Raw genomic sequence first — 115,568 nt, forward strand, 5'->3', positions numbered from 1 at the left:
CAGACAGCCTTCTCTGGATAGCTGCCAGAAAACATTCTAAAAGAACTGTGTCAGCTCTCTAAGTAATTCTTGGGATTTGGAAATACTGTTAGAAAAAAAATTCTTGAAATTTTCAGCCTCTAGACAGTTCAGGGAGAAATTCCTAAGAAGAAATTCTCATCTTACGCAGACCAAACGCCCAGTCTTTATTTATATACCAATTCAGTTCTTTATTCCAGGTTCTCTTTGTTTATCCTATGAATTAGAGTCCTAGAACCCAGCCCCTTAGTTCTTAGGAGACATCAAGCACACATTTCCTTTTAACATTGTAAAAGGATTCAGAGATCTAAGAATTCGGAGATCTACCCATTTCCCTTAAGCACCGAAGATAAAATAGCTGGGTGGGACACCGTCGTGAACCTGTCTTTTCTACGCCGGGGCCTGGACTTGCTGTGTTCCAGGCTGACCTTGAACTCAGGAATCTGCTTGTATTTGGATTTGCCTGTCTTTGTATCTTTCTGATAAGCTGACTTATAGTGTAGCTCCCTCTGTTCCTTAGTTCATTGAAGCTCCTTATACAGTTCATATTGCATCTTTCTATTTTTGCATAGTTGAGAAATTATATATTTTTGGTCTCATGTTTTTAGAGTTCTTTTCCACAGCCTTAAGGGCTGTCCTGAAGGTCCTGGCATTCACCATTTTGTTGAGACATTAGCCACACCTTTACCTCCTGGACTCAAGCTGTTTCTGATTATCATGGGGTCATTCCAAGGAGGAATGCCAAAATATGTACGGTATAGTACAGACAAGAGTGTTCCAGGGGCAGGAACCAAGTCAATCTGGCCCCACCAAGTCCAGGCTCACCGGCAGTAAGTGGATTTGAGCTCCGGGCAAGCCTGGTCTACAGAACAAGTTCTAGAACTACAAAGAGAAACCCTGTTTGAGAAATAAACAAACAATTCCCCAAACCAAAACCTTGCAGCTCTATATCTGGCGTCTGCAGCTTGTGGTGGTATCAGCTGGGTTCCTAAGGATTTGGCTACCCCCACCTCTCTGGCTCTGCTACCTGCATTATATAGGTCACCTCTTGGGCTGCCTCCACTGGATAAGGGCAGTTCCCTCCGCAGAGGTATCATGTTTCTGGCATCTTCCACATCCTGGGGGCTGCACTGCACCTTAGGTCTCACCTTCACAGCTTTAAACACAGCCCATGCTGGAGCTCCATGCAGGGACCCTGACCCTGCTGCACATTGCCTGGCCTCGGCAGCTTTCTGGAGACTGGGTGCAAGCTGCCACAACCCTGTCATTAGGTCTAAATGAGACTCCAATACCCCAAACTCCAGAAGGCCATCCAAATATCTAGAAATGGGCTCAACTTAGACTATCGGAGGATTTCTTAGGTAAAAGCCAGCATTCCTCAGGAACTTGAAAAGCTGGTTCCCCTTCTACCAGAGTCATTTCCTTAACTTCTGGCAGAAAGGACAAATGACTGCCTGTGGTACCTATCAGGATAGCGAAGTATAAGCTGCCCTCCAGGCACCCTAACCATCACAAGCATGTGTTATACACAAAGGCCGTGCTAACACTCCTTCCCTACCCTAAACTCTCCCCAGCTACTCATTCTTCTGGTAACCCTGCTGTTTTGGCTATGCCTTTGCTCTCTGTGTGCCTTTATTTGGGTTTTTGTCAATGTGAAGAGACACAATGGCCAAGGCAACTTTTATAAAGGAAAACACTTAATGGGAGCTAGCTTTCCATTCACGCTGGGAAACACGGTGGCATGCAGGCACACATGGTGATGGGGAAGATGAGAGGTTTTTATTTTGATGATGCTGATGGTGGTGGTGGTGGTGGTGGTGGTGGCGATGATATATACAGCATTCTGCCTGCATATGCGGCTGCATGCTAGAAGAGGGCACTAGATCCCATTTACAGATGGTTGTGAGCTACCCTGTGGTTACTGGGAATTGAACTTAGGGCCTCTGGAAGAGCAGTCAGTGCTCTTAACCACTAAGCCATCTCTTCAGCCTGAGGTTAGAGTTCTACAACTTGTTCTGCAGGCTGCAGAAGCTACACTGGGTGTAGCTTGAGCATATAAGACCTTAGAGCCCACCTCCATAGTGACACGTTTCCTCCAACAAGGCCCCACTTCTTAATGGTTCCACTCCTTACAGCCATTGAAACACACAAGTCTTGGGGGCCATTCCTATTCAAACCACCACACTGTCTCCCTCCTCCCTCTCCCTTTCCCTGCTCTCTGCTCCTGCTTGGGCCAGATCTGCCCAAGTTCAATTCTCTCTCTCTCTCTCTCTCTCTCTCTCTCTCTCTCTCTCTCTCTCTCTGCTCTGGACTCTGACAGTCGTGCCCAGCTGTTCTTTCTCTCATCTACAATAAAAACCTCCCCCTCAACATGAAGTGGTCACATCATCAGTTTATACACCTGTAACTTTTGTATTCTATATGTCTGCAAAATTAGCACTGTGCAGACAAAAAAAATGAGTTCTAATAGCCACTCAAGATGTAGTCTGGCTCCCTGGAACTGCAGTTGAGAGGCCTCTATGTGCTTGAGTGGTTGGACTGGGGGAAACGTTTTCTTAGATGGTGCTATTGGGGCATGGCATCCTGGAGTCTTCCATGGGCAGAGGCTACCCTCTAGGCACCATTCCCATTGCTGCTGGACAGGGTTGTAGGCTTCTCTGTCAGTGTACAATTACATCTTAACTTGACAACTATCTCCACTTTCCAGCAGCTCTATTTGTTGTTTACAACCCCGCCCAGATCAAAATGCACATCCCCACATCCTCTGCTGAGAATTCTCACTGTAAACCTGCTAATGGAAGTGAGCAGTGACTTATATGCTACCTTGGATTTCCTTTTATCAAACAAATCCATCCATTATTTTAAATCTGAGCATTTCTCAAGTTTTCGGGATATAGGCAGATGCAGCCAGATTTTTTGCCAGACTATAACTCAAATAGCCTCTGGCCCATTTTCCAAAAGGACCCTTGTTTTCCTCTGAAACCTCATGAGCGGAGTGAACACTGTTGCCCTTTTATGACATTCTGAACTTCCTTTTCTTTTCTTTTTTCTTTTTTTTCTTTTTTTTTTTTTTTTTGGAGCTGGGGACCGAACCCAGGGCCTTGCACTTGCTAGGCAAGTGCTCTACCGCTGAGCTAAATCCCCAACCCCCATTTTGAACTTCCTAACTCCCACCAGAATACCCTCTTGAGCTCTGTACACGGCACTCCAGGCCTCTCCAGCCCATAGCTCCAAACGATTCCACATTCTTCTTGCAAACCGACTATGAAACCTAAGAGCCACATGGATCCTACTCTTCTAGATTGTTTTTTCTTTCATTGCGGTGACAGAATATGTGAGCCAGCAACTTAAGGGGAGGTTTATTCTAGCTCACAATTAGAGGGAAGAGCATACGATGGACAGTATGTCACAGCAAGGAAGGCACAGTGGGAGTTTCTCTGTGAGGGCAGAAGTCTGCGGCAGCTACTTAGTCCACGGCACCCACCAAGAAGCACAGAGTTCAAGGCAGAAGCTGGGCCAGATTGTCGTCCTCAAGACATCCCACTATAGCCCAAGATCTGTCAGCTATGGAGCACATCCAAAAACTTCTACCACATTCCAAACCAGGTCAACCAGCTGAGGACCATGTGTCCAAATACATGAGTCTGTGGGAGTCATTCACACTCGAACCATAACAATTTGTATTATTGTTGCAACCCACTATATTGTCTTTCCAAAAAAGCATCATGAAGAGTCAGTTATAAGTTGGTTTCCAACTTTAAATAAATGAAGTAGAGACAGAGATGTACAGTGGGGTGGTGGACATAGCATTGTGTTGGGAATTGGAAACTTGTCTCCTGGCTTGTGCCTGCTGCTTCTGTTGACCCATACCTTCTGCTGTGCAATCTGACTTGTCTGGGCTTCTGGCTGAAATGAAAGAATGCTTGTTTCAACTTTGAATTAACCTCTGAGATCCCTTAGAATTCTCTGAATTTGTATGGTTGAGACTTCAAGAGTTCTGGACTTGTGGGTTGTGACCCTGTTGGCAAGCCTCTATCTCCAAAAATATTTACATTATGATTCATAACAATGGCAAAAGTAGTTACGAAGTAGCAACAAAAATAATTTTCTGGTTAGGGGTCACCATAGCATGAGGAATTGTACTAAAGGTTCGAAGCATTAGGTTGAGAACCACTGTTCCAGGTTATGTTGAGAAACTATTATCCGTGGCTTGCTTGTTTTAAAACATATGGCAATTTGAAAAATATATTATTAATTACTTCTCCAACCACCACAGAAAGTTGCTTAAAAAAAAAAAAAAAATCTACAAGATTGAAACCCACCACCTAGTGGTGACGAAAGGAATTCCGTGCTAGGCGATAGGGAACTGGATAGCTTCTCACAGCTAGAGTTCATTTCACCTTGATCTTCTCCCTACTTAACCCAGGGTAGAAATAACCACACAGAAACTCAATGAATTCTGACCTTTGTTTACTTGACAAGGGTCTTGTTTTGAGACACAGTCTCATTATGTCGCCCAGGCTGACCTGGAATTTGCAGTCCTGCCTCTCAGCCCTCCAAACTGTTACCATCATCAGGTGTGCACCATCATGCATGGCTGATAGTGTAATTTTAAAGCAACGAAACAGTGTGGGCTTCTGAGAATTGTGGAAATCTAATTGGCTACTCATAATTTTACTCCAATTTATTCAAGAGAGCCACCAAGTCATTCTTAATGGGCAGTTACACTAGTTCCCATGCCCCAGAGTGCCCTCCCTTCACACCCAGAACCTCCCATCTGTGGAAGGTCGTGATGATTTTGTTTTACCTAAAAAAATAGTTACTTGCATTTGAATATTTAGAAGGAATGCACTCTCCTTAAATTCTAAGGGCGGGAAAGAGGTCAAAGTCGTAGATGACTAGCTTGTATTGGTAAGTAGTCATTTCCGTTTTTTTATTTCCTATTTCCTCCTTGTTCTTTCCCCTTTCTCTTTCAATAAATCAAGTAATTAATAGTGTTATGTTTAAATAAAACATGGCTCCCAGTGCGAAGGTGGTTTAATTATCACAGAAGGCACCTGGAAATCCTTTCTCATCAAAATGTTTGAGTTCTTTCCTGAACTACGGATCTGGGGTATTTCCCAACATTTCTTTAAATAGTCCTTTGAAATTCATTTTCTATTAGCACATTTTTTTCCTCAACTCTCTTAAGACTTTCAACTATGATCAGTCTTGCTTGCAGAGACCCCCTAGGCTTTTTATTTGACTTAGAACCCATTTCTTTTTACTTTTTTTTTTTAAATTGAGGCTTATGAATACCGGAGAAGTATTCCGATAACTTAAAACCGAATTATCCACTTCACCTTTGAAAACCTCCGGGCTCAGTGCCTCCAAGGGCATCCGGGCATTCTGCTCCTCCAAGGCGCCCCCGGGAGGGGCAGTTTCGACCCAGAAGTTGCGAGAAGCAATGCTGCGGAACTTGCAACAGTTGGTGCTGGGCGATAGGCAGGTAGTAAGTGATAGATGGGACTAGTTTAAAACCCAAAAGCTCAGGGGAGGGCTGGGGCCGCCGGGGCCTCGCTGGAGAGCGAGGGCGGCACGGGGACCGGGCGCCGGCGTAGGAAGGCGCTGTCCCAGGGCTGCTGGAACGTGGGACGCTGAGCTAGTGCGCGGGGACGCCGGGCGGGCGGGAGGAGGAGCGGGCCGCCCCGGGGCCACGGGGAGGTGAGCGCAGCCTTGCCCCCGCGCCGCCCCCGGCGGGAGGCGCGACGCCTAGGCCACGGGTGCGTGCGCGGCCCCGGGCGACGCGGCTGGGCGTGCGCGGGGCCGCGGCGGAGGCAGGGCCGGGCGGGCGGCAGAAGATGGCGAGGGTGTGTAGGCGGCAGCAATGCTCCGTTGAGAGACGCGGCTTTCGGCAAGAACTGGACTCGTGGCGCCACAAGCTCATCCACTGTGTAGGTGAGGCTCTCCACCGGTGCCGGAGCCACCGCGCTGCGGGCCGCTCGTGCGTGGGAGGGAACAGGGCAGCGTCCGCCGCGCTCCGGCCCCGCGCGCCCTCCCGGGCTCGGCCCCCTCCCCCACCCCCCGGAGCGCGAGCGCGCTGCCGAGGCGCGGCGCCCCTCCCCTCGGCTTGCGGGGCGGGCTCGGACGCGCGGCCTCTGCTCAGCGGGCGCATTGTGGACGCCGGGCCCGCCGCCGTGGTCGCCGCCACCTCCGCCTGCGCGCCAGGACGCACGGGGTCGCCCCCACCTGCCCTCGTCCCGCGCCCCTCCCCCACGCCGGCGGCGCGCCCCCGTGCCCGCGGGCACGCGCGGCGGCGCTCGGGCGTGTGCGAGGCGTGAGGTGGAGATGGGGGCGGAGGGAGCCGGAGCTGTCACAGGCCCCGCGTCCGCCTGAGCGAGCCAAGTGGGGTGTCATGGCCGCGGGGGGCAGCGGCTGCACTTCCTCTGCTGGCAGCGGCGGCTGGGGAGTTAGTCCTCGACGCACGGGTCGGTGTGTGCGGATTTGTGTTTGGCGTGCGCGCGGCGGGGAGGCGGGGGTGGGAAGCGGGGCGGGGGTCACCCTCGTCCCCTCCGCTGAGTCCTGGCGGCCGGCGACCGGCGACCGGCGCGCTTCCCCGGGCGGCGGGAGCGTGGACGGGGGCGCCCGGGAGGGGCCGGGCTGCGAGCTGCACCTCTCACACTGTGTGTTTTGTCTGTTTTTCTCTCCCAAGGTCCCGTTTCCCTCTGTGCAGCGGCCGGCGGGACCATAAGGGCTTAACTCACATATTTAACCCCCCTCCAAAAAGTAAGTGGCCCGTGTGGTGTCTGCTCCACCCGCCGCCCCCTAGCTTCTGTCCATCCTTGTGTCTGACTCTGATGTCCCCAGCATTGTTATTTCCCCGTCTTTGCTTCGGTGCGGCTGATGTGTGGGGAAATGCCCTCTCGTCGTCCTCTGTCCCCCACGCCCAGTCCTCGGGGAGGCCCGGAATTCCAGCCCCCCATGTTGATGGGGCGCGTTCTAGGGAATCAGGTCTTCCTCAGACGGACCTGGGAGATTCTGACCGTCCGCTTGGGCCCCGGGTCCCCCTCTTTCCCGACCGGGTTTCGTTGGAAGGAATTATGCAAATCCTGCTTTCTGGTGTCCATTCAGCGGCAATTTCATGCGGTGAGAAGTTCTCTTTGTTGTGCGAGGGGGAGAACAGACACTGATTTAATAGACATATCTGTTGGGGGGGGAAGGGTGGAGGGGGTGTGGAGAGCCTCAGTTTGGAAGAATTACAGCACTTGGTTAGCTCAGTCTTTGTGTTTGAGCCTTCTGGCTTGACAGGAGGGTCTGCCCTTTACCACGTCCCGTAAGGGATGTTTCTCGTAGTAGATGAAAAAGCAAAACTAAAACTTTAAACAAGTGAAAAATAAGGTAACCTTTACTTAGAGCAAATGAGCACTGCCATTTTTGTAGTGTTTTATTATGAAAATGTGTATTGCACATTTCTTAAATACTTAGACTGTAGTACCAAATGTAATTAATGGGGGCAACAATGCCGCTAAGATGTTCCATGTTTCTTTGGTTGCCCAGAGGTTTAAAGTATATATTTTTAAGTGTATACTTGAGTAAATAATCAAGATCTGAGCAATTTTTTGGGAGGAGGTGAATTACCTTTTGAATCCTCTCGCCAATCCAAGCTCTGTCCTGCCCTGCCCTCCAGGAAGCAGGCTTTTGGCTCTGGCCGCCTTTGCTCTCTTGCTGCTTCTGCTTGTTTTGTTTTTCACGACCTGTCACACATTTGTTACAATGTGACACGGGCTTAAGCACGTAGGAATTATGCTATTTGTCATCGTCAAGTAAAAGTGTACGTGGCAGGTTTTGAGAAACATCAAATTGAGGCGTTTTCTGGATTCTTCGTTAATACAAAAGACTGAAACTATTTAGAAGGGTTTTTAGGGTTTTTAGTCTTTTACTCGTAGTGACTGATTGTGTCCTAGAGGGCCTTCTACTGTTTAAAATACTGTGGAATAGAGAAATGCAACCCTGTAGATTTGTTGTGCGGAGGGTACAGCTTTTATTTAAATTATTTTGGTGAGTGTTCCTATGCTGTTTGCCTTAGAGTCCTTGTGTTCTGTGACCTCCCCTTTCTTTTCATTAATTTTATTGGTGGACGATAACTGCTTCAGGACAGGATGTTTTGCTTTGTGCCTAATAAAATCCTCCTGTAAACACCTCAATTGACTCTCAGAGTCAGATGAATTCTTTGGAGGATGTTTTTGAGTTGGTGATTGATTTCGTGAGAGTATATTTGGAACTCCAGATTTCCATTTTTAGGTGTTGCTGGGGAGCTTTTAGAATCCCAACTACAGATGATATTTTAAGTACTAATACTTGCCAATAATTGCTCAGCTAAAGTCAATTGGGCATCATATTTTCTCTTTTGTTATGTGTAATTTTGTTCTCCAAGGGGAGTGTTTTAAGTGGCGCTATGAGATTTGTGTTTAAAGGGCGTGCAGACTCTGTAGTTTAAAAGGAGCTATGCTGTTTGCTATGAGATGCGATTATTCTTATTTACCTAGGGTTGGCTCTGAATTCTGATGATCTTGGTGGACTATCTTAATATTTTAGGGGTGTTTGGTTTCTAAGAGAAACTTAATTTATAGCAGTCTTTGGGTTAAAAAACGAAGTTTCAGTCATGTCCAGGACTTAATTTTCCTTTTTACTCTTTTTGACAAGGAGGGAGTAAGGGGCCAGTTGTGTCTGGAAGACAAGTTACGGAGTCAGTAATAAGTTTAGTCGAGTCAATACAGATTGAGTATCATTTCAAAGTGCTTGAGATCAGAAGTGTTTGAGATTTCTGTGTTTTTGAAATGTTGGGATGCTGTGCAAGGATTTTACTGACTGGTCATCCATAATCTAAAAACCTGAAGTCCAGCTGCTCCAAACCCAAACCATTTTGAGCACTTTGGATTGGAACAGACCCTGTACTGAGTTCAGACAGGGAATTCGGGAGTGGATGTTTGTTTACTTTGGCTGTTGTTGGAGGAGTTCATCCAGGTTCCGGGCAATCCCTTCACTCCGTCCCATGCGATGCTGTCTACTGCTTGGCTGCCCCTAACCTTACCGTATTCTCAAGCTCTTCCAAGATGGGGAAAGGTGTAATTTTAGCCAGTTCCAGTTTGGCTAAAAAAGAACAAGATAAATCTCTTGACTCATGGAAAGGTATTCCAAGTAACTGATTCTGTCAAATGTGTTTATAGCTACAATTCTAGAATTATTGGTTAATGCCAGTTTTCAAACAATGAGTTAAACAGGATGGCCTTGAATTTTCTAATATCGAGAATTGATTATTTCATGTCTGTGGGCACTTCTGAGTGAGTCTGTCCAGTCCCTTAGCACTGGAGTTTAGTGCTGTTACTAGGAATGGAGGGCAAAGGTAAGTGATTCATTCACATAAGTATGTATTAAGCAAACTAAAAAAAAAAAAAAAAACAAAAAATAAAAAAAAAAAACCCCACAGATGTTGTGCACAGAAATTGAGGGCTCTGAATTTCAGGAGCCTGTAATCTTAGCATGTGGGAAATAGAGGCAGATGGCTCTCTCAGATTGAGGACAGTCTGGTATAAAGAGTAAGACCCTGCCTTTTACATCTTGATTTGTTTTTTATTTCTTTTTTTTTTTTTTTTTTTGGTTCTTTTTTTCGGAGCTGGGGACCGAACCCAGGGCCTTGCGCTTCCTAGGTAAGCGCTCTACCACTGAGCTAAATCCCCAGCCCCTGTTTTTTATTTCTTGACTCAGGGTTTCACTATGTAGGTCTTACTGTCCTGGAATTCAGGTTGGTCTCAAACTCAGAGGTTCACCTGCCTCTGATTCCGGTGTGCTGGAATTAAGTTGGCCTGGCCACACCTGGCCCTAAAGCTGCTATTTTTGTTATGAAATAGGCTTTCTTGTAGCCTAGATTAGTTTCAGACTCACTGTGTTGCCAAGGCTAACCTTAGCTTTCTGATTCTCTTTGCTTCCATTTTCCAAGTGCTGTGATTACAGTTGTGTGCTCCCACACCTTCCTTTTTATTTATGTATTTATTTACTTTCAAGTTCAACACTTATGACTCCTATACATCTTTTAATTTGTCTGCAGATACCCTCCCCACAGCACCTCTCCCCTTCTGTTCTGTGTACTTGCACATGGCTTTGGGCATGATTCCATTGTAAACCCTTGGCTCCTTTTTTATTTGTTGACTCTATTACCATAGGAAGGTACCTTAGGTCCTTGTCTTGAGACTTTAAATTGAAATAGAAATCCCATGTAATAAAGCTTACTGTCTGTCTGTCTGTCTGTCTGTCGATCTATCGAGACTGGATTTCAAAGTCTGTTGCCTGGAAGTCCTAATCCTCCTGCCTCTGTCCCCAGAGAGTCAAACTTATTGGTGTGTGATCCAATGCATAGCAAAATTCACCTTTTTTTAAATTTACAGTTTCCACTTAATAACAATTCACAAAGTTGTGCACACACCACCATTAATTCCAAAATATTTTTATTTCCATAAAGAAACTCCATGCTCATAGGCAGTCATATCAGCTCCTCTTTGGCTTACCTCTGAGCAGCTTCTAATCTGCTTTCTGTTTCTGTGGGTTTGTCTAGTCACGTTTCTTACAGTCAAAGTCATGTTTTCTATGGCCTTTATATCTGACTTTTATATACCCTAGAGCTTTCTTCCGGATTGTAACATGCATCCACAGTTGCATTCCTTTTATGGCTACACAATACTACTACCTTATAAGGACAGTCTATGTTTTGTGTGGACATTTAGCATGTTTTTGATTTTTTTTTTTTGCTTCTTTTTTCATTTTCTTTTTTTTTAAATTTATTTTTGGCTATTACAGTTATGGTGTTATGAGACTGTGTGTACCCGTTTTTCTGTGAATAAGCATTTTTAGTTTTCTTGAGTGTGTACATGGGTGAGATCAATGGCTCATGGTGACTGTGCTTTAACTTTCTGAGTTTACTGTTTTTCAAAGTGTTTGGGGATATTTCACATTCCTTCTACCATCATTCTTTAAATGTTCCAATATTTTTGTAAGTGCACATATATTTTTTTAATTGCCTGGCTTTGTCTATTGATCTTTTTCCTCCTTGATGATTTTTTTTTTTTTTTTGGTAAAGTATGGCTGTCCTAGTGAGTGTGACGTAATATCGTTATGTTTATTTGCATTTAGTTAATGTCTGGATGATACTAGACATCTTTTGTTTATTGGCCGTTTGTCTGTCTTTGGAAAAAAGTTTGTTTAGGTCTGTTCATGCACTTTGCAGTTTGGTTGTTACTATGAATTCTAAGAGTTCCTTACGCATTCTGAATACTAGACCCATGTTAATGCATGTCTTAGAAGTAATCTTTTCTCAGAATTACAGGTTAGCATGGAAACAGATTTGGTGTAGTGAAAGCTGATCATGTCTTGTGAAAGGAATAGTGGGTACAAGCAATGGAAAGGCAGTGAGATGAGGTTCTCAATAAAGGATTTCTTAAATACTTTTCCCATGAGTCAATAAAATGATTAGTTACTTTATGACATTTTATAACATACAGGTACATCTGGCTATATTAATCTTCTAAAGTCCTTCCTTTCTTTCCAGTGAGTTATTTATTTTTATTTTATGTGCATTGGTGGTTTGCTTGTATGTTTGTCTGGGTGAAAGTGTTGAATGCCCTGGAACTGGAGTTATAAGTAGTTGCGAGCTGCCCTGTAGGTGCTAGGAACGAACCACTTCCTGTCCTTCAGAAGAGCAGCCCATGCTCCTAACTGCTGACCCATCTCTCCAGCCCTGACTTCCTGCTTTTTAAATGTTGCAAAATTGTTTTATTCTTGAGTTTTGGATAGAAAAGTGTTGTCATAAGTTTTGATAAAACTATATTCTATTTGAGTTTGAATAGTGAGAAAATTCTATATTACTTTTTCCTTTTTTTCTTTTTTTTAAGATAGGGTTTCACTGTGTGGCTCTGGCTGGTCTGGATCTCATAGAGATCCAGCTTCTGCCTACCACCTTAATTTAAGGATTTATACTACTAGGTCTGGCTCATGCTTTAAAATTTTAAGATGTTTTTATTTTTATTTTATGAAACCAGAAACCTGATTATTTCAATAGTCTATGGGAAATTATGATCCCCCCCCCCCCCGTGGAACTTTCTTAAAGGATTTTAAATTTTGTTTTAATTTTGTTTTAACTTAGTTTCTCCGATTAGAAAAAAAATATTTACTTTTATTGTATAAGTGTTTTACCTGCATATGTGTTTGCATCATGTGTGTACAATGCCTATAGAAAGGAGAGGGGGTGCCAAGAGGGTACTTGGAATCAAATCCAGGTCTTTTGGAAGAGTAGCCAGCCGGTGTTCTCAACATCTGAGCTATTATCTCTTCAGCTCTCAGTTTCTCTGATGTTTTATTAGGTGGGTTGGTGTGCCAGGAAGTGCCAGGGAAAATGATGCTCTGTTGTGCTACTACACTTACGGTAGCAAGACCTTGTCTCATGTATTTAGCACGTCTCATGTTTTTGAGCTCCTAACAGTCTTCCTGTCCTGCCTTTTGGATTTTAGTAGGGAACCCTCAGCCCACATGCTCAGCTCATAGTGAGGCCTTAAAGGTGGAATCAAGTGCTGGATGAGGTACGCAGCAGAGTTAGACAAATCCTGATCTTTTGCTTAATGGATTGTGAGGAGCAAGTTAGAAAAGCTAGATAGTAGTGATTAACAGTTCCTAATGATTTTTGTCTTGTTTTATTTCCTTTGTTTCACATTTCATCTATTTTGTTGAGAATTACATGAGTAGATTGATCATTTTTTCTTTTTTTTTTTTCTGAAATAGAAATCAGGAAATTACAGACATAAAAACCAGTATTTTTTTTTAAAGATTTATTTATTTTTTATATATAAATACACTGTAGCTGTCTTCAGACACATCAGAAGAGGACATCAGATCTCATTACAGATGGTTTGTGAGCCACTATGTGGTTGCTGGAATTTGAACTCAGAACCTCTGGAGGAGCAGTCAGTGCTCTTAACAACTGAGCCATCTCCAGCCCAACCAGTATTTAAGTGCTTCTTACAAATTTGTGCATGAAATCATTTTAAAATTCAGAGTAACAGAAAGAGACAGTTTTGTGTAATTTGCATTTTTTAGTTTAGGAGCAGATAGATCAAAGGGAGTCTTAAAAGGAATGGATATAACCAGTGTGTTTAGACTGACATTTTACATTTTGGTGATGGGAAACCAGAAATTAATAGTGGAATTGTCATTTCATGCTAAAGAGAAAAAAATTGCAGTTTCCCTTATAGTTGCACAGAAACTGTTACAGTGTAGCTGCAGCAAAGCAGGGAAGCAGCCAGCCTTACAGCTCTGAGTCTTGCACAAGTCCAGAGTCTGGAGCTAATTAGTGCATCAGCCAGGTGCTCTCAGCTGTCTAACACCTTAAAACTTAACATAGGAATGAAAACGTATCCGAAAATCCACTGTGAACACCATTCTCTACCTACAATAACACAGTTTTTGCTTTTACTCCTTATTTTGCTTTTTGAGACAGGGTCTTGCTTTGTAGTCCAGGCTGGCCTTGAACTCACTGAGGTCTGCTTGCCTTTGTCTCCCAAGTACTAGGGTAAAGGTGTGTGCTACTATGCCTGGGCATTTCTACTTTTTACAGAACTTAAACGTGTTTCATTGTTCCTATTTAGAAATGTTGGAAGGTAATCATTAAGAAATTATGTTAGCTGCTGAAAGAATGTTTTGTTTAGTGGCATGGTTAACAGTTAAGAGTACTTGTTGCTCTTAAGAGAGCCCGGGTTTGGTTCTCAGCACTCACATGGTGGCTCACAACCACTTGTAACTTTTGTTCCAGGGAAATCTGATGACCTCTTCTGATTTCTGAGATTACCAGATCATGAGGCCAGGCATTCTCACGTATAAAATAAATAAATCATTCTTTTTAAAAAATGGTTATGAGTCTGGAGAGCTAGCTCAGGGGTTAAGCACACTAACTGGCGAGGTGTGGTGGTGTACATCTTTAATCTCAGCACTCTGGAGGCAGAGATAGGCAGTGTGAATTGAGGCCAATCTGGTCTACATAGTGAGACCCTACCTCAAACCAACAAAGAAACAAATAATGTAGAGCATTGGCTGCTCTCAAAGAGGACCAAGGTTCAATTCCCAGCATCCACATAGTAGCCCACAACTGTCTGTAATTGCAATTCCAGAGGTCTGATGCCCTCTTTTGTATAATCAGATCCCACATGCATGTGGGGCACATAAGCTCACATAGCCCATCCCCAAAAAGAGAATAATAATGAAAAAAAAACATTTAAAAAATTGGTTAGTTAGAAAACATTTAGTAATAAATCTTACTGTAACATCAGCTTTTAGCTTAGCATAAATACTTGCCTCATATCTGCTGAAGCAATCTGTTGTATACTTTTCTTTTTGGTTTTTGAAACAGTCTCACTATGTAGCTTAGGCTAGCCTGGAATTCATTGTGTAGCCCAGGCCTACCTTAATTTAATCCTCCTGCCTCTCCTGCTTCCTATAACAAGAGTGGATCCCACCTATCTGGGGTGTGTGTGTGTGTGTGTACCTGGTGTGTGTGTAAAATGTACATTGCTGCATTGCTGCATGTATGTCTGTGTAAGGGTGCCAGATTCCCTGGAACTGAGGTTACAAACAGCTATAAGTTGCCATGTAGGTCCTGGGAGTTGAACCCGGATCCTTTGGAAGAAAAAAAACCCATGTTCTTAACTGCTGACTCATCTCTTCAGCCCCCTGGGTAATATTTTAATATTAGAATTTTCTGGAATTAATTTAGCATCTCAGATATAAGTAAAATAGAACCAAACTCTTTGAGGCATTCTTTTCTTTTTTTTTTTTTTTTTTTTCCGGAGCTGGGGACCGAACCCAGGGCCTTGCGCTTCCTAGGCAAGCACTCTACCACTGAGCTAAATCCCCAACCCCTGAGGCATTCTTTTTAATTCACTTGTTTTGATTACTGTTTGAAACTAATTGCTTTTACTTGTAATTTTGAGGCAAGGTTTTGCTATGCAGTAACCCAGGATGCCATTGAACTCATGCTGCCTTAATTTTGCCAGTACGTTCGTCATAGACGTAGACCACTATATCTGGTGGGTTTGTTTGTTTGTTTGTTTGTTCCCTCAAAGGTAATGAATGTGGTACACAGACACACGTGCAGGCAAAACAATCATATGCATAAAATAAAAATTAATTTAAAACTTACAATATTGCATAATGGGAGGCCATGCTTACCAGGGTGTGTGTGTAGAGGTCAGACAGAGGACAGTGTGGTGGAGTTGGGTCTCTTTCAACCTTTACATGGGTTTTAGAGCTTGAACTCAGGGTGCCAGGCTGCTCTGCGAGTGACTTTTCCTGCTGACTGTGTGGCTGGTCCAAAAGTAGGTTTTTATTAACATGTGGTGGTGCAAAGTAATTGATTGATTTTGCCATTTGTATGTGTAGGTATTGTGCCTGCATGTGTATCTGTGCACCACTTGTGTCTCTGGTACCTGAAGAGGCCTGAAGAGCGTGTGTGATCCCCTGTTACAGTTGGCTGTGAGCTGTGGGTGCTGGGAATTGAACCCAGATCATGTGGAAGAGCTGCTAGCTGTCTCTCCAGCTCCTCACTGTGTATTTAAAGTAAACTTTTATTTTTTGGATTTACATCATTAAGAAACTGACTTAAGTTTAAAGTGTTAAATAATTATTTTATTTAGAGAGCAAGCATGTGTGAGAGCATGTGTATGTGTCTGTGTTTGTATGCGTCAATGCCACATGTTTAGATTCCAGCAGAAGCCTTTCTTCGAAGGAAGCTGAGGCTGGAGGGTGTTCTACAAGTTTGACGATGGTCACAAAATTAGCTTTTAAGACAAAATAGACGTTATTTCTTAAGAAAGAAATGGGTATACTAGGCGAAAACCTACAGATAAATTTAAATGAGACTCCAGTTCTGATGGATTTGGAGCTTACTCTGCTGGGATTTCAGCTCCTTAGAAGCTGTTGTCCCACCGTAGCACTGAGAGGTGTGGCCTGTTTGGATTTCTCATCTGTAATTCTAATTGGGTTAAGATGAGGACTTGCTTAATTAGAGCTGACTCTAATATTAAAATTACTATTGATGTCCTTTTAAAAAGACGGGAATTTGGATAGAGGGGGCAGACAGACTGAAGTGGAATTAGGCTGCACAGTGCCCAGGATGCCAAGGTTTGCTGGCAGCCAATGCAGACTGGAAGGGAGCAGCGGAGAGTCTTGCGAGGGAGCGTGCCCTCGCACTTGCATCTCCCAGTTCCACTCCAGCGTCTGTAATCGCAAGTGGAGTTGTTCCTCCATGTAGCTTGGTGGGCTTGGCTCATCAGAGCACTTTTCCAGTGTTCATAAGACTCACTACCTATATCCCTAGCCAGTTTTAATTTTCTTCAGAGTCCATTTGTTTGAAATAAAATATTGACTAAGCTTATTTTTTTTAACATTTTTAAATGTTTTATGGGAATTTTCAATGCCTTTGCAATTTATAGGTTTGACATTTCCAAACATAGACTATTGGATTAAAATTTCCCCTCCTGTAGTTATGTGATTAATCAATTGTATTTATTAAATCCTACACTTCAGAGTTTAAGTTACAGTTTAACTGAAGTTAGTTCTCAGACTTTGACTCCAAAGAGTATAGCTTCTTGTGACCCATCAGTGACACAAAATGAGATTCCTACAGTAAGTGTGAGCCAAAGCCAGAGTGTGACAAAAAGGGATTATCTAGGCATTCAGTTATTGAAATGCTAGTTATTTTTTTGGTGAGACTGAGCAAAAAAAAAAAAATCTAAGGGCAGCTTAAATAATATTTCTCGGTTTATATTCATTTTCTAAAGAGAGTTGGTTAATATCCTTAAGGCTGACCGAACTTTAAAAAAAAAAATGCATCTCATGATATATCCAAGTTTCTAGTAAGTTTCATATATACATATTTACACATGTATATATGTTTGTTTCTTGATGACAGTGTTTTACTATGTAGTTCAAGTGGAACACAGATTTGTATTCCTCCTGTACCATGCCAGCTTAAAAGTGGGTATTTTCTGTAGATACTATGATAATTAAAAACTCTGTGGTGTATGAATTTACTTTAAAGGAACTTAAGGCTCTATTGGAAAAATGGAGTTTGGGGATATGGTAAAACCCTCCCCAAGCCCCAATCCCGGGGTTGGTGGTGCAAGCCCTTAATCCCAGAACTCAGGAAGCAGTGGCAGATGGGTTTTTGTCAGTTCTACACCAGTCTACTTGGTGAGACCCTGCCTCTCCTCCCCACTCCCCAATTCTTTTTCCAAATTCACTAGAAGAAAACAATTGATTCTGTCTTAGATTAGTAATAATGGATTTGGTAAAGTTGTTTTTCATTTGTACATGTTTGACACTAATACTTTAAGAATTTTAGTAATATGTTTTTAGTTCAAAACCCAAAAATGAAGGACGTATTGAAAAGCCTGTTTCTATCCCCTGTGACTGCCAATCCCCGAGGCCAAACAGAGTTACATAGTCTTAAGCAAAAACATGAAAAGAAAAATAATAATAAAAGAAACACTTAAGTCTCCTGGGCACTGTCATCCAGTTTTCCAGTAGGGGACAGATTCTGAAAGCTGGATCCCTTTACTGCTTGTGGAACGTGGTCACCTAGGTTGGGTTTTTTTGAGTCATAAGTTTCAAGAAACTAAGGCAGTCATTGTGTCATCCCTTTAGGCCACCATGCCCCGCCATGCCTGTAGTCTCAGTACTAAGGGAGGCCAAGGCAGGAAGAGCATGAGTTCAGGGTTTGCAAAGCAAGACCCTGTCTCCACAAAACAAAGCAGCAAATTGTTCAGACTGTGTCTAAACGTTTGGCCATGTGTTTGCCTGACATTTACTTAAGTAGGATATAGTGGCTTTTACTTAATGTAGTAGAAGTTAATTTTGTTAGATGGTTTTGATTTTTATTTAGTGTGTTCTAGTAAGTTGAGTGCCTTTGAGGAAGTTTGTTTTTCCTCCTCTAACTTGAACACTGTTATTTAACTCTCTTATAGCTGATCTCTAAAAACCACAGGAGAAGCTCACAGTAAAATATACAACAGGGATTAATAATAAATGCTCCCAGTTAAGAAAGAACCAGCAGAAAGAGGAGGTCAGTACTGTGTTTAGAGACCCGGGTTGACAAGGAAGTACCAGCTCAGTGACTCATAGACTCACCCAAATGTCTCTGTTAGCTAAAGGCAGACTGATCCATTAGGGAGCGCTTAAGTAAGGAAGTGGTTGTCTACCTGGGACTCATTAGTTTGGAAGATGATCTGGTTGGATTGTGTTTTAATTTAGTCATTGAGCCAGATATTCTATGAACATCTGTTTACAGGGATATGGTAATGGTGACTGAGAGGAAGAGCAAACTCTGTCCACACTACACAGCCTGTGATAAGAGAAATAGGGCACTACAAGTGTTCTGAGACAAGACGTTCTCTGTCTCTGTGTGTGCTAGAGGGTGGGGGTTAGAAAAACAAATTCACAAGATTTTTAAGAAAAATTGTAATTTGCCAGTTAAAAGAGCAAGAGGAGTTGAGTAAACGGGGAAGAGGAGGAGGAGGGAAAAGGTACTGAGTAGAAAAATACTCTTCTAGATAGGCTTTTAGGCTACACAATAAAAAGGAGACCTTGATTTTCAAATCTATTTTTCACTATTTATTGCACTTATGCTTTAAAAAGACTAAACTTTGTAGGCTTTTAAAGAGCCAGCCTGCCTGCCTGCCTGCCTGCCTGCCTGCCTGCCTGCCTGCCTGCCTGCCTGCCTGCCTGTCTGTCTGTCTGTCGGTATCTTCTATCTATCATCTCTCTATCCATCTGAGATGGGTTTTTACTGAGCAGCCCTGACTAGCCTTAGTAAAACAGATGCTATACACTCCTATGGCCTTCACCCCAGACAGGATACAGTCCATTTCCAGCCTCTTACAAAGCTGCCTAGTGTCCTTTTGCAACCCAGTCTCTGTTCTTACAGCAATTGACTCTTGTCAATAACAGTCTATTTTGCATTTGTTTTTGTTTTTCTATAATGTAAATGAAACAAGTTATACCTTTTGGTATGTGTAAGGCCTCTTTTATTTAAATATAATGGTTTTGCTCAGTTTTTCCAGACCTGGTTATCCAGACAAGCCTTGCCTTGAACTGGATCTACCTGCTTCTGCCTCCCAAGTGCTGAGATTGAAGGCTAACCATAATGTTTGCATGTGTTGTGTTAGTAGTTCATTCACTTTTCTTCAGTGTAGTTCATATGACATAGAATTGTTCTGTTTGAAGTACCCATGATTCAGTTGTGCAGCTACAGCCATAGACATTTTTTTTTTTTTGGTTCTTTTTTTCGGAGCTGGGGACTGAACCCAGGGCCTTGCACTTCCTAGGCAAGCGCTCTACCGCTGAGCTAAATCCCCAACCCTGCCATAGACATTTTAAGATAGTCATTGTTCCTTCCATGTACCCACAACAAACTAGAACTATTAATTTTACTGTTTACAGGTTCCCGTGTTTTGGAGTTTTGTTTTATGTTTCACCTGTAGAATACTGGGGTTATAAACAAGAGCCGCCTGTCTTACTTAATTCCTTCTTAAGGTTGACTGGTGCTTCATTGCACAGTTCTGTCAGTTCACCCATCCCACTGCCGCTAAGTCCCTGGAGGCTGCTGTGAAGGAGACTGCTGTAAATATTCCTGTGCGAGTCTCTGTAATCTTTTTTTTTTTTTTTTTTGTTTTTTTTTTCTTTTTTTTTTTCGGAGCTGGGGACCGAACCCAGGGCCTTGCTAGGGCCTTGCTCTTGCTAGGCAAGCTGCTCTACCACTGAGCTAAATCCCCAACCCGAGTCGTAACCTTGGGTAAATACCTACAGTGAAATTGCTGGGTCAGAGGAAAGAAAGAGGTGATACCTGTTTTTATATGAGAATTTCTAGTTCTTTGTAAAACCAGAAATTTCCACTTTAGTTCTCTGGTAGCTTATGTTACTGCTTACATTCTCACTTGAGTCTCTTCCTAATTTAAGCATACTAATCGTGAAAAGTTTTCTGAGCTAAAGTTTTATTTTAACTTTCCCATGGCCAGTGATAGTTTCATATGCCTTTTGGGCTTTTTTTTTTTTTTTTTTTTTTTTTTTTTGGCTCTTTTTTTCGGAGCTGGGGACCAAACCCAGGGCCTTGCGCTTCCTAGGTAAGCGCTCTACCACTGAGCTAAATCCCCAGCCCCCCTTTTGGGCTTTTTTAAATGGAGTTTTCCCACCCCCATTTTGTTGTTTTTGTTACTGTTTTTTGAGAAAATAGCTGGTTGATCTTTTTGTTTTCCTACTTAAGGTCTTTATTTAAACTAGAATCTTAAATATTCCAGCATTGCTTTGTAAAATTTGCCTAAAATAATATGTATTACATATAAGCTTTGCAATCAAAGTAGCCCACTGGGATTTTAGTAGACTATTGGATCTCTGTATTAATTTATTGTATTAATTTAGAATAGATAGCTTTAATACTGAATTTTCCAATATGGTATGATAAAAGAAATGGTTGCCTTTAAAAAGCCATTTCTAGGGGTTGGGGATTTAGCTCAGTGGTAGAGCGCTTGCCTAGGAAGCGCAAGACCCTGGGTTTGGTCCCCAGCTCATGAAAAAAAAAAGAAAAAAACCATTTCTATCTGTCTGTCTCTCTCCATCTACCCACCATTCATCTATTCATCCATCCATCAATGTATTTATTACAGGGTCTCACTATTTAACCCTGGCTGATACGGAATTTAGCTATGTAGACAAGGCTGGCCTCAAAACTCAAGATATCACCTGTCTCCTGAATGTTGGGTTTAAAGGCATGAACTCCTGGTGGTCAGTTAAGAGTCATTAAATTCGGGGTTGGGGATTTAGCTCAGTGGCAGATAGCAAGCACAAGGCCCTGGGTTCGGTCCTCAGCTCGGGGGGGTGGGGGGAACTTTAAAAAAAAAGTCATTAAATTCTTAATAAGTTATAGTTTTAGGTAGTACAGAGATCCTTTGTATTAAATCAAACTCTCCTAAATATAGTTTGCATTTAGCATTTTTATAGTTTTTTTTTAATTTTGTTTTGATGATGGAAGTTGAATTTAGGGCTTGAAACACTCACACTCTAACATCTGTACTCCAGACTCACAGTTTCATGCATTTATAACTGTATGGTTATATATGATCTCAAGCTTTTTGATGTAAGGACTTCTTTTTTGCCTTGTTTGGCACTGTAGTTTTACTTGGAAATAAGTCTGTCATGTAGTGAGTGTTCAGTAGGACAGTTTTGAATGGATAGAAATCAGTGCCTCAGTCCTTGCGAAGCAGGAATTCAGGTGACGTGAAGCTGCGCGTCTCATTGGAGACTGGAGACTTAGCCATGCTGCTGCTGAAGTCAGCCAGTGAGTGGCGGGTGTCTTACTTAAATCCAGACAAGTTGTGACTTACTTGACTTCCGTGCCTGAATTCCTGAACATTAAATTTTGATTTTGTACCAGGAGTGAGAACAATTAAAAGAAAACATAACCGTAATAAAAATACCTCAGACCCCCAAAGCCATTTATATATGCTGTAAACCCATTGCAATATAAAGAATAAATCAGATCTTACAGACTATTCATATCTCAACTATTTTCAATTAAGTATTATTTGAAATTGTTCTGTCTTCAAATATTAAACCTATTTTAGCTTTTCTCTCTAAAGGTAAATTAATCCACTAAAACAGTACTATGTCTTTGTCCTTCCTCTAGTTTTTTCCACAGTCATTTTTAAAGTGTGTGTGTGTTTGCGTGTTGGCTTGCAAGTATGTATATATACCACATCCTGGTGCATAGAGAGGTAAAAGGAGGGTTTCAGATCCTCTAGAACCAAAATTTTGGATGGTTATAAGCCACCAAATGGGTGCTAAAACTGAACCAGGGTCCTCTCTGAGAACAGTGCGTACTCCTGACTGCTGAGCCATCTCTTCCACTCTATTTAGAGCTAAGGTACCTATGTCTTTTAAGGATTAGGGCAATGAAAAACCTGGCTAGAATCCCTAAAAGGTTTTAGCAGTCGTTTACCTTGCTTTACTTATTGGAAGTACTTTGGAACCAAACCTGGTGCTAATACTATGTAGATTAAGGGTTGAGAGTTCAAGGCTAGTCTATGCTACATGTTATAAACACCTTGCCTAAAAATAGACCAAACAAACAAAAAACAGAAGTACTGTGAGTTACTGGGGGGAAAAGTCCTGGGTTGGAAGTCAAGCATCTGATAGCAGCACATCAGTCAATAATTTGGTTTGCTTTAGAGCCTATTATAACAATCTTCTTAGAAAACATATAAATTAGGTGTTTTCCAATAATGATTTACATAAAAACAAACAGATTGGAACCAAGCTCAGAAACCCTTAAATTTTCCCTCAGGCAAGTGGCATGAATGAAATCACCATAGTTTGTAGAGAGGGTGTATTACTTTCTAGGACTATATAATATGCAGGGAGAGTTACATTTTTATCTTTCTCAATTATCAGTTTCATTCCATAGTTGTCAATTCAAAACCTTTTAAAAGGTTTTCTTTTTTTTTTTTCTTTTTGGTTTTCACTTTTCAAAGTGTTATGAGTTCAGCTGTTTTTCTTGAGTTGTTGTAGACTGAACCCTGGAATTGTAGGCACGTTGGTAGTGAACCCTGGAATTAGTAGGCGCATTGGTAGTTTCTGTCCTGTCATCAGCAAGAATTCTGAAGGAAGAGCTGAGATAGTATCTTGAGAAACGTAGGCAGGCGCCTAACCACACATTTGCTCTCATGTAAAAACAGGTGCCAAAAAAGGTCAGTTGTGTTTAGGGGGCACATGTTTGCTCTTCAGTGTAAAGGGCTGACAGGGATCTGTGAACTACTGTGGCTTTGTTGTGGTTTGTTTTTGTTTTGTACATTCTTACAAAGATCATCTTTTAGGCTTATCCTAACTAACTTTATAGCAGTTCATTTATTATTGATTTTGATCTTGGTTTGGATATCATAATCAATACTATATATAAAGGTACAATAGGCTGGGAAGGTAAGTAAGTATAGGGTAATACTTTACAACAACAAACACAGTTCTGTGCCTTCCCAAGTTCCAGCACTCCACAGATACCAAGATAGAATCATGGTCTCAATTAATGACTTTCTCTGCAATCTTTAAACATCTAGTTGAATTCCATATGGACCCAGTAGTCCTTGCCACTAAGAACCAGCCCCTCTGACCAATAAGAAACCTGAGGTGAGAGTTGCCTACATTAACTCTGTAGCTTTCATCCTGTAAGTTGAGCAGTCTGTAGCTACCTCTTCTGTATCTGCCTTGATAAGGAGCCACAACTGAGAGTGCGGATAGAAAATTTAGATGTGAACTCTGTGGAGGGGGCAATGTGTCATACTGTTACTGCACTAAGTGTAAGACATTGCTGTGCACACAGAAAATTTGAAAGTGCCTGGTCAGTGTCACTGGTATGTAGTGTAGCCTTCATTACTCTCAGATTTTAAGTATGTCCAAAGGCTGGGTGCTTGTCTTCCAGCATATCATCCCAGAACCCTGGAGGCTGAAGCAGGAGGATCCCATGTTGAAAACTAGCATAGACTACATAGGGAGACCCTTCTGAAGAATAAGAATGTTCAAAGAATCAAGGTAACATTGAATTGAGGAAATATTTGAGTAGGGTACAAAGGCAGTAAAGAAAGGAAAATTGCACTAAAGGCCAAAGGAAATACTATAAAACCATATTTGATACGTTATAGTGAAGATATTCTAACAGTAATAGCATTAAGAATTACAGTGGAACCAGGGGGTGGTGGCACATGCCTTTAGTCTCAGCACTCAGGAGGCAGAAGCAGGCCGATCTCTGAGTTTAAGGCCAGCCTGGTTTATATAGAGAGGCCTGAGGCAACCAGGGCTATATAGAGAGACCTTGTCACAAAAACTGAAGAAGAAAAAAAGTTTTAAGTAAAATTATGGGGTTGTTTGTTTGATTGTTTGTTTATTGAGATGGTGTCTCTAATATGTAGCTCTGGTTATCTTGCAACTTGTTATGTAAATCAGGCTGGCCTCAAACTTAGAGATTTGTCTGCCTGCCTCCCGAGTGATGAGATTAATAGCAAGCACCACCACACCCAGCCCTGTAATTTTTTTTAAACATTTATTTATTTATTATGTATACATCATACAACTTTCTGCCTGCATGTATGCACCTGCAGGCCAGAAGAGGGCACCAGACCTAATTATAGATGGTTGCGAGCCACCGTATGGTTGCTGGGAATTGAACTCAGGACCTCCGGAAGAGCAGACAGTGCTCTTAACTTCTGAGCCATCTTCAGCCCTATTTTTTTTTTTTAATTTATTACTATTGGGTAGTATAAGATGACAACAGGTCTACCACAAATTCCACATATAGAAGAAGTACTGTTGTTAACATTCTGGACATGGGCTAAAGAGATGGCTCAGCTGTTAAGAGCACTCAGCTGTTCTTCTAGAGGTCCTGAGTTCAATTCCCAGTAACCACATGGTGGCTCATAACCATCTGTAACTGGATCTGTTGCCTTCTTCTGGTGTGTCTGAAGACAGCTATAACATACTCATATAAATAATAAATTAAAAAAAGAAAAAACCATTCTGTACATAAACCTAAAAGAGTGAACAGAAGAGCAGAGATGCATAAGGGAATGATGGATAGCTGACTAGAAAGATTAGCAGTAATCTCAATAAAAATGGAAATGCATTAAAAATACCGTGTGTACTTTTAAGCAAGCTATAATTTGTATAAATTTAAGAAACAGGGAAATTGAAAACATTGTTATCTTCTAGAGAAATGTTAGTTTATAAGCAATACTATGTTCAGCCTCTAAGAATATCAGAGTTTGCAAGGAAAAACAATTCTGGAAAAAAAAAAATTCAACTCATTGTGATTTTTTTTTTTAAAGGAGATTTTTTTTTTAAGATTTACTTTGTTTTATGTGTGAATGTTCTGTCTGTTTTAGTCACTGTTCTCTTGCTATGAGGAGATACCATGACTAAAGTCACGCTTAAAAAAGAAAGCTTAGGGACATATTTACGTTTAGAGTGCTAGTGATCATTGTGGCAGGAAGCAGGCGTGGCTCTGAACAGGAGCTGAGAGCTTTACATCCTGGTCTGCAGATAGCAGACACACACAGTCACACACACACACACACACACACACACACACACACACACACACACAGGACTTTTGAAACCTCAAAGCCCACTCCAGATAGCAGACACACACAGTCACACACACACACACACACACACACACACACACACACACACACACACAGGACTTTTGAAACCTCAAAGCCCACTCCAGTGACACCTCCTCATCAAGGGTAAATCTCCTCCCCAGATAATTCCACTAACTGATGACCAAGCATTCAGATATAAGGGCCTATGGGGCCCATGCTTATTCAAACCACCACAGCCTGCATATATGTTCACTACATTCATGCCCAGTGCCTATTGATCAAAAGACAGCGTTGGGTCCCCTGGAATTGAAGTTATTGATGAGTATGAACTGCCAGGTGGGTGCTAAGAAGTGGATGTAGAGCTGCAGGTACTCTTAACTCTCCAGTCTATAACTTTTTTTTTTTTTAAGATTTATTCATTTATTATATATGTCTTCAGACACACCAGAAGAGGGCATCAGATCTCATTACAGATGGTTGTGAGCCACCATGTGGTTGCTGGGAATTGAACTCAGGACCTCCGGAAGAGCAGTCAATGCTCTTAACCACAGAGCCATCTCTCCAACCCCTATAATTTTTTTTTAATTTTGATTTTGGACATTTACCTTGCTGTTTATCCTAGGTTGGGTTCCAACTACTGTTCTTCCCTCAGCCTGCTTCGTGCGCTGGGATTCCATGCCAAGTAACTGGTAGTATTTACTTTAAAAGATTGTGTATTTATTTATTTTGACAAAATGGGAATTGAGCCTGTATCATGGCACATACTAAACAAATGTTGTATTACTTACTGAGCTATATCCCAGCCCAACTTTCAAGTACAATGACTGCTTGTACTTAAAGGATAGGGTTAAGCATTCAAATGTTTCTTTTCATTACTTCTCCCAACTTACTGAGTTGGTAAGTTGCTTTAGTCTTAATTCTTACACTTTAATAAAATTGACTCTTAAGTGTACTCAGTGCTAAATAAGTTGTCCTGACATTTCTGTAGTAAACAATGACTAAAGCATCCTTTGGGGTTAAAGGTGGAGAACCGATGACTAGCACAGTGGAGGCCAGCAATAGAAAGGATCCTTATGATTGTCATGGGGGTTATAAGACTTCAGCTTTTCTTGCTGTTGAAACGAGGACATAAGCTGTTGTCTAACTCTGGACGACAGGCAGATTAAGAATACTTGGAGGGGTATACTGAGACAAGGTCTTGCTGTGTAGCTTTGGCTGGCCTGGAACTTTGTCTGTAGACCAGGTTTGCCTTAAAGTCATAGAAATCCACTTGTCCCCTGTGCCCCAAATACTAGGATTAAAGACGTGTACCACCCATCATACTTGGCAAGACCAGGACTGAAGACTAGACATGCAGCTCACGTGCTGTAAGACCCTGAGAAATTTGTTATCTTGATGGCTGAAGGGTTTGCTCAGCTCTTAAGAGCACTTGTTATTCTTCTAGAGGACCCAGGTTCAATTTCCAGCTCCCACATACATACATGCAGGAAAAAAAGTCCTGCACATTAAAATAAAATAATCTTTCCTTAAAAGTTTGGTATCTTTCAGTAGTGATCAGTATAATTAAGAGATGTTGCAAGATGTTTGCAGATCCTCAAGTTTTATAAAAAGCTTTTCTCACTTTTGTGTACATCATCATTAAAGATTCTTTGTGGTTCTTGCCTATTTTATTCTGTCTCATCTTTGACACTGCCATTATTATGTCAAATTCTGCATTGGGTCCTCTTAATCGTCATGATAAAATCTAAGCTTTCAGGAATATTTTGGTTTACTGCTGATTGTTGAAGTTAATTTATCTGCCTGTCTAAGTAATCAGTATAATCACCCCTAATGTTCATACAACATTCAAAAGCTGGCACTGACCTGGACAGTCTTCCTCACTGCCTGTAATTCTGTAAGTAGATCTGTGTTCTCATTTTTCTATCTTTGCATATTCTATACTCATTTTTTGCTATATATTAAATGAATTCTTAAACTTCAGAAATCAAAGGGATTAATCGTCTTAGAACATATGGACAAGGAAATAAATAAACAATTTAGCAAGAAAGACAAAAAAGTCTAATAACACAAATAATATAATCTTAATTTTAATTAAGAAATTTGAAATTGTAAGGTAAAAAAATCTTTGCTTGTTTTGCTAGCTAATTTAAGCATCAGAGGAACAATCTTAAGAGTGCCTGTTAGTCTAAGCTGGAAATTTTCAGATAAAAGAAAATGATTGCAACAGGTATCAGATCAATAAAATCCAGTGTTCATAATTACACTTACTTTTTAGAGTTCTATTCATTTTATGTGTATAGGTGTAATGTCTGCGTGTAAATATCACATGTGTGATGTCCAAGGAAGCCAGAAAAAGTATTGGATTTCCTGAAACTAGAGTTGCAGGTGGTGTGTGAGCCCGTAACTCTAGGAGCTGGCTGCTGGGAACTGAACCTGGGTCCTCTGCAAGAGCATCGCGTGCTCTTAACCACTGAGCCATCTCTTCAGCCTCCGTTTGATTTTATTTAAGATACACTTCTATTTTGAATTGTGCGTCTATATGTGGGTGTGTGTTTTTGAATAGAGATGCCCATGAAGAGGGAATGAGATCCCTGGAGCCAGCGTTCTCTGTAGTGGTTATGAGCCACTGAGGTGGATGCTTTACCAGAGTTGCCCATGCCTTTAGCCACGGAGCTGTCTCTCCATTCCTTCACTGTTCTCCTCATAATAACACCTTAAAAAGCAGGATGAGGGACTGTGTGGCAGGGTGCTTGGCATTGAGCTCTTCCCTGTCTCCTCATTCTTTTTATTGCTGGGTTATGGAGGTCTGTGCTTCCATACCCAACTATCATGTGCTTTTCGATTTTGTGAACTGGGGTAAAGCACTGCCCTAAACTATATTCTAATCTAAAAACATTAATCCAAATTTAAGCTTAAAAATGCAACAGCAGACAGACCATGTAAAAACTATACACAAATGTTTGAGGTCAGAAGTGTTTTGATTTTGGAATATTTATATAGATTTTTAGTGATTGAGTTCTGTATTTCTAATCTGAAGAGCCCCTAAATCTAAAACCTTTGAGGACCATGTTAGAGCAAAAGTGTTTGGTGACTTCACACTTTAAGAAGTATGTCGGCTCTTTCGAGGATCTTCACTTTTACCATGAGCAAAGTTGTCAGCATTGAAAGGTATTTTAGTGGGAGAGTCTGCTTGAGTTTTAGCAAACTAGCTGACATTTTGAAAAATAGGGTCAGAATCTGGGAATTGGGAATGGGATCCAGGGCTGTTGGCACAGATCCATGGCGAGTTAATCATTGTGATCCACCAGGTAGTAATAGAAAAACAGAATATGTTAAAACTGAATGTACTGGGTAGGTTGAGGTGGGCCCAATGGTTTCCCTGGAGAATAACATGGAGAATGAGAAGACTTTAAAGCTTTTGGTTTAAGCAGTTGGAAGTTCAGCGTTGTCTTTTTTTAAGAGGAAGACTTAGTAGTGTTTAAAGGAGGTAAGGTAGAAGTATTTGCCATATAGGAGCCCACTGAATTTAATACTATATTTAAGAAACAGGGACATGAATAAAGGGGCATGGATGAAGTGTCCCTTCATTGTGTCTCACATTGTTCAGTAACTATTTGAGTTTTCACTCTATCCCCCAAGATTGTTAGTGGGTAGCATTTGTTTTGATTTTTTCCATTTACTGTAGGTGTATATAACATTCACTCTGTGTTGGTTAGTCCACTTAAATGTTCAGATAACAATTTATTCAGTCCTCATAAAAACCTTATAAAATAATTATACTATTATAATCATTCCTGTCTTAGATGAAGCACAGAGTAATAACGAATTTACCTAAGGTCCTACATGTAGGAAAAGCAGAGCTCAGAGTCAAACCCATATTATTTGATTTCAGAAATCAGGTCATAAACCATTATTAAGTGGTACTTTCCTTTTCTCTCATTCAAGTCACACTGTGCTTAGCTCCCAAGATCATATACATTTTCACTTTACTTGTTATTCATTCCCTGTGATTTCATTATAGTAAGAATAGAGTGGGAAGTCTGGTATGGACCCAAGCTTGCTCCACCCCATCCACACACAGGTTTTTATAAATAATAGGCATCTTAGTAGCTCTAGAAACTGTTACTTGAGCTTAATATAGTGGCACACACCTGAACTTCCAGGATCTGGAGGAGGCTAAAGTATTAGGACCATTGAGTTTGAGGCCAGCCTGAATTATTACAGAAAGATCCTCCACCGCTAAAACAAGAAGCAACAGAAATAACTTTTATAATATAAAAATCAATAGTAAGCTACAGATGTTAATAAAAAAGCCGTAGAGATGGTATTTTTTTTTTCAGAGTTGGGGATCGAACCCAGGGCCTTGCGCTTACTAGGCAAGTGCTCTACCACTGAGCTAAATCCCCAACCCCAGTATAGGTTTTTTTGAATCTATCATCCGCCCGCCCATCCATCCATCCATCCATCCATCCATCCATCCATCCATCCATCCATCCATCCATCGACACAGGGTTTCTCTGTTCTGGAACATGCTCTGTAGACCAGGCTGGCCTCAAAGTCTGAGATCCACTTGCTTCTGCCTCCTGAATGCTGGGATTAATGGCATATATTTGTCTTTTATAATTCTTGCTTTTACTACTTTATTATTACTTATTTACTTGTTGATTTTTGGAGGGAGGCATTAAGATCAGAGGACAATCTGTAGGAGTCAGTTTTCTATTTCCATCATATGGGTCCTCCTGAACCATCTGACTGGCCCAGTTTAATTTTTATCTTAATTATTTTAAGTAATGAAAATGATATATATATATTTTTTTTTTGGTTCTTTTTTTTTTTTTTTTCCGGGGCTGGGGACCGAACCCAGGGCCTTGCGCTTCCTAGGTAAGCGCTCTACCACTGAGCTAAATCCCCAGCCCCGAAAATGATATATATTTAAGGTGTACAACATGTCGTAAATCTTTCTTCAGCACTTGATCATATAGCTCACTTATACAACACTATTTCATATGTCATTTTACATATCATAGTATTTTTAAATGTTTACATATATTACAGGGCAAAAAGTTTTGTGCCCTACATATATAGTGTGTGGTAAGCTTGGGATTCATGACCCTACCTCAAACACAAGAATTAAGGGGTGATCGATAGTAAGAGGTTAGATAATGAAATATATTTGGAAAAGTCCACATAGCTCAGCAGGCAGGTGCTTTACAGATAACCAGTGGGTGATGTAAGAGATGTAACACTGGTCAGGGATTATTATTTTTTTTTTGTAGTGCTAAATAGACCTGAATAATAGGTAACTTTTAGGAAATGTTTAACTTTTAAAATTAAGATACAGAAAACTTTTCAACTCTTTGTGTATAGTTCTGGGAATTTTACTGTATATAAATAAACTCTTGTGTACCAGAGTTAAGATATGTAGTATAGGGGCCAGGGCTATAGCTCAGTGATAGAGTCCTTGCCTAGTAAACCCCCAACTCCCCCACCCAGAAAAGGGTCTTGTTTTTGTAGCTCAGGTTGGCCTGGAACTCTATCCTGCCTCCATTTGTGTACTGAGAGGCACTTTTTTTTATTTTTATTTTTTTTTAATCAACCCTTTGGCAATTTCTGATCTGTTCTTCATTAACTGTAGTTTTGTCTTTTTGAGAATATTGTGAAGATAATATTATTCTATATGTAACTACCTGAGATTATTAATTGACTATCCATATTTACTCCCAATTCTTTGAAAATTAGTGTGGAATTCACCAATTGAACGGTTTTCAATTATATAATCCAACAGCTTTTATTGTATTCACAGTGATACACAGCTACCACCACTGTCTACTTGCAAGGTATTTTTCTCATTCCCAGAAGATACTCCATACTTACTTTATAGTCATTACCATTTTAATTTTCTGCATCCACTAGCATCCTTTTTGTCTGTGGATCTGCCTGTTTTGGATGATATATATAAATGGGATAATGATGATAGGATATGCTGTCTGCTATGTCTGGCTTCCTTGTGCTAATAGCACAGTGTTGTTAGAAGTTTGTCCAGGCTGTGCTGTGTTTCCCTACTTCCTTTGTGTGATTTAAGCAGCTTGGGTTACCCAAGCAAAAGAGCACAGCCAGGGTGGTTTCAAGGACAGGTATTTATTTCCAGAGTTCTAAGATCATAGTTCAGCTGTGTTAGTTCCTGCTGGGAGCTTTCTCTACTTCCTTACTGATTATCACAGATAGGCTTTCCTTTGTATGGCAGAGAGAACAAGGTTGATACATGTGTGCACTTGCCCAGGTATCTCTTGTGATGACTCGAATTCTATTTGGTATAGGGCCTCATCCTTATGACTTAATTTTTATTGCTCCTTTAGAGTTCCATCACCAAATATTACCAGAATGAAACTATGGCTTTTACTTATGAGTGGGTAGTGGTAGTATTTTTAGTCTTTAAAAATTACTTTTATATCTGAATAAGATTATATTGTGAGGTTATCTTTTATCTGGTAAACATTAGAGGGTTTCTACTTTCGACTTATAAATAATATTTCTGTGAACGTTCATGTATAAGTTTTGGGTTGTTTTTCTCTTGAGTGTGTACCTCAGTATAGAATACTGGATCATGTAATATTGTTCACTTTTGAAAAATATAACATTTTATATTTATTTGTGTAGGTGGGATATGGGGTAAATGGGTGTATATGGGTCAGGTGCTACTGTGGGCATGTGAAGTTCAGACGACGATCCATAGGAATTAGTTCTTTCTACCGTGTGCATTTGAGACTCAAACTCAGCAGCAAGCTCTTTCACTTACGAGCCACCTCACTGGCCCTGCTGTATAATCATATATGTATATAATGATCATGTGTTTTATCATGTTTTCTCTAACACCCTTCCTCCACTCTTCCTCAATATGCTCCCCCCCAATTTAATGTCTTTAAAAATCTTTATTTATTTTATGTATATGATTACACTGTCACTGATTCAGACACACCAGAAGAGGGCATCAGATGCCATTGCAGATGGTTGTGAGCCATCATGTGGTTGCTGGGATTGAACTCAGGACCTCTGGAAGAGCAGTCAGTGCTCTTAACCGCTGAGCCATCTCTCCAGCCCCGTCTTTAAAAATCTTGATTTATTTTTATTTATGTGTATGTTCATGTGTCTCTGAGTATATCCACATGTGTGTGGGTACCCACAGAGATCAGGAAGCAGGGTGCTGGATCCCCTGGAACTAGAATTACAGGTGGATAGTTGTGACCTGCCCAACATTGGGTGTTGGGAACCCAATTCTGGTTTTCTGGAAGATCAGAAAACACTCTTAGCTTTGTCATTCCTTCAACACCCATCATTTTGGCTTTTTGAGATATCCTTAACACTGATTTTATAATGATTGTACCAATTTCTACTTTGGCCAACACTGTATTGAGAGTCTTCATTTCCACACATTTTCTCCAGCGTTTATTGTCATTTGTTTCTTAATGATGGCAGTCTGACAAGAGTGAAGTAGAATCTCACAGTAGTTTCAGTTTGTACTTCCCCTGATGGCTAATGATGTCAAACAGTGTAAAATGTTTATCATTCATTTGCATTTCTCTTGAGAACTCTCTGTTCTGGTCCACAGCCCAGTTTTTGATTGGGTTGTTGTTTTCCTGCTGTTTAGTTTGTGCCACTTCCTTTATATTCTAGACACTAATCCTCTGTCAGATGTGTAGCTGGCAAGAGTCTCTCCCATTCCGATGACTGCTTCTATACTGTATTGACAGTCTCCGTAGCTGTATAGAACCTTTTGATTCTGAGGCCCACTTGCTGATTATTGGCCTTCTTTCCTCAGCAGTCGGATTTGGAAAGTGTTTGCCTATGCTTGTATCTTTTTATTTTTATTTTGAAGCTAGGTCTCATTGTGTAGCCTTAGCTGACCTGCAACTTACTATGTACATCAAGCAGGCTTTGAACTCACATTGACCCACTTGCTTCTGCTTATCAAAGATTAAAGGAGTGCACCACTGTGTCCACCTTTTTTTTAATTGTTTGTTTTATTTATATGAGCACACTGTCACTGCCATCAGACACACCAGAAGAGGGCGTCAGATACCATTACACATGGTTGTGAGCCACCATGTGGTTGCTGGGAATTGAACTCATCACTCCAGCCCCATTATGTCTGTCTTTTGAAGTGTGTTCCGTACTCTTTCCCCTAGTAGTTTCAGCTCTTGTGTTAAGGTTCTCAATACATCTGTAGTTGATTTTTGGAGAGAGAGAAAGATCTATTTTCATTCTTTTATATGCAGATGCCAGTTTTCCCAGCACCGTTTGTTGAAGATTCTGTCTTTTCTCCCATTTATATTTTTTGGCATCCTTGTCAGAATCAGGTAACTTTGGTCTTAGTGGTTGAGATACTTACTGTTTGTATCAAGGCTTTAAATTCTCAGCACGCAGATCAGATGGCTCAAAGCTGCCAATAACTTCGTTCCCTTGGATCTGACTCCTTCTGACCTCTGTGGCCTTGTACACATGTGGTGCACATATAGTCACATAGGCATATAGATTTTTCTGAATGTCACTGCTGTTATAATGCCTCCTTTTTATATTTAATTTTATTAATTCGGGTCTTTCTTTTGGTTAGTTTGGCTAAGAGTTTGTCTACCATGTTTATCTGTACAAAGAACCAACTTTTGGGTGGCTGTAGACATGGTTCAGTGGGTAAGAGTATTGCAGAGGATCTGGGTTTGATTCCCAGCACCTATATGGTGACTTGCAAACAAACATAACTCCATCAGTGAAAACCAATTCCTTCTGACCTCCTAGCTAACAGACACCCACATGGTACATGGACGTGTGTGTGCGCGTGCGTGCGTGCCTGCCTGCCTGTCTGATTTTTTTTTTTTTTTTTTGGTTCTTTTTTTCGGAGCTGGGGACCGTCCTGTCTGATTTTTTTAAAAAGGGACAGAGAACAGAAGTAACTTTGTTTTGTCTATAGACCTAGGACTGCTTTCATTGCATCCATAGGTTTTGGTTTGTTGTGTTTTCATTTTGCTTGATTCTTGGGATTTTTTTTTTTTATTTCCTTCTTCATTTCTTCAGATTGATTCATTATTCAGTAGTATGTTGTTCAGTCTTTTTGAGTTTTATATATATTATATCTAGTGTATTTCTTTCTGTTGATTTGTTGTCTTAGTTCATTATGATCATAGAATACAAATAATTATTTGTTTCCCTGTATTAGTTAAGACATATTGTGCCCTAATATATGACCTGTTTTCCATTGACTGCTAAGAAAAATGTCGATTTTGCAGTGTTTGGATGTACTGTGCTGTAGGTCTGAAGTCTCATTTGATTTATGATACCAGTTAATTCAGATATTTCTTGGTGTTTGTTCGTTTGTTAGTTTGTCTTTTGGTTGGGTTGACATGAATCCATGAAAATAAGGTTTTGAAGTCGCCTACTGTTGTTGTGTTAGGGTTAATCTGTGAATTTATATTTAGTAGTATTTGTTTTATGAAATTGGACACACCTGTGTTTAAGACATATATTTAGAATTATAATATCCTCTTGATGGATTGCTCCCTTAATAGTAACAAAGTGACTTTTTTTTATCTTTTCACAGTAGTCTTTGAAGTCTGTTTTGTCAGATATTAGAACAGCAACCCTTGCTAGTTTCCTTCTTTCCTTCCTTTAAAGATTTATTTATTTATTTATTTATTTATTTATTTATTTATTTATTTATTTATTTTAAGTATGAGTATACTGTGGTTTTCAGACACACCAGAAGAGGGCATTGGATCCCATTACAGATGGTCGTGAACCACCTTGTGGTTGCTGGGAATTGAACTCAGGACCTCTGGGAGAGCAGTCAGTGCTCCTAACCACTGAGCCAGCTCTCCAGCCCTGGACTCATTTTCTTGGAAGACCTTTTCTAGCCCTTCACTCCATGGTAGCCTTGTTTCTGTGATTAGATGTTTTGTGGAGACAAAAACCGATGAAGCCTGCTTTTTAAATATGGTCTACTAGCCTGTTCCTTTAGATTGGGAAATTAACATCATTAATACTCAGTCATTATTGAAAGGTGTGTATTGATTTCTTCTTTTTTAAGTTGATGTTTTCCTTCTCCCTCTCATGCTTAAGTACTGTTTAGGCTGTACTATGGTTTATTCTTTCCTCCCGTCTAGTAAATGGATTTTTTTCTCTTTTCAGTCTGAAGATTCCTTAAAGTATTTTCTGTAGCTTCGTGGTCATATTTTTTAAGCTCATTTTTATCCTAAGTCAGTGGTTCTCAACCTTCCTAATACTGTGACCCTTTAATACACTTCCTCATATTGTAACCTTAAACCATAAAATTATTTTTGTTGCTACTTCAGAACTGTAATTTTGCTGTATAGAGAGGGGCCTTGTCTTTACAAACAAATAATCTGGTAGAGCCTAGAAAAATTACATTAGGAAACAGGCAGGAAAGCTGAGAATCAAAACTAATCTGTGAGCTCAGGACATCTATAACTTGTCTTTAAATAATCCAGCGGTCCCTAGAAAAGTTAGACTTGGGGAGCAGACAAGAAAGCTAAGAATCAAAGCCCAGCTAGAAGTCTTCTTCAGTGAGCATCCAGTCAGTCTGTCACATAAAGCCGCTGAGGAGAAGGAAGAAGAAATGGTGAGGGAAGTGCCATTCTTCACATAGCACCATCCAGGACCAAAAGAGACCATGGCAGAGTGCAGGTCAGCAGACTGACTACTAGGAAAAGAGGCACAGCCACTCACCGCACACACCATAATGACCAAGGCTGAAGAAACCAATGGTTCCTGCCATCCACTCTGCCACACAGCACCATGTACAACCTCCTGGGTAGGGGGTATAAGAAATCCATCTTTTGACTCCAAACAGTGCCAGCAATTCACTCCAGATTAGTAGTCTTTTGATGTATTCTTTATTATAATTTCTGTTCCTGAATTTATGTCTAATGATGGGTTTGCTTCTGTTTCCACACTGCTCGTGTTAGATGTTAGGGCTGTTGTTCATATTTCTCAAGCCCACTTTACTCTAAGGCATTCTTTGCTATACTCTGTAGCCTTATCTCACGTGCTTTCCTACTAATTCCTACAGTATTCTTTCTGTATTTCCTTTTCTTTCTTCTTTTATTGGTTATTTTATTTATTTACATTTTAAATGTTAGCCCCCTTTCCAGTTTACCCTCCATAAAGTCCCTATCCCTCCCCTACCCCCACTCTAAGAGGAAGCTCCCTGACCCACTCCCACCTCACCGCCTGGCATCCCCTATGCTGGGGCCTTGGTCCAGTGGAGACTGAATTTCCTTTTCTAAAACTGGATTCTAACTGTAGCAGTTTCCCTCCTAGCTATTTACCCACCTGTTTTCTGTTCTTTTTGAAGATCCATCTAATATTTAACCCTGGATCCTGAAATTTATTGAAATTAAGTCTTCAATGGACTAGGTCTTTGTTCTTAATTTTGGCAGATGTTAGGACCTAAACTGTTGTGTTCTGAGGTCAGAATGGTACCTCTAACATGGTGTCCTTTGTGCTAAGGTCTCCAGCCTGTTAATAGTATTTAGTTACTGTTTTCTTTGTTTACAGGTTTTTAAGACATTGGGGGGCTCTTGGATATTAATTTTAGGTACATATTTTCTAAAAAAAAAGTAGATATTCACACATACAAATTTCTGAAGACTTTTCCGCATATACGCTTTTGATACTGTATTGTTACATTCTTGTTTTCATTACATACTTTTGTGGCTACTTGTTGTGCCTAACTGGTTTCTTAATGTGTTAATTTTTATTTTTGTCAATTTTTTTCTGTTAATCTTCAATTTCATTACATTATAGTTGAAAAAGATAACTTTATATGATATATGACTTATGCTTTTTTTTCAAATTTATTGTTGTTTGTTTTGGCTAAACATACTGTCTTGGAGAATGTTCCTGCACACTTGAGAAGAATGTGTATTTGGCTGTTTTTGTTGGTGACTTCTGTGCTTTTCTTCGAGGTCAACTTGATTAATAGTGACACTGTTGGAGTTCATGTATACCTTCTGCTTAGTTGAAAGTGAGACATTGACAGTCTTAGCTGTTTTAATGAGCCACTTTTCCCTTCTGTTTGTGAAATTTTGCTTCTTATGTGCTTCCTCCTTCTTTCTCTCCCTTTTTCCTTTGTGCAGTAGGTCTCTCTATGTAACCCTGGCTACCCTTGAGTTCACTGTAGGGATCAGGCTGTCCTCAAACTCAACCCAGATCTGCCTGCTTCTATCTCCAGGTGTTGAGATTAAAGGTGTGCACCACCACACCTAGCTATTTTTTTTAAAAATTGGATCTATTCATTAAAAAAAAATTATTCTCATATATTACACTCCAGCTGCAGTCCCCCAGAATCGTCCACTCCCCATCTCCTAGACAAGAGCAGACCTCCCAGGGACATCAACCAAACCTGGCACGATAAGCTACAATAAAATCAGGTACAAAACCATCACATCAGGTGTATAACTGTCACATCAGGTGTATAACCGTCATATCAAGGCTAGGCAAGACAACCCAGCAGGAGGAAGAGGGTCCCACAAGTATGTAAGAGAGTCAGAGACAGCCCCTGCTCCCACCGTAAGGAATTCCACAAGAACCCCAATAACATGCAGAGTATGTAGGTCAGACTCCTATAGACTTCCTGAACTCTGTGATTTCCTGTGAGTCTGGTCACTTGATTCTGTGGATTGAGAATAACCCTAGCAAAGACTCATAGTAATGGAGACCCAGAGCCTGAACCAGGCAAAACCTTAAGTGGAGGGATTGGGACACCAACCCAGCCACAAAACCTTCAACAAGCAACCTGCAATTGTCCAGTCTGCAGAGTGTTCTGGGACTAGAGCTTAGCATAATCATCCTCAGAGAGAACAGAGGGACTTCATCCTGCAACTGATGGAAGCTGGTGCAGAGTCCTGCGCCAGACGTAAAGGGATCTTGGGGAGTCCTCCTTTCATCCTATATAGGTCTCTTATTCTGCCCCCCTTCCTGCCAAAACTCTATACACTATTTCTCTATCATGTAGATGTATAATTACTGTTTTATTTAGTTGCTTTTTAAATTACAGGGAACAAAAGAGGAATACAAAATGCAAATCCCCTGTTTTAGTTGTTAAATAATTTTAATATAGTCTTTCTTATATACTTTGAGATTCTGGCTTAGATAATTTACAAATATTTAAGCTTTAGAATTTAAGAATATATTTAGTTATCTTACAAATAATATGGAGTTGAGTGTATGAATAGTTTTGAAATACCTTACAGTTATACTAAAATTAAATGAAGCCTCTAACAGTATAAGGCTCCTACCAGTCACCAGAAAGTGAACATTCTTTCTTCCAATAATGTGAAAGTTTAATATTTACCTCTGTACTTTCAGTCACTTAGATTCCATTTTCATTAAAATGAAGGCTATAATCAGCTTGTAGTTCTGTTTTAGTTAACTCCATTCTTCCCAAGAAGCGTGAGAACTCCTCTTTATCTTGTGCCTACCTGTTAGGTTATAATTTATACTTCTTGTATCTTTAAGAAAAATAACTACAAACACACACACAATTGATATTTCTGTATCTTTAAGAAAAATTACTACACATGTACACACACACACACACACAGAGGAGGGGGAGTGTGTGAGAGCAGGGAGGGAGGGCTAATGTATGTATGCATGCATACTTTACTATATAAATGGCATTCATATGCATTTCTTGACCTGTGTGACTGAGGTTCTCTAAGGGATTGAGACCCACAGATTGTCAACTCCTGGTGTAATTGACTCACCCTTAATCAACCTCAGATTTACATTTAAATGGCTTCTTTCTAAGAATAATTACTGAAGTCAGATATAACATATATTAGCAGAACAAATGACTCGACTGCACTTGGATTTCTGAAGACCTCCATTCCTATCTCCAGACTATTGAGTATCTGATATTTTGCTCACTTAATACATAGGAATCTCATTCCTGGTTCTGTATGTAAACATACAAATACAATTATATAAATTTATTCTGGAAATGTTCCACCTGCTAAAGATATACTCCTTTTCTCTTGAATTTATTAATAGCACTGTTTTTATTGAGCTTTTTTTCCTAGTTTGTTTTTAGGTTTATTGTGCTCACATTTATTGTATAAAATGTATAGTAGTAAATCATATAAAAAGCAGTTCTGTTTTTGATTAAAAAAACCAACTCTCTTCATTTGTAGTTTTGGATTATAGATAGGAGACTAGGTTGACCTGGGCTAGAAAGGCATCTCTCTCCAGCAGTTATCAGTCACCCTTTCTGCTCTACTTAACTGTCACTTCAAGTCTTCATTCCAGATACACAAAATAGAATTGTTACTGTGAAATCTTATTGTAAAGCTTCTTAGGCCACTCAAAACAAATACAAGGATTTAGGTATTAGAGCGAATGGATGTGTGCATTTGTTTACTGTATCCATTTACTTGTTGAATGTTTATTGAGGGACTGTAGTTTAATTAGGAAGGTCGATGCTAAGATGTAATAAGCTTCATTTTCTTTGTTCTTAATCTACTGGATTAAATGCCAATAATCATTTAAAGTGTAGTTTATTGTGCTGGCAAGATTTATATCAACCTGACATATCCATTTGGAGAAAAAGAACCTTGGTTGAGAGAAAATAACTCCCATCAGATGGCCTGTGGGCAAGTCTGTGGGCGTTGTGTTCAAGGCTCCAGCATTAGGAAGGGTGAGTGCCACTGCATTTCCTAGTGAGGGAAAAGTTAACGATGATGCTGTAATGGATGGTGCTGTAGCTTAGGGACAGGGATGGTAACAGTCAAAAGTCAGGGGTGGGAAACAGAACATGTGTCTGGACTTCTTATTTATTAATGTTGTTATTTTGGTGCATGTGTGCATGTGAGTACAGGCTTATGCCTGCAATGGCATACATCCACATGGTCGTCACAGAACTGGGGTTTAATGGGTTGCATGCAGCTAGCAAGGACATTTTACCATCTTGAAAAAGTAGATTTAAAATAAGATGAGTAGGGGGTTGGGGATTTAGCTCAGCGGTAGAGCGCTTGCCTAGCATGCGCAAGGCCCTGGGTTCGGTCCCCAGCTCCGGAAAAAAAAAAAAAAAGATGAGTAGCGTTCTTAATGTTGGCTTTGGTTTTTCAAGACAGAGTATCTCTGTGTAGCCCTGGATGTCCTGGAACTAGGTAGACCAGGCTGGCCTGGGACCCAGAGATCCTGCTACCTCTGCCTACCTAGTGCTGGTATTAAAGGCAGTGCTACCACCACTGGACTTTGACTGACATTTCTAACCTGAGTGCCCTAACAGGGAAGCTGATGACGCCATTTTCATAGTAAGGAAGAAATGAAGAGTCAGTAATCAAAAAAGGGAAAGGTAGTAGCTCTTGAGGTATTAGACAGTTCTCAAGCTTCCTAATGCTGCAACCCTTTACTCCAGTTCCTCATGCTGTGGTGAGCACTAACCACAACACTATTTTCGTTGCTGCTTCAAAACTGTAATTTTGCTAATGTTTTGAATCATAATAGAAGTAATTGATAGGCAGAACATCTGATATACTCACACTCACACACACACACACACAAACACACACACACAAAGGGATCATGATTCATAGGCTGAAAACCACTGAATTATGATATCTTGTTCTACAGTATACAGTGGGCTATTAGAAACAAGATCTAGAGGAAGATTCTGAGATGAGTGAGTTGTCAGTATATGCACAATAGCTGAAATCTTAATTTTGAGTCCTTGATGATGGTTTTAAGGGTTTTGTTTGTTTGTTTTTAATCACTGTATATGTGAACTCAGGTTGCAGTCCTTAGTGGCAAGACCCTTAACCACCTGAGCCATCTGGCCACCAAATTATTAATATTTTAATGGCAAGTCATATATTTTACTTTTCAAATAATTATTTTACTTTATATGTGTGGGTATTTTACGTGTGTGTGTGTGTATCATGTATGTGCCCGGTGCCTGAGGAGGTCAGAAAAGGGATGGATCCTCTAGAACTGGGGTTGCAGGTGGTTTTGAGGTACCATGTAGTGCTAGGAACCAGGGTCCTTTGCAAGAATTTGTGTTCTTAACAGATGAGCCAGCTCTCCAGCCCCAGTATTTTATTTTTTAATACAATGTAAGTTTCTTTTATTTTAAAAAATATTTGGTAATACTTTTATTTTTTCTTCCATTTTTATTAAATTGGGTATTTCTTATTTACATTTCGAATGTTATTCCTTTTCCTGGTTTCCAGGCCATCATCCCCCTAATCCCTCCCCCTCCCCTTCTTTTTGGGTGTTCCCCTCCCCATCCTCCCCCCATTGCCACCCTCCCCCCAACATTCACGTTCACTGGGGGTCCAGCCTTGGCAGGACCAAGGGCTTCCCCTTCCACTGGTGCTCTTACTAGGATATTCATTGCTACCTATGAGGTCAGAGACCAGGGTCAGTCCATGTATAGTCTTTAGGTAGTGGCTTAGTCCCTGGAAGCTCTGGTTACTTGGCATTGTTGTACATATGGGGTCTCGAGCCCCTTCAAGCTCTTCCAGTTCTTTCTCTGATTCCTTCAACGGGGGTCCTATTCTCAGTTCAGTGGTTTGCTGCTGGCATGCACCTATGTATTTGCTGTATTCTGGCTGTGTCTCTCAGGAGAGACCTACATCTGGTTCCTGTCAGCCTGCACTCATTAGCTTCATCCATCTTATCTAGGTTGGTGACTGTATATGTATGGGCCACATGTGGGGCAGGCTCTGAATGGGTGTTCCTTCAGCCTCTGCTCTAAACTTTGCTTCCCCATCCCCTCCTATGGGTATTTTTGTTCCCCTTTTAAAGAAGGAGTGAAGCATTCACATTTTGGTCATCCTTCTTGAGTTTCATGTTTTCTTGTGTTTTTACTTTATTTTTTTAGTATAGATGTTCTCAGTGTAGTGAGATGCAGTTTCAGTGTTTTAATTTGCAGAGAGTGAATAGTTCATTCTTCTAATTAGTGAGTAATTTGGCAGTTTGCTTTTTTATGTGTATGTGTCTTTTAATTTTTACAGTTAGTTCTATCTTCTAGATATTAAGTCCTTGTCTGAAATCTAGGTAAAGTCTGTTCATTTTGTTGGTATTTTCTGTGCTTTGCAAAAACCTTTTTAGTTTTATATAATTTTACATTTTACTTGTCAAATCTTGAGAATATTTTCTTGTGCTACAGTATAGTATTGGAGTCCTATGCAGAAGGTTCTTGCCTACGCTTATATTTTGAAGTATTTTTCCCTAGAAGTTTCAGAATTTGAGGCTTTAAAGTGTTCAATCCATTTTGAGTTGATTTTTGTACAGGCTAACGTAAAAGTCTTATTTCACTGTGGTATTGAATAGGCTTTTTTTTTTTTTAAATAAAGTATATACTTTTGTCAAGAAGTAGGTGGCCACAGCTGTGTTGTGTTATTTCTGTCACCTGTGTTCTGTCCTAGGTCTGTGTGGCTGTTTCTGTGCCAGTGTAATGCTGCCTTTGTCAGTTGAGATACTGGGTACTGTGGTAGCTCCAGTAGCACTCTTTCTCCTTAGGATTGCACAGCTTATGTGAGGTCTTTCTTGCTTCCTTGGGAATTTTTGGACCTTTTCCTCCTAATTTTGTGAAAGTCATTAGAATTTTGATGAGGATTGCATTGAATATGTAGATTAGTTTGATACAATAGCATAACATTAAGATTTTATTTATGTATATATTACTTTGTCTGCATGTATCTTAAGTACACCACGTGTGTATCACCGTATCTAAAACTAAAGTCACATAGTTTCAGTCAAATAATTTTAAGCTTCAGTGTGGGCGCTAGGCACTGAACCTGGTCCTATATAAGTGCTTGTAACCACTGAACTATCTCTCCAGCCCCAAGACAGAGCCAGTCCATGAAGGAATATTTGTGCACTCGAACAACCACATTTATATTGTTCAGAGGTCTTAGATCTTCTGGCCCTTATCATTTAGTAGAATATTTTCAAGATTGATATTTGTTTAAGAGGAAACAAGCTATCATTGCTGACCTTAACTGGCTTGGTATGTTTTTGCCATGTTATTTTTTTATAATCTACTTTTTATCCCTTAGAAATAGAAAAATGGTAAAGATTGTGATTCAGATCTAAGGGAAGGAAGCATTTGTGGGAAAATTTAAACTGTCTTGTTCTTTAGAATTATTTGAGGAAATCAAAGCCTGGAAATGAAGCTTAGGAGCCTCTAGTTTAAGACCATTGTAGGAAATGGGAAGGCCGCTTCTTAGGCCTTGGAACATTACCTTAGCTGGGGAAAAAGATAGAAACATGTGAAAAGAAAGACCAACATGCAGTTTTATTTTGTAAAATACTTCTGCAGTGTTTGTACATATGGCAGAAAACAGAGTTTTGGCAGTTTGCTTCTCTGTTTAAAAGGGGCATGGATCTACTTACTCTGAGGGCGAGGAAGTGGAAGCTAAAGCCCTGGGAGAGCAGCTGATGTCGTCTCTGCTCACTGTTGCTACTTAGGTTATGCCTTGGTCCACATTGAGAAAATAAATATTCATTGAACTGATTAAAGAATACTTTGAAGGAGATTTGATTCTTTTATTTGGACAAAAGTAAGATACAAAGACTTAAAATATTAGCAAAGAGAAATGATTATTGAACACAGTTAATAAGCAGGAACAAAACAATCTGAGCAGAACTGTGTTGAGAAAGGAGAGGTAGGCCTTGTTTGTTCTTACACAGTGTGAACTGCAAAGAAGCAATGAAGTACTCTCCTGGTGTTTTAAGTAGAATCTGTAGACACTGAAAGTTGTAGGGAAGAGACTTGGAGACTGGGTTTGAGACACTTTTGATGTTGGTTAGGACTTTTTTTTTTTTTTTTTTTTTTCTCTTTTCTTTTTTTCGGAGCTGGGGACCGAACCCAGGGCCTTGCGCTTGCTAGGCAAGCACTCTACCACTGAGCTAAATCCCCAACCCCTGGTTAGGACTTCTTTGTAAGTAGTCAAGTCCACTGAGACAGGTTTTAAAGTGTGTAACTGTCCACTACATAACAGTACTTTAAAAACCTAGTGGTTGGGGTTGGGGATTTAGCTCAATGGTAGAGCGCTTGCCTAAGAAGCGCAAGGCCCTGGTGGGTTCGGTCCCCAGCTCCGAAAAAGAAGAACGGGGGGAAAAAAAAAAAAAAACCTAGTGGTTGGCTGTGACGGCCTTTGCAGCATTCTTTTTTTTTTTTCAGCATTGATAGCACAATAAACATAACTTCAGTCAACTTTTTCAAGCCCAGAGTAAGACCTGAAGTATAATTCATATTTTGCTTCAAGTATTAAAACTCCACCTGTAGCAGCTTTGGAACTTTAATTCTGTGTGTTGCTTTTAAGAATAAACTGATTAGTGACCAAATTCTTAATTTTTGTTATTCAATTATTTTTCTTGAATTTTCTTTTCTAATGATGCCAAAAATTTCAGAGTGTTCAGTAGATCTGTAATAAACTTGCAGAATGAAGGGAAGTGTCTTAGTTCAGCTGCTAAAACTCCTTTTGAAGATCTTCCTTGCTATTGTGTTGGAGCCATTCTGAGGGTAGTGCATGTGCATAGTTGCCGTGAACAGTATTCCTTTTTTTCTCTTTTCTTTTTTTTAAAGGAGCCCTGGCAAAGTTTTATTAAAGGGAAACTTCCCCGATTTTTTTTTTTTTATTAGTCTGTTCTGGCAGGTTTCTGTTTATAAATTAGCAGAATCACCTGGAATCACCTGGGTCAATGACAGCCAGTGTGCATTCTCTGTAGTATTTTCTTCATGCTGTACCCAGTTGAAGATTTTTGCCTCTGTAGTGATGGTCACCAGTTTTAGCCAACATGGCATAATGTTCTGTTTCAGATTTCATCAGAGCTGCGTAGTTATCTCAGAAAACCAGTTTCAGCCTGCCTGTCTATCATCCTCAGTATCTGTATCCAAGCATATACTTCCCACTTTCCATAATAGAATGGAGCCTAGAGTTGACTGACTCCAGAGACTCTTTTCATCTTCTTTGCAGCCACCACCTTCCTGCCTTAGGTCAGCACCACGATGGCTAGGGAGCGCGGTATTTATTTGCTATGGTACTTTGTTATCTTTCTTCCTGGCTTTTCTGTGACATCTTGGTATGAATTTTTGAGTGTCTTTGTTCTTACTTGCCTTTTGTTGATGTCAGGCATAGCACGTGAGGTAGTTCAGTGTTGCTGTGCAACTGCTCAATTCAATATTATTAGTAAAACTGAATAGTGCTAATATCCAGTGAACAGAGAACAGCAAAATAAGGATTTATAGTGTGTAGTGCCTATGTGTAAGGCTCAGAGTGTTGTGGCAAGTGAACAAAAGAGAAATGACTTACTATGGTAATTTTTAGAACAAAATTAGTTGTGGCAAAATCTTTGATGACTAAGTGTGTTGTGTTGTCGACTGCTCGCTTGTCTTCGTCCGAGTTCCTCTCCCTGCCCTAACACAGGACTTGAGTTAGTAGTCCAGCCTGTGAGAACTTGCTGTGTAGTGTAGCTCTAAACTTGTGGCGTTCCTCGTGTGTGCTCTCGAATGCTGGCTATAGGCATGCATCACAGCCAGCGAGCATTTCTCCGTGAGCCCTGGCTGTCTTGCAGTTCCCTCTGGCCTCACTCAGAGATCTGCCTGCCTTCTGCCTCCAGTGCTAGGCCACCTCTGTTTTTCGTTCTGTAATTTTTTCCCTTAATGATTATGTATTATTGAATTTCTCTATTTCAGGTTTTGATCTTTGTATGTTTTGAATTATTATCCCCCAAGCTGTTGCTTCCTTCTACTTTCCTAGTATTTCTTACTGTGTTTATATTTTTCCTTTTTGGAAATTTAGGACAGCCATGGCATGGTGGTACACAGTTGTAAGCGCTGCACTCTGGAGACTGAGATAAGAGGACCACAGGATATCATCCTGTGCTATTTATAGAAATCCTGTCTCAAAAATAAAATTTGACTTACTATGGGAGTTTAGAATTTGCTATAATTTTACATAAACAGGTGAAAATATTAGATTGATCTTTCATGTAAAACTACCAAATCAGCTGGATTTTTAGTTATTTATTACCTTCTAAGATACTCATGCTTTCAGTCATATTATAAAAATTAGAACTTTCTGGAAAATAAGAGGACTTAAGAGTTGGAGACTGTTTGAGATTTACTTAAAGGAGCTGAGGCTGGCCGTTAGTGAGAATGTATAGTCTCCAGGGTCAAGGATAGACAGTATCTAGCCATTAATCCTGATTATTGTACCACCACCACCTCTCTACCTCCACAGTCCCTAACTCAGGGTCTTCCTTTCTAATATTGGAAAGAGCAAGAGGACACACAGTAATTAATTACATTAGGTAAATAACAAGCAGCTATTTGATTAGTGAGTAATTTAATTTTGTTAATACCTTTAGAATAATTTGATGCCAAGAAATAAATTTGAAAATAATTGCTTTCTAATTATAAATCAAAAAGTTACAGTTTAAAAATAATGTAAAAATCAACTCTAATTACAGTACAAACTTCAGTAGCTACTGTATGAAATTGAAAATGAGAGGTTTATAGTAGTGAGGGCAAAGACATTTTAATTACAATATTATTTTTATTATCAGTTTAACAAGAAGTCTTTTAATTTTAATTGTGTATGTATTTTGCCTACCTTTGTGTCTGTGTACCATGTGCCAAAAAGGACATTAGATCCCCTGGGACTGGTGTTACTAAGAGACAATGAAGAGCCTATATACAGATGCTAGGAGTCAAACTCTGGTCCTCTGAAGAGAAGCTGAGCCATCCCTCCAGCCCCTTAAAGGCCATCTTCCCTGTCCTCTTTTGCTTTCTAAATTCGTTGATATTTCTTTGCATTTGAAAAAGTAATAATGTGTACCAAATGTGCATGACATTAATTCTTCTAAAGGTCATAGTTAAAGTACATATGGATTCTCAGATCATTTGTAGTAAGTATTTGAACTTTATAGTGAGGTCCTTGACATTTTCCCCTGTTTTTAAAGCCACTGTAGATCCCACCATTCTCTCTCAGGTTTTTCTCTTTCTTTTATAACAATACACAACGGCAAGACATTTAAACATTTAATGTTTTTCATTAAGTACATAACAGTATTTGATGTCAACTAGAAAACCTGGTTTTCTTTTTCTTTCACACTGGTAAAGGACACAATATTTTCAAACAGTTTTGTACAGCTATGTGAATTTTTCCTCATTTTTTTCTCTTTGTGTACTTAGGGAGTTTTACCATTAAAAATGGATCAAGTAGTTAATATTGTATTGTGAAATAATACACACCTTTTCCTTCTAAAGTATTGTGAGAGGTGAAGAAAACTGCTCTTGAGAATTTTCTTTAGAAAACTATTAGCCCGGGAGAAACTTATGTATCAACTGTTAACATAGAAAAAGGGGACTGTTTATCATTCTAGAAAGTTTATGATGTCCCAAAGCATGGAACCTCCATTCTTTCTCTGTTTATTTCTAGTTTCTGTTTTGTCTTGTTCTTGAATGTACTTTGAATCTTTGGTGTGTTAATCATTAACAGAAATGCAGGCACCCCATTTTAGATTTCTCAGGGACTGTTTCCTGAGCATCCCTTCATTATTAAAGTGACTCTGAGAACTGAAGAAAGCAGTATTTTTCAGTGAATGTTGTGGTGATGGATTTTATTTATTCATTTTGTTTTTATCCTTTCAGGATTTGAAAGTATTCTTGAAGGGCTGTTTGGACCTGCGTTATTAAAAGATCTCAGTTTGTTTAAAGGTATTCAAAATATTTCTGGTATTTTACAATCTCTGTGGTTAAGCCTTGGTGATTTAGGTCTCTCACTCAGTGTTGTAAGTGTTAAACTGCATGTGGGCAGTGTGTTTGTGTTTGGGTCATTGTACACGTATAGTTAGCACAGTCCACTAATGAGCAACTAGAACTGGGTGAAGAGTTTTCCTTTTAGAGTTTTAAGACAGAAGTGGCCTGGAGGGCATAGTGGAAAGAGTTTCAAGGTATGGCTGTGAGGGTAGAGCACATTTTTACATGTGTGAGAATCTGAGTTTGATTAAAATATAAGAATCTGAAGATAAATGTGAAATGCCTACTTTTAATGAGGTTTTTATAAACTATATAATAGTTTTGTAGTTAGCTCTGATTTATTTTCTGAAAAATTCTGGTTTATGATTATTAAAACTTTTTTTCCTTACTTTTGCAGAGTGTGAACCTGAAAGCATTTCTGATTGGGCTTTTGATGAAAATTGTCTGTTCTGTTGCTTGAGAAGAGATAAAGTAAAGGTAACCAAGAAGCTCAGGAATGTTGTCTAGTATGGTTTAATTTCTTCACAAGTTTCTGAGTCATTTGATTGGAGGGTTTACAGGAAAAGGAAAATTTGGTTCCTTGTTTATAAAAGAATTTAAACTCTTTTCAGTGTGTTGATTAACCTATTAAATCTTATGGGGTTGGGGATTTAGCTCAGTGATAGAGCACTTGCCTAGCAAGCGCAAGGCCCTGGGTTCGGTCCCCAGCTCTGAAAAAAAAGAAAAAGGGAGGAAAAAAAAAAAAGAAATCTTATATCCCAACATATATTGTCATTCATTCATATATATATATATATATGTGTGTGTGTGTGTGTGTGTGTGTGTGTGTGTGTATGTATATGTATATATGTATGTATATGTATATACACACACATATATATATGACAGAAGAATTAACTGGGTCTCAAACTATTATGCTTGTCTTAAATATAAAGTGTATGGTAATTCAAGAAATAGTCATTTGTAGTACTTAAAAACTGGCCATCAGTGCTGTTTATCTTTAATTAGAAATTAGCTCAACCTTTGTGTTTCTGTTTTATTGCCTTAAGAAAACAAAACAAAAAACCGAACAGAATTTTGCTCTGAAAACATTTCAGTTACTGAAAACTCAGTGGGTTTACCACCCTACCTTGTTTTCATGGTATCCTGTTTCCTGCTGCAAAGTCTAGGAAACATTCTGATTTCTTCTTTCTGCTATATAATAACTTCAGGTCTTTGGCAAACTTCTATCAATTACTCCTAGTGCGTTTTGTTCTTTTTTTGACCCCACAGACATCACTGTAGTCTATAACTGTAGTATTATCTCTGGACTGCTGAAGTAGCACGATTTGTATTGAACAAAGCCTTTCCTTCTGTTACCTTAGGAGTGTGTTTGGAGTACCTCTTGTAGCTTGAAAATCTCTTGCTTTTTTTATGCCTCTGTTGTCCTATGAATGGTGCACACATGCTCTTAGTGCTGTTTCCTCTTTCGTGTGATTGTAATAAATGTAATTTATACAGTTATTTGTCAGTTGATAGTATGCCTTGTTCTCCTGGCCCCTGTTCCCCGGTATTGAGTGTTTGTTCTTGCCTTTATTTCAGTTGCTGAAGGTAGCCATACTTCTTTGTCTCTGTCTGTACTACTATTGTACTGGCTGTTGTCGAAAAGTAACGTTTGACATCTGAGTGCTATCACGTGGTGGTTTAAGAACTTCTTACATATATCAGCGGCATCTTTTTCTTGTTTTCTCCATGAAAATCGTTCCTGCTAATATCCACAATGGTATATTTTGTTAAATAGATGAGAAGGTTGTTTCGAAATTTACTGGCTTTGCAGAAGTACAGAATAAAGCAACATTGTCAGGAGTAGCCTATGGGTGGAGTTGATATTTGTTTAAATTCCGTGTGTTTGCATTTATGTGTGTATATATTGGATGTTAGCTAGTGAGCAAATCATTTAATAGGAATTGTGGTAGAAGAGAAGGAGAATAGTCGTTTTCTTTTCATATTAGAATTGGGAAGAGATCCATTCTCTGCTGAGTGATGGATCAATATGTTACTATAATATAATTGAGAGTTTTCTGTTGATGAATAAGAACAAAATACTGTGTTAATATTCTTAGGAGAAAACAAATAAGACATTAAATAATGTATCATTTAAAGTAGCTGCTTTTCATTGTAGTTTTGCAGTTTTAGTTGGGTTTTTAACTGGAATATTTTTCTGTGGGGAAGGAAATGTATGCATGTGTGAACACATAGGTGTGCAGGTTTACTCACCTATGTTTGTGTACATATATGGAGGCCAGAGGGTTGACTTTGGATGTCTTCTTCTCCACTCATAATTTGAAAGGTCTCATTGAACCTGGATGTCACTATCACCCAGATTAGCTGGCCAGTGAGCCCCTGGAATCCACCTGTGTCCCATTGTTCTCCTGCCTCACTGTGGTTGTTTCAGGTATACACTGGCCACGCCTGGCTTTTTCATGGGTTCTGGGGATCTGACCTTACTGAGTCATCTCCCCAGATGGAGAATATGTTTTTGTTTGATAGCTCAGCTGGTTCTATAGAGTCTGGTTTCTTCACTTGACACCATTCAGTCTCTTTGGTTTGTTTTCGAGAGAGCCATCTAGTACTGGAAGGCAAGAAATGAAGGAGCCTAAATAATATGAAATTTTATATATAACCTTTGTTGAATTATATTGAAAATGATTATTCTCTGGGACTCTGTAGACATTTCTAACATCTTTTCTGAGAAAGATTAAGAGTTGAAAAGTAAATTAGAGTTGAGAAATAAACTCATTGCTTTGAAACTAACATCTGTACAATAGAAAAAAAGGAAAGACTAAGAAAAGAAAATATGATAACATGTAGCAGTGTCCTGCTTGTTACTGGAGTCCTGAGTTTGGGATTAATGATGAAATAATGTCGAGTATGTCTGGAAAAGCAGAAGCAATGGCTGTTTGAGAAAGATGTGGATGGTTTTTGTTTTTTAATTTGAGTCAATAGAAATTTTAGTGACTAATAAGGGTAGTAGAATGGATAACAAATACAACTTTTATATTTATTTATAAGGAGATTAAAAAGTCACAAAATAACTAGCTAACTTTGGGAAATGGAACTGATAATTCACCTGTAGGTTATAATGATCTTTCTGGAAGAATATTTTCTAAGACCTCTGGTGAATGTCTAAGATCAGTGATGTTATTGAGTCTTGTATGTATACTGTTTTGTTTTGTTTCTTCTTTTGTTGTTATTTGTTGTATGTGTGTGTATGTGTGTGTAAAACCTATAGTTTATAATTAGGCACAGTTGAAAGTTAACGATAAGTAACCAAACTTTTTTTTTTTTAAAGATTATTTTATTGATATGAGTACACTGCAGCTGTCTTCAGACACACCAGAAGAGGGCATCAGATTCCATTACAGATGGTTGTGAGCCACCATGTGGTTGCTGGGAATTGAACTCAGGACCTCTGGAAGAGCAGTCAGTGCTCTTAACCGCTGAGCCATCTCTCCAGCCCGTAACCAAACTTTTAACAGTCAGAACGCTTCCTCTTCATGGCTTCCAGTCATCAATTTAATGCCTTTCCTGCCTCAACTAAAGATTCTGATGTATCGTGGCTATAATTTTGGCAAAACTACCATACGTTTTATTTTTTCTTACAGTTTCACTGATTAACCTGTTAGTCTATTGAGCTTTTTAAAATTTTTATTCTTTTAAGATTGATTCATTTCATTTTTATATGTATCAATGTTTTGCCTGCATGTTTGTCTGTGCATCATATTCATGCCTGGTGCCTGCTTGGGTCAGAAGAGGGCATTGGATTGTCTAAACCTAGAGTTATGAATAGTCATGAGCTGCCATATGGGTGCTGGGAATTGAACCCAGATCCTCTGCAAGAGCAAGTGCTCCTTACTATTGCACTGTTTCTCCAACTACTATTGGTTTCTTAGTAGCCTCAGCATACAGTTCTTTAAAGACTAATATGTGTGTGTGTGTGTGTGTGTGTGTGTGTGTGTGTGTGTGTGTGTGTGTGTGTGTGTGCGCGCGCGCGCGCGCGCGCGCGCAATAGAATTACAGTCAGTTGTTAGTTACCACCACCAATTTAGGTGCTAGGAATTGAATTTGAGTACTTCTGAGAAGAGTAATACATATTCTTAACCTCTGGGCCATTTCTCCAGCTCAGCATATGATCTTTTTACTCTTAGTATGTCAAGAACTTTGACCTCTTCACTTATATGAAGTATTTTATGGCATATTGTAATTTCTAGCCTCACTACATTAGTGTTTGGGGGACATTATTTAGTAAAAACAGGCTGCCTATAGACATCACTTTGATAGCATGGCAGTTCATTTAATAACCAACAGCCATTGTGTGTAACCTGTATGCTTTGCACTACAGTGAGGCAGCTTGAGATTTTACTACACTACCCATAACAGCACAACTTAAAACTTGTGAATTATTCCTGGGATCTTGCATTTCATTTGACTACAATTGACCCTGGATAACTCAAACTGTAGAAAAGTAAAACCACCAATAAGAGGAACTACTTGAGTAAAATACCACAGACATTAGAGAATATAATTTATAGGTGAAGATAGACCTCTTTGCCAATACATTTTTGTGTGTTGCAGTTTAATCCTCAAAACGGTCTTTTGACCTTGGATTAAAGATATTCTAGACTGGAGAGATGGCTCAGTGGTTAGGAGCACTGACTGCTCTTCCAGAGGTCCTGAGTTCAATTCCCAGCGACCACATGGTGGCTCACAACCATCTGTAATGGGATCTGATGCCCTCTTCTGGTGTGTCTGAAGACAGTAACAGTATACTCATATACTTTAAATACATACATACATACATACATACATACATACATACATACATTCATACATGAAAACAAAGAATGAAAGAAGATATTCTAATTTTACAAATAAGAAAATGAAAGGGGTTAGAGACTATTACAGACAAAGCTACCTAGTTGAGATTTTACCTTTGTTTTTGGCATTAACCCAGTTTGTTTACAAAAATAGCAATGGAGATAATGACAGTGGGAGGAAGAATTAAGTGGGACCTGGAATTACTTGGAAAGAGGGAGAGAAGAAGGTAAAAGAGCTGGCTGCTGTTTGAAATGACCAGCTTTAGCTATGCTGGAGCAGTCGATCCTTAACTTCTTGGCATGCTTGCATAGTTCCCCTTTCTGTTTTGTTTATCAGGCAAAAGTATTCTGTATATTTACTAAATAAGAAGCCAGGTGGTTTCATAAACTGAAAAATTATGTTAATGTGTTTTTCAGTGCCTCCATGTCCCAAAAATATATTCATAATCCTCCCCATTACTTACTTATCAGCTTCTTAGGTTTTGAGGAGGGAGTATTTGTTTGTTTGTTTTAACTCACTCTGCAGACCAGGCTGGTCTTATACTCCCAATCCTCCTGTCTGAGTCTCCTGAATGCCACCCTGCCTGGCATTTAGCATTTTAAAAGTTCTTTTAGGCATAGGATGGGCTGATGGTGGCATAATACCTGTAACCCCAGGTAGGAAATCAAAGAACAAAACCCCCATTTTCATATAAGTATTTTTAGAGCTAATAGATAATATAAGAGAAGATAGATAATAATTCTAATAGATATTGCTTTATCAAGGAAGCAGAACCCAATTTGTATCTCAAAAGAAAATCTGTACTTTAAAGCCATTGATTTAAGTACTTGGTTTTTAGTGTGTAGTAGAGATGGTATTCATAGTGAGAAAATCATTAGTGAGTCCAGCAGTAATCCAGAAAATGAGCCTGAACTAGGTAGGGTCTTTTAACTTGAAGATTCGTAGCGAAAAATTCATTTAGAGAAGCTGGACTAAAGCATTACCAATCCTTGGTGATTGTGCATGTATTATGTCTATGTGTAGTGGATGCAAGTAAAGGAAAAGGAAGTGATACTAGCTTTAACTTCTAAGCTCAGATGACTTAGGGTGCTGGAAGGGGGGAAAGGTGACATGCCAATATAGTGGATGTTAAGTAATGGATGTATATTACTAATCTTTCAAGTAGTTAAAGAGTAATGAAAAGGACTGGAAAGATGACTTGGTGGTTAGGAGCACTGACTGCCCTTCCAGAGGTCCTGAGTTCAAATCCCAGCAACCACGTGGTGGCTCACAACCATCTGTAATGAGATCTGATGCCCTCTTCTAGTGTGTCTGAAGACCGCTACAGTATACTCATACATAATAAATAAATCTTAAAAAAATAAAATAAAAAGAGTAATGAAGAAAACAAGAGCAGACAAGGAATAGGTGAAGACTTTAAGACGATTTTTGGAGCACAGTGGAAGCTTAAATGGTTTTTATAGGGTTAGAAGAAGTTGGAGAGGAAGAAATTAAGATGGGACATGGCTCAATAAGATTTTATATGGCCTTTGCAAAGGACCCAGATTTACTTCTAGCACTTATGAGCTGCTCACAACCACATGTAACTCCTTCTCCAGGGGAATCCAACAGTTTCTTCTGAACTTTGCTGGAACAGCCCCCTCCCCTATGTGCATAAACCCATATACAGGCAAACATATACACATAATTAAAGGTTTAAAAAGAAGCAGGATTGAATGGCTGAACAAGGCAAGATGGTAAGAAAATCAAGGGGAAATTAGCTACAAATAGTGTGGGAGTTAGGACACACTCAGTGTAAGGATAGGAGTCACAGTTGTCAGGAATTCAACAAGAATGCCTTAATGTTGCCTGTGAACTTGTTCATAGAACTTCCTCATTTAGACCAGTCCTCAGAGTGTTCTAGCCATGCTAACAACAAAAAAGGGAGTTTCAAGAAAATTAATGAGTAAAATGACTTCATTCAGCATTGTATTTTTAAGCAAGAAAAATATTAAAGTCTTGATACTAAGTTACTCTTGTTAGTGTTAAATTTTATTAACATAACAAAGGTGAGACATTTTGAATAGATGTTAATGTTTTAAGATTTTATTGATTCTAAAGTTTCATTCTGTAAATGTTTCCTTCTTCCTTGAGAAGACTTCTACCCCAAACCCTTCCACACACACTGACACACTATGTAGTCCTTGCTTCCCTGGAAATCTGTGTAGATCAGGCTGGCCTAGAACTCACAGAGATCTACCTGTTTCTCTCTTCCTGCTAAGTGCTGGGTGTTTGCACATGAACTTTCTTTTTGTTCTTTCCCCTCTATTATAAAGACCATTTTTTATATTATTTCTCTTCTCTAATCCTTAGTTTGGTATTAGACTTATGCTCTTTATAATATTATTTATATTTTATTAACTTATTTATTGGGGTATGGGCATATGCAGGTCAGAGGACAGCTTGCAGGAGTTGGTTTTTTCTTCTGCCATGTAGGTCCCCAGATCAAACTTAGGCCCTGAGATTTGGAGGAAGCACCTTCGTCTGTTGACTTCTCATCTTGCTACTCCGGCATCTTTGCTATAATCTGCATCTTTGATTATACTTCTTTGTGGCTTTATTATATATTTTGGTTTTTAATTTTCAAAAGATTTTATGTGTATTTGTGGGCACACAAGTGTACAGGGTGGCCTTAGAGGCCAGAAATGGGTGGGGAGGGAAGGTTGGATAACCTGGAACTGGAGTTATCATCTGGAAACTGCCATGTTCCAGAGAACCTGGATCCTCTGAAGAGTAGTCAGTCTCCTTAATCGTGAGTCATCTCTCTAGTTCCCACGGATAGTACTTTAATCAATATAATAGTCTTAACAGAGGCATTAAGAAATAAATAATACAAGGTATAAAACTAGTTCTGTCTGGTGGCACAGACACAGTGCTGTAGGAGTTTGTAAAGCTTAGACGTGAGAATGCTATTATTCTCAATAGGCAGTTTTAAATATCCCTGCACTTAAAATGACTTTGGGCATCTAGGGATATCCAGAGTCATAAGAGGAGAGTGGATAGAAATTTCAGAAGGCATTCTGTTGTATTGTTTGTAAATGAAAACTGGGGATAGTATTAACTTTTAGGCAGACATCACTATTAGCTGTGAGGTTGGCTTGCATTTATTTTTAATAAATTAATATTTAATACTTTTTAATAGCATCTAATTGTATAATGGAAGAAAATTGTCATAGCAAATGTTGATTTGCTATATATTTTGAATACTGCATTAAAACTCAGGAGATGCCATTCTCTTTTAATTTATGAGTTTGCAGGTCTGTTTCATTAGAAAGCTGAGAGAGAGAGAGAGAGAGAGAGAGAGAGAGAGAGTGAGTGTGTGTGTGTGTGTGTGTGTGTGTTGGGAAGAGGGTACTGGAAGAGTTACCAGTTTGATATGGACTGTATTAAACATTTAAATTGTTTGTGGTAATATTAACATCTTAATACTTGGGCATTTATCTTTAAAAAATAGGATTTGACATACTTCCAATAGTAAAAATCAACAACTGTATATTGCACTCATCACACAAAAGCACCAGCTAGTGGAAGATAAAGGTACTGAGGTAATACTCAGTCGTATGAGGAAGTCTTGAGCAGCTGGCCGAATGTCTCTATTTCAGTACTAATGACAAGAATCTCACAACTCTTTACAGGTTTTCTAGGGATTTTTATGAGATCATTGAGTTTTCAATTTATTTTTTAAAATGTTTATATTAATGTCTCTCTGTCTCTGAAAACCCAATTCCTGTAACTTCACTAGTGTTGAACCATTACTTCCTTGTGTTCCAAACTTCACATGCTCACTTCAGACGCATTGAACAATCTTTCCCAAATTAAGAAAAGCTCCAGCGTCTTTCAGCCTATAAAGGTAGTTAACCTACTCATTAACTTGGTGGTTTGCTTAGTCAAACTGAAGATAGCATTTATATATAGCAAAATTGCATTGAGCACAATTGATACATTGTTTATACAAAAACCAATAAATTAAGATTCTCTGTTAGACGATTGACATAGGATATGAGCGTTTAAAGTGGTGGCACCCTTTTCTCTAAGACTTACTGCCATTTAAATGTGAAGGAAATTCACATTTAAATCAATGAATTGCATCGTGTCAGCTTTTCTAAGCTCATTGCTAAAAATGTCAGGAAGCATAGGTAACAGGCATGGCTGTATAGCTATAGATTGGCTCAGACTCTAGGAGACTTTTCTAATGTAATCACTACAAAACTCGTGTGCATACACTTGCTTTTAGTTCCTATGGTATCAGTTTATTCCAATTGTAACTAAATTTAGATAATCAAGGAACATAGGCAGAAGTAGCTTTTAAAGTCATCCTTTCATTTTTGAATTACACTTGGGAAACCTAGGCTACTTTATTCTTCCCAAGAGAAACTTGTCATTTGATTTTCCATTTCCCTGTCTTAACACTCCTGCAAGAGAAAATAAGCGGCCACTTAAGCCTCTTTCTCCAGTCTTACCTCCCCAGTTTTAGGGTGACAAATGTTAGACTTAAAAAAGAAATGGTAAGAAATGCTTGGCCTTACTATTTAAAATGTAACTTCATTAACAGTTTATTGCTGGGAGGATTAGCTTCCATGCTGATATAAGTTTGTTCCATTGTTTATTTAGTGACGTCTTTTTCTATTTCAGGGACCTGTGAGGCTGTGGCTGTTTCAGGTCTGGGAGAAGTTTAACATTTCTGTCAGGTCAGCAAAATATGCCTTGACACTGAGCCTGGCCCACAGGCTGCTTTTTAAGTACTGTCAAGTTAAAGAGGCTGTGTAGGCAGCAGCATTTGCATGTGGCCTGTAAGATCTTCAGTATTTACTACATCATCCTTAATAGAGTACTTCTTACTCTTTACTCTCAGTGACATTTTGTAACCTAATATCTTTTCTACCCTTAAACTAATTTTCAGTAGTCTTTCAAAACTGAAGTAATATTTATATATAGTAAAACTAATTCAAAGAGTAGGGTTAGTTGATTTTTGGTAAATACTTTCGGTTATATATACATAACCATCAGCACAGTGACCATTGCTTAACCATGTTGTCACCTCTCCTCCCCACCCTGCTTCTTTGTAGTTAGTCTTTTCAGCAGGCCTCCAGGCTTATGCAGTCACTAATCTTACCTTTCCTAGAATTACATATGGCCCTTTAATATGCAGTCTTATGTTTGACTGTTTTGCTTAACATGACTTTTTAAGACTCCTATTTTTGTGTATAATCCGTTCCTTTATTTTCTTTGTAATTTCTCTTAGCATAGATATACCACAATTTAGCCATTTATTTTATTAAAAATTATTTTATGTATTGAGTGTCTGCTTTGCATGTATATGTGTGTGCCACGTGTGTGCCATGTATGTGCCTAGTGCCTTCAGAGGAAGAAAGCGTCAGATATTCTAGAACTAGAGATACAGACCGTGAGCCACAGTGCAATGCTTGGAGCTCAGCCTCCAGCCTCTGCAAGAACATGGAGTGCTCTGCTCTTAACCACTGAGCCATCACTGACATAAAGCGGTTCTATTCCTCTCTGTTTATACTTAGCCACACCCTTGTAATGTATGTTTGGTAAAATATTGCTTTGACCTATTTGCTGTTTAAAGAAATTAACTAAGTTCTTTATTCTTTATAAACCTTTTGGTTGGATGTGATTCACAGCTGTTTTCTGCTAGTCTATACCTTCTTTCCCTCCCTCCCTCCCTCCCTCCCTCCCTCCCTCCCTCCCTCCCTCCTCTCCCTTTTAAAGATTTGTTTGTTTATTTACCTGTTTATTCTGGGTATCAACCTCAGGTCTCCAGGAGTATGTGGAAAGTGCCTTTGCCCACTAAACCCTCTCCCCAGCCTCCTCAGATACTTTTTAATAGTGACACAATATAGACTAAGATACACTCGATATTTGAAAATGTCTTCTAGAGGTTTTTATTACCATACCACTCCAAAAAGTAGTAAAATACTATATTAGGCGACATATTTTCAAAGATTTCTCTTTTTATTTTTATGTATAGGGGCATCTTGCGTGCATGTCTCTGTGCACTATGTGTGTGCTGTACCCAAATAGGCTAGAAGAGGTCATTGGGTCCCCCTGGCACTGTAGTTACAGACAGTTGTGAACTGTCATGTGTGTGCTGGGAGTCAAACCTGGGTCCTCTTAACTGCTAAGTCATCTCTCCAACCCCCATGAAAGTTTTTAGTGAAGAGCTTGGGTGTCTTACTAGACAAGATCTTAGCCTGTTCACTGTTGCAGCTTTAGATATGGATGATCAGACTATCATGTGTTGGCAAATTCTGTAGTTATTTTCTTTCTATATCCTCCTACCCCAGAGCACATTTGTTGATTTTAGAAAAGATTTCACTATGTATTGCTGGCTTACCTGGAACTCACAATGTAGACTGGGCTGGCTTCAAATTCAGATCCATCTGCTTCTGCCTACCAAGTGTTGAGATTAAAGGTGTGTGTCACACCTTGCCTCTCTCTCACCCCCAGCATCTTTAAAAGAAATTAACTTAGGAGGACTTGCGGGTCATTACATTGATTCAGAAGATCCAAGTCTGACCACTTGAATCGGGTCCACGGAACCATGTGGTGAAAGGAAGAGACCAATGCTTGCAAGCTATTCACCGTAATCTATACGTTGTAGCATGTGTACATGTAGTCACAGTAAATAAAGATGTAAGAAAACAAGGGATATTTGAAATTGGTACAAATTAGAGAGGCTACCAGAAATATAGCACCCAAAATCAAACCGGTCTTTCCCACAAATCCCATCTATAGAACCAAACCATTGCTTCTTCTCAAATGTGAAATAGCCTGTACATAGGAGCTATGTATAAATTATGGTATTTTATTTTAAACCAATTCGCGTCTACTTGGATGCATGTAAAATAAAAGAGAAGGCAGCACTTTCCTGAATAGCATGGTGGTCCTGTTCTGTCAGAAGCAGATCTGTGGGAGCTCGTAAAGGTGGATAGGAGGAGAGCTCACTGTGTTTTTTTTTTAATGGAATTGAGAGAAGAAAGCTACAATTGCCAGGCAGTGTAGAAAACAGAAACATTGAATGAGGATTTGCATTCCAGATACCGACTTATTACAAATAACAGTATAGTCTTTTAAATGATACAATAATAAATCAGTACAAACAAAGCAATGCTGTATATAACCATGATCTTAACATTAGTTGGAAAATTAAGGATTACCTTATAAGTAGTACTAGGGTTATTGGTTGATCACTTTTGCCTTCAGTAATTCATAATATGCAAAATTTAATGCTCCTTACTCAAAGTGGCTAAAATAAAAATCGTTTCCATCTAAATTACTTTAGACTTGTTATTCATTCATTGATTTTATTTTTAAGGTATGTGCTTTGCCTGCTTGTGTGTGTGTGCATGTGTACTGTGTGCATGCATGGTACTAGGAGAGAGGACATTGAATACCTTGGAACGAGGGTTCTGCACGTTTGTGAGTCATCGCGTAGGTGTTGGGAACTTAATCCAGTCCTTTAGAAGAACCACAAATGCTCTTAACCATTGAGCCATCTCTCCAGCTCCCTTTTTCAGATTTTTTTAAATTTTATAATCGCATGTATTGTAAGCTAAAACTGGTCAATGGAGAAAAGTTGGGGGATACGTTCCAGGAAAAAAACAAGCCATTTCTTTTGATCCATTTGTTTTGATAATCCGTTCTAAAGAAATACTAGAAATATGGAATATAGTCATTGTAACATTTAAAAAAATTATATGAAGATTTATTCAAACATTATTTTCATTATCTAGTATAGATTTTATTTATTATCCTGATAATAAATCCTAAATTGTTACTCAGATTACAGTGTTTAACACAAAACAGCCTTGACTGGTTTTCTAGTATGAGGGAAGCAGAGTCAGGCAAATTTAGTTTAAGACCAGTCTGAGCTACAAAAAAAACTTTTAACTGCTTTATAAAAATAAGTATGCCTAGAATTTCAATACTGATTAGTTTCACATAGATCGTGAAGGAATCTACTTTCAAGTGAGTTTAGAGTCATTGTAATATCAAAATTTCCCAAGGTTCACTTTTCCCTGTGTTCTTAGGGAAAGTAAGTATAATAGTCATCCTAGCAAACGTCTTCAGCTTTGGCAAGAGTTAATTAATTCTATGTACGATAATTTTTTAATGTAAAACATCATAACCCTTAGAATAGAATACTAACAGAGTTCACAGACACATTTTCCTCTGTTCCGGAATTCCGTGTCAGAATTACAGTAAGTAAGCAGTTGTAGATACATGATAGTGGTGAGGGACACCATCATTGACAAAGAGCCAGTATTCTATCAACTTACTTTAAAACTTTTATTGATTCTTTGTGAATTCCACATCATGCACCCCAGTCTTCCCATCCTTCCATATCTACCCTTCACCCTTGCAGTCTTCCCCCAAAAGAAAACAAGACAAAAAAAAATAATAAAATAAAAATAAACATTAAAAAGAAGGAAAGACATTTCGCTGATGAAGCTGCAGTGTTTTGCTCCAACAGCTTTACTTGCTATGTCCGTTGAAATGAGTCACTGTCTAGTTCAAGATCTCTGGCTTCAGCTATATTTTCAATAATGTGTCATCATAGGGACTCCTCACCTCCTGTTGTTGCCCCGTGTTGTGGAGATCCTGCAGCTTTGATTATGCAGGACCAGTCCCTTCATCTGCTCCAGCCATTCATAGGTGGGGTAGATGTTGGGGCCAGCTCAGCACTATGTCTCTGGGCCTCGATGGTATCTGAGCTGTTCGACCTCCAGCTCTTCTGCACCTGCTCTACCAGGGCCATCTCTCCAGCAGGGACTTTATATTAGCTCTTATGCTTGCAGCCTCCCTCAGTTTTCAACTATTTATCAAGGAGCTAAGAAAACACAGAGTTACAACAGCAATAACTGTGCGGTTAATTACTCAGTAATGTGTCGTTTGAATAATCAAGTGGATTTTGGAGACAGAATTAACTATAGATGTGAGCTGATTTACCAGCTTATATCCTAAAGCAAGTAACTCCTAGAAAATAGAAACTCTAGTTTAGACTGACCCTCAGCCTTTTTCCTATTTGGTCTGGCCAGAACCTTCTTTTTTATATTGTAGCAACCAATGTCTTTTAGTTATGTATTTGTAGAACAGTATCACGTGGTTTTTATTACAGTTTGCCAAACCATATATAATGCATGTATTTAAAATACAGATGTGGTGAAGGAATGATACTGGAATGTTGGTTGATTCCCTGTTACCTGGGTATTCAGTTGTTAGCTCTGTGCTGCATAAACTTTTGTTCTTATTGGTTCTTTGTGTGTTGTGCATGTATACACAGCAAGGAACAGCAAGCCATGGTTTATTGTGCAGCATTTCTGTAAAAGATGTTTGTTTTTCTACAACTCAGAGAAGAGTTTGCCACCTTCTGAGTGCTGCTGGGATTAGTTAGAGACACGCACCACCACCCCTGGCTTGCTCTGCATTTGTAGACAGGATGTTTAGTTGCGGCTGATAAAATGTATGATTAAAGTGGAAAACAAAGCAAAATGTATGATTTTGTTCTATTTTTAATCTTTAGTTATTGTTCTGAATAAAGCAAGTGAAACGACTGAGAATGAAAGTCATTTATACATGTAGTATATGCGTGCACACAGTTAGATTTGGAAGTGTATTCACATGTGGGTAGAATAGGTTAACAGAGGTATCCTTTTCATTCCTTCTCTACTAAGTCTTTTGAGACAGTCTCTCACTGAAACTGAAGTTCACCATTCTGTTGGACTAGACCGTCTACCAGCAAGCTCTAAAGATCCTCTCCAGTGGGGTTGGGGATTTAGCTCAGTGGTAGAGCGCTTGCCTAGGAAGCGCAAGGCCCTGGGTTCGGTCCCCAGCTCCGGAAAAAAAAAAAAAAAAAAAAAAAGATCCTCTCCAGTAATGACATTGTGGATCATGTGTTTCTGGCTTCTTTCCTGAGTGCCAAGACTCTAGACTCAGGTCCTTGTGCTTGTATGACAATCATCTATTGATTGGACTATTTCCCTACTTCTTATACAGAAACTCAAACGTTCTTCTAACATAGGCCTCAAGAAGAGAGAACTCTTCTAATTCTTCATAGGTAGGCATATTACAATGAAACTTAAAAATATCCAAACCAATTATTAAAAAGCAAAATCTTTTTGGTGAACAAAAAAGAAGGTTGGTAGCTTCTTTTTAGTATCAATTGAAAAAATGTGTTAAAAAGTTAATGTTAGGCTGGCAGTGGTGGGGCACACCTTTAATCCCAGCATTCAGGAGGCAGAGGCAAGTGGATCTCTGAGTTTGTGGCCAGCCTGGTTTACAAAATGAGAGTTCCAGGACAGCCAGAGCTACATAGAGAAACCCTGTCTGCAAAACAAAACAGAAAAACAAAAAGATTAACATTACCAGAAAAAATAAACAAGCAAAAAGAAAAATCCTTTCTGCAATCTAAGTTTCAAATATCAGTAACAGTTTACCCTGCAAAAGCGCCTCATTGTTGCCACAGAGTTAGCAATATATGCCCCGGTTTATGGCAAAAACAGTAAAATAGTCAACTAACGGTCATTGGGAGATAACAGCCTGATGTGTGGTATAAATGCAGGCAGAGAGCAGGTGAGTGGAAGAGAGACAGACTGGACTGAGATACTGAACAGTCATAACATAGCATCTAAGAAATGGCACCAGGACCTACTTATCTGAATTGGAGATGATTTACTCTTGCTATTTCAAAACTTTGGAGGTGAAAGAAGGATTCTCCTTCTTCCTTGAGTTGAGCCTTGGTAAATACTGAGGCCTTGCTTCATACATGGGGAAAACCAGAACATCATGAGTCACTTATACCCAGCAAACATATATCAGGCCGTGTTACTCATGCTTCCTAGGTACTGTGATGATTCTTCAAGTGCTAAAGAGAGTTAGCCTAGTGATTTAGAAATTCCCTCCTAACTGTGTAGCTAAGAAATGAAAACAGGTATCTACCCCAAACCTGGGGCAGTTAATACCATTATCCTTCCTCGTGCGACAGTGAGAGAGTGCAGATTTCCAAATAAGTGTCTGCTCTTGAATGAGATGTGATGTAGCCAGAAAGTAGAATGTTCACTTAGCAATAAAGGAAGTACCACACCGGCCACAATATAGATGAACCTTGAAGTTATATTCTAGGGGAAAATACCCCCCTGAGAAAATATGACTCCATGTAGATGAAATGACCGTAGTAGGCATGCTTCAGAGGATGAAAGTATGACTGGCTGCTTCAGAGGAATGGAGGCTGAGTGTTAATGGGATCCAAATGCTGATTGTGATGGTAGACATTTATAGATATGAATAAAATCTATTAGGCTTTACACTCAGTGAATGAGGTATATCTGGTGAAAGTGTGTCAAATAAACTGGTTGAAACAAATAGAAATGATGATAGTTATAATGGAAAAATAGAGAATGTGGTTGTAAACCATTGGTATACTATAAGTCTTTGAAATGCGTGGGTTATAATGTGCTCTTAATTCTTATGTACATTTTATTTTGCAAAGTGTAACCTGTCTTGTTTAGAAAGTTTTTATAGGTAGTCTGTGGTAAAAGTAAATGCACGAGTTTGTACACTAACTACAGTGGTGTGGAATGTGCACACGTGATGGAGAGGGTGCTCACAAGGTAGACTGCATTCTCTTAGTATTTTCTTGTGCTGTCCATCACTGTTCCAGTCTCTGGTTTACTTGTGAGAGGCAAGGATGAAAATAAGTGCAGAGCACTGTCAACTAACCACATTGTGCTCCTGCAGTCAGACGTGATACCGGGAGCTTCTGGGAGGAGCTAATCGCAGCATTGGAAACTTCTATCTCTGTCTTACTCCTGTATACATGTATGTTCAAGCACGGACACACTGTAACTAAAATACTGCCGTGTACTTGGAATAGGAGGTGTGTGGATTCAGCTCACTATCACAGTGCCAGCTTTGACTTACTTACAATAGAACAATCTAGTACAGATCTGAGAGCCATCATTACAATACAGTTATCTAGAAACAGAATTTTAAGTTTTAAGTATCTAAACCAATTTAAAATTTTTAAATATTTTAATTGTATTATAGTAGTTGTTCTATTGGCTGGTAACACTTGCCTTTATGCATCTGTGCTTTGGATTTTTGAATGGGGAGAGATTTCTGTACAAACATTTCACGCAATATTTTTGCAGGGACATTTAGTCGGTCTGGATGAGCCAGCTTCCGGAGCTGGGCAAGAAGCTTTGCTTAAACAAGAGCACGCAAAAGTCACTCGACTCCAGAGGCAAGCAGAAGAGTTCCTCAATGCAGTCTTTTATAGAAAAGGTTGGTTTCAGTGGCAAACGACACAGCGTCTGCTTGTCATATATTAATCTCCTTAATTTTATTGTCATTTTAAGTTACTCTTTAAATATTTCCGTATTCCTTTATCACATTAAATTTGGTAACGTTAAGACAACCCATTGTCCATTTAATTCTAAACTGGGGATGAGGTTTAGTTAAATAGTTCAGAAATTTATTGTGAAACTTTGCAGTTGATTAGATAAATTTTAGAATATAAAATGCTACTTATAATTATAAAAATTAAATCCTTAATAACTATAAAACCAGCTCAGTAAATTGAAAATATGACCTGAAATTTTATTTGAAGTGAAAATGTAGTTGATCTTACAATCGTAAATATTTTTGTAAGCACTTATTTCTTTAAAATATATTTATTTTTATTTTATATGTGTGCGTATTTTGCTTGCATGTATGTCTGCACCATGTATCAGACCCACTGCAACTGGAATGAGGCTGGTTGTGAGCTGTCATACGGATGCTGGGGACATCCGCCCATTGTCATGCTCTCATTTCACTGAAATGTGAAAAACTTATTTCATGGAAAACTATACACTAAAATAAACTCTCTTGCTTACATTTTGTGTAGAATTTAATAGGATTTCCAACACATCATTCTCCTTAAAGAAGCTTGTTTTACATTGGTTTCAAAAAGCAGAAAGAGGTCTCTAGCAGTCTTGATCAACCGGTGGTTCTCAAACCAAACCACATGCAGCCAAGGACAGTTATGAATGTGGTCTCACACAAAATTGTAAACATAGCTTAGGGCATTATGCTATTTTTTCATATGTTTGCAATTAATGTGATACATTGTAATGCCAAAAAGAAGCATACATCTTGAGGCTTGGGGATTCTTTTTAGAGACAGTTAATTCTTCTGTTTTCATTTAATTTTACATGTGAATGTGTACGTATGCACGTGCCATGTGTGCATAGTGCTCTTGAGAGTTAGACAGGGATTGGATAATCTGGACGTGTGGGGTTAGAGATGTTTGTGAGCTGCTGTGTGTATTCTGGAAAATCCCAGCCCCTGCAAGAACAAATACTCTTAATCATTGAGCTGACTTTCCACCTCTCTTCCCCCTCCTTCCTTTGTTGTTGTTGTTGTTGTTGTTGTTGTTGTTGTTGTTGTTGTTCTTCCCCATCCCCACCCCCACCCTGACTCCCACACAGGTCTCACTATGTACCTCTGGCTGTCTTGGAACTCACAAAGATTCTGCCTCCCAAGTGCTGGGATTAAAGGCAGGCATCGCTATACCCCTCTTCAATTCTTATCCATATAACCTCTCTATGATCTTGTTTTAATTAGTGAAGAGCCTGTCTGTCTGTCTGTCTCATCTATCCATCTATCCAGCCACCCACCTACCTGACTTTCTTTGTTTGTGGTTTGAGATGGGTCTTGCTTTGTAGCACTGGGTAACCTAGATTTACAGGAGATCCTCCTCCCTCTGCTTCCCAAATGTTAATAAATTCTTCCTGAATGAATTTCTGTTCCTTAATTATATATTCCCCTCTCCTGCTAAGGTAGAGGCGATTATAAGTTCTAAAAACATTTTCTACAAGGTAGACATAGTAGTACACATGTGTGATCCATGCAGTTGGGAAGTAGGGATGGGCCATTCTTGAGTTTTAGGCCACCTGGAACTAAAAGGAAGTAAAGGAGTCATTTATACTGCTGGTTATTGGTCTACCTAACCCTGGGCAGATTCAAAGAGCCCATCTCTTGCACTGCACCACACTTCCAGTGCCTTTATACCACTCATTCCCAAGATGCCCTTGTTTCCTCTCAAGGTTGAAAGGGCATCAGAAGTGAAATAAGATTCTAATGTTTGGTTACTGTTGGACACCAGCCGTCATGCTTAGTGTGATCAGTGTTTCTAGAACATTAACAAGGTGAGATGTCCTGTAAACTTAATGGTATTCCTTAACCAAGTTTGTTGTTTGGAGGAAAACACATGCTTTTGTATTTTTATTGTTTTTTTTCTATTAGATCCCCAGGAAAATCAAATTTCTAAGTGTGCCAGCATTTCCCTTTAATACTCATCGGCACGCTGACTTGTATCCCCCAGATGAGTCTTTCAGACTTACTTTATCAGCATAAGTGCCCCGAGTTTTAAAAAATAATTTCATGAGTTTTGTGAATATTTGATTGTTTTAATAAAGGATTTTACATTGCTAGGTGTGGCATCACACTTCTCTCATCTCAGCAGCCCATCCCTTAGTTCCTGCCAGCCTCGTCTGCACAATGACTTCCATGCCAGTGAAGTCTGCGTAGTGGAGACCCTGTCTGACAAAACTGGTGGGGGGGGTTGACATTTAAGGTGTAAAGTAGCAGCTTATTATCCATGTTTACAGTTGTTCTCCACCAGAATGTATACAGACAATGTCCTTGGTTTGTTTGTTGTTTTCGTAACCTTTTAAACTAAAGCTAGGAAGCCTTCTCCCAGTGTACATTTTCTACCTATTCTTTGGTTAGGGGTATTAATGGTTAATCGCAGCCGGTTCTCATGTTCTGCCCTACTTAGTTCTGTGCCTTTGTCCAAGAAGAATAACCTGTGTTACAGTTCTTCACATGCTCTTGTGTTCATAATGTTCACAGTAGGAATTCTTACCTTAAAATTGACTGTAGGATTTCAAGAGATAAGATTTGTATGCAACTTGAGTTTGTATATTGGTTGTACACTGGTGTAAGGTGCTCAGAAAAAGGAACCGTTGCTTTGGAATTGAAAGTTCTTTCTCTTTGCTTTATATCTTAATATTGTTACTTTATAGGTGTTTCATTAATCTTGATGAAAATATCTCTGAAGTAGACATTTGTGTGCTGTGATGTCGAAAGCAGTCAGTATCCAGGGAGATGAGCTGACGTTTTTCAGAAGAGAGTAGTCTGTATAACTGAGGTTAGCTTTCTCTGTCCTAAATGCTAAACAGTGTGAAAGTGTTTGAGGTTTCACATTTTGGAATCTTTGTGTGGACTTCACCAGTTAAGGACCCTAATCTGAGAATCCAAAATTCCAACATTTTTGAGTCTTATGTCAACACTTGAAAGATTAGAATCTCAGAGCACTTTGTGTTTCAGATTTTCACGTTTGGCACACTTAGTCTTTAATTCCAGTACTGGGATTTTGTTTGTCCAAGGGTTGTAAATTGTGTATTTTAAACAATTATGTGGAGTTTGGTACAACTAAGTAGGAATATACATGTTGTAAAAACAGACTTTGCGATTGGACCTATGTAACAAGTTCCAAGAAGGGCACTATGCTTCTCTCAGACATAATCACACTCTTTCTCAGCCTGGTTTGCTACCTGTGTTAAAGGTGGGGTAATTCTGCCAGGAGTGGTAGCCTTTAATCCCAGAAAAGCAGGAGAATAATGTTCCAGGCTAGGCTGGTCCACATTAGGTAGCTTCAGGGTACCCAGGGCTAAATAGAGGGAAATGGGGCAAGGGACTCTCTCAAAGAAAGATTTATGTAATAATTTTTTAAAATAGTATTTGCATTTTATATATACCACTGGCTGTGCTTTAATTGTTGGGTTGGCTGGGGGTGTTTTGTTTTGTTTTGTTTTGTTTTGTATTTATTTTTTCCTTTCCTTTCTTTTTGAGACAGGGGCTTTGTCACTATGTAGACCACCCTGGCCTCCAGTTTTCAGAGAACTGCTCGCCTCTGCCTGAATACTGGGATAAAAGGTTACGCCACCACATTCTGCTATGGTGTGCTGTGCAGTGCTGTGCTGTAGCAGTTACTTGTTTTCCTGTAGATTCTCTCCCAACAGCATCTTATAATGATTGCTTTTACTTGACCCAGTTAGTGTTTCCCTCTCATGATTACAGAATTTTTAAAGTAAACAAGCAATGAATGCATCCAAGAAACTCTTAGAAGGTAGAGAATTTTACATGGCAGCAACGGCAGTCATGCACGTTCAATATTTTCTCTCATGATTGTGTATTCATTCAGTAAAGAAACAAGATACAGTACTGGTTATCGTAAGATCCTTTACTCATCACAAAGCTCTCTAATAGTTATTAACACAGACTCATAAATTACTATGTCTTGCTATAGATTTTGAAATTTTCAAATCTTTATTACACATTTTGCTTTCCACGATGTAAAAATCATACCATTAATATATTAAAGTTTTACATATTCTTTCATATGGAGATATGTTATGTAGGGGAAGTAGGTCTTTCTATAACTGTAAAGTCAATAACTATTAATAAGAAAATTCAGAAACCAGGTATGATGGCATATGCCTTTAATTCTGTGTGGTATAATAAGTAGGCAGATCACTGAGTTCCAAACCAGCTTGGTCTACATAATGAGTTACAGGCCAACCAAGGCTAAACAGTAAAACTCTTTCAAAAAATAAAAGATTACCGGGGCTGGGGATTTAGCTCAGTGGTAGAGCGCTTACCTAGGAAGCACAAGGCTCTGGGTTCGGTCCCCAGCTCCGAAAAAGAGAACCAAAAAAAAATAAATAAATAAAAATAAAAGATTACCAACGTAGGGGCTGGAGGGAGGGCTTAGCAGGTAAGAGCGCTTGCTGCTTTTGGTAGAGGACATGTGCTTAGATCTTGGCACATACACAGCCACTCACAGCTACTTGTAACTCTAGTTCCAGGAGACTTGGCCTTCTCTGACCTACACAGGCATCAGGCATGGGTAGTAGTTTATATTTGTTGTGTTAATTTATATTAGTGTACACTTAACACACACAGAAGCAGGTACTCACACACATCAAATGAGTGTCAGAAAGGCTGCCTACATGGCTAGGTAGGGAAGAGTGCCTTTGCTGTTGAGCCTGACAACCCAGGTTGGACTCCAGGACTCTCATGGTGGAGAAAATTGACTCCTACAAATTGCCCGCCAACCTCCAAAGTTAACATGACACCAGTGTGATCGCCTGCGTGCGCACGTGCATATACATACAAACACACACACGCACGCAAGAAAATTGGGTGGATAAAAATATTTTAAAAGGCACTCTATGGCTCAAATTTTATTAAAATGTGATAAAACATTGCAATTGGTTGTACAAATGGAATCTTTCTCTTTATTAAATATCTTTTTTTCACAAACTGTTTGCAACACTGAGTCTGTATTTATGGAGGAAATATAGGGTTACATTTCCAAATTATTATGAACATTTATTTGCTTTTTCTAGCTAATTTTAACAAATAAGGAAATTAAAGACTTTTGAGAACTCTTGTTCTCTTGGAGAGAGGTCAGGAGTAGAGTTATAAAGAAGTTTTATTAGTAATTACCTGTACAAATTTAGGTCACATTTCTCTTGTTTTCAAGGCATTAGTTGGTAATTGGTTTGATTGTTGTATTTATTACTCAAATAAACTGAACAAACACTTTACACCAGAGAAGATTAGGGATACTGGAATCAGCAGATGCAGTCTCTATGTAATTATGGGAATGTGAAGATAACAGGTTTACATAGATCTTTTCCCTTTCATCCTTACCCAATTTGAACTTGACGATCCTTTCCAGTTCTGAGAGAGTCAATGGTTTCCTGTGTTCTTTGTTTTGAATGAGCATCGTCCAGATGTTGATTGCTTAGGTGTTCATTTCATTACTCCTAGCTGTTCTCTAAAGGTTGGCAGGTTATACTTGAAGAACTCATGGAAAATATGTGGTCTTCAGCTTTAGAAATGTGGTGTTTAAATTCCTACTTAGGAGTTCTGAAACTGATTCACAGAGCAGTAGTAGTTGACACCATAGCTCAAGGCCTTCCTCAAGCTGCTCAATCTGGAATTCTGGGACAGTACCCAGCAATCTGTCATTACATGCATCTTGACATTAAATACTGGATTCTAAAGTTAACTGTCTTTCATGTCTTGTTATTCCTTTACTCATTAACAAGAAGTAAATTAAGCAGTCATAAATTCAGTAACCCCTCACTTGTAGAATGTTGAGATAGTTAAGGGAAAACCAAGGGAAAAGTTGACGTTCTCTACACATAACTACAGTAACTGTTTGCTAAGAGAAGGCTTAGGTGTTTCCATATCAGGTAAGTGATTTTTTCCAGAAAATACCATTTGATATCCCCTTATTTAATTTTGTAATCTTAGCAGGTAAATTGTTAAGAAATACACGAACATTTTATTTTTAGCATCTACAATTGCTTTTCGATTAAGACTATAAATCAAATGAGGAATACAGTTGTTAGGATACTGGATTTTTAAGGAAAGCTAAATTTTATGTTTTCTTGAAAGCTGTCTTTTTTTCTTTTCCTTAGTTTATTGTCCCACTTTAAAAGTTAATAAATCTTTGTTTACAGACAGCCCCTGGGTCTCCGACCCCAATATTCCCTTAGTGGCCCGTGAGATCATGCAGCGAATGATCCAACAATTTGCTGCTGAATATACCTCAAAAAATAGCTCTACTCAGGACCCCAGCCAGCCCAATAGCACAAAGAACCAAAGCCTGCCGAAAGCATCTCCAGTCACCACCTCTCCCACGGCTGCAACTCCTCAGAACCCCGTGCTCAGCAAACTGCTCATGGCTGACCAAGACTCACCTCTGGACCTTACTGTCAGAAAGTCTCAGTCAGAACCTAGCGAACAAGGTATGGTTTGATGTCATGGTCTTCTCCACCCAATCAGAAGACTTTAATTTGGGGAGGAAGAGTATTACAAATAGGGCACCACCAACAAGAATAGGATAGAAAACAATGTGATTCTATCTGGTCATGATTGTATGCTCCTGTGTGTCCCAACTTTGTGGCTGAGGCAGGGGATCACCTGGGGTCAAGACCAACCTGGGCAGTGTAGTGAGACCTATCTTTTAAAAGTAAAAACATCTTTCTTAAAACTGTTCTGACTATTCAGTGATAGAGAAGTGCATTAGTACATGACAATTGTGATGGATACACCAGACAGGAAAGTTAAGGAATTATTACTAAACTTAACACTAGCTGAGGGCAATATAAAATAATATATCAGATTCTTAAAACTGTAAAAAGGCGAGTTTCTCCATTTCTCCTCAGTGTTCTACGGTTAATTAGCACCTAACTAAGAAACACTCTTTGCATGTGTATTATAATTTCAAAGAGTTAGGCTGGGCAGAGTGATGCACACCTGTAATCCCAGCATTTGGGAGGTGCAGGCAGGCAGATCTCTGTGGGGTTAAGACCAGCCTGCTCTACTAAGTCAACAAGGATTACATAATGAGACCTATGCTTAAAAATAAGTAATATTATAAATAAAAGACAATATTGTTTAGGTTGTTAGGTGTAATATATACGTCTACTAAATTAAGGAAATAACTTGAAGACATTTCCAAGTGTTATTGAGGATCCAAGTCAGTGGAAACATTAAGAGGCTGTGAGTTTTGTTCAGGTGTTTCTTGAGTCTCTGAAGTGTATATTAAATAGATTAAGGCTCTGCTGCTTTGTGATCTCACGAAGTGTTGTTAGCATTTTTTTGCAACTGAGGCTCTTTTAGACTTCTACAAGTGATTGTAATTGGTGGTATCTTAGGGAAAGACTTTATTTATTGTCTTCAAAACTTAAGCAGAAGCTATATGCTATGTATGGATTTATTAGCAAGAAATAAATTTTAATGAAAGAAAGAATTTTTTAAAAATAATTTCTTCAGAAGAACCTTTTTCTTATTTCAAGTAATATATGAAGATGTCTCCGTGTATGAAGATGTATTTGAGAATCCCTTCTCCCTTTTCCCATCCTGGAGAACTCATGGCCTTCTCTCTGTTGACTCTGACAGTGGACCTTTGGTTACTGTATTTACAAAGTTGTTTCTTTTCTTGTTTTGTTCGTTTGTTTGATTTTTTGTTTCTTTGTGTAGCCCAGGCTGGAATTCTCGGCATGAACCACTGCTCAACACTTTCTGATTTATTGAGGATTTTTGTTGTTGTTGTTGTTGTTGTTGTTGTTATTGTTTTTACTACGAAATGGCATTTTCATTAAAAATCTTTTGGCTGTAGATGCTGTATCAACAGAAGCTTCAGATTTATAAAAGAGCAGCCATGTGTGTGTATAGTGCTGGCAGGGGAGGGTAGTTCATAGGGACTGTCCTAGGCTAGAAATAGGCTAAGCACTTACTTTTTAGCTCTCCGGTTGGGTATTAGATATCTAATAGGTTGCTGCTTGGTTCTTTAAACAACAATTAGGTTTATAAAGGTTTTAATGACTTCTAAAAACAAAACTTTTTATGAAGCTCGGCTTCTAATTTTAGAAGTTTAGTTGCATATTTACTTGTAACAACTTGAAATGGGGAATTGCAGTCAGATGCACATTGTATTAGATTCTGTCCAGGATTTATGTTTGGCATAGACACTAAGGCCTTCCTGCTCCCCAGTTAGAAATCAAATCAGAAGCTCTTGAGTCATCTTTCCTGACTCTATAGAATGGAAGCTTTGAAAATCGTCAAGGATAGCTGTGTCTACAAAGGGATATTAACTTTGAAAAAAAGGAAATCTTTAATTTTACACATTAATAACACAAATTTGTGATCTATCTCATTTTTAGGCTATACTTCCATGCTTTCATAATAATACTAAGAGATTTTCCACTAAATTGGAACACCATTTTTAAGATTTTTTTTAAAAAACCTTTTTCTTAAACAAAATTTAAAATTGAAATTTGAATTTTCAGAACCTTAAAAGTATACATATTTTTTATATCAAAAGAATAGTTAAAATATACACAGATTATTCATCCTTCAGATTATCTTGTATATACATGAAATATAATCAGATCATTTAAAAACAATTTTTTTCTGATTATAAATTTACCACATTGAACTTTTGTGTGCTTTGGAGTTAGAAATAGATAGATTTTTGGGAATTTGTTTTTTGCATGTTTTAAAAAGTATATTCATACATTTGAATAAAGGATTAGGAAATGAAGTATAATAATTCTAGTACAGAACCCATTGGTTCAATATATCTTAGCATCTTTTATAATGTTTTACCTTTTGTCCTGTTGACAAGAAATTTTGCCCCGAGAAATACATGTATATTACATGTATAGCATTGCAATATGCTATGCTAAATTTACGTTTCTTTGGGAAAAATCTACTTTGATTATTTTGAATCTAATTCTTCAATATGATAAATATTGCTTAGGCTTATTTCCTAATTTTTAGTATATCCGGCTCACATTTGTGTCAGTTCTTAAGTCCTCAGGTATTTCTTTGTGTCTCTGCAGACGGTGTACTTGATTTATCTACTAAGAAAAGTCCATGTGCTAGCAGCACTTCCCTGAGCCATTCTCCAGGCTGCTCCAGTACTCAAGGGAACGGGTAAGGGAAAACATTGATAGACTTCCACAGTTGATATAGATGATCCATCAAAGGCCAGTCAGCCAATTTCCTTGAGTATCATAAAAGCTTACCATTCAGACTAACAGTGTTGCAGGTGAGTTGTTCATGAAATGGCTCAGTCTGTCAGTGAAGGAGAAGTGTATTTTTGCAGTCTAAAATTGGCTAACATAAATCAATTCTGTCAGTTTAACACATGTAGTAAAATTCCCGAGTACCACAAGAACACATCTTGGGGCTTCGTCAGTGTTTGAGAGTGTGGAGCCTATGCTACAGTGAATGTACAAGTGGAGACCTTATCTGTGTTCAAATTGTTGAATGGAAAGTGGGCTCTAGTGTTCTGTTTGTGTCCCTAGTAAGGTATGTGTTGTGTGTGTTTATTTTTGTGTTTGTTTGGGTTTAGGTTTTGGTTTTATTGGCTGTCAATCTGAACTGCAGTTTTAATTCCATGGCAGTTCAGAAAATATAATTGTGGGTTTTTTGTTTTTAATATAATATTGTGGGTAGATGAATAACTATTTTATGATGTCAAACATTATATACTCAGTTTGATAACTCTTAACCCCATAGTGAATTCTGTGACCAGTTACTTTATAGTGTAAGAATTACCTAATTCTCATGACATGTATCTAGTAACCATTTTGATAAAGCAGATATCAATAAATATTTAGGTACCATACTAGAAACTTGCAAACATCATATAGATATGAAAAATTATTTTGAGTTTAAATTCGTTAATAGTGTATTCCTTTAACTTTCTAAGACTTTGATATGGGAGGTTTTTAAACACTAAAGGAATAAACGGGCACTAAGTGGACTAATTCTTTCCACCCTAATCTTAATTATCTTCAAATTGAAGGATTCTTCTATTGACTCCTTTAAAAAAAAATTCCCTTTATTTTCTCCTAAATCCCATTGTTTTTCTCCCTTTCCACACTATTCAGTCTAAAATCATTAACCTGTTTCTCATAGTTTAATATAAGCTCTTCTCAGAATTTCACTGTGTATATATTAAATATAAGCCAGCGTGATTCCCTTTTGATATCAGAAACATTTGATCTTTCTAAGAACATGCTTAGTGGAAGCCCAAGTACTATTTATATAAATGAATCCCTTGTTTAAGCTTCACCTTAAACCTGGCTGCCAGATCATGTTCTGTATTGTTTAACTGCCGTGCTCCTTTCTCTGAGTGGGAATTGTTTTCTACTTGGTTTTGTTTTATGGAAGATAAATTCATTTAGCAGTACTGCCCGCCTTTCAGTTGAGTATTCAGTGTTACTGTGTTAATGGTGCCAATAGTCTCTGTAAAATCTGGGGGAATATAGTTTGCTTATCATTTACTTCTGTAAAATTACACTTTTGGGCCTGACTGATAGAATTATTCCTCTTGGGAATGTTTTGCCAGCTACCAATCTTAAGGTCAATAACCTTTCCCTATTATAAAAATTAAAACTTTATGGATTAGGGGCTGGGGAGATGTCTCAGCTGCTGAAGAGCCTGCCACACATGCATGAAGACCTGAGTTTGGATCCCCATCACCCAAAGGTGGCAGGGCTCCCAACTGTGTAATCCCATAGTGGGTGGGAGAGGGCAGAGACAGAAGGATCCCTGGTGGTATTGGTCACCCTGCCTATCAAATCTTTGAACTCCAGGTTCAGTAAGAAAAAAGTCTCCCCCACACACCAGGAAGAAAAAGAAAGGACAGAATGACCAAGGAAGGAAGACATCTGACAGACACTGTACCCAAAGCAACAGCAGAATCTTAGGAGTGACTTTATAAGTAACTGACTTCACTATTTTCAAACACACAAGTATATGGTATTTTAAGGGGAAAGATACTTCTTAAAGAAGATTGCTACCAAGTTATTTATACTTCTGGTTATATTGACTCTGAGTATAACTTAACAAGATTTGGGGGAAAATAAAAATTTACTTGAGGAATTGTGGTATTTGTGTCTCTGCCTACAACCAATAGGGTTTTAATGAAGAAGTGTGGTAAGTTACAGTGCAAGCCGTCTTGCTTCCTCTTTGATTTCTTCCCCTTTCTTGGGATTGGTTGCCATACATAAGCTTTTCCCAAGCAGTACAAGAAATGTCATTGTAATTGTTGAATTTTTAAAGATAAACATTAACTTGTTTGTGGATTAAATGAGCCATCATCCATGGGTGTCACCAGTGTGAGTGCTGCCAGCTTCTTAGATAGTTGTTCTGAATGTTGAATGCATTGCACTAAAATAAATAATCTGGCTTACTCTTTTATTACTGTGCTTGTTTAGTGGTAACGTCACATTGGTAAACAATTCTGTGTAGATAATGGAGACACTAATGATTACTTTGTAATTAATGGTTAAGGTGCTATTTTCAAACAGTTGCGCGAAACTTTTTCTCCGAAAATTTGTGAACCCAACCAGAGACTGCCAACAGGTTTAATTTTTCTTTGCCCCCCCAAAAAAAAACAAAAAAAACCCCAAAAAAACCAAAAAACCAAAAAAAACTCGTGGCTTTTTTTGTTTATTTGTTTTGTTTTGATTTTTCCTTTTTTTCCTTTTTTTCTTTTTGTGATCAAGTTTTTAAACTAACTGCTGAGACCATGTGTTTTTTTTTAACTTTAGAGAAAAATAAATAAATAAATAACACAAAGTGATGTTACCCAAGCAAGGCTTCTAATAAAGGAGTGGCCCTCACCCACCCCTCCCTTCCTGTGCAAGTCCTGCTCACATCAGTTTCCTTCCATCCAATTAGGCGACCTGGGAGACCCAGCCAGTACCGCCCAGATGGACTTCGGAGTGGTGATGGGGTACCTCCAAGAAGCTTACAGGATGGAACCAGGGAAGGTTTTGGACACTCCACATCACTCAAAGTTCCACTGGCTCGATCCCTGCAGATTAGTGAAGAACTACTGAGCAGAAACCAATTGTCCACAGCTGCCAGCCTTGGTCCGTCTGGATTACAGAATCATGGACAGCACTTAATCTTATCCAGGGAAGCCTCTTGGGCAAAACCTCATTATGAATTCAACCTCAACCGTGTGAAGTTCAGGGGAAATGGTGCACTCAGCAACATCAGTGACCTTCCTTTTCTTGCAGAAAACTCTGCCTTTCCAAAAATGGCACATCAAACAAAACAAGATGGAAAAAGGGACATGAGCCATTCATCTCCTGTAGATTTAAAGATACCACAAGTTCGAGGAATGGATCTTTCTTGGGAGTCTCGCACTGGTGATCAATACAACTATAGCTCTTTGGTAATGGGTTCACAAACGGAGAGCGCGCTTAGTAAAAAATTAAGGGCTATTCTTCCAAAACAAAATAGAAAAAGCATGTTAGATGCTGGCCCTGATTCTTGGGGCTCGGATGCTGAGCAGTCTACCTCTGGACAGCCATATCCCACATCGGATCAAGAAGGAGACCCTGGCTCCAAGCAGCCTCGCAAGAAGAGAGGGCGTTACAGACAGTACAACAGTGAGATACTGGAGGAAGCCATCTCGGTGGTTATGAGTGGAAAAATGAGTGTTTCCAAAGCTCAGAGTATTTATGGGATTCCCCACAGTACACTGGAGTACAAAGTAAAGGAGAGGCTGGGCACTTTGAAAAACCCTCCAAAGAAAAAGATGAAATTAATGAGGTCGGAGGGGCCAGATGTTTCTGTAAAGATTGAATTAGATCCCCAGGGAGAGGCAGCACAAAGTGCAAATGAATCAAAAACTGAGTAGGACTATTGTAGAGTGCCAATTACTGTACAAACTGGGTGAGCACTACTGCATCATTGTTAGCTGTCCCTGCTGCACCTGACTTCATTACTGTGACACTTGCTTCTTTGCGGATTTTGCATTGACTTGTGCACAGAGGTGAAAGGTGCATTCTGATTTTGCATATTTTAAATTTCCATGTGCAGTATGGCTCGGAATATTGTTTGGCCTTTTGCATGTTTCTCTACACAGAGAATTGAGTTACCTCACAAAGACCAGATACATGGAAGTGGACTCCTTGCCTGTAGAGCCTGCATGCTTTCTGTTATTCTCTCTCTCTGTCTCTCTCTCTCTGTCTCTCTCTCTCTCTTTTTTTCCTTAAGTTATGTTTGCCTTTTCTTTTAAAACAATTAGGAGGAGGGGGAAAAAAAAACCCTTTTGGAATTCACCTCTGTCATATTGGGAGCTTTATCATTACAAATTGAAAAGCCATCTTACAAAAAATATTGACATTTTTCTTAACATGATTCAACTAATTGAAGGGTTAAACTAAAAAAGATGAACCTTTGACTTTAAGATATTGGATTACTTGATAAATACTTGGGTCATTTATAATTATGCTTTATCATTTCCTTTTCATTATTAAATTTACCTACTAAATTAGCAATGTCTTAGTGCTCACCCAGAGGCGAGGCGTGGAGATGTGCACACACTACCTTCAAAATGTTTCAGTTCATTGCTTGGAACACTACCTTTGCTGTAATTTCATGTGAGATTTCTCTAAGGGTAGAATTTGCTCTCACCAACAAGTGAGATCATAGCCTTATCTCATGGAGGACGCGCTCCCTTCTTACTCAGGAGCAGTCAGGGTACATTTCATGAACAATGGAGGATGCCTCACTTTAGCAAGCTTTGATTTCTTTATACTTTTCAGCATTTTATAGAAGTGGTCATGTATCAACAACTGAGGATTGTTGCAGCCATTAGTTCTAAGGAGTCTAAGCTGTGCTCCCTGGGAGTCAGCACAGAGAGCAATGTGCATTAGTAATTAGGATGTGGCTAAAATGCTGCTTACACTTTTCAGCCTTGATAATTTCTATATAGATGAAGGATCGACAGTTTTTGTTAAGAAGAAAAATTGCAATCCCAAGGTGACCTAATATGATTAGGTTGCATGTTGAATCTGTTAATAGTTCGATTGGTAGTTTAGCTCACTGGAGTTTCTGTTTAATTCAGATACTGCTACAGGATTGGGAGAGGTTGGATTTTAGATTTTAGTTGATTTTGTGTAGCTGACCCCACCCACCCCCCCAATCCCATCCCTTATTCTTATGGCATCCGACATAATACCCCTTCCTGGCCTTTCTGGTTGTTTAGCACACATTTCAGGCCCTTTCTGATCATGTTTGTGTAAGCACTCCTTGAAGAACGTCTTACGCTTTGTTTGAGATGGGCACATGAAATTGCAGTGATTTAAGTTTGGAAGATTTGTTTTTGACAGATAATTACAAGAATTCCTGATAAGTAAAGCCAATGGAAGTTAATCTTTACAATGATCAGATTAAAATTACTATTTTGTGCAAAGCAAAATCCACACCACTTATACCCTATATGCTAGTTTTCTGAGAAAGGTGATTAGGCCCTTCTAAATGCTTAGCCAAACCCCAGAATCATTGACATTTCTGAGTAAAACAAAACAAGCAGTCAAGTGTTCATTAGCTTAAAATGGGTGACTTCAGGAGAGTACTAACCACGTGAGAAGTAGTAGGAATATGTCCATATAGTCCCCAGGCACAAATTCCTTAATGAAACCTTGAACCCATTAATTCAGTTAGGTAAAAGATTGATTCCACTCGTAACCTGTGTGTTCAAAGGTTAGGCACACCATTGCTGCTGTTAAAATTAAGGCACTGCTCATTTTTGACATAGGTTGGGTGTGGATTCCTCTTTTGATTTGGTTATTTTGTAAGGCAATTTAATCAGTGGATGACTGCCTGTTTCTTGGCTTTTTAGTCTCAATGGACAGAGAGTTTGGTGATATTAATGTGACTGCAATATTTCCTAGCCTGGCTGGAAGTTGCAATAAAAACACTATGAGACGCATGATTTTTCATCTGCAGTTGAAGGAAGTTGTATGAGGTTTGCTGAAAGCAAAAGGCTAAGCTTAGGAAGGAAAACCTCCTTTGTTCCCTCTCGGTTTGTTAGCACACAATTAATTGCAGGCATGGTTCCTTTTTGTGCAATGCTTGGGGTACTCAGTAGCCCAAAATTGCTGCAAAAAGATCCTTTGAGAAATTAATTTGTGCTTTTATTTCCTCTCAGAAAGACAACATTGAAGGCCCATCTAATAAAAATCTGGCCCTAAAAGTTGAACTTTTGTACTTTGACTCTTCAGAGAGGTTTAATCCTTGTGATAGTCTGTAGTGGTGTATGAGTTGAGTCTGTAACTTTTGTCATTGGAGTGTAATGCGAGTGACCATTTTACTAACATGACGATTTTCTATGAGTGTTTCAGTGGATGACAATCGAGCAGCAGCATGGTGTGCCTACCCTTTAATGCTGCAGTTTAAATAAGAGAACTTGTATTGTGTCAGTTCAGACTGTAGGCTGAGTTGTAAATAGTGAAAGTTGAGTACTTCTATTATCTGTTTTGGTTAGAAAGTGAATTTTAAAAACAAACCAAACTCTAAACTTCTCAGATAAAAGTCCTGAGACCTGAAGATTGTAATATTCATGTCTGTGAAGCTTTTTAACATTACACTTGAGATCAGTCATGACTTGATATTCAGGTAAATTTTCTTTTCCAAGAAGCTTTTGAATAAGCATATTTTCTCCAAAGGTTGGTTGGTTGGCTGGTTTCTCTCTTCCTCTCTCTTTCTCTCTTTTTTTCTTTTCTTTCTTTTGCTGTTGTGTTATTTCGTTTGAGTATAGATTGTTTTGAAGCACTAATTGCATTACATTGGTAACTGCAATATAAAATTGCCATTATTGTTTCGTGAAGCATGGTTGAAGTTAGATAGTGGCCCCCTTTAAAATTCATGAGCCTCTCAAAAAAAACTAAAAAAAAAAATACAAAAGCTGCTGAATATTTCAAAAGATATATATTTTACCTTATTGTAGGTTTGTAAAGTTAGTTTGTAATATTCAGGTGCACTTTCAATGTTAAACTTTGTGTTCAGAGTTCCATTATACTGCATATTTCTTGGAGGTGGCTGTCAGTCTTCATACCACAGTGATCCCTTAATATTTGATTTCTCTCTTGATTTGCCACTATGCTGTATGGCACTTTCAGTGTAGATATTCTAGTTTGGAGACGTCCTCATAAACGTGTGATGGAGATTGGTCTATTGCATGCCTAATTTCTGCCAGTCAGAGTTTTGCATGGCCCAGACAACAGTTGACCATTTTTATGGTATGGGAAAGTATAGTTCATAACTGCCTGTCACAAAAGCCGTTTTTCTCATATTTTCCAGTAAGGCAAATGATGACATTATTCAAATCAAATAGCATTATTTGAATTAATGGTAGGAAATAATATATTTATAATAAATTCTTGATTTTTAGTGAGAGAACGTTGACATCACACAGTATATAAGCTACAGTACTGTGAAATCAAAAAACACTAAACAGTTGTAGGAGAGATATAGTTGGGATGGTATTTTCTTATTAGCGTTCTTACTTCTGAAAGCAGAATTGGCAGGCATGATCCAGTAGAGTGTATTATTTTACTTTGTTCATTAGCTTCTCAAATGACCTAATTGTATTGTGTTGAGCTATACACTTTCATTCTGCTCCCCATATACCATGAAGGACAAGGTCTCTCTTTCAGGAAAAAATATTTATATTTGTGTATAATACTTTTTAATATAAGTTTGTTGTTATTCTGAAGTTTAGATGTTGCTTGATCAGACTTTGCTACAGCAGATGATGACTATGATCATGCAAGGCTTTGTGTAATAGTAGGTCCTTATGTGAAGTTAACTACTGTTGAGTTCTGGTGAGCAAGCTCAGAGGTGTGAAGTGTGGATTAGCTTTATTTGGTACAGTTTTACTTTACAACATTGAAGTGCTTTAGAACTCTGGTTATCTTATATAAATCATTACCTCAACCAATTGGCATTTCTGTTCCCCAGTGTTTTAACCTTAGCTGTAATATGAACTGTATGGGGTCAGATAGCAGAATGTTATGTGGCACAAGGAGGTGTTTAGTTCCCAATTTTCTGGAGAGAACTCTTAAGTTGGACTTAAATTGACTACCTGCTGTGACCCGTGTCCTAACTACCTTCTGTCAGTAGGCACCCTTGGAGCTGCTAGTGTGCTCTCTGCCTGCCCCAAGTAAGCACATGTTGCTGGGCCTGGTTCTAAGCCTTTCTGATCCTTTTACATTTTATTGCCCCATGATGGTGAAGCTTAGATTTATTTGGTTATTTTCATAAAACAAATTGTTAGGTCAGTGTCAGAACCTGAAATTATTTTGAGCTGTCAAAGCATATGTATGTGTGACAATTAGTGTTACGTCAGCAATTATTACATCCCAGTAGCTTTCATTTTGAAGCAAATTTCTGAACCTGTACTTTATTTAACCAACTGCTTGAGGTTGTTTTCACATCTCCATTCTTGTATTTATTCAGGTTGCTGTCATTGGTGATAGAAATGACAATAGGTTGGATGGCCACTTGGTATTCTATTAGCAGATTGAAAGTTACAGGTTAAACTTTGGCCTTCAGGAAGATGGAGGATATCGCAGACCATTTTTCTCATTCCCTTTTCATTAGAATTAATTTACATTAATATACTGGTCAATCCAGTATTCTTCAGACCTTGATGGCTGTAGCCAAATAATCCATCTAGGAGACTGCTGAACTACATAAACTCTTTGTGGTTGGTTGGTTATTTGTTTTCTTTAAATGTACTGAAAAAAATACATTTATACGCGCGCGCGCGCGCACACACACACACACACACACACACACACACACACACACACACACACACACGTCGTACAAGGAATACAGACCTCCCTCCTCTTTTATGTTGGAATAATTCTGTCCTTGAGACTTGATCTGTAAACGAGATGACAGGGAAATCGAGGAAATGCTCTCTGTGTCCTCTTTACTCTCACTTTTGCATTCTCCTAAAGAGGGAGACTTTAGCCTGTGGCGTCAACACTGTGGCTAAGTTTTGTGTTACAAAGGATTTTGGAGCAGGAGATGGACCGGTGTGAACTTTAGAGAACAGAACACAGCTCAGCTGCCCCAGCCCCAGCTGTACTAAATAAACTCAGAGAGAGTCTCAAGACACTGTACTAAAATTTGATCATGTGCATTTGATAGGAAAATTTTTTACATTGTTTGAAAATGAGAATTGAATCTGATGTTTGTTTGGCAGACAGTAAACGAGTTAATTTACAATATTTGGGAGGTAATTTTTAAGATTGCCAGTTCCTTTAGAACTGTATCTGTAAAAAGCATGGAAGGAAGCACTTTCAGTAAACCATAGATTTATTGGATATAGCAAATATTCATAATATTTAACTTTTATTGTTTGAATGTGAAATGAATTCTTTACTCCTTGAACTGTCGTTGAACAGGCTCAAGATATTTTCAACACTGGAAATGGCCCTACACACATACCAAATAAATGACCTAAAGCAGTGAGACATTTGAAGATTCATACCTCTTAAACTTAGATTTGTCTTGAAAAACAGTTTGTGAACCTATAACCAGTATTAGTGCAGTCTTGGGTTCCTTGTTCTGCATAATTGCACCCTTTCTCAGGTATGTCCTGAAAACATAAATTTTTAAATCTCTTTGGAGATTAGATTCTCAGTGGATAGTGTGTAAGGGGTGGGGGAGGGGGGGAGGGGAGTAGTTGGACACAGGATACTGACACAGTAGAGCAGGGATTTTTAACATTCAGTAGCCAAATAGAATTTCAGGCTAGCATATTTTTACCCCCACAGAATGAACAAAATGGTTCCTATTTGATAAACAACCAGCGCTACACTCCTGAGTCTTTCATCAGTGACTTTCCTGCTTGATGGAAGGGTGTATATATAGCAAACCTCACTATCGATAGGAAAGCACGTCCCCAAACTTTTAAAGTTCTAGAAAAGGGATAAGTCAGCACTTTTCTGTTAAAACACTAAAGTCTTAATTTACCTTCAGAGTCTTAGGTACTGTAAGTTTTAGGATGATTATTTTAAAAACCATAACTACATGATATGGGGTCAGATCACATTTATATAAATAATTCTTATTTTAACAAAGGACAATAACATTTTGTATCTTTCTAGTACTTCTATGTAATTGCCTCATTTTCCCCATTTCATTTAAGCATTCCTGGCTTAGGAATTTGGAATTTGAGAGGAAGCAAGGGGAAATTTCCCCCAGTGAAACATGTTATCAGACCATTTTAGATGTGTAGATCACTAAGGAAATGGGTAGGGATTCTCTCCTTTAAGTCTTCAGGGAATGAGCAGTATTTAGAATCTTTGGCTGAAATTCAAGCCTTTTTACTGTGTAAATTTTTAATACTAATTCACTGACAGGCTTTTTACATCAGAGGACTGATATGGATCTTAATGGTTTTAAGTTGTGGAAGGGTATATTTCTAAAACCAAGGGGGGGGGGTTGATTAACTAGGTTAGTATTACCAGCATTAGTGAGTTTAAGAAATCTTAGTATGTAATAGCGAAGTGTTTGATTAAAAGTCTAATCCTATATTGCTAGTCAAAATTAGTTACATTCTGATCTAGGAAAGATAGTCATTGGATATTGATATGCTGTGCTGTCAGGAAAAAAAAAAAAAACAGAAGAAACCTTTATCTGACTCCCATGTGTGCGTGTTCTGGTGGGATGTCTACTTAACAGTGGCTTGTTGCTGCTTTGGGGGAAACGCATAAACTATACATGGAGTGTTTGCAGATGATTCTTTATGACCTCCACTTTAAACTGTCAGACATTGGTATTTTATCAGTCCACACTGTTAAATAAAGCTAATGTTCTTAGAAAATCAACTTGTACACACTGTTTAAAACCCTCAGGGACAGTCTTCACACTTTCCTCACTCAATTCAGGTACTTTGATGCTATTCTTAAACCTAACAGTGACTTGTATTGTTCTGTTTTGCTTTTATTTCAACGTGCTGGTAGCACATCTTTGATGAATGTCAACTTAAAAACTCAGTTCAGGTATCCAGGTATAACTCAGCCAAACAGATTTTAAAGCTGCATAACTTTCCAGCACACGGTGCCTCACACTCTTATAGTGGCATTCTATAGATTCAGTTATAACTACTGAGCAGATAATATGGGGGTTCCTGTTAACAGTGTATTTTTTTAAACATGCATACATGTATAGCCACCACACACTAGATATATATTTTTCAATGCCACTGATAGCCAGCACAATGAAAATAAGTGACATTCCTAGCTGCTTCTGTAAGCTGACAGATGCAGCTCCTCCTTGATGTGGCTCTTGTTTCTTCATCATAGCTACTACTAAATTCAAGCACTGGCCCTTGGGTGTCTGACCTCTACATTCTATTTATGCAATGTCTTCAGAGAATCTGTGCACTGGCCACTGTGATGGAACCATTGGGCCGTAAGTGCTTTGAGTTTATCAGTAGTGAGTCTGCCAAAGTTGGTATTTTAACATGAAGGATGTAAAATGTCAAACAGTGAGCAGAGGTCTAGGTCTGCATACAGCAGGAAGTCTTATCTCAGTGTACTTTACAGCCTCAGAGACCTCAGTGACAAGCTCCTTCTGATGGTGACTTGTCTTTTTAAACACTTGTTTTCCACAGTGCTACCTAACTGTGGTTAACAAAGTAAGTCACCCCTCTGCTTTCCTATTTGATATCTTACATCCGAAAGAAACTCTAAAACCCATAGCCTTTGAAGACATGGAAAATGGCATTTTTCAGATTTCTAGAAGTTCAGCGTCATGCAACAAAACAGGAACCCCCTTACTCTATGGACCTCATTTCAATATACTGTTTACAGTTTGACGGAATTGTATAATTTAATATTTCTCTTGTACTGTAGTTAATATTTATTTACAGATTTTTTTGTACTGTGTGATTTGAACTTTTTGTTCTTGCTATAATCATTTGTTTATGTAGTAGAGCACTTATGATCACAAATTAAGTTTTTGGGTTTGATTGCACTACATTAAATTTTTTAATGCAGTTCTGATTTTGACTGGACTAAAATAAGCTGTGTCTTAATGTATGTGATGAGTACTTAAATTTTAATTCATGTGGTTCCCCTTTTTTTTAATTCTTTTTTTTTTTTTTTTTTTTTTTTGCATTGTATGTCAGAAGCACTACTTCTTTTGTGCATGTGTAAGACGTAATGGTTCCATTGTATTATTTGACCATGACATTTTGGAGAAACATTCCCAGCTGTAATGTTGTGTATGGTAGTTCTCACTGGATGCTAGACTTTAAAAACCACTATTCTTCTAATAAATTTTGTTGTGAAAACCTGTTTTTAAAGCTTGGTTTGTGCTGCTTCAGATTTTAGTGCTTTTAAACGGTTCACAGAAAAAGGGTGAATAGAGTGCTATGAGATGCACATGGCAGTCAGTCTGTGCCTCTGTCCAGATGAAACCTTTTATTTGGATCACTAGAAATGCTGCTGCAGAATTAGAGGTTCCCATTCTAATGCACACACCACCTTGTCTCTCAAGTGCTCACTGACTGATCCTATCCCTGGGTTATACATTCGTTTTATTGAATTGTTTACTTAAGATTAATCTTTTCAGCAAACCAAGGTTTCACAAGGCCATCTTCTGCCTAAAAGTCAGTTTTTCATAATTAAAGTAAAACTTCTTGGGGTTGGGGATTTAGCTCAGTGGTAGAGCACTTGCCTGGCAAGCACAAGGCCCTGGGTTTGGTCCCCAGCTCCGAAAAAAAAATAAAATAAAATAAAACTCCTTAGTGGATTGTTTGCCAAAACAGAAATCTTTAACAACTCGTTTGCTCTTGAGGCAGGAATAGTAAAGCCTCATGGCAGCTGGTGCAGGGTCGGTGCAGTCGTCTAAGCTGTTGGGAGGCTGCTGCAGAGCGTGCTGTGCTGATGGAAGCTAGGGGTAAAGCCAGAGGTGATAAAATGGCTCTTAAAGGGGTTAGAGGAACTGAATTAATGATCCTAAAGATTAGAAAAATGAGCAGAATATTTTAGGAAGCTTTTTCAACCTTGCATTGAATATAAACAAATTTTACACTCATATTTGATATTGTACATAGTTGATTATTTTTTATTTGGTCTGAGACAGATTGGCTATACAACTTACGTCTTTTCTGTTGTTTGTGAAAATAAGGTTTCTGGTTGGTAATACAGATGTCTATTGCTTTCATTTTTCCTGTTCACTTACGATGTGTTTGTAGAATATTCTTCTGGAAATTAATTATTCATAAATCTCATGGCTTGTTCCTTGTCATTTCTTGCTACTGTCCACTGTAAACCGGTGTCCCAGTCAGTGTGACAAGACTTCAGATAGCTCCTGTGTGAACGTGTGCTTCAGTAGCCTGTCTTCAAGCTCCTGTTTGGCTTTTGAACTAAGTTTTGGCCCAAGTTTTAAAAGTGCCATCTTTTAAATCAGAATTTCTTTGATTATGCTTATGTTTGAGGGTTAGTTCGGGCATCCTGGTGTCTTAACAGGTACAGGAAGCAGAGAAACTCTCTAATAGCAGAATAACAGGAGTTGCATAGGGGCAGTGCAATGGAAGCAGTGGTGTGTCATATCCCGAGTCATAGTCCTTTGAGACTGAATTTCCTCAGACATGAAAACATGCTAGCTCATGTAATTCCAGACCTTGTAATGAGTGAGGCACAGGAGATAGCTGCTCTTGTCATAGTCAGTTTATACCATTATTTGATTCCAAGGTAAGCACTGTAACAATTGTTCTTCAGGTCACAGGCTGTTGCTTTCCTGTTGTGTGTGCTTGAGTGGAGTGCGTAGTGTAAACCTCAGATAGCATTTACAGCTAAAGTAGACAGGGCTGATTTCAGAGGTTAGCGAGACATAAATGGCAAAACATTGTAAAAAAACGAAAGAAAGTGTGCCACAGCTTAAGCCACTGTTGGGTCATTGTTCCCATAGGATCCAGGAAAGAAAGCAAATGTCAGAACTCTGTAATGGTTGGGGCGGAGCTTGTGGCACAGTGGAGAACCGTTGCATACCGCAGTTAGGTCCTCAGTTGATCTGGATAAGTTACAAGAAGCCCCTGAGTCTCTGAGGGTTTTGTAAGCATCCAAGTTTGTAGTGCTTATTGATTACCCACTCATTTAAACGTTCAACAAGTTTTACCAGAAACATACTTGTGTTTTTAATCTGAGATGAGGATGTTTGAAAGGCTTATTGGGGGGTTGGGGATTTAGCTCAGTGGTAGAGCGCTTGCCTAGGAAGCGCAAGGCCCTGGGTTCGGTCCCCAGCTCCAGAAAAAAAAAGAAAAAGGGGAAAAAAAAAAAAGCGAAACAACCTGAGAGTGGCTTTGGACAGAACATACTAACTGTAACCTTGGGCCCATTGGGCCCATTACTTAATCTCTCTAAACCTACATTTCGAAATGGGAAAATAAAGTTGTCTTTGTTTAAAAAAAAAAAAAAGAAAGGCTTATTGGTAGTTTTTCAGCCTTGAATCCTTCTTAATTACATGCAAAATAATTAGTTTGACTATTGGGAAATAAGTAGCAACTCTTTATAGAGTAATTAGGCCTTAGAAACTAGTTACATTATTGCAGTATTTTCTAAATAAAAAAGTATCAAAATAGATTTGTCTTATATTCAGAAAAAGTCCAGAGTGTTAAGTGTTTATTGTGTACTGTAAGTCAATGAGGCAGTTCTTTTGCACGAGTAAGCAAGCACTCCCTTTTTATTCTAAGTTGTTACAGTTTCTCTTCTGGGTGCTGGCTGATTCCACCTTCGATACCTGAATATTAACATAACAAACAGGGGGAGGTCTGGGGGGAGGGGTGTGTGTCATAAGTTGTATCCAGTTTTAGCCAAAGTTAACTTCTTATGGAATTGAGTCCTCCACCAGAGTACTGTGATAATTTATACATGTAAAACTTAAGCATATTCTCTATTTTCAAAGTGTCTTACAGGAGCCCTCATTCCCCCGCCTCACCCTCACCCCTTCATCCCCCAACCCCCACTGCCCTTTTAATATAATTCAGAAGTTTAAGCCAGGTGTAGTAGCATAGTCTTTAACTCCAGTACTTGGGAGGCAAGAGAATCATGAGTTCAAAGTTAGTTGGGGCCACAAAGTTAGACTATCTCAAAATGTGGGAAAATTTTGTCATCCTGGCTATTTTCTTCTCCATTTTATTTGTGTATGTGGGAGTTCTGTCTGTGTGTATGTTGTTCATTACTTGCCTACCTGATGCTGTAGAAGCCAGAAGAGGGCATTCAGTCTTCTTAACTCGAGTTAGAGAGGGTTCTAAACTGCTGTGTAGGTGCTGGGAAATGAGCCCAAGGTCGTCCTTCTGGAAGAGCAGTGAGTGCCCTTAACCATCTTTGTATTCTTTCTCTCTCTTCTTTCTTTCTTTCATATGTTTTGGTGCAATGATTGATGTTTTTGACTGCATGTATGTGTGTGAGGGAGTCAGATCCTCCCCTGGAACTGGCATTACAGACAGTTGAGAGCTGCCATTTGGGTGACGGGGATTGAACCCTGGTCCTCTGAAAGAGCAGCCAGTGCTCTTAACTGCTGAGCCTTCTGTCCTGTCCCCTCTTAACCTTTTTTCAAGAGTGTAGTTTTGTACAGTTAAATAAGACATGGGGGCTTGGTTAACTTACTGACTAATGTACCATTCTAATCTTTAATTCTTGAGAACGCGACTATTGGTAAATTAAAGGGATTTCACCTTCTCCATGCCCTTAGCACAATTCCAAGCCATTGCACTTTTAATAATACCACAGCAGCATGATTCCCTCAACCTAAAATGAGAATGAGGGATTTTACCTTTGGATTCAGCTAAACCAGCTAGATCTCAATTCTGGTTTGATTGAAGAAAACATAGGAAGTGAGTAATACCCACTATTAAAAATAGAACTTGGATACAGAACTGAAATTATAAGTTGAAGCCTTTTAAAGGCCTGATAAACCTGAGTAGATGATACAAAGTGAGGTGGTATCCCAAGTTACCCCAAGTCTGAGAAACAGGATTTGATGGGCCCAGTTTTAAAGTCCTAGCCTTCTCTTCCATTGCTCTATGGTTTTAACAAGTTACCAAGCCTCTGTTCTGACCCTCCATAAACAAGGGCTGTAGTGCCTGGCATATCTAGTTGCCACGGAGCCTAAATAAGGTGCCTCATGTAAAATAGCACAAAGGCAAGTTAGTTTTTACCGGTCTCATGCAAGTACCCAATAAATTAAAGCAGAAGTAAATTCTTAGGAGGGGTCATAAGTTGCTGCAAACATAGAAAATCAGATAGTTGTGTCATGTGAAGATTATTAGAACTTTGAAAATGAGGCATGAACAAAATCTTATTTTAACCCCAGTTGATAACTATGGCTAAAACCTAGAAAAGTGCTTTTCTGCATTTTGTGGTCTTGTTTAGGGAAAATTAATCAAACCAGTCATTCCTTGTTTGTTCACTTGTTTTTTATTTTAACTAAATCAAAATATAATGTGTCAAAGTAGAAGATATAGTTTAAAATTATATAGAGAGCTAGAAAGATAGCTTATCAGTTACGGGTACTGGCTGATCTTCCAGAGGACCATGGTTCAATTCTTAGCACCCACATACAGCTCAAAACATCTATAACTCCAGTCTCAGGATCCAGTGCCCTCTTCTTGCCCTTGAAAGCACCAAGCACATACATGGTACACATAACATATTTTCAGGCAAGTACACATAAACTAATATTTTTTTTAATGTCACAGTGTTCTATTGCTGTGAAGAGACACTATTACCATGTCAGCTCTTATTCCAAAAGCATTTAGTTGAGCCTTGGTTGTAATTTCAGAGGTTTAGTCCATGATCAGCATGGCAGGAAACATGGCGGCATGCAGGCAGACCTGGCGCTGGAGAGGTCCTACATCTGGATTGGCAGGCAGCAGGAAGAGAGTGGGAGAGACAGACAGTAGGACTAGATTGGGCTTTTGAAAGCCCACCCCCAGTGACACTTCTCCCAACAAGGCCACACCTCTTAATCCTTCTCAAGTAGTCCCACTCCATTTAAAGCCTATGCGGATCATTTTTATTCAAACCGCCACACATATAAATTTTAACTACATTTAAATATACAAAAATATACCACTTTTCAAGGTCAAAAATTTATATACTTTGGATCTCGTCTTTTTTTTTAAGTAGGTAGTACTTTTTTTTTTTTTTTTTGGTTCTTTTTTTTTGGAGCTGGGGACCGAACCCAGGGCCTTGCACTTCCTAGGCAAGCGCTCTACCACTGAGCTAAATCCCCAACCCCAGGTAGTACTTTTTAATACCTGTGTGTGGGAGTGTCCATTTAATAATCAAAACTAGTTTTTTCACAGGCACGGTGGTTTAAGTCTCCACAGGGCTAGAGAGGTGGGTGCAGGTGCATCACAAATTCAAACCATTGTGGGTTACAGAGCAGACTATTCCCTCCCCACAAATAAACAACAAACCTTTAACCTCTCCCAGACCATCTGGGTTCACCTACATGACTGCTCGTAATCCCCTTTTACATCCAGTCCCAGGGAATCTGACACCCTCTTCTGGCCTCTGTGGGCAGCAGGTATGCACTTGGTGCACATATGTGCAAACAGAACACCCATACACATAAAATTTTTTAAAATTGTTAATCTCTAGACCTCAGTTGTTTTTTTGTTTGTTTGTTTGTTTGTTTGGGGTTTTTTGGGTTTTTTTTTTTTTTTTTGGTTTTTTGTTTTGTTTTGGTTTTTTGGAGCTGAGGACCGAACCCAGGGCCTTGCATTTGCTAGGCAAGCTCTCTACCACTGAGCTAAATCCCCAATCCTTAGACCTCAGTTTTATACCCAAACATTTCCTTTTTTTTTTTTTATCTAACCCCCGTGAAGTAAACTATTGAGAATATTAAATCTTAAGTATCTTGAAATAGTTACTTAAGCATTATGTATTGTGTGCATCTGAAGTAATTTACTGTATGCCCTGTCAAAGGCATTGAGCTTTAGGATCCACCACACACGTGTTCTAAAATCTAAAATGTCAGTGGTAGGAACTAGACCTCAAGAGAACGTGAGAGGGGTTGGGGATTTAGCTCAGTGGTAGAGCGCTTGCCTAGGAAGCGCAAGGCCCTGGGTTCGGTCCCCAGCTCCGAAAAAAAAGATCCAAAAAAAAAAAAAAAAAAAAAGAGAACGTTGAGAAAAGAGGTTTCATAGAGACGTGGTGAAGGCAGGAGGCCGTACAGTCATTTTTTCGGTATGTCGTCTGGAACCGCTCTTCTCTCACCTGAAGAGAGTAAGATTATTTGTCAGAAGCAGAGCAGTTCATTTCTTGAGCAGAAACAAAGTTGTGTTACTGAGATGGTTATGGAGAATGTGGCATCCTTTGTTTCTGTCAGCTCCTCCCATTGCTGTTTTAGATGGACATCCCTCTGCCCCCACTGCCCTGCAAATTAGTGATTTTTTTTTTTAGCCTTGAAATTATGATTACCACTAAGGAAGTACATACCTACTCGTTGAAATGTATCTGGTAGAAGACTTCTTTGCTTGGCCCATGCCAGGTCTTTAAACAGTTGTCCTAACTGCTCCTCAAAGCACCATTGTAAGATTAGTTCTTTGTCCCTCAGAGAAGGAACCGCTTCTGTCTGTATTTTGCCTAAGATGATTTCAACTAAAGGGCAGTTCCCTAAAGGACGGTTTTATTTTCACTTCAGAAGAGGAAAGGCAAGGTAGAAAGCTCTTGAGCCTCTGTGACTCCTCCTGCTCTCTCTCCTGTGGTGGTGACCTTACCTCCCAGAGGTCCAGCTCTGTGGGGCTCAGGACATAGGACACTTCTCAGCTCAAGGCTGCCCTGGCCAGAGTTCTGCCTGGGCCTGAAACGTAAACTGGATGATTTCCTATAGTCTGTTTCAGAGTTCCTCAGGAGTTCTCAGAGCGCTTGGTCTGTATTCTTACCAAGTTAGTGCTCAGTTCCAGCACGCGGTAGTGTAACTTAAGGAGTTGTTTTAAATTTAAAACAGTCTAAAATCTTGTCCTTCGCATCCTTTGAATTCCCTTTTGTCTAATGAACACCAAATGTGGTATGTCTGACCTTGTGATGTCTTGCCTGGGATGATTGAGTGAAGCAAAAGTGGATTTGGTGGGGGTGGGGGGGAGGCCTTGAGAAGTGGTTGGTTGGGAGGCCATCACACTGCTGGGAAGGGGTTGGCTCACTCTGGTTTCGCGTTCCCATGTCTAGCACCTCCTGTTCACATGTGCCGAAAAGCCAAAACTAAAGAGTCAACTTGAACTCGTGTCCTCATCCTTGCGTGGTAAACACTTCGCTGGCTGGGCTAGCTCCCCAGTTCTACCTCTGTTATTTCTCCTAGCCAGTTCTACGGTTAGAAAACTTGAGTGTTAACAACTTGGTGGGTACAACTGTGCACAGTTTTGTTGTATAAAGAAACATTTGCACACCCATGCACACTTTGACTAGACAGAGTTCTGTCATACCTTTTGAGTCATTCCTTTGTTGAGATATGATTGATAAATTCGAGATAATCGAGAGTAGATAATGCTTTCCTTGTGGTGCCAGGAAACCTTGTCCTTAGGGAGAGGACACTCAGGCCTGTCACAGCTCAGGGGAGTCTTCCTCAGGCACATGGTTTCTTCAGCCATAAGCACTTGCTCTTGGGAGCAAGGACAACAGCAATAGGATGCATGTTTTGGGAGTCTCCTGGACAGCCTAGCCAAGTATTCAAAAGAGGGATTCTCTTGGATGTTACGGTTTTTTTTAAAGGTGGCTCTTACAGAAAGCACGATTAACCCAGTGAGAAAAGTTCATTAAAACTATATATATAAAAAAACATAAAACTGTGTGTCTTTTAAAGATACATAGTGAAATTTCTTGTAGTTTTTTCTGGCATCCTTACTGCTTTACCCTTCTACCTCTGTGTGTACCTGCCTCCCTTAAGAACCACCCTTCCCACCGACCCTATCGGATCATTTATACCCTCCTAACCCCGTCTATGCTCCCAGCCCCCTAACCTGTCAGCAGACTCACCGTATCCTGAAAGAGATCTAGATCAGGAGAGAAGAAGTGGGACACGTTCTTCCTGGTAACCGCCTGACAAGTGAACAGCTTGTACACCTTGGTAGGGCACGGGGCATACATTTTCATGTTTTGTTTAAAGAAACAAGCCAAGCTGAATACTCTAGTCCTAGTCTGCGTCGTTTAAGGTCTCCTTTCTCCTCTGTATTTCTCTCTGCTCCTAACATTAGCTCCCCTGTGCTTACTGTTGGTCTTGTTCGGTCAAGAAAAACCTATTTTGGTCATCAGCGATACTGATTTGCCCGCACAGCAGTCTTTGGGTGGCTGCACCCCAACTGCTGGAGAGAGTACCTGACTATTACTCCCAGAGTCTAGAGTCTCACACCTGACATTTAGCTTCCTGCCACATTTGATCTGTTCTTCAGTACACAATAACCTGAGCGGTGACTGGCCACCATTTATATTAGCCACGGGAATGTAAGTATTGCAGTGTTGACCAAATAGGAGAGCTCAGCTATGCCTCACCTCTGGTCTGGAAAAACATCACTGAGTAAATCATTAAGATAGGGTTGTGAAGCAACCAGTTGCTTTTAAACTGTGCCTTTTTTATGAATATTATCTTATCCTTTACCACGCCCTTCTGAACTAGGCTTTGAGCTGAAGGTAGGACGACTGAGTGATCAAGGTCACGTAGGCCATTTCTCACCAAGGAGATAAACCAGGACTGATTCCAAGACCTACACGTCAGGCTCCCTCTTCTTTTATAGCCTCTTTCTAATTTACCAATCCCTGTGATCTTACTGTGCTTTGGAGGTGGGCTTCCGCCTGCTAAATAATTCACTTACCTATTACAGGGAGGCCTCTGTTGAGCAAAAGTAATGATTTCAACCTAACATGAGATCAGACAGAGGACTGCAGCATCTGTGATACGTTTTTTTCATAAGGATCTTATCTAGTCCGGTGTCCAGAACGTAATATGATGCAGACTACTCAGTGAGCTAAAGTCCAGGTGCTTCCACAGTCAGAGGGAGGGAATTCTCTGCACGGCAGAGTCTCTGCTCTTCAGTTAGCGAATTGCCTGGTAGTAGCCAAAGTTAGTGCAGGTGCTGTACCTGGGCTGTGTCAGAGATGCAGGGAGCTCACACACTGCCCAGCAAAGGCAGACCTTCAGCGTTTAAATCAGATCGGCAGCATTTTTTAAAAGCCAAACATGGGAAATGCAGCAATATAAAAAATACCAGGAAGTTGAGGTTAACTCAAAACATTAAATAGCTGAACGGTAAGAAACTAAAAACCATCTAAATTTAGTTTCTCTTTAAAACCTTTTTGGGTGGGGGGAGTAAATCATTTGGAGTCACAGCGGAAAGTAGTTTTATGGCCGTAGTTGTAAAGTTAGCTGTTTAATGATAGTTGGACAAAGGTTAGTGTTAATATGCAGCCTCTCAGCCCCAAGGACGCCACTTACTGCTGGGCTCCTACCTATGCATCCAAATTGCCTGCAAAGCCCGTCAGATCTAGAGCTCTAACGCATCTCCACTGAGAGCCATCATTTGCGGTCCGTGCCTTCCTATGTCCTGATAGGGATGAATACTGATTCTCAGACAAATAAAGGCAGCATGGCGGGAAAAGAGATATGCTAAGTGATGGTACGATTCTGTAAAGAATTACACCAAAATATTTTTTAAAATTCAGGGGATGGCAAGATGGCTCAGTGTATCTAAGTGTTTGCCACCAAGCCTGATGACCTGAGTTTAATCCTAGGGACCCACATGTTTGGAAGAACAAAGCATACTCACAGAATTTGCCCTCTGACTTCTATCTGTATTCTGTGGCACATGTGCACGTGAGAATGGATGCACACATACGTGATATAAATGTAATTAAAGTCTAGCTGGTGGTGGTAACACATAACTGCAATCCTCATACTTGGAGGGTAGAAGCTAGAGAATGAGTAGTAGCTCAAGGTTAGCCTCAGCTGTACAGAAAGTTTCAGGTCACTCTGGGAGACAAATAAAAACCTTGACTGCTTTTGCTGGTGTGTGCTCCCACATCCGTAACCAAGCACATAAGAGGCTGTGGCAGCCTTGCCGGCTGAGGCACTGGGTGAGCTAGCTCTGCCTCCCAGAGCTTTCAGTTGGCCCACTTCACCATCCACTCTATCTGTGAACTGCTGAAGTAGTCTGAAGGGCTCAGCCCTGCAAATCCATAGCTGCAGGATCTCCTGACGCAGACCACAGGGTACCCGGGAGGAGCCCTGGTAAGGACGTAGTGTTGATAGAGTAGCAAAAGCCAGAGGTCTTGAACCAGACCAGTGACTCCTTGCAACGAACATTTGCAAGTAAAGATGTGTGGACCGAAGGGTATACTGTGGGACACACTGTGACTCACTACAGCTTCCTCAGTGAGATTTTTGTTGTTGTTTTCTTGGGGAAGGGAAGGATAGAAGATATACAGAAAGACGTGGAGCTGAATGGGATTCACTGCATGGTGTGAAATCCACAAAGAATTAGAAGTTTGAGGGGGAAAAAAAAAGACAGAGGCAGGAGGATCAGAGAGGGCTGATGCAAGTCCGGCCTAGCCAGGGCTGCATAGCGAGACTCTGTTCCATGTTGGAAACACAGAAAGCAAACCTGTTTAAGCCCTGCTTCTGCACAAAGATAGAAGAATAAACCAGATGACGTATCAATCAATACTCGTTTAGCACATATGAAGCTACCATCTGTGTTCTATCGTGTCTCACATACCATCAAATAATACTCTTCCAAAGGTCTGTAAGCCAGAAGGGCGGAGAAGAGCGTGTGTATGAGAAGTTGTATCAAACTCTGGGCTCTTTCCATGTCACTTCGGTAAAAGTTGTGCATCCAGAAGCACAAAGCAACCAGTGAGACCCCGTGGCCATCCCTGCAGGCAGTGTGTGCTCTGTCTTGAATCTAGTGTTGGCCTCTCCCACGCCCCCTTGTCTTTGTGGTCCAAACTCCAACAGAGCTTCACCATGTGGAGGTGGCTGTCAGGTAGAGCAGCTTGTGTAACTGAAATGTCTCTGGGTAATATTCCGGGAAGCTCAGTGGTGGGCTAGTGTGAGGATGTGTCACGCGGACCAAAGCTGATAGTCCACCACTGTGGAAGTTCGTTCAGCTCTCGTCCTGCTCTGGAGAACTGTTGGTGGCTCTTCAGCCAGTTGTTCTCCGAGAAATCGTCTGCAAGCCATTGAGTTTACAGCTAAGTGTTCTAAGTGACATGGAATATCAGAGTTTGTGTTATAAACCGAAGCTAGTGGTTATTTTAACACCGTTACCTGAGCCTAAAACTAAAGGACAGACTGAGGACCCCTTATCCAAAATACTTGGGATACGTGTTTTGAATTTTGGCTTTCTTCAGATTTTGGAATGTTTGCAAATACTTAATGATGTATTTCATGAGTGAGGCCCAGGTCTAACGCCCGAAATCATTTACGGTGCAGGCTCACTGTGTCCATATAGCTTAAAAGTAATCTTACACAGTTAGCACTTGTCACATTTCGGAGCACTACAGATTTTTGGATAAGGATCGCTCTTTGTTGACCATACAGAGTTAATAATGCGGCGAAATTTTATTTCCAATGTTTCTTCTAAGATAATTCTGAATTTTTTAAGTGTAAAAAGGATGAAGTAGGGTTTGTGATGCAGCTCAGTGGTAGTGCACTCCCTAGTGTGTACCAGGTCCTCTTTGATTTCATAGCACTGTAAACAGAGAAACGTACCAGAGATACTCAGTCTTTGAGAGTAAGATGGGCTGGCTTTGCAATCTAATTACATATTCTTAAGCTCAAGTACACAACAGACCTGGAAGTAAATGACAGTTTTTGCCAGAATGCCCTCTCTCTACAGTATAAATAGCCTCTGATACAGTTCATACTTTGGAAATTCTAATTTCTTCTTCTTTCTGTTTTTGTCTAGAGAGGATTCAGCAGAGGCACCCGTAGCTGATTCTAACCATCCGTCAAAGTCCCCGCTGGAGAAGTTTATGGTCAAGCTGTGCACCCATCATCAGAAGCAATTCATCCGTGTCCTGAGTGACCTGTACACCGAGTCTCAGCCAGGCTCTGAGGACCTGCAGCCTTTGGGACCCTCAGTGATGGATGTCTCTGCTCGAGATTCGGATTGTGCCGGCCTGGGCAGCAGAGACGATGAAAAGGATGATGCGTGTCTTGATGGGGGTTCTCCTGCTTCCGTAAAGTTGTTCTTAGACTCATCGGGGTCTCCTAGCTCCCTGAATGTGACTGAAGAAACCATGAAGGACCCACCTCCTGAAACAGACTCTGTAGATGGGAGAGAGAATGCCTTGAGCACTGTCCAGAAAGATTCCTCCGGCCCTCCAGATGCCCAACAGAACCCCACAGGTTCTGCAGACAGTCCCACTGTGGGATGCCTCAGTACATTGGATTCTTCCTCTTTTAACTCCCCCCACAGTTCTAAAAGCTTAGAGGGGCAAACCACTGGCCAGGAGCAAGACACAGACATGAAACCCCGTGAGGATGCTGAAGACAGTGCCCCAGCATCAGTCCAAAGTCTGGCTGCAGTGGAGCTGGTGGCTGAGAACACTGAAGAGGGTGGTAGCTGTATTGTTTCTCAAAGAAACTCATTCAAAGCTTTATCAGAAGAGACATGGGACTCAGGGTTTATGGGAAACTCGTCCAGTGCTGCAGACAAAGAGAATGCTTTACAGTGTGGCTCAAGAACATCCTCACCCCAGGATTTAGAGACAGATGAGCAAGATGCAAGGCCAAAGCAAGAGAACCATCTTCACTCAGTAGGTAGAAACAAGGCGGGTTTCCAGCCATACCCCAGAGACAAGGGCCATTTTGATCATTCCAAAGGTGGTTGGTTAGCTCCCAGCCCCACGCCAGCTGTACACAGAGCATCCAATGGCCACTCACAAACCAAGATGATATCGGCCTCCATCAAGACTGCTCGGAAAAGTAAGAGGGCGTCAGGGTTGAGGATAAATGATTATGACAACCAGTGTGATGTCGTTTATATCAGTCAACCAATAACAGAATGCCACTTTGAGAATCAAAGATCCATATTATCTTCGCGGAAAACAGCCCGAAAGAGTACCCGGGGATACTTTTTCAATGGTGATTGCTGTGAGCTGCCAACTGTTCGCACGCTGGCCAGGAATTTATGCTCCCAAGAAAAAGGAAGCTGCTCACCGTTAACATCAGAGGCAGTGGTGACTCCCAAGCAGACTCTTACAGGTCCCACCTCAAAGCACACAGTAGGTGTGCAGCTTCCCACAGTAGGTGTGCAACTTCCTCCAGGAGGTGTGCAGCTTCCCACAGGAGGTGCACAGCTTCCTACAGTGGATGCCCAGCTTCCCACAGGAGGTGTACAACTTCCTACAGCAGATGTCCAGCTTCCCACAGTAGGCATACAACTTGCTACAGCAGATGAGCAGCTTCCCACAGTAGGTGCACAGCTTCCTACAGCAGATGAGCAGCTTCCCACAGTAGGTGCACAGCTTGCTACAGCAGATGAGCAGCTTCCCACAGTAGGTGCACAGCTTCCTACAGCAGATGAGCAGCTTCCCACAGTAGGTGCACAGCTTCCTACAGCAGATGAGCAGCTTCCCACAGTAGGTGCACAGCTTCCTACAGCAGATGAACAGCTTCCCACAGTAGGTGCACAGCTTGCTACAGCAGATGAGCAGCTTCCCACAGTAGGTGCACAGCTTCCTGCAGCAGATGAGCAGCTTCCCTCAGTAGGTGCACAACTTCCTACAGCAGATGAGCAGCTTCCCTCAGTAGGTGCACAACTTCCTACAGCCGATGTCCAGCTTCCCTCAGTGAATGCACAACTTCCTACAGCCGATGTCCAGCTTCCCTCAGTGAATGCACAACTTCCTACAGTGGATGTCCAGCTTCCCTCAGTGAATGCACAATTTCCTACAGTCGATGTCCAGCTTCCCTCAGTGAATGCACAATTTCCTACAGCCGATGTCCAGCTTCCCTCAGTGAATGCACAACTTCCTACAGTCGATGTCCAGCTTCCCTCAGTGAATGCACAACTTCCTACAGTGGATGTCCAGCTTCCCTCAGTGGATGTGCAAATTCCCACAGTTGATATGCAGCTTCCCATAGCAGGTGAGCAGCTTCTGAAAGAAGATACCCGTGACGATCCTAGGAAAGAAAGAACCTCCCTCGAGGAGGGGGACAAAGACACATCATCAGCGAAAGAACATCAGGAGCCAGAGGTTTGCCTCACCAAGAATGAGCGGGATCCTAGCGTCTCCCCTAGGCCAGGAGAGACCACACCCTCCAGCCCAGCATGTCTTCTGCCTGCTGCCCTCACTAATGAGGATCCGTCTGAGATGCCAGAAGGCAGCACTGTGGTCTCATCCCCAACAGCAAGTGTACTATCTTTCCATGAGCAAGACCAGCCACCAGCAGCCTCCCTGCTAGGACCAGAGGAGATGCAGGCACAGGAGTGCCACCTGGTTCTGACAGGTGGAAGCATCCCCCTCACCTCTGGGGAGGGCAGTGAAGACCTCCCATGGAGACCTCAGTTTTCTCCCGAAACAGCCGTCAGAGAGGGGCGTTCTCCATGCTCAGCGGATAAAAGTCCTGCTATGGCTTTAGATCCTCCCCTGAGTCTAGAACTGTCTGAGCATGACCAAAGCAGCAGCACTGAGGCTGAGGCCAGAGACACCCCTGGGGAGACACTGTTGCTAGATGGCTCCCTGCCCCTACTGGAGAGCAGCATTGTCACTGATGAGAAGAACCCAAGCCAGACGGAAGGAGGTGAGGTGGCAAGTGGAACAGGACACCTGGAGGCACATGACGAGGATATAAAATACTCAGCAGAAAATGATCCGAGTGAGCCAAACTCTGGCTCACCCGAAGAGAATGTGGACAAGAAGAAAAAGGCTAAAAAGCTCCCCGAGGCCTCTGACAGGTGCCTGAGAAGTCAGCTTGTAGATTCTTCCTCTGCTGACAGGTACCCAGGGAGCCAGGGTTTGGATTCAAATGCTGCTTGTTCTGAAGTCAACGTTTCTAAAAATCATGCTGTAAAGCATTCTAAAAGAGAAGGGGACTGTGGTGGGGTGACATCTGAGGGCTCAGTGATTGACAGCAACCATACAGACAGCCTGGAGGACACTGAAAACCCTGGTGTCAGTGAACATTCCTCTGATGAAGAGACCAAGCAGGAGGCTGAAGGACTTGGTGTCATTACAAGGCAGACTGTTAAAAACCTGTTGGCAAAGGAAGTTAAAAGGGAAGAGGGAGGAACTTCCCCAAGCAGTGACCCAGCCACTGTTAGCCAGCCATCTCCTCAGGACAACCTGGGAACCCGTGTGTGGTCCAAGATAGATGAGAAAGATGCTCACGTGCCCTCGGACAGCATTCCTTGCAAGAGAGACCCAGAGCAGGTGAAAGAGAACCCGGGACATATTGTCATACAGGACACGGAGGCCGCTGTGAGGGAGGTAGACGCTGAGGATACCCACCATGAAGATGGTGCCGGCCGTGCTCCATGTAGCTCAGCTGCGATATCGGCCAGTCAGAGTGGCGATGCTGCTGGGCCACCGAAATTGGTAAGAAGGCCTAAGAGACTGCCTTCCTCAACCTACAACCTGAGGCCTGCTCATTGTGTGGGTGCCTTGGACACTGCAAAAATGACTTCAGAGAAGCAAGTTACACAAGTAAACCCAGCGCCAAAGGAAAGTGGAGCTTCTCCGAGTGCAGAGTCCTTAGACGAGGAAGATTCAGACACGGTGGCAGAGGAGCAACCCAAGTTTGTGGGTTGGTGTGCAGAGGAGGAGAACCAGGAGCTGATCGCCAGCTTCAACGCTCAGTACCTGAGAGTTCAGAAGGGCTGGATCCAGCTGGAGAAAGAAACTCAGCCGACATCGAGAGCCAGGAGCAAGTCTGACAAGCTGAAGGAGATTTGGAAGAGCAAGAAGAGGTCACGGAAATGTAGGGGTTCATTGGAGGTGCAAAAGTTCTCTCCCGTTCAGATGCTGTTTATGACAAACTTTAAGCTGTCTAACATCTGTAAGTGGTTCTTAGAGACAACAGAAACTCGGTCTCTGGTCATTGTGAAGAAACTAAATACTCGTCTTCCTGGAGACATCCCCCTTGTTAAACACCCTCTTCAGAAGTACCCTCCTTCCACCATGTACCCTAGTTCACTGCAGGCAGAACGCTTGAAAAAACACTTAAAGAAATTCCCAGGAGCCATTCCTGCTAGGAATAATTGGAAAACCCAGAAGCTGTGGGCTAAACTACGAGAGAATCCTGAGCAGGTAGAGCCAGACGCTGGCAGTGACATCAGCCTTGGCCCTAACAGTGAAGACAGTGTGGAGGAAGTCAGGGAAAGCAGACATAGTCATCCTCCCACCAACTTGCCTACTCCAGCCAGCACCCGGATCCTTAGAAAGTATTCCAATATACGAGGAAAGCTCAGAGCACAGCGCCTAGACAGCTCAGTGGGTGGGGCTTCTGAAATTAAGCAGGGACGTAAGAGTGTGTGCATCAACCCGTTAATGTCCCCCAAGCTCGCCCTCCAGGTGGGTGCAGATGGGTTTCCTGTCAACCCCAAGAGGGCTGAAAGAAGCAAGGGGAGAAGAGGGAAGCAGATGCCAGAAACCTTGCTTAAAGTGGAAGGTCAGAACAAGCGCAAAAGAGCAGAAGGCTCCGGTACTCAAGACGGTAAGGACAAGGGGCCGGCAACAAAAGCCAGCAGAGTCCTTTCTGCTGCAAAGAAGCTAGCTGCAAAGGACAGAGTCAACCAACTATCCAAGAAAATGACCTTGAAAGAGAACAAAGTGAGAGTCTGTAGGAAGGGTCCTGGGAAGAGCTGCCCAGCATCCAGGAAAGAAAAGGAAAATGCAAACAGAAGACCCGGCCATCCCACAGCAGCCTCTGCAGCGCTCGCAAAGCCTTCAAAACAAAGGGGCGCAAGAGAAGCCTCTTCAAAGCCCCCAAAAGCCAGGAGGAGAAACCGGAAGCTGAGCAGTGGGAGGGGCCGAGCCAGACCCTTGGCAAAAAGCCCAGAGAACCGGACTGCCCCCAGAAAAAGAAAGCTCAAGGCCAAACTGGACTCTTCCCAGGGCAAACGGAGGCGGTTAGAAGCCAAGTGAAACCTGGATAGCCACTGAAGAACGGGCCCATGAAAGCAAACTTTCATTTTGCATTAACAGAATCTGTTTTTATAAGCTTGTCAAGCCTTTCTCGTTGTAGTTACAGGATACGCCAGTTTGAGATGTCAGAGAATGCTTCTTAGCTGGAGAAGGGAACGTGTAGAGTTCTTCTCTGGGGCTAAGAGAAGTTGTACGTTATTTTCTGGTTGTTCCTTGGGTTTTAAACTTGGAACCAAGCAGTTTTTGTTTTAAGAAGTACAGTGCCTTATTTATCCTTTTTTGTTTAAAAATTTACAAAAGCTAAGAAGCTGATGTATGTGACTAAAGGCTTGTATTTTATACTTGACGCACAAGCACTTGTTCTGTCACTGAGGAGGCCGCCGCCACACATGCGGGAGGCAGTGAGCGAGGAGCCGTCAGCAGCTGCCCGTGCGCCCCTGGACAGGTGCACCTTGCAGCCCGCAGCACAACTCCCTCTCTGTCTTGTTTGGTTTTTATTTGATTGATATTTGAAAGCTGAACCAAATCATTTCTATCGTATGTGGAGAATGCAGGGGATTTATAATTATTATAAAAGATTAATATTTCTGTTACTTTTCTTCCAAAACACATATTGTTGATCACCCCTTCATCTTTTTATTTTTTAAATCATTTCAGATCATGTTCTCAAATTTGTGTGCCCATGAGACAAAGATGTGCTACAGTTTCTTTTGTTGTTGTTTTTTGTTATGTTTTTGTTTTGTTTTATTTTTTTCTTTTTGCCCCAAAATATGTTACTACTATCATGCCTGTCATTTGACCATTAGGATGAGCGACTCTTGTTTTCTTTCTTACACAAAGTATTTCCCTGCGCAGCGGAAGTCGAGATGTTCTTTCTGGCAGTGGAAAAGCTTAGCCGTGTGCATATATGCATCTTACATGCTTGTGGTTGCTACCCGCAAGTGTCTTCTGTACTGGTTTCACAGAAAAGCTCCTCCTTCCCCAGGCAGTGTATCTGTGAGCTGAGCAGTTAGCAGTGGCTGGAGTGTTTGGAAGTGATTCCGAGTCTCCGTGCGCATCTCTAATCCCGGCTCCAGACTTGGGAGAGGTGTTGTGAGCAGTGGCTTGGAAAGACTAGACACACAGTCAGCTGAAGCTGCCCAGAGTCTTAGTGCAGCCACATCCCCACCCTCAGATGAGTGGAGTTCAGTGGGACTCTCGGATGTGAATGTCTTTGCCTGGAATAGGTGTCTACTCAAATTGACAGTTCCGTTCTTGTGGCTAAACACTTGCAGAGTCACCCCTCCCCCACAATGTGTCATTCTGTCCCTTGGCTCAGAAGTGAGACCCGCAATAATTGAAAGTGATGTTTGCCTTTTCTTGGAGCCTGGCGTGGCCCCATTGGCTTTCCTCGGTGCCTACAACATTGCTCCATTTCAGCAGTGTGCACTTGACATTCCCACCGGGCCAGTCAGCAAGCCCGGGGTTGCTAAAGCCTGTCGGCTTTGACGTGCTCTGTCACCGAAATAGGCTCGAGTGTGCAGCTGCTGCCCTGCTCTCATTACTAAAAGTTTCTGTGTAGTTTGCTTCCGATCTTTTTAGATCAACCCAGGTGGGCTTTTATATGCAAATCATGATAAAACAGGCCTTCTACCTATTTTACTATTGTTAAAGGTTTGCTGCAGATAATGGAAACTTCTGATAATTTGTTAGGACTGGAGCATTTGATTCATGAGAAGTTGAGAATTGTGTTGAATTTTCACAGATAATGGAAGTCATCATTTTCTTTTTTCTTTTTTTAACGTCACCTCTGTCCCACGAGCCTCCTCCTTCCCTCTCCCTTTCCCCATTTCCCGTTTTATTATTGTTATTATTGTTGTTATTATTATCTTTGACCTTGACCATTCACAAGCTACCTATCGTGGTGAGACTGCCGAGTGCTGGCAACTCTTTCTCAGCATTAGGTCGCACGTAAGCATTACTCTGATTTGAATAGGTTCATTTAATCCTAAAAAATGGTTTTAAGGCTTAAAAGAACTTTTGCTCTAGTTTTCACTGGATATTGTTGTGGTGACTTAAACGGCTAAGGCTCACTAATGTCAGGTGTGCCGATGCCCATATATATGAGGTGCCCTTGGCTACCTGGAGATTCCCTCGTAAGGTGCTTGGGTTAGGTTAGGGCGAGGAGTGAGTGGTAAGTTGGTGGGATGCTTCCAGTTCCAAGTTTATAATTCATTCCATTACTTTTCTGATGGTGGTTTTTGGTTTTAAAAGTTCTCTTTAAGATATGCTGCATTTGAGCGAGGTGTGTGGAAGTGTTTATTATATAGCCACCTAACAATGACATAAGCATCTTGAAAATCAACTTATACTTGATACTAGTAACTCCATTTAAACAGACAGACAGTCTACCAAATTTGCACCGTCAGGTTAAGTAATCTCATTTTTGCTGATCCTGGTTAATTTTGTTAATAGAAGAAAGGACACAAAAGCAAAGCCTGACAGTGGCTCTAGGCCTTTCCACACCCAGAGCATGCTGGGAAATCAGCCCCTCAGCATCTCCAGGTTTGGCCTTGACTCCAGCCTCTTTGTTTTCCTGCCTTCCTGTAGCCATTTTCAAGTGTGACTTGACACCATATGTAATGCACTCTGTCCCACAGTTTTGATACTAAATCTGAAAGGCATTCTGCTCCTGGCCCTCCCCACACTCAACAAAGTGGCTGTCAAAGGCTGGCGCTGAAGTCGATGCCAGAGGACTGGTTCCCTCTGTTCAGTAGCTGGAAGATGCCCCAGGAGGTATCAGAGAAGCTTCTTTGGGAGATTCACTTTCTTTCTCACTGGGCTCCCTGGGATGGAGGTTTGGAGTTTTATTCTGGTATTTCCTCGGCTCTGTTACAGTGTTGCAGTGCACTGGGAAGGCCCTAAACCTCTTTCTGTTCTGGGAACTTCCTGTATAGGAATGTTACCTGAGTCTTGATCTACAGTTGCTAGTCCCTGGGATTCCCTGGGTCTTGCTGGGTTTGTTTTTTGTTTGGGAGGGGGGTTTTTGATTGAAGATTTTACACTGTCCTCTCTAAACCACAGCTGAGCTGTGGGGTTTGCGCCTCATCATTCTGTAATGGCTTAGAGAGAAGAGTTATGCATCCCTTTCCCCAGGGGCCCAGTACATCACATAGCACAGGTCGATTTCCCACCATGCACCTTGCAGTAATCAGCAAGCATCACTTCAAGACAGATGCTGTAAACCAAGATGTGGCCTATCGAGGGCACGGCTGCTGTTCATAGATCAGTAGACTTAAGAGTCCCATAGGAAATGACATCGTGCTACATGGTGCAAACCAGAGATGCTTCGGTGTGGCAACCAACAAGTCTGTGCTTGTCAAAATACCAGAAACAGACTGAATAATCCAAGAAGCTGCCTAGTAGCTAGGGAGCCACCTTCATCCCTGTGGCTTCAGATCAGCCAGTTCAGGCCTCCTCTTAGCTTAGATGAGCAGTCACAGACGTGCAGTGGGCTGGCCTCCCCTGTGTATACATTTTGTTGGCACATAACCATGCCCTTTTGCTCACTGACTGTCCACGACATAGACTAAATACTTGGAGAAGTGGCCATGAAGCCCACAAAGCCTAAAATAACTGAATTTGCTGACTCCTGCTTGAGAAAATAACCTCTTTTAGGGGTGGTTCTCCATTCCTCTTCTGTCCTATGCACATACTTTGTGCTCTTGACTGTAAGAGACCAAGTAAGCTCTGAAGAAGTTCATCTCCTTTTAAATCCTTCGCCCAGCCTGTAGACAAGAACCCCTGAGCAAGGTGTCTTTGGATTTCTAAAATTCTGTGGCCTGGCCCCTGTGCTCCCATAGTTTATAATCCTAGAACTGCCTCTGGCTTTTTGCTAAAATAAGCCAAGACTGTCTCTGATGAGGTCAGCCGAGGGAGCTTCTGGTGAGCATTTGGTTGAGGGAAAATTGCATAGCATGGAAACAAAGGTCTAGTGACAACCAAAGCGCTTTTTATAGCGTGTTACCATTGATCTGTTTTCAGACGTACTCTCAGATTGACTGCCGTGTCAAAAACTTTAACAAGGGGGAACCTTGTCTCCTCATTGGTGGGCAGTGCTGCAGACTTGAACTCTGGGCCTGATGTAAGCGAGGCAGACATTCATTCTACCACGGAGCTATGTGCCCAGATTATTTTGAATTCTTGCCTAGCGTTCTATATCTTCTAATGGCTGGCTATCTGCCGAGATGTTGGAACGCCTGAAGTATGAAGTCTCTATACCCAAAGAGGTCCTCGGGGCCACACAGCAGGTACTTCTACCTGCGTGCGTCCTTCAAGGGAAAGATCTTTTTTAACACTTAAACATGGCAGAACTAGGGAACTAGCCTTTTGAGACTGCTTTCAAAATAATTCAACTCTTGAAAATTCTGAAGACTCCTGTCATGTACAAGGGATGCATTGCTGAGCTAGTCACCTTGTAGCACCCCACTGTTCTGCACCCAAGGGACCACTGATGACAGTGTGCAAAGGCTATGGCTTGCCTTTGTCTTTGGGTTTGAGCCAGTGGCGGTCAATTCCTTGCTTTACCTTCTCCCCACCCAGTTGTCCTTTTCCAGGCTCTCAGTGTGTTGACCTCAGCCCATCACACAGCCTGCCGATGGGCACAGGCACGTGACAAGAGACTCTGAACCTTTCACACCCGATAGGCCTGTTTGATAGGGGTGCACTTACAAGCCCCCTGAAAGTGTAGACCACCTGCCTGAAACAGCGCCCCATTGCCCATCGTGTGAGATTGCACCAGAGTGGTTTTTCACTGTTTGAAATGGAGAAGCAGAAATAACAGAACCACTAACAGACAATGGTCCACACTGCCTAGAATACTTAACTGCCTGACCTTTCAGGTCAGTGTACTGATCTTTGCAAAAGCCATTATGAAATTGTGTGAGCAGTTAGGCACACTTTATTTTTCTTCACATAGGCCAGCATTGCAACAGTCCTTATGGGTTTGTGGCATCTTACACGTCTGTCTCAGCATACAGTAGCCGTTGTACATCAGTGTTTGTAAAGAAGAAAAGATTGTCTTTGCCCATTAGACACTCGCTGAGGAGTTGTAGATAGAATGTATCAGCTAGGGTGTAGTTTAAAGTGTAGTTTTGTAAACTGAGGATGCAATCAGTCATCGTTCTTACGGGTCACCCTGGACTTGACTGATAGAGACATTGCACCAGCAGTGTCTGACAGACACATGCTGATCTGCAGTGATCGAGCAGCCTACAGCAGTGCCTCTCTCAAAGCACAGGGGCTGGCAGTGTTTCACACTGATAGCCCTCCTTTCTCTCCTGCACATTACCGTGTGTGCAGGTTTACAGTTCTCAAACTTGGTCAATATCTGTGGACAAAAGTGACCGATCTTTGTGTGTTTGAACCCTGACCCAGGCCATTCTTTTTGTTTTGTTTTTTAACATGAACAGTGTGTTGTCCGTCCACCAGCAGCTTTAGGCGCAGCAGGTCCAGGGCCCCCCAGCCTGCCGGGGAAGCCCTGGTGTGTTCAGGTCTGAAGCAGCTTCCCATCCGGGGAGCCATTCTTGGTACATTGCCTTTCTTCTCCCCTCCTGCCTATGCCACTGGCCCCCTTCCCGGTGGCATCTTCTCTGGGACACTCCCCCCCCCCCCCCAGTGCTTTGCTGAGCACATATCATATGAGAAGAATTTATTCATTGCTTGATTCTCACCGTGCTTGGTCTGAATGCCGTTCCGGGCCCACCTTCTCTCCACTCCAGTTGGTACCATGCTGTACATCTCGTGTTGTGTCGTAGTTAGAGCTGTATGTTGTGCTTGGAAGCATTTGTGGTAAAGAAACTACACGAATAAGATTTGCATAATTTTGTATATTTATACCACAGGTAGGGATAATTGCTAGAGCCACTGTATCTTAGGGTAATTGATTTCCCTTTTGGCTTCTGCATTCGTAGTAGTTCTAGGAGACTGCATTAGTGATTGGTTTCAAATACATAGAGAACATATTTATACACACCACTGTGGAGTTTATTTTACTGTGTAAATAGTGGTGTTTTCCTGTTCAAATGCTTCTATACAAAGTATTTATTTTAACAAAATTAGTTAACTGTCAAAAGGGCTTTCCCAGAACTGTTCTTGCTATCTCTTCTCCCAGCTCCCGTGCTCAGCTACCAAACGCCTAAACATCACAATAAAGGCTGGAGGCGTAACCTCAAAACCCTTACTGTATTTGGGTAGACACAACATGGACTGGGAACCTTAAGGCTTCTCTGGATGCTCCATCCCAGACCAAAGCAGAGCTTGAAGGAGTGTGGCTTTGCTCAGCCCAGCATCCGGGCATCCCCCATACCCACTTACCTATGCACCATTGATATATTCAGCCACTCACTTCCATGGCCTGTGCAGGGAAGTGACCTCAGTTGTAGTCTTGTGACAAGAAGCCTTATGCCTGTGCAATGAGGAGAAACCATGGTGGTTGCCAATATGAGCTCGTCTGGCTCTCAGGATTTATGAGAGTCACCCTTTGACACACCCAGAAGAGGCACACATGTCACCTTCTGCACGTTGACAAATGTTAGGTACACCTTGGCTTTCCTCCTCTTTCTCATCAAGCATCTGTGCAGATGTGGCCCCTCCCACCCATCTGTAACCCATGGTTCTAAAATGCAATCAGCTTTGCTTCTTGGGAGTCCTGGTCTGCGGTCCAGAGTACCCACAGTGTCATAAACCAGTGCTCTGTGGTCACCCATGTCCCTTTTCCCCTGTGCTTCATCCATGGCATCCCATCTGTCACTGTGTCACTCTGCTGGGATGGCTGGCTTGGCCTACCTCTCCAGGGCTCCAGAGTACTTGGAGACCAGGTATGTAGGGATTGCTGTCATCTATTTGAACTGTAGTTTGCCTGTTTCCTTATGGCCTCCCTTTGTCTTTTCTGAACAAGGGATGCACTGGAACAGTAATGCCGGAGAATGTTTCTAAGATGCTGTTTGTAAGCAGATCTGATTTTGAGATGAAATGTGAATGGGTAACTGGGTGCCAGGGAATTTAGCACTGAACTAGACGGTCAAAACCTTTTAACCTTTGCAGAAAGTAGACTCTGTTCTCATCTAAATGTTCACAAGACGTAATGCTGTAAATAGTTTTCTAAGAAATATTTATTACATGTTCTGTATACAAAGTCGCATTCTGAGTGATGTTGGTGTGCATTATATTGTAGAAGATTATATTTTGAGTAGTGGACCTCTTTTACAACACAGTTCACTCATGGAGAAAGAAACAAACCAGCAGGTTGAGAGCTGTCTGGGGCATTTGACCTGTAATGGACCATCCAATCCAAGCTTTAACCGCCCCCTCTTCTCCCCTGCTTGTGTTATATATGTTATATATACAGGTGTACAGTACAGGTCAGTGCTTGGGTCTGCAGAGCAGATTCCCAGGTCTTCTTTCTGACGTGTTCCCATAGCAATATGACCCCAGGTGCTGACCAGTCCTGTTGTCTCAGAGGATCAGGTTGGGGGACAGCTCTTGTGATGCCTCTTGCCTTTCCTAAGAGGCTGCTTTACTTGAATTGATGCTTCTGTTTCTTCTGCATGCTCCCATGTCACAAAACTATAGCAGTGTGTGGGAACTCTCTCAGCACCAGACACATCAAAGGTGACATGCCAATCAAAAGGTTAGCGATTTCCCAGGAATTTTACTTTCCAGGACAGATGAGGCAAAGCTCAATTGGCCATAGAATAAATGTAAGGAATTTTTATCAGAGAACCATGTGGCCTACTATATCCCCCCTCTCTGTCTGACTCACCTTTGGAAGCCAGCCCGTGTCCTGCCTTCTGCCTCTATGCCTAGGCTCCAGAGGTCCATGGCCCCTAGAGTCTGGCTAGGTTCTTAATGTGCCCAACTCTGTTGAGCAGCCTTTCCTGTGACCGTCCTAAGCTTAACGAAAAGGAGTACCCCACACCCAGATGCCCACTGTTAGAAGTGATGTAGTTTTCTAGGCTTTTGGAATATGTCCCTTTTGTATTTCTGATGGTGTTTGGGGTTTTTCACTATAGTGTTTTTTCACTAGTGTTTTTTTCACTAGTGTTTTTTAGATTGAGGTGGGTGCGTGAAGGTAAACTTTCCACTGCTGAGCCCAAAAGCATGCAGAGGAGAGAACTTGCCCTGCATTGTGTTGTTGGGGAGGTGACTACTTACGGTGAGGGGGGGTGGGGGGAGGGGCTTGTAGATGATACGGGGTTGAAATAGAAATTCTGGCCAGAGGTTTCCTACGTCTTTGATATTTTGTAATGAAAATCTCCCACATTAACCTTGCTTAATCTCAATGTAAGCCTGCTGTTTACCCTCAGGGAACAAGTGGTTTTCAAAATTGAGCTCCTCCAAGGTCCTGGGCCAGTGCCTGTGTGCGCTGGTCATCTCTGTGATCTCATGGCATTATTTTCCCATATGCATTATGATATTAAGAAGTTCAGCCCCACCCTGTATGAAAAGCACAGCCCAGTGCCCTAATTTAGGCTTGTGTGGTTGCCTTTGAGGGGCCTGGCAGGGGTCCTAGGAGGGCCATGCAATTTAACCGAAGCTCAGGTGTGCATTGGATTTTCTGTTAGGCCACAACCCTTCAGAGCGAGTTTAGGGCAGGGGCTGCGGAAGGTTTTACTGGTCCTTCCTGGTGTTGCCGCCGAGGTCAGTCTTGTAGGTGTTTGGATGTGCTCCTTCTTGCTGTCTTGTGAGTCATAGCCAGTGCTCCAGATGCCCAAGGGGGAGGCCTCTGGAGGGTCCAGCCCTCCCTGACCTCAGCGCCTTTCAAACTAGTGCAGTGAGAAGACTCTACAAATGGCACCCGGCAGGGCAGCTCGTGCCTCTTGGGCCTGGACTCCACTGTTAGTGAGTGTAGGAAAATACTGTGTCTGTAATGGATGAAATTCAATGTATGCTGTGAATTTGTTGGTTTGAAACATTGAAAATTTTTCATTAGACAATGTTTACATACCTCACCTGAAGAACCTTTGAGAGTGTATATATGAAAATTAAAAATATATTAAGTTGCTTTAAAACAGTATGTATAGCTATAAAAGTTGGAGTTATTTTAACTTTGAGTATGTACCAAGTCTCTTAAATATTGAAATCTCGTAGACTTTCTGGCTTCTGTGTTTCGCTTTTCCTGTTGGACCACGTGGATAACTGTGTTTTTGTTCTTGATAAAAGGGGCCCCACACCGAAGTCCAGGCTTTGAAGGATTCTCGTGGTAGTTAGGATTTTCTGGTTTGGTTTGAGGAAATGGGGTGTGGAGCTAGAGGGTGTGTGGGAGGGATTTCTCTAACACTGACATCTGTTCTGTGAGCTTTTTCAAGGCGCTTATTTTATTGCAGCATATTAAAGTTCTTTGATATTAAAGCGTGTTTGTGTAATCACTGGCAAGGGGGAGGGGACAATAGGGCACAGCCTCCTGCCCCACTACTGTGTGGCTGAAAGCAGACTGTGTCGGCCATGGGGCCGGGCACTGCCCTAAACGATTAGTGATGCTCTGAGTTATGCTTCACTTCAGGGGGTAGAAAATATAACCGAAGCGTCATGGGATCCACGGCAGGACAGCATAGGTGTCAGAGAGGAGGGAACAAGCCAGCCCGGCCAGGTGCTATCCAGTTCTGTGACCCCAGCTGGATGGCAGCAGGAAACAAACCTTGCATTTGCCAGGGCTGCTCCTGTGATCTGCCTTGTTGCACCTGCTGGACGTGGGTCTGTTCAAGGTCATAGTTGCCCCGTGAGACCCATGGAGCCAGTCCATCTCGTGGCTGTGTGTCACAGAATAGTCGTAGTGGCTGTCCAGCAGACCCTGGCTTTGCTTTAACACTCAAGTTGAAAAGTTCCAATCTACAGATGTGTTTATTTAACCCAGGATTTTTAAAAAAAAAAAATAGTTTAAAACTGTTAAGTTTTTCATTCCAAAAATTAGGGTCTCCAATTCTGGGTTGGGGGGGGGGGTTGTTACTGTGTTTGGTTTTTGGTTTGTGCTGTTTTGTTTGAAGCTAATAACTTTAGGTTGTGGTGAAAGCCAGTTGGTACAGGTAGGCTGGACAAAAATGCTCTTCATCTGCCACAGTCTGTAGCAGTGGGAGTTGACATTTGCCCCATTGGTACCTGCTACTTTAATAAGAAGTGGCAATAGAAACAGGGCCAAGGAGCACTAACTACTGGCTTCCTTCCTTCCCAGACGCTTGAGCCTATGACACTGCTGGGTTTCACTTTGTCCCCTCCACCCAGCTCTCTAGTGTGCCCTTCCTCTCCAGATCCCCAGCAATCGTGAAGGCACCCAAGTTAATACACCTGTGCCCTTTCAAGGTGGCCGTGTGCTCTTAGAATGGGGCTTTGTAGCATTACTACATTCTTGGGTGAGATCAGTTCATGGCCCTGGCAACAGTGGACGGCTTGGCACATCCTTTTACCTTTGGTGACTTATTGGGGGCAGGGGGGTGCCTTAGAAACGTAGATCCTGTTGTTCATCTCCTACATGCAGTGTTCTGGTCTGGTGTATGTTGCCCCCTTACTCTACTGGCCTGGGCACAGGGGCCTTCTAGGATTCTCCGAGAATACATGCTGCTTTCTAATCTGTTGCCTGGAAGCTCCAAGACCCTTGGGGTCTGGTTAAATGTGTGAACGGCTCTGTAGGCAAATGCTCAAAACATTAATGTCAGGAGATGAGAGGGATCCTCCCCAGTTTGTCACACACCCGTTTCCTTCAGGATGAGCATGCCTTGTAACATCAGGGCTAGCAGACATCCTGGCTGTGATGACTGCGGCCAGTGTGCCCGCCCAGAGCCTTTCCACCCTGGGAAGGTGGAATGCTGGTTGCAGCAGGCTCGTTTTGACAAAGAAAGAGACCAGGCAGGCAGAAAGTCCATGAATCAATGTCATGTTCACACGGAAGACAGCAGACAATACTGATGTATTCTAAAACAATACTTCTGGGGAAAGGGCAGATGCAGCTCCCTCAGGGACTGAAGCCAGTTTCTAAGAGTCGACCCAAACAAGACTAGAAACCCCAAACAAAAGGTCACAACCACACAGCATCTGAAAATCAAAGCAAGACACTGGAGGTTGACTTTAACATATAAAAATACTATAACAAAATGAAATACAAATATATATTAGAATCTGTAAGTATTCTGTATAAAGAGATACTTTCACGGTTAGGCTAACAGCAGGCAAAGAGGAAACAAAGACAGCCCTTTCCATTTCTTAGCATCGCCACAGGACCCTGCGCAGTACTGCCCACGTGCCGGCTCCTTGAGGACTGCCCTGCTTGGGTCTCTGCTGTGCGTGTCTAATGGAAACAGCTGGAGACGACCACAACGCAAACTGAAGATCTTTAACAAAGGGGAACACAATGTGGAGATGATTCCTCAAAGGGCTGGTCTCGTAGTCACCCCCTTACCTGACCTTACGAGTCCGTGTGGGCAGGTGATGGGAGAGATAGAGCAGGCCCTTGGCTTGCGAGATACTAAGTCAAAGGTAAAGTGGAACCAGGGGCTCATGGCTCTCTGGGCACTCTCAAATCAGCCTCTCACCTCCATCCCGAGGCCTTGGGGAAAGGTGGCATCACCTCCCATGCTTCTCAAGCCCAGGAATTGGCTCCTCTGGCCAATAGTGAGTGACGATGTCTGGGGAAGGAAACTTGCAAAAAGCTAAGGAGGCCGGAACACCTTTATTTCTAGAAAGGGACATCACGCTATGTATCTAAGCTTCTCTGCCCTCCGCAGCCTGGAACAGCCGCTTGCTGGGTACCACAGTGGCGTACGTGGAAGCTTGGAGTAAGGGAAAGATGCCGTGCAGAGTTGCTTAAAGTCCTTAGAGGTTTGGGCCTCTGTCCTCCTAGAGAGCGGTGGGTCAGCGCACTGTGACCCTAGCTGAGGGCCTTAAGGAAATGGAGTCCTAGCCCCTGGCAAAGAGTATACCCAGTCATGACAATAACCAGTGGATCAGGGATGGGCTCTCTTCCCATCCCAGAGTCTCACTGGTCTGAGAGCCATTGTGAGAGGAGAGGCCAAGTTCTCAAGTCACAGGAGGCTTGTGTACGCCCTCGCCAGCACC

General features: G+C 40.7%; 1 protein-coding gene across 10 annotated transcripts; it reads left to right on the forward strand.

The window, feature by feature from the left end:
* Window positions 1-5,853: 5,853 nt before the first annotated feature.
* Lcor (ligand dependent nuclear receptor corepressor) lies at window positions 5,854-112,874 on the forward strand. Of its 10 annotated transcripts, XM_039085693.2 has the most exons (9): window positions 5,876-5,955; window positions 6,710-6,783; window positions 47,905-47,970; window positions 48,410-48,489; window positions 57,541-57,596; window positions 65,079-65,211; window positions 71,511-71,798; window positions 74,400-74,493; window positions 98,300-112,874. In XM_039085693.2, exons 7-9 carry the CDS (start codon window positions 71,561-71,563, stop codon window positions 103,482-103,484), a joined length of 5,517 nt encoding a protein of 1,838 aa, XP_038941621.1. In that variant the 5' UTR covers window positions 5,876-5,955; window positions 6,710-6,783; window positions 47,905-47,970; window positions 48,410-48,489; window positions 57,541-57,596; window positions 65,079-65,211; window positions 71,511-71,560; the 3' UTR covers window positions 103,485-112,874. The 10 variants fall into 10 exon arrangements, with proteins under 10 accessions (NP_001388901.1, XP_038941653.1, XP_006231480.1 ...); NM_001401972.1 differs by lacking the exon at window positions 57,541-57,596 and having other exon boundaries at window positions 5,854-5,955; XM_039085688.2 differs by lacking the exons at window positions 5,876-5,955; window positions 57,541-57,596 and adding an exon at window positions 6,115-6,489.
* The last annotated feature ends 2,694 nt before the right edge of the window (window positions 112,875-115,568 follow it).

This window comes from Rattus norvegicus, chromosome 1 (genome assembly GCF_036323735.1).
Source record: "Rattus norvegicus strain BN/NHsdMcwi chromosome 1, GRCr8, whole genome shotgun sequence".
NCBI lineage: Eukaryota > Metazoa > Chordata > Mammalia > Rodentia > Muridae > Rattus > Rattus norvegicus.

Excerpts from the sequence above, each read along its gene's own strand:
- Lcor (XM_039085688.2), top strand. The coding sequence starts at position 6,413 with ATGGCCGCGGGGGGCAGCGGCTGCACTTCCTCTGCTGGCAGCGGCGGC. Across the intron at positions 47,971-48,409 it reads AGATCTCAGTTTGTTTAAAG|AGTGTGAACCTGAAAGCATT; the intron begins GTATTCAAAATA and ends TTACTTTTGCAG. Across the intron at positions 48,490-65,078 it reads TGAGAAGAGATAAAGTAAAG|GGACATTTAGTCGGTCTGGA; the intron begins GTAACCAAGAAG and ends ATATTTTTGCAG.